The 140,145-nt window shown below is 48.9% G+C and overlaps 21 protein-coding genes across 21 annotated transcripts; 13 read left to right on the top strand and 8 right to left on the bottom strand.

Annotated features, from left to right (window-relative positions):
- Positions 1-1,004: 1,004 nt before the first annotated feature.
- Positions 1,005-1,409, bottom strand: LOC134615015 (histone H2B 1.1-like). Its single transcript, XM_063459344.1, has one exon. It carries the CDS (start codon positions 1,398-1,400, stop codon positions 1,020-1,022), a length of 381 nt encoding a protein of 126 aa, XP_063315414.1. The 5' UTR covers positions 1,401-1,409; the 3' UTR covers positions 1,005-1,019.
- A 281-nt stretch (positions 1,410-1,690) lies between these two features.
- On the top strand, positions 1,691-2,114 carry LOC134615009 (histone H2A type 1-like). Its single transcript, XM_063459337.1, has one exon. The coding sequence runs from the start codon at positions 1,692-1,694 to the stop codon at positions 2,082-2,084; it is 393 nt and encodes a 130-aa protein (XP_063315407.1). The 5' UTR covers position 1,691; the 3' UTR covers positions 2,085-2,114.
- A 33,792-nt stretch (positions 2,115-35,906) lies between these two features.
- Positions 35,907-36,315, bottom strand: LOC134565894 (histone H2A type 1-like). Its single transcript, XM_063425574.1, has one exon. The coding sequence runs from the start codon at positions 36,307-36,309 to the stop codon at positions 35,917-35,919; it is 393 nt and encodes a 130-aa protein (XP_063281644.1). The 5' UTR covers positions 36,310-36,315; the 3' UTR covers positions 35,907-35,916.
- Positions 36,316-36,600: 285 nt separating this feature from the next.
- Positions 36,601-37,012, top strand: LOC134565897 (histone H2B 1.1-like). Its single transcript, XM_063425577.1, has one exon. The coding sequence runs from the start codon at positions 36,601-36,603 to the stop codon at positions 36,979-36,981; it is 381 nt and encodes a 126-aa protein (XP_063281647.1). The 3' UTR covers positions 36,982-37,012.
- Positions 37,013-38,159: 1,147 nt separating this feature from the next.
- On the bottom strand, positions 38,160-38,508 carry LOC134565898 (histone H4). Its single transcript, XM_063425579.1, has one exon. The coding sequence runs from the start codon at positions 38,496-38,498 to the stop codon at positions 38,187-38,189; it is 312 nt and encodes a 103-aa protein (XP_063281649.1). The 5' UTR covers positions 38,499-38,508; the 3' UTR covers positions 38,160-38,186.
- Positions 38,509-39,216: 708 nt separating this feature from the next.
- Positions 39,217-42,502, top strand: LOC134565893 (histone H3-like). The gene is made up of 2 exons (XM_063425573.1): positions 39,217-39,534; positions 42,386-42,502. Exons 1-2 carry the CDS (start codon positions 39,217-39,219, stop codon positions 42,500-42,502), a joined length of 435 nt encoding a protein of 144 aa, XP_063281643.1.
- Positions 42,503-59,837: 17,335 nt separating this feature from the next.
- On the top strand, positions 59,838-60,184 carry LOC134565899 (histone H4). Its single transcript, XM_063425580.1, has one exon. It carries the CDS (start codon positions 59,848-59,850, stop codon positions 60,157-60,159), a length of 312 nt encoding a protein of 103 aa, XP_063281650.1. The 5' UTR covers positions 59,838-59,847; the 3' UTR covers positions 60,160-60,184.
- A 1,170-nt stretch (positions 60,185-61,354) lies between these two features.
- Positions 61,355-61,762, bottom strand: LOC134565896 (histone H2B 1.1-like). The gene has a single exon (XM_063425576.1). The coding sequence runs from the start codon at positions 61,748-61,750 to the stop codon at positions 61,370-61,372; it is 381 nt and encodes a 126-aa protein (XP_063281646.1). The 5' UTR covers positions 61,751-61,762; the 3' UTR covers positions 61,355-61,369.
- Positions 61,763-62,041: 279 nt separating this feature from the next.
- On the top strand, positions 62,042-62,454 carry LOC134565895 (histone H2A type 1-like). The gene has a single exon (XM_063425575.1). It carries the CDS (start codon positions 62,042-62,044, stop codon positions 62,432-62,434), a length of 393 nt encoding a protein of 130 aa, XP_063281645.1. The 3' UTR covers positions 62,435-62,454.
- A 10,789-nt stretch (positions 62,455-73,243) lies between these two features.
- Positions 73,244-73,555, top strand: LOC134566193 (histone H4). Its single transcript, XM_063425899.1, has one exon. The coding sequence runs from the start codon at positions 73,244-73,246 to the stop codon at positions 73,553-73,555; it is 312 nt and encodes a 103-aa protein (XP_063281969.1).
- A 1,203-nt stretch (positions 73,556-74,758) lies between these two features.
- On the bottom strand, positions 74,759-75,180 carry LOC134565892 (histone H2B 1.1-like). Its single transcript, XM_063425572.1, has one exon. The coding sequence runs from the start codon at positions 75,166-75,168 to the stop codon at positions 74,788-74,790; it is 381 nt and encodes a 126-aa protein (XP_063281642.1). The 5' UTR covers positions 75,169-75,180; the 3' UTR covers positions 74,759-74,787.
- Positions 75,181-75,453: 273 nt separating this feature from the next.
- Positions 75,454-75,872, top strand: LOC134565891 (histone H2A type 1-like). The gene has a single exon (XM_063425571.1). It carries the CDS (start codon positions 75,460-75,462, stop codon positions 75,850-75,852), a length of 393 nt encoding a protein of 130 aa, XP_063281641.1. The 5' UTR covers positions 75,454-75,459; the 3' UTR covers positions 75,853-75,872.
- A 4,400-nt stretch (positions 75,873-80,272) lies between these two features.
- On the bottom strand, positions 80,273-80,665 carry LOC134565890 (histone H2B 1.1-like). Its single transcript, XM_063425569.1, has one exon. The coding sequence runs from the start codon at positions 80,651-80,653 to the stop codon at positions 80,273-80,275; it is 381 nt and encodes a 126-aa protein (XP_063281639.1). The 5' UTR covers positions 80,654-80,665.
- A 274-nt stretch (positions 80,666-80,939) lies between these two features.
- On the top strand, positions 80,940-81,368 carry LOC134565889 (histone H2A type 1-like). The gene has a single exon (XM_063425568.1). The coding sequence runs from the start codon at positions 80,946-80,948 to the stop codon at positions 81,336-81,338; it is 393 nt and encodes a 130-aa protein (XP_063281638.1). The 5' UTR covers positions 80,940-80,945; the 3' UTR covers positions 81,339-81,368.
- Positions 81,369-90,540: 9,172 nt separating this feature from the next.
- LOC134566192 (histone H4) lies at positions 90,541-90,852 on the top strand. Its single transcript, XM_063425898.1, has one exon. It carries the CDS (start codon positions 90,541-90,543, stop codon positions 90,850-90,852), a length of 312 nt encoding a protein of 103 aa, XP_063281968.1.
- A 1,195-nt stretch (positions 90,853-92,047) lies between these two features.
- On the bottom strand, positions 92,048-92,455 carry LOC134565888 (histone H2B 1.1-like). The gene has a single exon (XM_063425567.1). The coding sequence runs from the start codon at positions 92,441-92,443 to the stop codon at positions 92,063-92,065; it is 381 nt and encodes a 126-aa protein (XP_063281637.1). The 5' UTR covers positions 92,444-92,455; the 3' UTR covers positions 92,048-92,062.
- A 279-nt stretch (positions 92,456-92,734) lies between these two features.
- Positions 92,735-93,147, top strand: LOC134565887 (histone H2A type 1-like). Its single transcript, XM_063425566.1, has one exon. The coding sequence runs from the start codon at positions 92,735-92,737 to the stop codon at positions 93,125-93,127; it is 393 nt and encodes a 130-aa protein (XP_063281636.1). The 3' UTR covers positions 93,128-93,147.
- A 10,723-nt stretch (positions 93,148-103,870) lies between these two features.
- On the top strand, positions 103,871-104,182 carry LOC134566191 (histone H4). The gene has a single exon (XM_063425897.1). It carries the CDS (start codon positions 103,871-103,873, stop codon positions 104,180-104,182), a length of 312 nt encoding a protein of 103 aa, XP_063281967.1.
- Positions 104,183-106,350: 2,168 nt separating this feature from the next.
- Positions 106,351-106,686, top strand: LOC134565886 (histone H4-like). The gene has a single exon (XM_063425565.1). It carries the CDS (start codon positions 106,351-106,353, stop codon positions 106,660-106,662), a length of 312 nt encoding a protein of 103 aa, XP_063281635.1. The 3' UTR covers positions 106,663-106,686.
- Positions 106,687-107,865: 1,179 nt separating this feature from the next.
- Positions 107,866-108,287, bottom strand: LOC134565885 (histone H2B 1.1-like). The gene has a single exon (XM_063425564.1). It carries the CDS (start codon positions 108,273-108,275, stop codon positions 107,895-107,897), a length of 381 nt encoding a protein of 126 aa, XP_063281634.1. The 5' UTR covers positions 108,276-108,287; the 3' UTR covers positions 107,866-107,894.
- A 273-nt stretch (positions 108,288-108,560) lies between these two features.
- On the top strand, positions 108,561-108,979 carry LOC134565884 (histone H2A type 1-like). The gene has a single exon (XM_063425562.1). It carries the CDS (start codon positions 108,567-108,569, stop codon positions 108,957-108,959), a length of 393 nt encoding a protein of 130 aa, XP_063281632.1. The 5' UTR covers positions 108,561-108,566; the 3' UTR covers positions 108,960-108,979.
- The last annotated feature ends 31,166 nt before the right edge of the window (positions 108,980-140,145 follow it).

The raw sequence follows: 140,145 nt of genomic DNA, 5'->3' as shown, positions 1-140,145 counted from the left end.
ATTATGCTACATCTCTTCCTGCATCAATGCACAATGAATAAATGCTTTATTAAATGTGAAATAGAAGATGTCTGTATTTGAGGCTTAAACTCTTCCATTTTAGTAAACTAGAATCCTGTTGGCACTAAACTGCGGCTGGAGAGGAAAGCTGCGATAGAACCAACCATTTACGCTTTTAATATTCAACATGCAGACATACTGAGTTTATACACCTCGAAACAAACTACAAACATTCTGTACGGTGTTAATTCGAGTTTGGAGAATGATTTGCTTTATAATTCTCTTACCGTCAGTCTGAAAGAAAATTAAAATAATTCTATTTTCCCAGCAAAATATGCTGCTCTTTCAGTGAAACAGCAATCAGTATGTGGTCTAAAAAGGCGGGAGAAATTTTTTTAGAATTTTTAAACTTCGCAATTTTGTAACAGACTTTCCCGCTTTTGAAATGCCAACAAAAGCATGCGAATTGTATACATCTGGTAAATACAAATTAAGTGAGAAAAGACACAAATTCTTTGTTACCTCATGAGGTTTTGAGATTGTGTTCAGTTTGCGATTGCTGGTTTCAGCGGGATCCGTATTAAACACATTTAAAAAGTAACCATTACAATCTGTATGCACTACATGGCAACATAGTTTATGCAAAGAATCTAAACAAGAATGAGAATTGAAACATGTTCCATTTGCAAGATAGATTGCTACATATTAGTGTCGGACGGTTGTATATTTAGGATACATTATAACCAACTGAATACATGTTACACCATAGATTCTACCATTGAGAGTTTTAAAACATATTTTAACTTAAAGATTTCAAAACTGAAATAATGTAACGTCATATAGTCTGCTACTCGGGAGTGGCAGAACAAAATAAGTTTTAGGAGACCGCTATAATCGATGACTTGTAACATTCCGCACAGAGAATACTCTCAGTATATCTATACAGCTCTCTCGTGGATTGTGTGGGTGGCTCTTAAAAGAGCCTTTGTGTTATTAGGGTTTGGGTGATGATGGGGTTTTTACTTGGCGCTGGTGTACTTGGTCACTGCCTTGGTGCCCTCAGACACGGCGTGCTTGGCCAGCTCTCCGGGCAGTAAGAGCCGTACAGCGGTCTGGATCTCCCGGGAGGTGATGGTGGAGCGCTTGTTATAATGAGCCAGGCGGGATGATTCCCCTGCGATGCGCTCGAAGATATCATTGACAAAGGAATTCATGATCCCCATGGCCTTGGAGGAGATACCGGTGTCGGGGTGGACCTGTTTCAGCACCTTGTACACGTAGATAGCATAGCTTTCCTTCCTGCTTTTTCTGCGCTTCTTCCCATCCTTCTTCTGGGTCTTGGTCACGGCTTTCTTAGATCCCTTCTTGGGTGCTGGTGCGGACTTGGCTGGTTCAGGCATGATGATCTCACGAAGTTTCCAACAGAATAACGAGCCCCTCCCCTGGCAGCTCTATATATAGAAGCCCGGGTAGCAAAGCCTGACCTCTGTGCATTTCCTATTGGTCCGTTCAGAGCGGGCACTGAGCATGGAACGAGGTAATCCTACAGTGATTGGTTACTCTCTTAGTCGGATTCTGATTGGTGGATTTAAAATGCAACCAATCAGACTAGAGCTCGGCACATCTGTGGATGTATAAGTAGCCGTGCAAGGGGGCGGGAGCTCATAGATTTTACAGATTGCGTTTTGAAGATGTCAGGAAGAGGCAAACAGAGCAGCAAAGTCCGGGCTAAAGCAAAGACCCGATCATCCAGAGCAGGTCTGCAGTTCCCAGTCGGCCGTGTCCACAGGCTGCTCAGGAAGGGGAACTACGCCCAGCGGGTTGGAGCCGGAGCTCCGGTCTATCTGGCTGCAGTGCTGGAGTATCTGACCGCTGAGATCCTGGAGCTGGCTGGGAACGCCGCCAGAGATAACAAAAAGACCCGCATCATCCCCCGCCATCTGCAGCTCGCTGTGCGCAACGACGAGGAGCTCAACAAACTGCTCGGAGGGGTCACCATAGCCCAGGGTGGGGTCCTGCCCAATATCCAGGCTGTCTTACTGCCCAAGAAAACCGAGAGCCAAAAGGCGTCCAAGAGCAAGTAAACTCCACTGTCCCTCATCTCCCAAACTCACACAAAGGCTCTTTTAAGAGCCACCCACAATCTCCACAAAGAGCTCACACTTATACACCGCTGCTGCTGTAGGGGGTTAAACGCATGAAAATGTGGCAATTATTCCCTAAAGGCTGATGGGCTAGAATTGATGCTTTTTAAAATGCTACGCAAACACTTCTAGCAGACTTTCCCTTCAGTTATTTTTATAGCTCTTACTCCTTGCTAAACTTTGGGAATCTTAGATTAAACAAAACATATCGATCTTAAGCAGAAGACTAATAGGCAAGTTAAATCATATTAGTGAACAAAGGCCAAGCGTTGCATAGTAATAACACAGGGAGGGAAGGGAGGACTCGGCTCCATTCATATTATTTATTTATATTTTTCAAACATTGACTTTAAAATTTGTGGCTAAATCCTGTGAAAGCAGGTGTTGGAGATTGTTTCCCCTATGCCCCTATTTCTGATAATACACAAGGAGACAAAACACACTTTAAAACCATTGTCACACAAAATAAAGGTTTAACGAAATAGTTCAACTCAAAAACCCCTCCTTGGTGGGGTTTAGTCATAGGCGTGTGCAGCCTATTGCATTAGGATGTGCACCCTAAAGCACAAACATGCGCCGCGTATATGTGTATATATATATATATATATATATATATATATATACACACACACACACACACTGCTGTGTGTGTGAGGGTGCTAGTATTGTGCTGTGTGCAGAGGCGGCTCTAGAATTTGAGGCCTTAGGCAAAACTCAAACATGAGGCCCCACTAACAAAAAAGTGAAAAAAAAAAAAGAGTTGCAATACATGCACACTGTCTCATATACACATTGATGCACAGTTTACCTGTGTATGTGCCTGAGACTGTGTCTGACAGAGTATCTGTGTGTGTGTATGTATGTCTCTGTGAGCATGTTTGCGTTTTTGTATGGGGGGGTGATGGTGACGGGAGGTGAGAGGGAGAGGCGGGTGATGGTGAATGGGAGAGGGGGTGATGGTGACAGAGGGTTATGGTGACAGGGAGGTGACACGGGACAGCCAATTTATACATAACATGGACACTGTCACACCCACCCTGGAACATGGAGACACTCTGTGGGGGTCTGTGCATAAATACTGTGTATCTTGCCTACAATAAACAGTTCATTTTCACTCTTCACTAAGTCTCAACTAGTGTTTGGGTGATGTCACGATTGCCCTTTCTGCAAGTGACTATAATCACTGGCTGGCAGCTATAATCACACCAGGGCTGGGCACAACCAGGAAGGGGTGACCACAGGTGGTAGTACTCCAACCTTGAGAGGGCATACTACCACATCTGTTGGCAGTAATGGGATAGTCCCCTTCCTTGGAGCCAGAGTGGAACCAGCGGCGACTGGACAAGACCAAAGTGGCACTACAACTGGAACTCATGGGGGTGGACAACGCCAGCTCCGCCTCCTTGGTGCCCTTGTCGGGGTCCTCCGACAAAGAGTCATACATGCGAGATGTTAGGTCCCGGTTGACCCTGATGGGTCCAAACCCATCGCCGGAATTCGTATTTCAATTTTACTCAAGGCTTTTCCCGGAACTGCAGGAGTGGGTAAGAGACAGACAACCCTTCACCTTACCTGAAGCCGCCCACCTTGCAGATGAATATGTGGAAGTCACGCAACTAGACCGACCAGTCCAACAAGCACCCCAGCGCTCAGAGACCCCCGCACTCCAACCACGTCACCCTCCTCGGCCAACACTTAGTCCCACCCCCGCACGCCAACCACAGCAACCCAAACCGGCTGAATTCGTGGGACCAGGGACCGAAGAGTCGTGGGTTACTCTGCATTAGGCAGACCGAGCCGCCTCTGCTGACAACTGCCAGCATCACTGCCAATGTGTGCTGGTAAACAGGCAAACTGCCCGGGGCCTCAGGGACACCGGTGCTACCCTGACTCTCATTGAACTAAATGTGGCAGGAAACGCAGAAAATTTGCAGAAGACTGTACGAGTAGCTGGAGGCGCCATCCACCGGTTTCCCACTGCCTGAGTGCATCTCGATTGGGGAGCCAGAGCCCATCACGTGGAAGAAGGCATTATGAGAAACTTGCCTGCTGAAGTCCAACTAGGGAATGATCTTGGTTTCAACCTCAGAAAATACAAGTTTAGACCACCCAGGTGCAGTATGTGAAAAATATATAAAAGGATAATTACTTCCCTTCGTTTGGTCAGGTATAACAAAAGGATTCCTCTCAATCCTCAATACACATAGAAACAAAGCAAGATATACCTATACCTAAAAAATACAAAAGAAAGTACGCTCATAGGGGATTAACGGTAATATAGTAAAATGCCCCTTATTAATATGTCACACTCACAGAGTTTAGGTTGTTTTCAAGCCCATCAAAGTATGTAGATTCTCATAGATTCCTCGAGATTGGAGAGGTGGACATTACATGCAAGAAATGAAAGATAGCATAGTATAGCACTGTTTGAAAAAGTATAAATCTGCTTTAATGGTTGCACTTACAGCATAAAAGATGTAAAAAGGCCCATCAATACAAATCTGTCGTCCAATCAATACAGAGAACGAAGTCCTTGTAGAAATCTCAGGCAAGTAAACAGGAAAATATATAAAATTCAATAAAATCAAATCAAATAAAAACAAATCAAATAAAAAGTTCCAGCAAATAAATCTACGCGTTTCGTCTGTATTAACAGACTTCCTCAGGTGTAGTGAAGTGCTTCAAATCTTGTGGGTACTTTGTCCTCCTTTTATAGGTCCTCCCGCCTCTCCAATCTCGAGGAATCTATGAGAATCTACATACTTTGATGGGCTTGAAAACAACCTAAACTCTGTGAGTGTGACATATTAATAAGGGGCATTTTACTATATTAACGTTAATCCCCTATGAGCGTACTTTCTTTTGTATTTTTTAGGTATAGGTATATCTTGCTTTGTTTCAACCTCAACCTGTTACTACCCGACTACAAGCACGGATGGCCGAGACTGATTCGCACTCAGAGACACCCCAGGTGAGATTCTCAGACCCTACCCTGACCATAGTCGAAACCCCGGTAGCCAGGGAAAACCCCGATGAGTTTGGGAGGGAAGTAGCGACTGACTCGCACTTGACAAGTACCGAGCCAAAGCTGTGACCGGACAAGGAGGTCTGGAAGGTGACCGTTTTGTATGGGAACAAGGGCGACTGTACCAGCTCTCTAGAGTGCAGAATAGGAGGCTGCCCCCTCCCTAAAGCCTCAGCTGGTAATCATGTGGATTGGGCATGATATCCCCTTGGCAGGACACCTGGGGATATGACAAACGCTACAGTGGGTGACCCAAGGTTTCTTTTGGCCAGGGGTCTCCCAAGATGTTCAGCAGTATTGCCAGACATGTGATACCTTCTTACTCCCCCCTCCCCCTCTTCTTACTCACCCCTCCCCCTCTTCTTACCCCCTCCCCCTCTTCTTACTCCCCCCTCTTCTTACTCTTCCCTCCCCCCTCTTCTTACTCCCCCTTCTTCTTACTCCCCCTCCCCCTCTTCTTACTCCCCCCTCCCCCTCTTCTTACCCCCTTCTTACTCCCCCCTCCCTTCCTACTCCCCCCTCTTCTTACCCCTCCTTACTCCCCCTCTCTTCTTACCCCCCTCCTCTCTTCTTACCCCCCTTTCTCTCTTCTTACTCCCCCTCCCTCTCTTCTTACCCCCTCCCTCTCTTCTTACCACCCCTCCCTCTCTCTTCTTACCACCCCTCCCTCTCTCTTCTTACCCCCCTCCCTCTATCTACTTACCCCCCTCCCTCTCTATTCTAACCCCCCTCTCTCTTCTTACCCCCTCTCTCTTCTTACCCCCCTCCCTTTCTCTTCTTACCCCCCTCCCTCTCTCTTCTTACCCCCCTCCCTCTCTCTTCTTACTCCCCCTTCCTTTCTCTTCTTACCCCACCCCCTTTCTCTTCTTACCCCCTCCCTCTTTCTTCTTACCCCCCTCCCCCTCCCTCCCTCTCTGTTCTTACCCCCTCCCCTGTAGCGTGGCCGAGCTGATCTCCGGTCCGCGGTGCCCGGCCAGAGTGATAGGAAGGTGCACACTGAGTGTGCACCTTCCTGTCAGTCCGGCCGGGTACAGGAAACAGAAACTCCTGTTCCGCGCGGAGTTTCTGTTTCCTGTAACGGCTGGACTGACAGGAAGGTGCACACTCAGTGTGCAAATTCTGATCACTCCGGCCGGGCACCGGGGACCGGAGAGCAGCTCGGCCACGCTACAGGGGAGGGGAAGTGTGAAGCTGCAGCCGCCTGAGGCTCTTAAGAGAGCGCTCAGGCAGCTGCAGCATTTAAAGGGGCGGCCGGCCCCCTCAGAGTGTGCCGCCGGGCCCCCCTCCCGGCCGGGCCCTCGGACCATGTCCGAAGTGCCCGACCGGTCAGTCCGCCCCTGGTTGATGCAGAGTCTGGTTTGAATCCATAAAGGGCATAAACAGTGGTGTATCTTGGTTTTGTGCTGCCCTAGGCAGACACACACACACACACACACACTAACAAACACACACAGTCGGACACACACACACACTAACAAACACACACAGTCGGACACACACACTAACAAACACACACAGTCGGACACACACACTAACAGACACACACAGTCGGACACACACACACTAACAGACACACACAGTGAGACACACACACTAACAAACACACACAGTCGGACACACACACACTAACAAACACACACAGTCGGACACACACACACACACACTAACAGACACACACAGTCGGACACATACACACTAACACACACACACTAACAGACACACACAGTGAGACACACACACACTAACAAACACACACAGTCGGACACACACACTAACAGACACACACAGTGAGACACACACTAACAGACACACACTGTCGGACACACAGTCAGACACACACAGTCACACACACACACACTAACAGACACACACACACACACTAACACACACAGTCACAGACACACACTAACAGACACACACACACACTAACAGACACACACACACACACTAACATACACACACACTATCAGACACACACAGTCAGAGACACACACACACACACTCACATTAACACATTTTTTTTTTTTAATTTACTCCCCCCCCCCCCCAGCCTCCTTACCTTTGGGAATGCTGGGGGTGGGGGGGTTCTCCCATTCCCTGGTGGTCCAGTGGCTGTAGGGCGGCACTGGCGGGCAGGCTGGGCGGCCGGCGAGGGAGCTCTTCCCCTGAGCTCTCTGCTCAGCTCCCTCACGCGCCGCCCGCAGAGTGAGACTGGGAGCCGAATATGACGTCATATTCCGGCTCCGCCTCCCAGCCTCACTCTGCGGGCGGCGCGCGAGGGAGCTGAGCAGAGAGCTCAGGGGAAGAGCTCCCTCGCTGGCCGCCCAGCAACCAGCCCAGCATGTCTGTTAGCCGCAAGGCTAACAAGACATTTGCCTTGGGCATTTGGGGGCGGCGTTTTTTGCCGCCCCCTGGAAAATGCCGCCCAAGGCAAATGCCTTGTTTGCCTCGCGGCTAATACGCCCCTGGGCATAAATCACCTAACATTCCTAAATCACAATGGATATGGATTGACACCTGACATGACATATTGACACCTTGACATATGGATTGACACCTGTCCTCAGAGACCCTGATACACACTGACACAGAGCAGAATAGGGACTGTTCCCCTACATAGGGTCACTTGGCAGATATGGATTGACACCTGTCCTCAAAACCCCTGATACACACTGACACAGAGCAGAATAGAGACTGTTCCCCCTACATAGGGTCACTTGGCAGATATGGATTGACACCTGTCCTCAAAGACCATGATACACACTGACACAGAGCAGAATAGGGACTGTTCCCCCTACATAGGGTCACTTGGCAGAAATGGATTGACACCTGTCCTCAGAGACCCTGATACTCACTGACACAGAGCAGAATAGGGACTGTTCCCCCTACATAGGGTCACTTGGCAGATATGGATTGACACCTGTCCTCAGGGACCAGGGCCGGTGCAAGGATTTTTGCCGCCCTAGGCAAAAAAGAATTTGCCGCCCCCCCATATGTCCTGCCATATGGGCCAACGCCAGTCTTCACAATGTGTCTTTTATCTGAAAGGACAGTGGGTTTACATTAAAAAGCCTACAGGCACAGGCTATAGACACCAGAACCACTACATTATGCTGTAGTGCTTCTGGTGACTATAGTATCCATTTAATGTGAGGTAAATTAGAGATTAGTGCCACTAATAATATATTGAATTGCCTACTTACCACCAGATGAGGACAAGAGGCTGATGATGGGCTCAGTCTGGCTCCACAGGCACCTACCCGATGCCCAGAGTAGATAGCTATTGGACCATATTACCAGGGGACAGTATCTGACCACTATTGGCCTATGTAAGGGATACTGACAGTTCCTCCGAGGCTATCCCCAAGCCGGCCTTCGTCACACCATTCGGCCTATACCAATTTCAGTTAATGCCGTTGGGGATGAAGAATGCCCTGGAGACCTTTCAATAGATGGTGGATAGACTCCTCGATGGCCTCCAGGACTTTACGTGCGCGTACCTCGATGACATTGCGGTCTTTAGCAATACCCGGGAGGAACATTAAACCAATGCGAGGACCGTATTAGATTGGATAAGGACGGCCGGCTTGGCCTCAAAAATGGACAAATGTCACTTAGGCAAGACCGAGGCTCAATATCTAGGGCACCGGGTTGGGTGCGGGAGGCAGTCGCCAAACCAGCAAAGATCATGGCTGTTGCCAACTGGCCCACCCCCCGAACCAAGTCATGGCCTTTTCAGGGAAAGCGTACTACTATAGGCACTTCGTCCCCGACTATAGTGCTATTGCTTAACCCTTGTACGACCTGACAAAAAATACTCCATATGAAGGTTCTGTGGTCCCCTGAGTGCAAACAGGCTTTCCAGTCTCTCTCACATGCATTGATTCAAGCCCCGTTCTGGCCGCCCCAGACCCTAACAAACGTTCATTGTCCACACAGATGCCTCCATGTTTTGACAGGGGGCTGTTGTAAGCCAGGTCGTGGAGGACGGAGGTGAACAACCCGTAGCCTACATCAGCAGGAAGCTCCTACCCTGGGAAGTAAGCTACGCTGTGGTGGAACTATGACCCGCTGGCTGCCTGGAAGTACATGCCACACAATAAGAGAGGGGCTACCATTCAAACTGGTTTTGCACCTTTTCTCCCGATAGGCCGGCGAAACACCTCCCCTCCCTGAGTGCCGATTTGTGCAAATTGGTTGCACCCTTTTTCCTGATTGGTCGCCACATGGTTTAGGCAGGAAATTTGAATCATCGGCCGAAACCAAGTGATTCTGTGGAGCTATGTTCGGGTATGTACAGAGACTCAAGCCCAGAATTTGTACGACAATTTCTCGGGCTCTGTACATCCGATAGCTCCGCAATTTGCAGGGTTTATAGCTGGGACCAGGAGCTATTTGGGGAGGTGTGTGGCATGTGGGTATGCGTTATTGTATTGTGTGCATTTTTTTGTGTTTTAGGCTCCCTGTGTCTGGGAGATAAAATTATCTCCCAGACACAGGGTAGCCGGGGTGGGCTTATGTTTTGTATTGCTGTAAATGGAGATCCCCTGTGGGGTTCTGTGTATAAACACTGTGTATCTTGCCTACGATAATGTCAGGATCGGGACAGGGATCCAACACGCAGAGTACAAACAGTAGCCAGATACGTATACCGGACCTTAGAATGGCCGGACTAACGTAAGTAGTACAGTAGAGAATGGTCAAAGGCAAGCCGAGGTCGAGGGTAACAGAAGACAGGTAAGCGAGAGACAAGCCGAATCAAGGGTAACAGAGATAAGCAGAGTAGAGCAAACAAGCCGGGTCAAAACCAAAAGGGATAACTAGAAAACACGAGCACTGAGTGACTAGAACAAGCTAGAACCACAACAGGGCAATGAGCTAACGAAAGAAGCACTGTTAAATGCCCTGTTCAGATAAGTAGACACACCTCCGACGAGTCCTGATTGGTCCTGAACCAATTGAGTGACAGGTCGTTCCGGTTTGACGTCCTGACGTCGACTTCCGGGCGTTATGCTATAAAAGGGAGTCACTCCCTCGCGGCCGGCTTTGCATGACCGGATGGACCGCGAGGAAGAGGGAAAACAGGCCGTCCGGATGGATGAACGACTAAGTCTCTACCTCTCTCGGAGGTAGAGACCTCAGGTACCCTGACAGTACCCCCCTCTCAGATACGCCCACCGGGCGGAAGGAACCAGGACGAGAAGGGAAGCGAGAGTGAAATGCCCTGCGGAGACGGGGAGCATGAACATCCTCCTGAGGTACCCAACTTCTCTCCTCAGGACCATATCCTCTCCAATCGACCAGATATTGTACTTTCCCCCGGGAGATTCGAGAATCGACAATGGAATTGACCTCATACTCCTCCTGACCCTCCACCTGAACAGAGCGAGGAGGGGCGATCGTGGAGGAGAATCTGTTACATACTAGTGGTTTCAGCAACGAAACATGAAACGAGTTAGGAATGCTAAGGTAGTAGGCAAAGCTAGACGATACGCAACTGGGTTAATTTGAGTCAACACCCTGTAAGGTCCAATATACCGAGGAGCGAACTTCATGGAAGGCACTTTTAACCGAATGTTTCTAGTACTTAACCATACTCTATCGCCTGGAACAAACACCGGTGCTGCCCTTCTACGTTTGTCAGCGTGTTTTTTAACCAGCATAGAATTGTGCAGAAGAATTTGTCGAGTCTGGTCCCACAACTTCCTTAAATTGGCAACATGAACATCAACCGACGGTACCCCTTGGGAAGAAGCCTCCGAAGGCAGAATGGAAGGATGAAAGCCATAATTCATGAAGAAGGGGCTAGAATGCGTAGAATCACAAACGAGATTGTTGTGTGCAAACTCTGCCCAAGGAATCAGACCGACCCAATCGTCCTGGTGTTCAGAAACGAAACAACGTAAATATTGTTCAACCTTTTGGTTGGTGCGTTCAGCAGCTCCATTGGACTGAGGATGGTAGGCAGAAGAGAAATTCAATTTGATGCCTAGTTGAGAGCAGAAGGATTTCCAAAAACGGGAAACAAATTGGGAACCTCTGTCAGATACAATTTGGGAAGGTATCCCATGTAAACGGAAGATCTCCCTAGCGAATATCTCTGCTAATTTGGGCGAAGATGGGAGTTTAGGTAAGGGAATGAAGTGAGCCATCTTAGTAAATCTGTCCACCACAGTGAGGATAACAGCCTGCTTTTTAGAGATAGGCAAATCAACAATGAAGTCCATAGCTAAACAGGACCATGGCTTTTCAGGAACCTCTAAAGGGTGCAGAAATCCGCATGGGAGCGAATGAGGTTGCTTAGTCTTGGTACAAACCTCACACGCCCCGATGAATTCTTTAATATCTTTCCGTAGATCAGGCCACCAGAAATCTTTAGAGATCAAAGCATACGTCTTGCGAATGCCAGGATGCCCAGCCACCTTGCTGTTGTGGAAACAGCGTAACACTTCTAGTTGGAGAGTGCCGGGAACGAAGTGTCGATCCCCAGGAGTCTGTTTGGGCGCAAGATGCTGTAATTTCATGATCTCAGCAAGCAACGGAGAGTGAATCCTGAGACTCGTGTTAGCGATGATGTTACCCTTAGGAACTATCGAGGAAAGGACTGGCTCAGTTATAGTGAACGGTTCATATTGACGAGACAAAGCATCAGCTTTAGAGTTCTTAGAACCAGGTCTATAAGTAAGTACATAATTAAAGTGAGTGAGGAACAAGGACCAACGAGCTTGCCTGGCGGACAGGCGCTTAGCCTCCCCAATGTAAGACAAGTTCTTATGATCCGTTAAAATAGTAACAGGGTGTAATGTCCCTTCTAGTAAATGTCTCCACTCCTTTAAAGCCTTAATGACCGCTAACAGTTCCCTATCACCGATGTCATATCTGCTTTCAGGACCAGATAATTTCTTAGAGAAGAACCCACAAGGGTGTAACGGTTTGCCCACCCCTAACCTTTGAGACAGAACAGCGCCAACTCCCGTCTCAGAGGCATCGACCTCGAGTAAGAACGGCAGAGTCGTATCAGGATGGACTAGAATGGGAGCAGAAGCAAAAAGTTATTTGAGAGTCTTGAAAGCAACAAGAGCCTCCGTAGACCAGGTCTTAGTATCAGCCCCTTGTTTGGTCATATTGGTAATAGGCGAAATGATAGAAGAGTATCCCCTAATGAAGCGCCTATAATAGTTGGAAAACCCAATAAACCTCTGAATAGCCTTGAGTCCTTTAGGCAACGGCCAATCTAAAATAGATTGGAGTTTGTCAGGGTCCATCTTAAAGCCTTCCCCAGAAATCACGTAACCAAGAAAGTCTATCTGAGACTGGTCAAAGCTGCATTTCTCCAATTTACAGTATAGGCCGTGTTGCAGAAGTTTGAGTAGTACCTTTCTGACCTGTCTATGGTGAGTCTCAATCTCCCTAGAGTGTATCAGTATGTCGTCCAGGTAGACAATAACACAATCATGTTGAAACTCCCTAAGTACCTCATTAATCAAATCCTGAAATACTGCAGGAGCATTGCAAAGTCCAAATGGCATAACTGTGTATTCATAGTGGCCATACCGAGTATTGAACGCCGTCATCCACTTGTGTCCATGCTGGATTCTCACCAAATTATATGCCCCTCTGAGATCTAATTTGGTGAAGATTTTGGAGCCCTTAAGACGATCAAACAACTCAGTAATCAATGGAATAGGATAAGCATTTCTGATAGTTATTTTATTCAAACCTCGGTAATCAATACAAGGCCTCAGCGTGCCATCCTTCTTTTTAACGAAAAAAAAAAACAGCCCCGGCAGGAGAAGAAGACCTCCTAATGAATCATTTTTCTAAATTCTCGCGCATATATTCCTCTAGAACAGAGTTCTCCTGAACAGATAAAGGATATACATTACCCCTCGGGGGCATAGTACCAGGTAGAAGCTTAATTTTACAATCAAATGACCTGTGTGGAGGTAATGAATCGGCATTCTTCTTGTCGAATACTGCCTTTAAGTCTTGGTACAGGGGCGGTATCTGTTTCTCTGTGGACTGAGTAGAACTACCTGGTGTGTTAATATTAGCCAATGGAGAAACCTTGCGTAAACACCTCTCCTGGCAGCTCTGACCCCACGAGAGTATCTCCCCTAATTCCCAATCGATAATAGGATTATGTAAAAAGACAAAATAAAGTATATACACTAAAGGTGAAAGACGAATAACTGGAAGTGATCCCAGGTGTACTTCACAGCCACCTAAGAGAATATACACATAACCAAGAAGTGGAAACCACCCAGAATACGTCAGAATATATATAAAAATAGAATGACCTGTATACAAGCGGGTCTTCCAAAATTGTGTTAAACAAACGAGGAAATCAAGCCTTTCACCCACTCAGGGGTACTATGATGAGTATGGGATGCAGGATGTAATTTTCTTCCAACCAGATATGTATAAAAATAAAGAAATCAAGTATAGTGAAAGTACGTTGTAAAAAAGGTATAATACATTTATTGGTCACACTTACAGTTTAAGAAGTAAAAAACAGCATGTCTCCAGATTATATGGACCTTTTGTAGTGTTCCAGAGTAGTAGTACTGGGAGTCCAAGGCAGATATAAAATATAACACAGTATAAAACAATAACAAATAAAAAGTTCACAAGAGCAAGTATCCAACGCGTTTCGTCCGTAAAATATTGGACTTCATCAGGGATTTCTAGATGTTCTTCATTGTGAGCCTTTTATAGCCGGTGAAATCTTCAATTCTTCCGCACAGCTGAAATTACGGCGTGCGTTTCATAAGTGGAACGCATAAAGCGCGCCAAGTGTCCGGAATGCTGGGCTAGTATTTCCGGGTATGAGGACGCATTTTTTAACGAAAAAAAAAACAGCCCCGGCAGGAGAAGAAGACCTCCTAATGAATCCTTTTTCTAAATTCTCGCGCATATATTCCTCTAGAACAGAGTTCTCCTGAACAGATAAAGGATATACATTACCCCTCGGGGGCATAGTACCAGGTAGAAGCTTAATTTTACAATCAAATGACCTGTGTGGAGGTAATGAATCGGCATTCTTCTTGTCGAATACTGCCTTTAAGTCTTGGTACAGGGGCGGTATCTGTTTCTCTGTGGACTGAGTAGAACTACCTGGTGTGTTAATATTAGCCAATGGAGAAACCTTGCGTAAACACCTCTCCTGGCAGCTCTGACCCCACGAGAGTATCTCCCCTAATTCCCAATCGATAATAGGGTTATGTGGGCATTGAATGTCGGGGAAGCGCCTCTAGTGGCTGTCAGGAAGACAGCCACACTAGAGGCTGTATTAACCCTGCAATGTAAACATAGCAGTTTCTTCTTTGGGGTTACACTCCTTACACTCTCCGCTTTAAAATACCTGTGTCAAATTAGTTTACATTTGTTTGCATACACTTGTTAATATTCTCATTTTTCTGTATTGTGCTACATTCGGCAGTGCTTAGGATATATTGATTAAAAGGCATGTCATTTAATTTAGATTTTGATACTTTTTGCTCCTTTGAGTAACCGAAAGTTCAAAATCTTTTTGCCTCCTTTGTGATGGATCTTCTTCGCCTCTACCTAACCAGGCTTTCAATTTCATCCCTGATGTTCTCACTGGTTTTGCTGTTCAAGGGACACTCCAGGCACCAATAAATGTTTTGCAGAATGCTGCACCATGAGCCATGGCCCCTCATGCCAGAAATACCTATTTATCAAAGGTACACACAGTCTCGGCACTGAATGCAGTCAGGTTGTGAATTAAAAACAGCTCAGACTGTCAATGAAACTGCAAACAGGTAGTGATATCCTCACTATATGCCTTCCTGGGTGTCTTCTTCTAACGAAAGTTGTTCTGTTCAGATCATTCAGTGCCGTCAGTAACTGAACTGAGTGCACAACGTTTTGATAAGGAAGTCTTTTTCTGTTGTGGGGCAGGCATTCTGCAAAGCATGTATTGATGCCCAGAGTGTCCCTTTGAATTGATACAAGGTTATCCAGCTGATTCTTAGATTTCTGAATGTTAAACCTACTTTGAGTTCAGCAGCAGCTGCTTACTTCAACAATGTTTGTTTGTCTCCTTGTACAGCGGATGATCATCAGGCATTAATCTGGGACATTCAGCAGATGCCACGGGCAATCGAGGATCCAATCCTGGCTTACACAGCTGAAGGCGAGATCAATAACGTGCAGTGGGCAAGCACTCAGCCAGACTGGATTGCCATTTGTTATAACAACTGCCTGGAAATCCTCCGAGTCTGATTTATTTATTCCAAAATGATTTTACCCCCAATCCTCCTGTCACAACCCTTCCTGAATTTTTATACAGTCAGACTTATTTTTTTGGTTTTCCCCTCCTGACCTCCATTGTTCCCTTACACTGGTCACTATTGGACTTAGGGATTTTGTCAATAACAAGTGCTAAAATAGTGCTACCAGCATTGAGAGCCCTGTTGTTTCTTCAGGGTGTGTTTGATATCATACAAGCCATTCCCTTTGTGTATAACTAAATTAGCACCATGCAATAAAAAAACCCATACTCTTCAGCCTAAACTAGGAAGAAATGGGATTTTTATATGCTTTCTTATTTTTCAATCTTTTTTTTTCCACTTTTTTCCTCCAATGTAGACCCGCTAACTGTATCCTGTCTCTTATTGATGTTTTGATAGTAATAATTGGAGGATGGGAGGGGGTGTGGTAATTGCTTGCAGGCTGTAACTTTTGTGTTGTGATCATGCCTGTGTATACTTATATTTTGTGTGTATTTGTAGCGCTCATGTGCTGTTTCCAAGGGTCATCAATGCCCACTTTAAAAGACTTTCCCCTTTGTCTCCAAACTTGGCTTCTGATAGCCGTTACATTAAAACTGGCTCGGCTGTCATCTCCTTTGTCCTTTTCTTATATGAGGGAATGACTAAGAGAGCTCAAAATATTTCTGATGTCTTGGCTTCTTGTGTTACTGGGCAGTTTAACAGAGAAGCCATAAGCCATTCGTGCTGCAGTGAAGATGATCTTTTCCAAATGAATTCCCATCATTAGACCTCCCCTCCCCCCCCCCAATTTTCCTTTTTTTTTTCATGTCTTGTCGGTAGAAAAATCAACGGTCATGCTAGTGGTGGGGAAACTGAACAGTTGAACTGATTCAAGCAGGTGTCATCCATATAAAACTTGTGAAATTCCTTTCTCACCAAGTTAGGTTCATTAATGAGGATGTTGCAGCTTTCCAGTGGGTTTATGTCCGTTATCCACACGTATTTTGGTTTATGTTATCTTTATAAATACAACTGATACTAATTATAGCCTGTGTCTCTTTTAATACATTTTAGATTAATTTTCTTCGGGAGCCTTCCATTGCTTAGATTTTATTAAAGACACGGAGGCTCCTATTATGCATATCTCTTTCTTTATTTCCTCAGCAGCAAAGATAGAGGAATATAAATATTATCAAAATGAAAGAAAAAACTGTACAGGCATAACGAGTAGCCAATCACATAACAGAGGAAGTAGCTATATAAGTCCTGTGTCTCCCACAATCCCCCTTTTTCTTTGCTGCTTCCTCAGACAGCTAAGTATTTTACTTGAGCTCTCCTACTCATTGCATTTTGTTTACTTGTGATTCATGTTTTGCTTATGCTTGTTTCATTATTGTCGTTTTTATTTATTGTTAATTACTACCTAGTACCTACATCGTTGGTGTATTTGGGGGTTTTCCCCTAGGGGCTTTGCCCGCCGCCGCGGGCTGTTTTCCCTCATACCGCCCCTGTTGCCGCTTCTCGGCACTATCTCAGCCGCGTGCCCCCCCCTTTTTCTCTGTGGACGCGACTGAGTGTGCTCGTTTTCCACTCTCGCGGGCTGCCCACGCGGGTAGGTGCACGCGCCCCTTCCCCCGCCTGGAGCCGGTCCACGGGCACACCCTGACACGTGCGGCGGCCATTTTGGGCGATCATTCGTTTCACCCTGCTGTGCCGTGCGGTCGGTCCCTTTACTACGGGCCCCCTTACTACACCAACGATCAGGTTTAGCTTTTCTCTGTTCTGCTGGGTTAATCAACCCATTTCTAGTATTCAGTTTGCTTCTCTCATACCTCATTATGCAGGATAGCAAGGACGGGCCTACCGTCCCCTCTGGGGATTTTCCGGTAGATAATCCTGAGGGCGCTATGGCCTCTCAGGAGCTCCAGGCCCTGTTAGAAGCTACTATGGCTTCCTCCCTTGAAAAGGCTATTGCCTCCGCTATGGGGACTGTCTCATCCTCTTTTGCCCAGTCCCTTCAGTCTGTGCTCTTGCCTTCTATGGCTGCCCCTAACCCTCTGAGTGTGGGGTCCCCCTCCCCTGCCCTAACTGTGCCGGGTGCCCGTAAGGCAAAGGCAAAGGCTAGACATATCGGGTCCCACTCCTCGATGCAGGCTTTGCCTGTCATGATTGACACGCCTCTGGCGGTCGCAGATAGCGCGCATCCCACGCGCACAAGAGCCCCTGGCCGGGCTAAAAAGGCTAGATTGTGGAAACGGGCTAGAGCCCTGGATGATGGGTCGGATACCGACCGGAGTGTGGACAATGATTCCGATGTTATGGAATATGACTCCTATGGGGAGGACGAGTCTGGCGAGGATCAACCCCTTGCGGGTGTAACCCCTTCTGGGTCCTCTGCCGTCCCCCGTAGAAAAGTGCCAGACCCCGCTGGGGATAATGGAAAAGGGCTTTTAGACCCACAGGGGAACCCCCTGTTTGACCCGGACGACCTGAGTCACCCGCGGTCTGCCGAATGGGTCCCTCCGGACCATATCGCCCAGTATGTGGCTAAGAGGATTCGCACACCTCTGTCAAAGGAAGGCCGCAATAAATTGCGTGCCGAATGCCCACGACCTTCCCTCCCTGGCGCTGCCTGTAAGACCCCTGAAGTGGAACCTCAGATTGCCCAATTTCTTAATAAGTCTGGGTGGAAGCCTAAAAAGGGTCTTGATCACTCCCTAAAAGGGTGCCAGGATAAAATTCTGGATACGCTGGGCCCCCTGTCTAAGCTGTACGAGCTCCTTGAGGCAGCCCGTAATGGCGACTCAGTTCTAGATATGGATGTGGCCATCGGGTGGGTCCAGCGAGCTATATGCCTTGTGGGGAATGCCAACACGGCTATGTCTTCCGAGAGACGCAAGGCTATTCTCTTGAAAATAGACCCTAAACTGGCTGCTATGACCGTAGCTGAACCTGACTCAGCCGATGAGGGGATGTTGTTCGGCACATCCTTTGTGAAGGACATGGGGTCCTATGTAAAAACCTTTACGGCTATTGACAAGGCGCAGGCTAATATGAAGCGCGTCTTCGCGCCCAAGGTTTTCGGTGGGGCCGGGCGTAGCAGGAACCGTCCTCCCGGCCGTGGTTTCCGAGGCTCATTCAGGGCCAACAGAGGTTCCTTTTTCCCCTCTCGAGGGCTCCAGGACCCGAAAACGCCTCCTTTCTTCCCGGCTAGAGGGAGATCGGGGGGCTCTAGATACCCCCGTGGTGGGTCGTCGGGCAGACGCCCTTATGGTGAGTACCCCTTCTTCCCTTCTCGATCAGGTTCGGGTGGCGGGGAGGCTAGCCTTATTTTACCCAAGGTGGGCAGTTATTACCTCAGATGCTTGGGTTCTGCAATGCGTAAAGGGCTACCAACTAGATTTTGTTTCCCTGCCGGTCCAAACGTATACCCCCAGGGAATTGTCCCTCCCACGGGAGCAGGACGCGATGATCTCCGCGGAAGTCGCGGAGATGTTCTCAAAGGGCGCCATCGAAGAATTGCCGTTCGCCACTCCAGGCTTCACGAGCAATCTCTTCCTTGTACCCAAGAAAGGGGGCGGTGTCCGCCCAGTGATAAACCTTCGCCCTCTCAACGCCTTCCTACGCTACCAACATTTCCAGATGGAAGGCATCCATTGTCTCAGAGACCTTCTGAGACAGTCGGATTGGATGGCCAAATTGGACCTGAAGGATGCGTACTTCACGGTTCCAATAGCGATAGAATCCAGGGACTACTTGCACTTCACCTGGCACGGACGGCGTTGGCGTTTTACATGCCTTCCGTTCGGCCTCTCCTCGGCTCCTTGGTGTTTCACCAAGGTTATGAAGCCGGTGGTGTCGTTCCTCCGCACCCGAGGGGTTCGACTAATTATTTACCTGGACGACATCCTGATCATGTCACAGTCGTTGGAATGCCTGAAGTTGCATTTAGACTGGACGATCAACCTCTTACAGAACCTAGGTTTTCTGGTAAACTGGGACAAGTCGGTCCTGACACCCGCCCAGTCTATGGAGTTCCTGGGGTTCCAGGTGGATTCCGTGCGGCAGTTCCTGTACTTACCAGAATCCAAGATAAAAGCCATCCAGAAGGAGCTCCGTCGAGCTCTTCGCGCTTCGGACTTGTCAGTCCGGCAGTTGGCGAGGATCATCGGCCTACTGGCCTCCTCCATTCAGGCGATATTCCCAGGCCCCTTACATTACCGGGCTCTCCAACGGCTCAAGGGGTCACACCTACGTTCGGGTCGATCGTACGAATCCCGACTTTGTCTGGACGAGGAGTCCAGAGACGAGCTGGTATGGTGGTTGGCACACATGGAAGCCTGGAACGGAAAAGCAATTTTCGGTTCCGTTCCGGACGTGGTCATAGAATCAGATGCCAGCTTGCACGGCTGGGGGGCTCGTTGTGGCGACATCTCCACGGGGGGCAGATGGTCCGACGCAGAGAAGTCGTTACACATCAACTGCCTGGAACTCCTGGCAGGGGCTTTTGCGATTCGCAGCCTTACCCCTGGAAAGGCGAACTGTTGTGTTCTCCTCAAATTGGACAACGTATCGGCAGTCCGATACATAAATCACTTGGGCGGAACCAAGTCCAAAATGTTGGCTCTGCTGGCGAAGGACTTTTGGCAGTTCTGCCTCCTAAACAACGTCTCGGTGACGGCGGAACACATTCCGGGTCTGGACAATTCAGGTGCGGATTGGAACTCCAGACATTTGAGAGACTCGGGAGACTGGCATTTGCACGCCTCGGTCTTCCAAAGCTTAAACAGGCTGTGGGGTCGGTTCGAGATGGACCTGTTCGCATCTCGACTGAACACTCAGTTACCGAGGTTCTTCAGTTGGAGACCGGACCCGGCGGCAGTGGCGACGGATGCCTTTCTTCAAGAATGGCCTCCAGGCCACCTGTATGCCTTTCCCCCATTCAACATGATCGCTCGTACGATCTCGAAGCTGGTTCGTCACGACTGTTGTCTGACCCTGATCACCCCTCTGTGGAGATCACGGCCGTGGTTCCCTCGTCTGATGGAGTTGTCCATAGACTTCCCTCGTCTGTTGCCGAACTTCCAGGACCTCCTTCTGGATCCGGATGGGAACTCGCACGAATTGGTGCTTCAGCACCAGTTGCCCCTGGTAGCATGGTTCCTTTCAGGGGACGCTGGCTTGTCCCTGACGTTCCACAGTCGACTCTCTCGCTCCTCGATAACGCCTGGGCTCCGGGCACACGATCAGCTTACCGAGCTGCATGGAAGTCTTGGTCTGATTGGTGCATGGAACGGGCAGTGGATCCCATATCTGCCCCTCTCCATTTGATACTGGGGTTTCTTACAGCCCTGTTCGACTCAGGCAAGGCGTACAGGACTATCAATGTTTTTCGATCGGCCATATCGGCCGGTCATGGTGGTTTGGAAGGTGTACCCATCGGCAAACATCCTTTTGTATGCCGTCTTCTCAAGGGTATTCGCTTCGTCCGTCCGCCTAGGTCGCGGTTTTCGACATTTTGGGACGTCAACATTGTGTTGCGTTTTCTGTCGGATTGGTACCCTAACCAGGACTTGACTCTTAAACAACTATCCTCCAAGATGGTTATGCTGTTTTGCCTGGTCTCTTGTAAGAGAGTCTCCGATGTTAGGGCTCTTGACTGGGGTACCTTTGTGTTTACGCCGGATGGCGTTACTTTCACCATATCTAGGAGAACTAAGTCGGCGTCCAAATCCTTCGTATATCCTAGATTCCCGTTGTGTCCGGCGCTCTGCCCGGTGGATTGTTTGAAGGCCTATCTAGAGGCTACACGTGCGGTGCGCTCATCTGAACGCCATCCCCTATTCATTTCGTTTAAGGCTCCTCATCGCCCAGTATCGACTCCGACGCTGGCGCGTTGGATTCGTTGGCTTTTATCCCTAGCGGGTATAGACACATCTGTCTTTACGCCTCATTCTGTAAGGGGTGCTATGGCCTCGAAGGCATCCACAGTTGGTTGCCGCCTAGAGGACATCATGCGCGCAGCGGACTGGTCCCGAGAGTCGACCTTCAGAGACTTCTATTTCAGACCAATTGAACACGTCGCATCTCAGGTGATAGCACAGCTTTAAACTTGCATAATAGGAGCCTCCGTGTCTTTAATAAAATTCCTAGATTTTACTAGTAACATGACGTAAAGTCATGATTTTATTAAAGACACGGAGGCGAGTATTATTCCCTCCCACCCTCCCGGTGTGGATTTGGGATTGGAGATGCTTCGATGCAATACAAGTACGTGGGCAATTGGGTCTGTATTGAGTTCATGTTTTGTACTGTGCAGTTTTTATCATGCTTAGATGATTTGACAGTTTTATATTGATTTCTAATCATGTATATATTCTATTTCAGAATCATGTTTCATGTAGATCCCTCACGTTTATGTTTGGTAAGTCTACAGTTTGAGTTTGGAAATTACCATATTTTTCTATCTTTTTTAGCTTGAAGTTCTCGTTTTGTTTCCCGTTTCCTGTTTGGATCAAGTGGGACATCGTTTATCTTACCTGGTCTTCGGTTGCGCAAGAAAGAGGGGGATTGTGGGAGACACAGGACTTATATAGCTACTTCCTCTGTTATGTGATTGGCTACTCGTTATGCCTGTACAGTTTTTTCTTTCATTTTGATAATATTTATATTCCTCTATCTTTGCTGCTGAGGAAATAAAGAAAGAGATATGCATAATACTCGCCTCCGTGTCTTTAATAAAATCATGACTTTACGTCATGTTACTAGTAAAATCTAGGAATTGTAATGTTATAGGAGGTTGGGCTGCATCCAGTCAGCTCTTTCTCAAAACAAGGTCGATTTTTAGCAACCTTCACTGAAAAAAAAGTGAAAGCAGTATTGTGACAGAGCTCCTGTTCTTCGACTGAGGACCTCTGCCAGGTCAGCTTTCTCTCCACTACCAGGGACCCAGTTGCCGAAGTTTGACTGGGGTCTCTACGGACCTCTTCCAGACAAGGCTGCAGTAAATATAGCTCTAGAGTCCCTCTCAGCTGTAAAGCATTGATATAGCTTCCCCCCACCCCCGTGCACACATTAGACGAGTCAGAATGCTGGGTAGAACGAATCTTTATTGTACAGAACACGGCTATTTATACAAGACCATGTAGATCAGGGGTGCCCAAAAGATAGATACCCGGATGTTGTAGAACTACAACTCCCATGATGCTTTGCAAAGCATCATGGAAGCTGTAGTTTTCAGACATCTGAATATCTACCTTTTGGGCACCCCTGGTCTAGACCATGGGCAGTCCATCTTTTAATACCTACCTCCCACTTGTGTATCTTTTTTGATGGTAAACTTTTCTTACCGCCCACCAGTGTTGCATTAACTCAAGTGTTAAAAACGTTTTTTTAGAATGGAGGGTTCTTTAAAAATATGTACCTAAATGTATCTTCTTATTTCTACTTTATGCATGTTTTATACGTATATAACTTGAATTTAATGAATTTCTGCAACTCAATGCATCAATGCAGTGCTTACTAGCGCGATAGCTGCTTAAATTGAAGAAAAAGTTAAATGGGAAAACTGGATTTTTGTCGCTTTTTCGGAGTATGTGGTTGTGCCGGAGAACCGAGGGTCGCGGATAAAACCCACCATGAAAGCTTGAATTGTGCACTAGTGGGCAGTAGGGACTAGGTTGACTACCACTGGTGTAGACTCCAGAGGGCACTCCATGCAATGAAATGGACAGTACAAGTGTGCATGGGTCACTCTTGTGTGTCAGTGAGTGTATAATGGGTCATTGTGTGTGAGTGTCAGTATGTTTGTTCGAATTCACTGTGTGTCATTGACAGTGTGTGGGTTCACTTTGTGTGTCAGGAAGTGTTAAAAGATAAAGTTGTAGTTTACTGCTTCAACAAAAATAATAAATTTCTTAAAAGTGCATCAAGCTTTTCAACCTTGAATATAAAGTGTGTAACGCAGTATAATTTTATTTATTTGGGTACAAGCAACTTGCCAATACACACAGAGCATTTGACGTGTAACCAAAAACAAAATCTTTACCCCACACAAAGCATTAATCAAGTAGCAATATAATTTCACCAATAAAGTGCCAATGCAGAATAAGGGATTCTTGTGGTATGATTTGGATAATACTTAAAAATATATTTGCAGAACTTCAATGGGGTGCAACGTTGAATAGAGTAGTAGAGTTGTCCTTTTATTTTTCCTCAGGGATAAAAGCAAATGAGATAAATATATAGTCATGTATTTTAAAAACCATACAAATTAAAAATGTCCTTAATAACCTGTGACAGTGAGGGTGTATCAGTCACTGTTTGTCAGTGAAGGTGTCGCTGTAACTGTCAGTGTGTATGGTTTACCATGTGTGTCACTGAGTTTGTAGGAAGCCACTATGTGTGTAGGTATTATTGTGTGTATGGTTCACTGTGTGGGATTTATTGAGTGTGTATGGGTCTCTGTCTGTGTGTTAGTGACCAAGGCAATGAACCCGGCTCCCCTGGACTACCAGTGAGCAGGGCTATGACTTCCAAGGAATCAAGATTGCAGCCTCCCAGGTCAGCGGTAAGTAATTCTTGGAAAGGGGGTGCCCTAAAGTCCTGGGCGTGGATGCCACTTAACATCTTCGTCCTTTTTTCCAGTTAGAGCTCTGGTAGACTTCTTGGTGTTCAATTACCACTTGTTGGTCAGTTGCAAACTTGTTACCCGGGAAGGAGTTCCAGGTGGTAATCTCTGGTCACAGTATGGAAATTGTATACTGCTAAGAAGGATGTAGCTGAGCTCTGGTACTCGGTTGAGTACCTCCACTAAAAACCTCTCCCTGATCCTGCAATGTAGTTGGAGCTTATAGCCCTCACCCAAACATCAGCCAAGATACCCAGCATGGGGTCTCCAGCAAAAACATAGGTAAGCCTGCCCAGGTGCCTCTGTGCCTTGAATAGAATTGCAACGCACACCCCTTAATTCAATTAATTCCCAGGCGCTAATGCAATTTATCTCCCAAACACATGTAGAACCTCACAAACTATGTGAAAAAGAGGGGTAACTCCCACATATGTGGTATTTTCCAGATAGCTCGTCCCTCAGCCCTTAATCTAGCAAAATATCGCTTTCGCTAGGGGTGTCTGCCAGATCTTTTAGGTGGAAATCATACTGGTTCCCAAAGAACATGGAATGATTGGAAATGAGGGTGCTCAAAAGGACTATGTCCACTATAGCCAGGAGGAAGGTCCACGATGGGTTGATAGCAATGTATTACATTTCAACAGTTCAGAATCCATTGTGACAGAGCTACCTGTACCCCGACTGGGTACCTCCGCCAAGCTCACTTCCTCACACAACCCTTTTGAGCTTGAACTGGGAAACCTGAAGCGCTTCTGCCCCAGTCACTGCAGCTTGATTGGGGCCCTTCTGGAGCTTTTCCACCCGCCCAGGCTGCAGCTTTCCTTCCAGGCAAGTATCATGCCCTCTGCTTATTCCGCTTCAGCCCTTTTTCCAGGCAGGTATTGTGCCCTCTTCCTATTCCTCCACAACTCTGCTTACAGAGATTATAGCTATTGCCTATATGATATATATTTGGACCGAGAGTAGAGATCAATACGAGCTATTGGTGCATGTAAAATGAACGGGGGTTAAATGATGGGAAAGGCTTTCAAACCCCAGGATTATTTCACTAAAGTGAATAATTGCTGGAAATTCATACACAAAACTTTTATTGGTATTTACCGTCATTACGAAATTCATTGCAACGAGGAGCTATAGCTACTACCGCAGTGAACTCTTTGTGGCCAGACCTGTAACAGCGGTCCGTCAAATCTTTGACACAGGGGCGTTTGGACAATACCCCATGGATCCAGGCGCTATTTGCACAGAATGGGCGCTCAGATCAGACCTTTCGGGGGATATATAACGTGGGGGTTCATTGTGATTTAATGTATGTTTTAGGGGTATTTTTTGTTGTGACCTCTGTATCCGGGAGATAATTAGCTTACCCGAGGGCTAACTGATTCAACTCCCTGGGCAGCTTTAACGTACAATAAAAAGAGACCCCATGCTGGGGGTCTGGGTATAAATGTTTGTTCTTTTTTTCTAACAAAAGCAGTTTTGTTGTGCCCTTCATTAAGTCTCAACTGATGTTTGTGTTATAATCACTACTTTACTGCGGGACCTGGAGTATCTGTACCTAGAGTGGTACCTCTGCTGCACTCTCTCCCATTACAATCATCAAGCTCAGTTTTACAAACTACCGAACTAGACCGACTGCAAGCCCTGATTCTCTGGAACTGTTTTGGGCATGGGACCACACGTCCGTCCGTCAATAAGACTTCAAGGAAATTCCTTAACCCCAACCCCTGAACTGATCTGGGTGACTTTTGGATATGTTGGTCACCCAGATCAGGGCTATCAGGGGATGTAACTTTTGTGGGGGTTTTGTGTGTTTTAAGTTATTTTGGGGGTTTTGTAAAAATGTTTTATTTTTATTTATTTATTTATTTATTTTTTTTTTTTTAAGTTCAGTATAGTGCTTGACACAATTATCTCCCAGGCATCGGAGAGGGATTTACCTATTTTGCATGGGAGTGTCCTGGACCTGAGAGCCAATGTGATTGTGTATTTGTTTCTACTGTGGTTTACTCTCAGGTCCAGGGGGGAGTGCCCCTTGCATGGGGTCTGTCATAAAATGCCAGTTGTGACTAAACAGATTCGTTTTACCCTTCATGAAGTCTAGGCTCATGTTTTGGGGGATTGGAGAACTACACTCTAGGGATTGCTATAATCATTATACTTCTTTGGATCACAACGATTGCTCTTGTAAGAGCAGCCTGCTTTGCTCTCTAGACTAGGAGAGGTCTACCCACTGGAAGCTGTGTGGGGATATTTATGGTATAATAATAGTAAACAGTTGAGAATTACCCACTATTTTAATTCTCAGATCCCAAAGATCGTTATCGTGTAAGTGAAATGTAAACCATATCAATAAACTCACAATTTGTTATAAAAATAGATACAATTTATTTTTATATTCAAATAATAATAAAAAGTAACATGCGTGACAATAATCAATGGAAATTCAGTATAACATGAGTATGCAATACAAATGGCAATGTAAAAACCTCCCCCAATGACTAAGACAGTCTTAATTGTCAAGAAGATTTATGATGGGCTTCACAGAGACAAAGAAAAAGTTTCACACAGAGAACAGAATTCCTCAGAGTGCAGCGTAAGGTCGTAAAACTTTAGCTGACAGTTAGAATAACCCTTTCAATGCTGGCTAGACCTCTTCTAGGCAATTAAGATCTATTCTTATGTAATTTTTTAATAAAATAACATTTAAACCAGTCATTAGTCACTTCCTGGACCCATCCAATAAGAGAAATCTACAAAATTCTACAAGCTGAATTTTAATTTGCCTAAACATATATTTTATCTTATTTAAAGCAAATCAATACACCTGGATAAATATCACGATATGCTAACATGTGATATGTCACATTAATACATATTTATCCTAATTCCATCTGCAGCATGGAATGGTTATAAATATATACTTCTTAGTTAACTAAGATTTCTAAATACCGAAATCTGATCGTGATTTATCCAGTCATATATCATGCTATTAGAACATTTTAATTAAATTAGATTAATTAAATGAAGCCGGTATATTTACCAGTTAAATAGATATTCTCACCAGATGTTCTCAGGTAGCTAAGTGTCAAGGAATGTTTATCTGTCTTTTCTTTCTTATCCTGCTTCCGACTCTTTTGCCCCCGACTGCTTTCTCTGCCTCCTCTCCATACCTCTCTTGATTTTCTTGATTACCTCTCTTCCCTTTGTCTTAACTTTTAAAGGGAAAATTTCTCTGTTCGTCACTAGCTGGTAGACCAATCAAAACACTAGGTGTTTGGTTATCTTTTAGATAGCAACTTAATATTTGGTCTATAGAGGGCAGTCTCGTCCCACTAAACATACCTATCCAGGAAAGAGTTAACTTTTCCTGGTGGCTATTTTGACGTCATTTTGGCTTATCTATATGTTGCCTATATTTTATATTTTCTGTCAGATCAAACAGTTTCTTTGGGCTTTCTTCAGACTATGTGTCTCCAAATTCTGCTGTAATTTCTAGTATGACGGTTCATAATACTAAATATGACCCCTTCAATACAATGGGAATCTTGTACATATAGAAAGTAAAATTAAATTATTTAATCTTCTCTGTCACAAATTTCTGGGTTTAGAATTTATTCTATTCCATTAGCAATTAGACAGTCTCTTATCACTTGGTTTGTTTATACTATACATTCCTTTTAGCTCTGGCAAAGGTTTAGAGAAAGGATAGAAATTGTGTGTCTCTTTGTTAACTTGAAAATAACAAAATGGAGTCTGGTCTGTTCAGAGTGACTCAGAATATACACTTTTAATTTCTATCATAGCACAAAATGCCGATATAAATACCCTGACAGCTGGATCCTGGTCTTGGGTCCAGGGTGGGTTGAGGACAGCGAGACCCCAACCAAGCTGTGGCGGTTTGTGGGGTTTACAGTGTTCCAGTGCGGTGCATATATGTGATCTGTGTGTGTGTGCATATCTGTCATGTGTCTGTGAGCCCCCCTACCCACCTTACAACCCACCACACAGACCCCCCTACCCTCTCACAGCCATCCCCACCCTGTCTCCCCACACACCGTCACAGCCCCCCCCCCCTAAAAAAGCCATTCACTCCCCCATACACGCACCCTGAAAGGGTTAATGCTGTAATGGACTCAACTCCCCCCGGTTCTCGATCACCATAATCAACGTTGATGGAGAATCATTGTCAACATTAAAGACACAGACAACAGGATGCTTTGACAAGATTTCTCGCTCTTTATTATTTCGAAGCTAGCATTTATACACAGTTTCTTACGTAAGCCGTGAAATTTATAGTTTCCATGTAGTTAATAGTACATACTTGTCTGACATTAAAAGATAAGCATTTGAATAGTGATGTACCGAACTGTTCGCTGGCGAATAGTTCCCGACGAACATAGCGTGTTCGCGTTCGCCGCCGCGGGCGAACACATGGGCGGTTTGATCCGCCCCCTATTCGTCATCATTGAGCAAACTTTGACCCTGTGCCTCACGGTCAGCAGACACATTCCAGCAAATTAGCAGCAGACCCTCCCTTCCACACCCTCCCACCTCCCTCCCAGCATCCATTTTAGATTCATTCTGAAGCTGCATGCTTAGTGAGAGGAGGGAAACTGTAGCTGTGTTCATTAGATAGGCTAGGTTATTCAGTGTCCACTACAGTCCTGAAGGACTCATCTGATCTCTGCTGTAAGAACAGCACCCCAAAAAGCCCTTTTTAGGGCTAGAACATCACTTCTTTTTTTTTTTTTTCTGTGTAATGTGATTGCAGTTGCCTGCCTGCCTGCCAGCCAGCTTCTGTGTCAGGCTCACAGTGCATACTGTGCCCATTTGCCCAGTGCCACCACTCATATCTTGTGTCACAATAGCTTAAGCTTGACATTTAAAAAGAAAAAAAACTTTTTTCACTGTAATAGATTGAAGAGCAGTTAGTTGTCTGCCAGCTTCTGTGTCAGGCTCAGTGGATACTGTGCCCAGTTGCCCAGTGCCACCACTCATATCTGGTGTGACTATAGCGTGCCTTTAAAAACAAAAAAAGTGTTTCACTCTAAGCTAATAGCAGTTAGTTGTCTGCAAGCGTCTGGGTGTCAGGCCTTCAGCGTGTGCTCTGCCAACCTCAGCAAGTGCACTTTGCCACTCATATCTGGTGTCTGTATAGCGTGCTTTTACAAAGAAAAAAAGTTTTTCAGTGTAAGCTAATAGCAATTGGTGTCCTTCAAGCTGGTGTGTCAGGCCTTCAGCGTGTACTCTGCCAACCTCTGCAAGTGCACGTTTGCCACTCATATCTGGTGTGACTATAGCGTGCCTTTAAAAAGAAAAAAAACGTTTTTCAGTGTAAGCTAATAGCAGTCAGTGTCCTTAAATCTCGTGTCAGGCCTTCAGCGTGTGCTCTGCCAACCTCAGCAAGTGTAATTTGCCACTCATATCTGGTGTCTCTATAGCGTGCATTTAAAACCAAAAAACCTTTTTCACTGTAATAGATTGAAGAGCAGTTAGTTGTCTGCCAGCTTCTGTGTCAGGCTCAGTGGATACTGTGCCCATTTGCCCAGTGCCACCACTCATATCTGGTGTGACTATAGCATGCCTTTAAAAACAAAAAAAGTGTTTCACTCTAAGCTAATAGCAGTTAGTTGTCTGCAAGCGTCTGGGTATCAGGCCTTCAGCGTTTGCTCTGCCAACCTCAGCAAGTGTAATTTGCCACTCATATCTGGTGTCTGTATAGCGTGCTTTTACAAAGAAAAAAAGTTTTTCAGTGTAAGCTAATAGCAATCAGTGTCCTTCAAGCTGGTGTGTCAGGCCTTCAGCGTGTACTCTGCCAACCTCTGCAAGTGCACTTTGCCACTCATATCTGGTGTGACTATAGCGTGCCTTTAAAAAGAAAAAAACATTTTTCAGTGTAAGCTAATAGCAGTCAGTGTCCTTAAATCTTGTGTCAGGCCTTCAGCGTGTGCTCTGCCAACCTCAGCAAGTGTAATTTGCCACTCATATCTGGTGTCTGTATAGCGTGCTTTTACAAAGAAAAAAAGTTTTTCAGTGTAAGCTAATAGCAGTCAGTGTCCTTCAAGCTGGTGTGTCAGGCCTTCAGCGTGTACTCTGCCAACCTCTGCAAGTGCACTTTGCCACTCATATCTGGTGTGACTATAGCGTGCCTTTAAAAAGAAAAAAACATTTTTCAGTGTAAGCTAATAGCAGTCAGTGTCCTTAAATCTTGTGTCAGGCCTTCAGCGTGTGCTCTGCCAACCTCAGCAAGTGTAATTTGCCACTCATATCTGGTGTCTGTATAGCGTGCTTTTACAAAGAAAAAAAGTTTTTCAGTGTAAGCTAATAGCAGTCAGTGTCCTTCAAGCTGGTGTGTCAGGCCTTTCTTCAGCGTGTGCCCTGCAGACCACTGCCAGTGGACTTTGACAGTTGCCACTCATATCTGGTGTCTCTGTAGCGTGCTTTTACAAAGCAAAAAAGTTTTCCAGTGTAAGCTAATAGCAGTCAGTGTCCTTAAAGCGGGTGTTTCAGGCCTTCCTTCAGCGTGTACCCTGCAGACCCCTGCCAGTGGACTTTGACAGTTGCCACTCATATCTGGTGTCTCTGTAGCGTGCCTTTACAAAGAATAAAAGTTTTCCAGTGTAAGCTAATAGCAGTCAGTGTCCTTAAAGCGGGTGTGTCAGGCCTTCCTTCAGCGTGTACCCTGCAGACCCCTGCCAGTGGACTTTGACAGTTGCCACTCATATCTGGTGTCTCTGTAGCGTGCCTTTACAAAGAATAAAAGTTTTCCAGTGTAAGCTAATAGCAGTCAGTGTCCTTAAAGCGGGTGTGTCAGGCCTTCAGCGTGTGCTCTGCAGACCCCTGCCATTGCACATTGCCACTCATATCTGGTCTTACAGTAGCTTGCACGTACCACTAATCCCCCCAAAAATGACAGGCAGAGGCAGGCCACCCCGCAGGGGCCATCGTGGTCGTGGTGCTGTGATTCCCTTTGGCCCTAGAATAATGCCCAGTTTTCAGAGGCCACGTACCCTGAACTTGAAAAGTTCTGAGGACATAGCTGACTGGCTAACACAGGACACCCAATCTTCTACAGCTTCCGCTCGGAACCTTGACGCACCATCCTTCTCCAGCTTAGCTTCAGGCACTTCTCAAGATACCACTCACCCGCCTGCCGCCACCACCAAAACTAGCACCACAGCTGCTTTATTTGGTATGTCAGAGGAGTTATTCACACATCCGTTTGAAGAAATGAGTGATGCGCAACCATTATTGCCAGAGGATGTAGATAACAGGGATATGTCTCAGGCAGGCAGCATTACACAAATGGACGTACGGTGTGATGATGATGATGTTGTACCCGCTGCTGCTTCCTTTGCTGAGTTGTCAGATACAAGTGAAGTGGTTGATGATGACGATGCGTCCATGGATGTCATGTGGGTGCCCGCTCGGCAAGAAGAAGAACAGGGCGAAAGTTCAGATGGGGAGACAGAGAGGAGGAGGAGGAGGAGACGAGTTGGAAGCAGGGGGAGGTCGTCGCAAGGAGCTAGTGGCACAGTCAGATAGCAAGCATCGGCACCCGGGGTCAGCCCGACAGCACGCCAATCAACGCATGCTGTGTCCACCACCAGAATGCCGTCATTGCAGAGCTCAGCAGTGTGGAATTTTTTTTGTATGTCTGCCTCTGACAACAGCGATGCCATTTGCAACCTGTGCCAAAAGAAACTGAGTCGTGGGAAGTCCAACACCCACCTAGGTACAACTGCTTTGCGTAGGCACATGATCTCACATCACAAACGCCTATGGGATCAACACATGAGTACAAGCAGCACGCCTACTCTAAGCCGCCATCCTCCTCCTGGTCCAGCATCCTAAGCCACGTCAACCACTGCTGTCCTCCTTGCCCCCTCTCAACCATCCGCCACTCCGTCTCCCGCCTTGAGCAGTTCCCGCTCATCTGCCCACAGTCATGTGTCTGTCAAGGACATGTTTGAGCGTAAGAAGCCAATGTCAGAAAGTCACCCCCTTGCCCAGCGTCTGACAGCTGGCTTGTCCGAACTATAAGCCCGCCAGCTTTTACCATACAAGCTGGTGGAGTCTGAGGCGTTCAAACAATTTGTAGCTATTGGGACACCGCAGTGGAAGGTACCCGGCAGAAATTTCTTTTCACAAAAGGCAATCCCCAACCTGTACTCGATTGTGCAAAAGGAAGTAATGGCATGTCTGGCACACAGTGTTGGGGCAAGGGTCCATCTGACCACTGATACCTGGTCTGCAAAGCATGGTCAGGGCAGGTATATCACCTACACTGCGCATTGGGTAAACCTGCTGACTGCTGCCAAGCATGGAATGCATGGCTCTGCAGAGGAGTTGGTGACACCGCCACGACTTGCAGGCAGTCCTGCTGCCACCTCCTCTACTCCTCCTACTCCATCCTCTTCCATAACCTCCTCGGCTGAGTCCTCTTCTTCTGCTGCGTCTTGCTCCACATCAACGACACCCCCCCAGCTCCCCAGGTACTATTCCACATCCCGGATACGGCAGTGTCACGCCGTCTTGGGTTTGACTTGCTTGAAAGCAGAGAGTCACACCGGATATCGGCAAAGTGGTTTGTGACAACGGAAAAAATTTGTTAGCGGCATTGAAGTTGGGCAAGTTGACACATGTGCCGTGCATGGCACATGTGTGTAATCTGATCGTACAACGCTTTGTGCATAAGTACACAGGCTTACAGGACGTCCTGAAGCAGGCCAGGAAGGTGTGTGGCCATTTCAGGCGTTCCTACACGGCCATGGCTCACTTTGCCGATATCCAGCGGCGAAACAACATGCCAGTGAGGCGCTTGATTTGCGACAGCCCGACACGTTGGAATTCAACACTCTTAATGTTCGACCGCCTGCTCCAACAAGAAAAAGCTGTTAATGAATATTTGTATGACCGGGGTGCTAGGACAGCCTCTGGGGAGCTGGGAATTTTTTTGCCACGTTACTGGACGCTCATGCGCAATGCCTGTAGGCTCATGCGTCCTTTTGAGGAGGTGACAAACCTAGTCAGTCGCACCGAAGGCACCATCAGCGACATCATACCATTTGTTTTCTTCCTGGAGCGTGCCCTGCGAAGAGTGCTGGATCAGGCCGTAGATGAGCGTGAAGAGGAAGAGTTGTGGTCACCATCACCACCAGAAACAGCCTTATCAGCATCGCTTGCTGGACCTGCGGCAACGCTGGAAGAGGATTGTGAGGAAGAGGAGTCAGAGGAGGAATGTGGCTTTGAGGAGGAGGAAGACCAACCACAGGGATCCCAGGGTGCTCGTTGTCACCTATCTGGTACCCGTGGTGTTGTGCGTGGCTGGGGGGAAGAATCCATCCATCCATCGGCATCCAACCTTGTGCAAATGGGGTCTTTCATGCTGTCGTGCCTGTTGAGGGACCCTCGTATAAAAAGGCTGAAGGAGAACGACCTGTACTGGGTGTCCACGCTACTAGACCCCCGGTATAAGCAGAAAGTGGCGGAAATGTTACCGAATTACAACAAGTCGGAAAGGATGCAGCATTTGCAAAATAAATTAAAAAGTATGCTTTACACAGCGTATAAGGGTGATGTCACAGCACAACGGGAATCTAACAGGGGGAGAGGTGGAAGTCATCCTCCTCCTCCCACGACGACGCCGGCAAGGACAGGACGCTTTAAAGACGTGTTGTTGATGGAGGACATGCGGACCTTTTTAAGTCCTACGCATCGCCACAGCCCTTCGGGATCCACCCTCAGAGAGCGACTCGACCTTTATTAAGATGAACCTTTATTAACCTTTATTAAGATGAATGAGGGATGGATCCCGAAGGGACTGACACTGGGCGATACATTCGATTAAAAAAGGCCTGATGAGATGAGCTGCCTTGGGCTAAAAATGGTCCACACGCTGCTGTATTTTAGCTCTGAATGCCGGTTGACTTGCGTGACTTATCCGCCACCAACTAGGGTTCAAGCCGCCATGTTTTAGGGCACTTTCCGCCTGTGAAACAAACATCAATTTTTCTGGCTGCAACAAAACCGAATTTTTCAGGCATGTGGACATGCCTAATTTTTAGGCCCTCTGGTGCTGCACTGTGGCTTCAAAAACCAAACCAAAAAAAAGGCACATAGTGACCCTATGTAGGGGGAACAGTCCCTATTCTGCTCTGTGTAAGTGTGTATCAGGGATCTTTATTCAGATTCAAAAATTACAATTCCAGGAAAAATTTAACAAACATTTACAAGAACATGTTATGCACATCATAGAAACAACGTGAATTCTGCTCTTTGTCAGTGTGTATCAGGGGCTTTGAGGACAGGTGTCAATCCATACCTGCCAAGTGACCCTATGTAAGGGGAACAGTCCCTATTCTGCTCTGTGTCCATCAGGGTCTCTGAGGACAGGTGTCAATCCATATTCATTGTGATTTAGGAATGTTAGGTGATTTCTGCCCTTTATGGATATAAACCAGACTCTGCATCAACTGTGTAATTTTCCATGAGAGTTTTGCCATGGATCCCCCTCCGGAATGCCACAGTCAAGGTGTTAGTCCCCTTGAAACAACTTTTCCATCACTTTTGTGGCCAGAAAGAGTCCCTGTGGGTTTTAAAATTCGCCTGCCCATTGAAGTCAATGGCGGTTCGCGAACGTTTGCGGAAGTTCCCGTTCGCGAACCGAAAATTCCAGGTTCGCGACATCACTACATTTGAATAAAGACTGGACAGGAACATCCGGAGGTCAAGCAAATTCGCACATCCTCTGGCAGATGTATTTTGTACCAAGGTCTTCCTTCTAAAGTCAGCATAATTATTTCAAACATTATTTTAAAGCATACAAAGCAAAAAGAGTTTAACTGTTTCATATCCTTTCAGTCAGCAATAATGATTATAAACCTTATCTAAGCATAAAATACATATGAACAAGAAAAGTTAGCTACTTCATATTCCTACACACCCTGTCACCCACACTACCCCCCAATTACTTTCAGCCTCCACACACTGTCACCCCTTCACCCAACTATATATATGCATACTAGCTTATATATATATATATATATATATTTGTTTTAGGGTGTAGGTGGATCTTCCCACACTTTCCCCAGGACTTGACCCCTGGTAGTAAGTACAGACGAAGGTAGAGAGCACAGCCCAAAATACAGTATGAATTCATACAAGTCTAATTACATTCACCTCTCTTGGCAATAAGGAAATCTAGTTACTCCACATGGAGTATTTTTTTTTTTTTTTTGACGCATGAGGAGGACTTTAACATGGCCATATGATGTGACTAAACCCCACTAAGGAGAAATCTGACTGACTTTGGAGTGGAGAAGTATTAATTTAAACCATTATTTTGTGGCATGGTTGGAAATGGATTAAAAGTGGGGTTTGTCGCTCACTTTTGCATCAGCAGCAGAAAGCGGAGCATGATTGCTTATTAGCTAAAGTTGAAGCAGCAGCTGATCTGGGAAGTATATTCACCTACACCTGCTTTCACAGGCTTTAGCCTCATTTTTTTTAAATCAAACGAGGTTTGAAGAGCTGAAGGAGCCGAGTCCTCTCTTCCCTCCATCTCTTATTACTATGCAGCGTTTGACTTTGCCTTTGTTCACTAATGTGATTTAAATTGCCTATTCATCTGATTATAATCGATATGTGGAGTTTAACGTAAGACTCCCAAGTTTAACAAGGAGTAAGAGCTATAACCATGGCTGAGGTGGGGATTTTAAAAGCATAAATTCTAGCCCATCGCACGTTAGGGAATAATTCCCACATACAGTCAGGCGTTTAACCCTTCAGTAGCAGCAGTGTGAGCTCTTTGTGGAGATTGTGGGTGGCTCTTAAAAGAGCCTTTGTGTGAGTTTGGGAATTGAGGGACAGTGGAGTTTACTTGCTCTTGGACGCCTTTTGGCTCTCGGTTTTCTTGGGCAGTAAGACAGCCTGGATATTGGGCAGGACCCCACCCTGGGCTATGGTGACCCCTCCGAGCAGTTTGTTGAGCTCCTCGTCGTTGCGCACAGCGAGCTGCAGATGGCGGGGGATGATGCGGGTCTTTTTGTTATCTCTGGCGGCGTTCCCAGCCAGCTCCAGGATCTCAGCGGTCAGATACTCCAGCACTGCAGCCAGATAGACCGGAGCTCCGGCTCCAACCCGCTGGGCGTAGTTCCCCTTCCTGAGCAGCCTGTGGACACGGCCGACTGGGAACTGCAGACCTGCTCTGGATGATCGGGTCTTTGCTTTAGCCCGGACTTTGCTGCTCTGTTTGCCTCTTCCTGACATCTTCAAATCGCAATCTGTAAAATCTATGAGCTCCCGCCCCCTTGCACGGCTACTTATACATCCGCAGATGTGCCGAGCTCTAGTCTGATTGGTTGCATTTTAAATCCACCAATCAGAATCCGACTAAGAGAGTAACCAATCACTGTAGGATTACCTCGTTCCATGCTCAGTGCCCGCTCTGAACGGACCAATAGGAAATGCACAGAGGTCAGGCTTTGCTACCCGGGCTTCTATATATAGAGCTGCCAGGGAAGGGGCTCGTTATTCTGTTGGAAACTTCGTGAGATTATCATGCCTGAACCAGCCAAGTCCGCACCAGCACCCAAGAAGGGATCTAAGAAAGCCGTGACCAAGACCCAGAAGAAGGATGGGAAGAAGCGCAGAAAGAGCAGGAAGGAAAGCTATGCTATATACGTGTACAAGGTGCTGAAACAGGTCCACCCCGACACCGGTATCTCCTCCAAGGCCATGGGGATCATGAATTCCTTTGTCAATGATATCTTCGAGCGCATCGCAGGGGAATCCTCCCGCCTGGCTCATTATAACAAACGCTCCACCATCACCTCCCGGGAGATCCAGACCGCTGTACGGCTCTTACTGCCCGGAGAGCTGGCCAAGCACGCCGTGTCTGAGGGCACCAAGGCAGTGACCAAGTACACCAGCGCCAAGTAAAAACCCCATCATCACCCAAACCCTAATAACACAAAGGCTCTTTTAAGAGCCACCCACACAATCCACGAGAGAGCTGTATAGATATACTGAGTATTCTCTGCGGAATGTTACAAGTCATCGATTACAGCGGTCTCCTAAAACTTTTTTTTTTTGTACTGCTACTCCAGAGTAGCAGATTATATGACGTTTATTTCAGTTTTGAAATATTCAAGTTAAAATAAGTTGTAAACCCCCCTCAATAGTAGAACCTATGGTGTAACATATATTCAGCTGGTTATAATGTATCCTAAATGATACAACATTCCGAAACGGATATGTAGCAATCTCTTATAATGAAACGTTTCAATTCACAGTCAAGATTTTTTTTCACATGTTATATGTCGCCATCTCGTGGATACAGATTGCAATGGTTTGTTTCTTTAAAAAAAAAAACACAAAAAAAACCCTAATAGATCCTCGTTGAAACTAGCACCCGCAAACAAACTGAACACACTATATAACTCAATTTTTTTTTTTTACACTCTCAATATGCATATATTACTAGATGTATATATTTAGCATTCTTTAGTTGGGTGGCATTTCAAAAGCGGGAAAGTCTGTTACAAAATCGCGAAGTTGAAAATTTCTACAGTTTCTCTCCCGCCTTTTTACGCCACATACTGATTGCAGTTTCACTGAAAGAGCAGCATTTTGTGGTGTAAAAATAGAAATAGTTTGTCTTTCAGACTCGGGTGTATGGACTGTGACAGAAAATTATAAATCCAATTATTCTCTAAACTCGAATTAAACAGTATGGAAGTTTTATTTTTATATATAACAAGCTAAAATTGTATTTATCACAGGAGCTTTCCTCTCCGGCCGCAGTTTAGTGCCAAGAGGATCCTAGTTTACTAAAATGGAAGAGTTTAAGCCTGAAATACAGACATCTTCTATTTCACATTTAATAAAGCATTTAATCATTGTGCATTGAAGCAGGAAGAGATGTAGGATAATATGAGAAATCTAATACTGGCTGTATTGATAGGAAGTGAAACACGAGCCATTGCAGTCTGTTATAACCGAAGCCTTCTCTAATTTCTCGTTCCCCGATATTCTCGGGAGGATTGAAAGCGCCATCCTGGTGGAATTATAGCCTTATGAGGGAAGGAGTGGGCGGCTCTGAAAAGAGCCTTTGGTGTGTATGAAGGATGGAAGAGGAGAAGCGTTTAACCTCCGAAACCGTAGAGAGTGCGGCCCTGGCGTTTGAGCGCGTACACCACGTCCATGGCGGTGACCGTCTTCCTCTTGGCGTGCTCGGTATAGGTGACTGCATCGCGGATAACATTCTCCAGGAAGACTTTGAGCACTCCGCGAGTCTCCTCGTAAATGAGGCCGGAGATTCGCTTGACGCCTCCTCTGCGAGCCAAACGGCGGATAGCCGGTTTAGTGATCCCCTGGATGTTATCCCGGAGCACCTTCCTGTGCCGCTTGGCACCTCCTTTACCGAGCCCTTTTCCTCCTTTACCGCGACCAGACATTCTGCGATGAGACAAGTAGAACAATCAATGCTCAGCCCACGGCCGCCTGCCCTTATATGTCTCCTGAGCGGACCGGATGGGGAACTGCAACACAAATCACACGTCACTGGGCGGGTCTTGTCGATGATTGGCTGATGCAGTAGGTTGTACTCGTGCTTTGCGGTGATTTGCTGAATAATAATTTTTGAACTGAAAAGAAGAGACCCGCCGGCGGGAAAGTTTTCTACCGCATTCGAGCTTGTAACCACGGCAAGTATTTAGTGCAGACTGAATTTATTAATAAAATATTTTATTCCCCTTCCCCCCCTCAGCTTCAAACACAACAAACACACATAAATAGATTAAAATTAAATATGTCTAGATAGAGAAGTTACCTAAATACATATTGATACTCTTTTCATTCTTACACCGACTCTATGTTCTACACATATTAATTAGCTCTAGGAACTAAATCACATTTTCAGAAGATGAATTAACGCAGTACCTGTAAATAGTCACTAGATGGCAGTGTAAGATTGAAAGAGGATGCATTGTGCTCTGTATTACAATCTAAACTTTTATCTCGCAGTAGCAGCGTCTCTCTCCTCCTATCAGAGTTGGGGACGTGGTGCATTGTGTCCAATCAGATCCATCCTTTTTCTATAAAGAACTCGGTTCGCACCTCTCCAGCTTCAGTTCCTGTTAACCTCGTATTAGGTGTGGATATCCCTTTGACAGAATGGCCCGTACCAAGCAGACAGCCCGTAAATCCACTGGTGGGAAGGCTCCCAGGAAGCAGCTGGCCACTAAGGCTGCCAGGAAAAGCGCTCCTGCTACTGGTGGTGTCAAGAAACCTCACAGTTACCGCCCTGGCACGGTAGCTCTTCGGGAAATCCGCCGCTATCAGAAATCCACCGAGCTGCTGATTCGCAAACTGCCCTTTCAGCGCCTGGTCCGTGAGATCGCCCAGGACTTCAAACCCGACCTGCGCTTCCAGAGCTCTGCTGTCATGGCCCTTCAAGAGGCCAGCGAGGCAGGACCGCTGCTAGGATTTTTAGTTACACAGGCGAAGATGCATTTTGGTGCCCCCTACCCTCGTTTAAAATAAGGTTCATACAAACACAGAAATAATCATACAGAGACATACAGACAGAGACATACATGCATACAGAGACATGCAGGCATATAAAGACATACATACAGAGGCATACCGTCATACAGACACATACATACATAGACATCCAGGCATACAGACACATACATACAGGCATACAAAGACATACACGCATACAGAGACATACCGTCATACAGACACATACATATATACAGGTATACAGAGACATACAGGCATACAGACACATACGTACAAAGACATACAGGCATACAGACACATACATTTGTACATACAGAGACATACAGGCATACGGACACATACATTTGTACATACAGAGACATACAGGCATACAGAAACATACAGACACATACATTTTGTACAGGCATACAGAGACATACAGGCATACAGAGACATACAGGCATACAGAAACATACATACAAAGACATACAGAGACCTACATACATACATACATACATACATACATACATACAGAGACATACATACATACATACATACAGAGACATACTTACATCAGTTCAATCTTGTCCCCTGGATGCATGCTGTCTGGCTCCTTGGAGTCCTGTCCTGCAGCACAGCCCCATCACAGGGCGCCAGCCACGCTGTGTGGTACACAGGGAGCAGGGATATGATGTCATTCATATCCTCGCCCCCTCCACACAGCCTGCGGCAGACACCAGGGTAAGTGCAGTGGCGTACACATGACCCATGGGGCCCCAGTGCGCAAATTGATCCGTGCCCCCCCCCCCCTCTCGCGCTTACTCTGCGTGGGCCGGGGCCGCAACACATGGCGGCGGGCACCTGGTCGCAGGGGTTGCAGGGCTGTGACCCCTGCGACCGCGGTATGTACGCCAGTGCATGCAGATGCACACACACTTAAAGGACCACTACAGACACCTAGATCACATCAGCTCAATGAAGTGGTCTGGGTGTCAGGTCCCTCTAGTTTTAACCCTGCAGCTGAAAACATAGCAGTTTCAGAGAAACTGCTATGTTTCACCGAGGGTTAATTCAGCCTCTAGTGGATGTCTCACTGACAACCACTAGAGGAGCTTCCGCTATTCTAAAACACTGAACGTCCATAGGAAAGCATTGAGTAATGCTTTCCTATGGGCGGTTTGAATGCGTGCGCGGCAAGAGCATTCGGAGTTGAGAGGCGGAGGAATCCCCAGCGCCAAGGGAGAAAGGTAAGTGCTGAAGACACACACACACTCTCACGAACAGATGCATACACACCAGCTAACGGACACACATTTACTGACAGACACACTCAGCGACAGACATACACACACACTCACTTACAAAACATACACTCTCACTGACAAACACACACTCACTAACAGACATCAAACAGACTCACTAATACACACACAAACACACTCAGTAAGAGACTCACTAGCAGACACACACACTGACACTCACTAGCAGACACACACTGACACTCACTAGCAGACACACACTGACACTCACTAGCAGACACACACTGACACTCACTAGCAGACACACACTGACACTCACTAGCAGACACACACTGACACTCACTAGCAGACACACACACTGACACTAGCAGACACTCACTGACACACTCACTGACACTAGCAGACACTCACTGACACTAGCAGACACACTCACTGACACTAGCAGACACACTCACTGACACTCACTAGCAGACACACACACTGACACTCACTAGCACACTCACTAGCAGACACACTCACTGACGCTCACTAGCAGACACACTCACTGACGCTCACTAGCAGACACACTCACTGACGCTCACTAGCAGACACACTCACTGACGCTCACTAGCAGACACACTCACTGACGCTCACTAGCAGACACACACACTGACGCTCACTAGCAGACACACACACTGACGCTCACTAGCAGACACACTCACTGACGCTCACTAGCAGACACACTCACTGACGCTCACTAGCAGACACACTCACTGACGCTCACTAGCAGACACACACACTGACGCTCACTAGCAGACACACACACTGACGCTCACTAGCAGACACACACACTGACGCTCACTAGCAGACCCACACACTGACGCTCACTAGCAGACCCACACACTGACGCTCACTAGCAGACACACACACTGACGCTCACTAGCAGACCCACACACTGACGCTCACTAGCAGACACACACACTGACGCTCACTAGCAGACACACTCACTGACGCTCACTAGCAGACACACTCACTGACGTTCACTAGCAGACACACTTACTGACACTCACTAGCAGACACACACACACACTAACACTCACACTAACACATGTTTTTTTTTTTTATTTAATCCCCCAGCCTCCTTACCTTTTTGGAGTGCTGAAGGGATTCCCTGGGGTCCAGTGGTGCTGCTGGGCTCCTGGGCGGGTAGGCAGGCTGGCGGGCGGGCGGGTAGGCAGGCTGGCTGGCGGGCGGGTAGGCTGGCTGGCTGGCGCGAGGGAGCACTCTCCCATGTGTGCTTCCTCTTCAGCTCCCTCACGCACCGCGTAGGGATGCCGGAGCCGGAAGATGACGTCATCTTCCGGCTCCGGTATCAGTATGTGGCGCGCGAGGGAGCTGAAGAGGAAGCACACATGGGAGAGTGCTCCCTCGCGCGCCCGCAGAACCGGGCGCTCGGCCACGCTACAATAGGTCGTCGGTTGGAGGGGAGCGCAGTGCGCTTCCCTCCTTCCGGTCACCCTGATTTTGCGCCCCCAGGGCCGGTGCGCCCTAAGGCGGCCGCCTGGGCCTCCTTATGGTAGCGCCGGCCCTGCAGCGAGGCTTACCTGGTTGGGCTCTTCGAGGATACCAACCTGTGTGCCATCCATGCAAAGAGAGTGACCATCATGCCCAAAGACATCCAGCTGGCTCGCAGGATCAGAGGAGAGCGCGCTTAAACCCATTTCCCTGACCAATCTCTCCAACCAAAGGCTCTTTTCAGAGCCCCCATCTAGTCAATCAAACGAGCTTGTCCATCCCTTCCTCCCGCAGCCTGTATTATCCGTGATTATGGGGTTTATTTTTATGAACTAATATCCTGAAACTTACTATTAATTAAAGCGTGGTGGTGCCCATGTTTAAATATAAAAGTGTTTCTGCTTTTCAACATTCCCTGGTTCATATTGAGAACTGCATGGGGAAAACGTTAGACTGTCAGCATATCCTTCAATAGAAACTTTTGTACAAAGTATCTCATGCATGTTGCAAATTGACACTCGGTAAACGTGAGCCCTTACGGCCGCTGCCAAGTGTTATAACTATAGAGATGAATGTGTATTTGTTTTGGATTATCCTGCCTGATAGACATGTTTTATACTGCTCTTTGCATTACACTTCAAACAATATGTAACATAATTGTGGGGAAAGAAAACTGCAGAAATATAAGCTCCTTTGACAGGCACTAGGGGGTCTGTTTTGTACATTTTTTTTTCTTTATATTTACATCCAGCGTGAATAGTTAAACACAAAAAAAGATACTTGAATACGTTTTACATTTTCACAGATGATTAATGTGTACATGGGCGTCCGCAAGGGGGGGGCACTTGCACCCCCCCTGCATTTTTCAGCTTGTTCTGCTGATTTTCGTGTGAAATTGAAAATACAGTGCAATACCGACGCCGGCCAGTAGGATGGAGAGAGACAGGGACAGGAAGCTGCATCTATCCCTGCTTCTCTCTGCTGAGTGTAACCGCAGGGGAGCAACACATTCAGGCAACAGAGACAGCCTACAGATCAGGTAAGTGATGGGAGGGGAGGGGGTTAAAATAGCCTATAGATTAGGGGAGTGAGGGATGGGGGGGCAGCCTATATATTAGGGGAGTGAGGGATGGGGGGGGGGTTAAAATATCCTATAGATTAGGGGAGTGAGGGATGGGGGGGGGGGCAGCCTATATATTAGGGGAGGGATGGGATGGGGGGGGGGGTTAAAATAGTCTATAGATTAGGGGAGGGATGGGATGGGGGGGGGTTAAAATAGCCTATAGATTAGGGGAGTGAGGGATGGGGGGGGGCAGCCTATATATTAGGGGAGTGAGGGATGGGGGGCAGCCTATATATTAGGGGAGTAAGGCATGGGGGGGGCAGCCTATATATTAGGGGAGTATGGCATGGGGGGCAGCCTATATATTAGGGGAGTAAGGAATGGGGGGGCAGCCTATATATTAGGGGAGTGAGGCATGGGGGGGAAGTCTATATATTAGGGGAGCAAGGAATGGGGGGGCAGCCTATATATTAGGGGAGTGAGGCATGGGGGGGCAGCCTATATATTAGGGGAGTGAGGCATGGGGGGGCAGTCTATATATTAGGGGAGTGAGGCACGGGGGGCAGCCTATAGATTAGGAGAGTGAGGCATGGGGGAGGCAGCCTCTAGATTAGGGGAGTGAGGCATGGGGGGCAGCTTATAGATTAGGGGAGTGAGGCATGGGGGGGCAGCCTATAGATTAGGCACGTGAGGCATGGGGGGGCAGCCTATAGATTAGGCACGTGAGGCATGGGGGGGCAGCCTATAGATTAGGCAAATGAGGCATGGGGGGCAGCCTATAGATTAGGCAAGTGAGGCATGGGGGGGGCAGCCTATAGATTAGGCAAATGAGGCATGGGGGGGCTAAATGAAGAGTCAGCAAGGAGCAGGAAGGGAATGCAAGGAGCAGGGGCAGGAAGGGTATGCAAGAAGCAGAAAGGGACAGAAGGAGCACAAAGGTAAAGGAGCAGAAAGAATCAGAAGGAGCACAAAGGTAAAGTTGAAGAAGGAGCAGAAAGGGACAGCAAGGAGCACAAAGCTAAAGTAGGAGAAGGAGCAGAAAGGGTCTGCAAGGAGCAGAAAGGAATCTGAATGAGAAAGGAGTAGAAGGGCGCAAAATAAGCAGAAAGGAGCAGAAAGATACAGAAGCAGAAGGAGCCAAATATAGAAGACAGTGTCAGAAGAAAAAGAAGACTGTCAAATGAAGGAGAAGAAAAGGAGATTGGAGCAGGAAGGACAAATGAACTGTAACCTCCACTTTATTCTGGACACCACATCATAAGGCTTTGGTACCTGGGCCTGGCAGGGAAACTCTGGACTTTCTCATCTCCCCAAGTAAAAAAAAATATCAGTGTTAATATGTTCACTTTTATTTACTGAGTGTCAGGAAGCACAGAGTGCCGCTGGGTAGGGGTGTTGCTGATTGGCTAGAGCGGTCAGCTGGCACTCTAAGCCAATCAGTAGCTCCCCATTCATAAAACAGTTTTTAAAAATTATGAACCGTGAACTAGCGATTGGCTTAGATGTCAACTGTCAACTCTAGCCAATCAGCGGCACCCATGCCTGACGTCAATCTGCACTTCCTGACACTCCGTTTCAGATGCCGATGCAGATGAATACCACTGAGGGACCTGAAACTGGAGGAAGCCTTTGGGGTTAAACCATTTGAGAGCGGTTTAACCCCTTAAAGGAAAGAGCACCCAGGGGCTTCCTGGCATCATAGCATTTTCATTTAGATGAAGTTGTTATGGTGACCAGAATGTTCCTTTAATTTGCTTAAAGGAACACTATAGTGTCAGGAATAGAAACATGTATTCCTGACACCATAGTTGTGAAAACGCTATTCACCCTGGCTTTATGTGATAATCACTATGCTCCTCCCCTTCATGACACTGTCAAAAAGGGGCCAAGCATAGATGTTATTACAATTTTGCCCCCCCTGGAAAAATTCCTGCGGACGCCCATGAATGTGTATATTTTATTTAATTTGGTACGTTTATTAATACCTATAGCTATGGATAAGGAGAACACGATTGGCCTGAAATTTAATCTTGGTTCACGTAATGCTCAAATCAGAGTCCTTGAAAAAGTCCTGAACTTTGCTCCATCTTATGATTGTCTTGTCTGGCAGATCAGCATGGTTTTCAGAGGAGCTAGGTTAATTTCATCTACAATCACTATCTTTTGCAAGCAGTGATGTACCAAACTGTCCGCCGGCGAACTTAGCGTGTTCGCGTTTGCCACCACGGGCGAACACATGGGCGGTTCGATCCGCCCCCTATTCGTCATCATTGGGCAAACTTTGACCCTGTGCCTCTCGGTCAGCAGACACATTACAGACAATCAGCAGCACACCCTCCAACCTCCCTCCCAGCATCCATTTTCGATTCATTCTGAAGCTGCATGCTTAGTGAGAGGAGGGAAAGTTTAGCTGCTGCTGATTAGATAGGGAAATTGATAGCTAGGCTAGGGTATTCAGTGTCCACTACAATCCTGAAGGACTCATCTGATCTCTGCTGTAAGGACAGCACCCCAAAAAGCCCTTTTTAGGGCTAGAACATCAGGCTGCTTTTTTTTTTTTTCTGTGTAATGTAATTACAGGTGCCTGCCTGCCAGCTTCTGTGTGAGGTTCACAGTGGATACTGTGCCCACTTGCCCAGTGCCACCACTCATATCTGTTTTTACAATAGCTTAAGCTTTAAAATTTTTTTTTTTTTCACTGTAATAGAAGAGCAGTTGCCTGCCTGCCAGCTTCTGTGTGAGATTCACAGTGGATACTGTGCCCACTTGCCCAGTGCCACCACTCATATCTGTTTTTACAATAGCTTAAGCTTTAGATTTAAAAAAAAATATTTTTTTTTCACTGTAATAGAAGAGCAGTTGCCTGCCTGCCAGCTTCTGTTTGAGATTCACAGTGGATACTGTGCCCACTTGCCCAGTGCCACCACTCATATCTGTTTTTACAATAGCTTAAGCTTTAGATTTAAAATATATATATTTTTTTCACTGTAATAGAAGAGCAGTTACCTGCCTGCCAGCTTCTGTGTGAGGTTCACAGTGGATACTGTGCCCACTTGCCCAGTGCCACCACTCATATCTGTTTTTACAATAGCTTAAGCTTTAGATTTAAAAAAATATTTTTTTTTCACTGTAATAGAAGAGCAGTTGCCTGCCTGCCAGCTTCTGTGTGAGGTTCACAGTGGATACTGTGCCCACTTGCCCAGTGCCACCACTCATATCTGTTTTTACAATAGCTTAAGCTTTAGATTTAAAAAAAAAAAAATTTTCACTGTAATAGAAGAGCAGTTGCCTGCCTGCCAGCTTCTGTGTGAGGTTCACAGTGGATACTGTGCCCACTTGCCCAGTGCCACCACTCATATCTGTTTTTACAATAGCTTAAGCTTTAGATTTAAAAAAATATTTTTTTTTTCACTGTAATAGAAGAGCAGTTGCCTGCCTGCCATCTTCTGTGTCAGGCTGGATGCTGTGCCCATTTGCACAGTCAGTGCCACCACTCATATCTGTTGTGACAATAGCTTAAGCTTTAGATTTAAAAAAAATATATTTTTTTCACTGTAATAGAAGAGCAGTTAGTTGTCTGCAAGCGTCTGGGTGTCAGGCCTCCTTCAGCGTGTGCTCTGCAGACCTGTGCCAGCGTACTTTGACAGTTGCCACTCATATCTGGTGTCTCTGTAGCATGCTTTTACAAAGAAAAAAGGTTTCCAGTGTAAGCTAATAGAGCCGCTTGAAGGACACTGACTGGCTGCTATTAGCTTACAATGGAAACCTTTTTTCTTTGTAAAAGCACGCTATAGAGACACCAGATATGATTGGCAATGTGCACTGTAACAGTTCTGTAGAGCACACGCTGTAGGCCTGACAGAGCCGCTTGAAGGACACTGACTGGCTGCTATTAGCTTAAACTGGAAACCTTTTTTCTTTGTAAAAGCACGCTATAGAGACACCAGATATGATTGGCAATGTGCACTGTAACAGTTCTGGAGAGCACACGCTGAAGGAAGGACTGACAGAGCCGCTTGAAGGACACTGACTGGCTGCTGTCAGTCCTTCCTTCAGCGTGTGCTCTCCAGAACTGTTACAGTGCACATTGCCAATCATATCTGGTGTCTCTATAGCGTGCTTTTACAAAGAAAAAAGGTTTCCAGTTTAAGCTAATAGCAGCCAGTCAGTGTCCTTCAAGCGGCTCTGTCAGGCCTACAGCGTGTGCTCTACAGAACTGTTACAGTGCACATTGCCAATCATATCTGGTGTCTCTATAGCGTGCTTTTACAAAGAAAAAAGGTTTCCATTGTAAGCTAATAGCAGCCAGTCAGTGTCCTTCAAGCGGCTCTGTCAGGCCTACAGCGTGTGCTCTCCAGAACTGTTACAGTGCACATTGCCAATCATATCTGGTGTCTCTATAGCGTGCTTTTACAAAGAAAAAAGGTTTCTATTGTAAGCTAATAGCAGCCAGTCAGTGTCCTTCAAGCGGCTCTGTCAGTCCTTCCTTCAGCGTGTGCTCTCCAGAACTGTTGCAGTGCACATTGCCAATCATATCTAGTGTCTCTATAGCGTGCTTTTAAAACCACAATTTTTTTTCACTGTTATAGATTGAATAGCAGTTACTTGTCTTCAAGCGGCTGTGTCAGGCCTACAGTGTGTGCTCTGCAGAACTGTTACAGTGCACATTGCCAATCATATCTGGTCTCACAGTAGCTTGCACGCATAGTACCACTAATCCCCAAAAAAATGACAGGCAGAGGCAGGCGACCCCGCAGGGGCCGTCGTGGTCGTGGTGCTGTGATTCCCTTTTGCCCTAGAATAATGCCCAGTTTTCAGAAGCCACGTACCCTGAACTTGAAAAGTTCTGAGGACATAGTTGACTGGCTAACACAGGACACCCAATCTTCTACAGCCTCCGCTCGGAACCTTGACGCACCATCCTCCTCCAGCTTAGCTTCAGGCACCTCTCAAGATACCACTCACCCGCCTGCCGCCACCACCAAAACTAGCACCACAGACGCTTTACTTGGTATGTCAGAGGAGTTATTCACACACCCGTTTGAAGAAAAGAGTGATGCGCAACCATTATTGCTAGAGGATGTAGATAACAGGGATATGTCTCAGGCAGGCAGCATTAAACACATGGAGGTACGGTGTGATGATGATGATGTTGTACCCGCTGCTGCTTCCTTTTCTGAGTTGTCAGATACAAGCGAAGCGGTTGATGATGACAATGCGTCCATGGATGTCACGTGTGTGCCCGCTCGGCAAGAAGAAGAACAGGGCGAAAGCTCAGATTGGGAGACAGAGAGGAGGAGGAGATGAGTTGGAAGCAGGGGGGGGTCGTCGCAAGGAGCTAGTGGCACAGTCAGACAGCATGCATCGGCACCCGGGGTCAGCCCGACAGCATGCCAATCAACGCATGCTGTGTCCACCACCAGAATGCCGTCATTGCAGAGCTCAGCAGTGTGGAATTTTTTTTGTGTGTCTGCCTCTGACAACAGCGATGCCATTTGCAACCTGTGCCAAAGGAAACTGAGTCGTGGGAGGTCCAACACCCACCTAGGTACAACTGCTTTGCGTAGGTACATGATCTCACATCACAAACGCCTATGGGATCAACACATGAGTACAAGCAGCACGCCTACTCTAAGCCGCCATCCTCCTCCTGGTCCAGCATCTTCATCCACGTCAACCACTGCTGTCCTCCTTGCCCCCTCTCAACCATCCGCCACTCCGTCTCCCGCCTTGAGCAGTTCCCGCTCATCTGCCCACAGTCATGTGTCTGTCAAGGACATGTTTGAGCGTAAGAAGCCAATGTCACCAAGTCACCCCCTTGCCCAGCGTCTGACAGCTGGCTTGTCCGAACTTCTAGCCCGCCAGCTTTTACCATACAATCTGGTTGAGTCTGAGACGTTCAAAAAATTTGTAGCTATTGGGACACCGCAGTGGAAGGTACCCGGCCGGAATTTCTTTTCACAAAAGGCAATCCCCAACCAGTACTCGATTGTGCAAAAGGAAGTCATGGCATGTCTGGCACACCGTGTTGGGGCAAGGGTCCATCTGACCACTGATACCTGGTCTGCAAAGCATGTCAGGGCAGGTATATCACCTACACTGCGCATTTGGTAAACCTGCTGACGACTGACAAGCATGGAATGCGTGGCATTGCAGAGGAGTTGGTGACACCAACATGACTTGCAGGCAGTCCTGCTGCCACCTCCTCTACTCCTCCTACTCCATAACCTCCATCCTCTTCCATAACCTCCTCGGCTGAGTCCTCTTGTGCTGCTGCGTCTTGCTCCACATCAACGGCACCCCCCCAGCTCCCCAGGTACTATTCCACATCCTGGATACGGCAGTGTCACGCCGTCTTGGGTTTGACTTGCTTGAAAGCAGAGAGTCACACCGGACAAGCACTCCTGTCCGCCCTGAACGCACAGGTGGAATAGTGGCTGACTCCGCAGCAACTGGATATCGGCAAAGTGGTGTGTGACAACGGAAAAAATTTGATAGCAGCATTGAAGTTGGGCAAGTTGACACATGTGCCGTGCATGGCACATGTGTGTAATCTGATCGTACAACGCTTTGTGCATAAGTACACAGGCTTACAGGACGTCCTGAAGCAGGCCAGGAAGGTGTGTGGCCATTTCAGGCGTTCCTACACGGCCATGGCTCACTTTGCCGATATCCAGCGGCTTGATTTGCGACAGCCCTACACGTTGGAATTCAACACTCCTAATGTTCGACCGCCTGCTCAACAGAACTGTTACAGTGCACATTGCCAATCATATCTGGTGTCTCTATAGCGTGCTTTTACAAAGAAAAAAGGTTTCCATTGTAAGCTAATAGCAGCCAGTCAGTGTCCTTCAAGCGGCTCTGTCAGGCCTACAGCGTGTGCTCTCCAGAACTGTTACAGTGCACATTGCCAATCATATCTGGTGTCTCTATAGCGTGCTTTTACAAAGAAAAAAGGTTTCTATTGTAAGCTAATAGCAGCCAGTCAGTGTCCTTCAAGCGGCTCTGTCAGTCCTTCCTTCAGCGTGTGCTCTCCAGAACTGTTGCAGTGCACATTGCCAATCATATCTAGTGTCTCTATAGCGTGCTTTTAAAACCACAATTTTTTTTCACTGTTATAGATTGAATAGCAGTTACTTGTCTTCAAGCGGCTGTGTCAGGCCTACAGTGTGTGCTCTGCAGAACTGTTACAGTGCACATTGCCAATCATATCTGGTCTCACAGTAGCTTGCACGCATAGTACCACTAATCCCCAAAAAAATGACAGGCAGAGGCAGGCGACCCCGCAGGGGCCGTCGTGGTCGTGGTGCTGTGATTCCCTTTTGCCCTAGAATAATGCCCAGTTTTCAGAAGCCACGTACCCTGAACTTGAAAAGTTCTGAGGACATAGTTGACTGGCTAACACAGGACACCCAATCTTCTACAGCCTCCGCTCGGAACCTTGACGCACCATCCTCCTCCAGCTTAGCTTCAGGCACCTCTCAAGATACCACTCACCCGCCTGCCGCCACCACCAAAACTAGCACCACAGACGCTTTACTTGGTATGTCAGAGGAGTTATTCACACACCCGTTTGAAGAAAAGAGTGATGCGCAACCATTATTGCTAGAGGATGTAGATAACAGGGATATGTCTCAGGCAGGCAGCATTAAACACATGGAGGTACGGTGTGATGATGATGATGTTGTACCCGCTGCTGCTTCCTTTTCTGAGTTGTCAGATACAAGCGAAGCGGTTGATGATGACAATGCGTCCATGGATGTCACGTGTGTGCCCGCTCGGCAAGAAGAAGAACAGGGCGAAAGCTCAGATTGGGAGACAGAGAGGAGGAGGAGATGAGTTGGAAGCAGGGGGGGGTCGTCGCAAGGAGCTAGTGGCACAGTCAGACAGCATGCATCGGCACCCGGGGTCAGCCCGACAGCATGCCAATCAACGCATGCTGTGTCCACCACCAGAATGCCGTCATTGCAGAGCTCAGCAGTGTGGAATTTTTTTTGTGTGTCTGCCTCTGACAACAGCGATGCCATTTGCAACCTGTGCCAAAGGAAACTGAGTCGTGGGAGGTCCAACACCCACCTAGGTACAACTGCTTTGCGTAGGTACATGATCTCACATCACAAACGCCTATGGGATCAACACATGAGTACAAGCAGCACGCCTACTCTAAGCCGCCATCCTCCTCCTGGTCCAGCATCTTCATCCACGTCAACCACTGCTGTCCTCCTTGCCCCCTCTCAACCATCCGCCACTCCGTCTCCCGCCTTGAGCAGTTCCCGCTCATCTGCCCACAGTCATGTGTCTGTCAAGGACATGTTTGAGCGTAAGAAGCCAATGTCACCAAGTCACCCCCTTGCCCAGCGTCTGACAGCTGGCTTGTCCGAACTTCTAGCCCGCCAGCTTTTACCATACAATCTGGTTGAGTCTGAGACGTTCAAAAAATTTGTAGCTATTGGGACACCGCAGTGGAAGGTACCCGGCCGGAATTTCTTTTCACAAAAGGCAATCCCCAACCAGTACTCGATTGTGCAAAAGGAAGTCATGGCATGTCTGGCACACCGTGTTGGGGCAAGGGTCCATCTGACCACTGATACCTGGTCTGCAAAGCATGTCAGGGCAGGTATATCACCTACACTGCGCATTTGGTAAACCTGCTGACGACTGACAAGCATGGAATGCGTGGCATTGCAGAGGAGTTGGTGACACCAACATGACTTGCAGGCAGTCCTGCTGCCACCTCCTCTACTCCTCCTACTCCATAACCTCCATCCTCTTCCATAACCTCCTCGGCTGAGTCCTCTTGTGCTGCTGCGTCTTGCTCCACATCAACGGCACCCCCCCAGCTCCCCAGGTACTATTCCACATCCTGGATACGGCAGTGTCACGCCGTCTTGGGTTTGACTTGCTTGAAAGCAGAGAGTCACACCGGACAAGCACTCCTGTCCGCCCTGAACGCACAGGTGGAATAGTGGCTGACTCCGCAGCAACTGGATATCGGCAAAGTGGTGTGTGACAACGGAAAAAATTTGATAGCAGCATTGAAGTTGGGCAAGTTGACACATGTGCCGTGCATGGCACATGTGTGTAATCTGATCGTACAACGCTTTGTGCATAAGTACACAGGCTTACAGGACGTCCTGAAGCAGGCCAGGAAGGTGTGTGGCCATTTCAGGCGTTCCTACACGGCCATGGCTCACTTTGCCGATATCCAGCGGCTTGATTTGCGACAGCCCTACACGTTGGAATTCAACACTCCTAATGTTCGACCGCCTGCTCCAACAAGAAAAAGCTGTTAATGAATATTTGTATGACCGGGGTGCTAGGACAGCCTCTGGGGAGCTGGGAATTTTTTTGCCACGTTACTGGACGCTCATGCGCAATGCCTGTAGGCTCATGCGTCCTTTTGAGGAGGTGACAAACCTAGTCAGTCGCACCGAAGGCACCATCAGCAACATCATACCAATTGTTTTCTTCCTGGAGCGTGCCCTGCGAAAAGTGCTGGATCAGGCCATAGATGAGCGTGAAGAGGAAGAGGAAGAGTTGTGGTCACCATCACCACCAGAAACAGCCTTATCAGCATTGCTTGCTGGACCTGCGGCAACGCTGGAAGAGGATTGTGAGGAAGAGGAGTCAGAGGAGGAATGTGGCTTTGAGAAGGAGGAGGAGCAAGACCAAACACAACAGGCATCCCAGGGTGCTCGTTGTCACCTATCTGGTACCCGTGGTGTTGTACGTGGCTGGGGGGAAGAACATACCTTCAATGACATCAGTGAGTAGCTCGGCATCCAACCTTGTGCAAATGGGGTCTTTCATGCTGTCCTGCCTGTTGAGGGACCCTCGTATAAAAAGGCTGAAGGAGAACGACCTGTACTGGGTGTCCACGCTACTAGACCCCCGGTATAAGCAGAAAGTGGCGGAAATGTTACCGAATTACAACAAGTCGGAAAGGATGCAGCATTTGAAAAATAAATTAAAAAGTATGCTTTACACAGCGTATAAGGGTGATGTCACAGCACAACGGGAATCTAACAGGGGGAGAGGTGGAAGTCATCCTCCTCCTCCCACGACTACGCCGGCAAGGACAGGACGCTTTAAAGACGTGTTGTTGATGGAGGACATGCTGACCTTTTTAAGTCCTACGCATCGCCACAGCCCTTCGGGATCCACCCTCAGAGAGCGACTCAACCGACAGGTAGCAGACTACCTCGCCTTAACTGCAGATATCGACACTCTGAGGAGCGATGAACCCCTTGACTACTGGGTGTGCAGGCTTGACCTGTGGCCTGAGCTATCCCAATTTGCGATAGAACTTCTAGCCTGCCCCGCTTCAAGTGTCCTGTCAGAAAGGACCTTCAGTGCAGCAGGAGGTATTGTCACTGAGAAGAGAAGTCGCCTAGGTCAAAAAAGTCTAGATTACCTCACCTTTATTAAGATGAATGAGGGATGGATCCCGAAGGGACTGACACTGTGCAATACATTCGATTAAAAAAGGCCTGATGAGATGAGCTGCCTTGGGCTAAAAATGGTCCACACGCTGCTGTATTTTAGCTCTGAATGACGTTTGACTTGCGTGACTTATCCGCCACCAACTAGGGTTCAAGCCGCCATGTTTTAGGGCACTTTCTGCCTGTGAAACAAACATCAATTTTTCTGGCCGCTGCTACTGCAGCGGCTGCAACAATACCACATTTTTCAGGCATGTGTACATGCCTAAATTTAGGCCCACTGGTGCAGCACTGTGGCTTCAAAAACCAAACCAAAAAAAAAATCCTCCAAGATGGCACCAATATACCAGTGGTCTAAGCATCTTCCCACCTTGGCCTAAAAAGGGGAGGTGATTCCACAATTAAAAATCGCTGCCATATACACGTCCACTGATAGGAGTGGTGAGTTTAGTATAGTTCTGATCAGTTTAATACCTTCGGCATCTCCTATCTGGTGGCACATTAGCTTGCCCGCGCAGTGCCCCAAATTTCAAGTAAGAGGACCGACCAAGCATCTTCTTCCATCTCCCTGTTACATAAATCACTGCCATATCCATAGAAATTGTACATAATATCCAGGAGAGTTTTACAGGGCCAAATCTTGTCGCCTGTTGAAAGAGGTGACCTTGCTCGGGTCCCAGGTGTGCGGTTCCTAAAATGGCTGCCATATACATGTCCACTGATAGGAGATGCGGAAGGTATTAAACTGATATGAACATTTACTAAACTCACCACTCCGAGTGCTGTTATTTATTTAAATTTTTTGTGGTGAGGCTTTACAGGACAGAGTGCTTCTCCACGGGACATGTTAACTCGCGGGCAGCTGGCTCATCAAGGAACCAGAGCAGCTTTAACGAGCAGCTTGAACGGTGTCCCAATAGCTTGCATTTAAAAACCTGTTAAATGTTATAATAACGTCAGATTGCTTTGCAGCAGGATATCCTTCCAGAAGAGATGTATTTGACAAAATGTTGTAATACCTTTAGTAAAAATTAGTGAAAAAATAAATCACAAGCAGGGTACAAATGGATAATTAAAGCTAAGGATTTCAGGATTAACCATGTTTTAGAGAAGGAGATCCCACCAAAAAAAAAAAAAAACACCTTGTTCGATTCTAGAAACCTGGTGTGTATGGTAATCTGACCCAAGTCAATGAGGCAAAACTGCAGATGGAGGAAACATGCAAACTCACAAGTTACATTAGCACCACCACTCAAAAAACACTGAATAAACAGACGCAGAACTGTAGCCGTCTCTATATTTTAAAGTAAATTAAGTCATACAATTCACCACCCTCATTTTCTAAAAGGGGAAAAAATACTATGGGTCACTTTACCACCAGTGAAGTTCAGCCCACCCCCGGCTCCAACCAAGTGACTGAAATCCTCCAAGATGGCACCAATATACCAGTGGTCTAAGCATCTTCCCACCTTGGCCTAAAAAGGGGAGATGATTCCACAGTTAAAAATCGCTGCCATATACACGTCCACTGATAGGAGATGCGGAAGGTATTAAACTGATCAGAACAATACTAAACTCACCACTCCTATCTGGTAGCACATTAGCTTGCCCGCGCAGTGCCCCAAATTTCAAGTAAGAGGACCGACCAAGCATCTTCTTCCATCTCCCTGTTACAGAAATCACTGCCATATCCATAGAAATTGTAGAGAATATCCAGGATAGTTTTACAGGGCCAAATCATGTCGCCTGTTGAAAGAGGTGACCTTGCTCGGGTCCCAGGTGTGCGGTTCCTAAAATGGCTGCCATATACATGTCCACTGATAGTAGACGCGGAAGGTATTAAACTGATATGAACATTTACTAAACTCACCACTCCGAGTGCTGTTATTTCTTTACATTTTTTGTGGTGAGGCTTTACAGGACAGAGTGCTTCTCCACGGGACATGTTAACTCACGGGCAGCTGGCTCATCAAGGAACCAGAGCAGCTTGAACGAGGTGACCTTACTCGGGTCCCAGGTGTGCGGTTCCTAAAATGGCTGCCATATACACGTCCACTGATAGGAGACGCGGAAGGTATTAAACTGATATGAACAATACTCCACTCCTATCAGTAGGTCCCCCCCATTGTGATTTATGCCCCCCACCCACCGCGCAGGGATGCGGGCCGGGGGGGAGGAAAGTAGGTCCCCCCCATTGTGATTTATGGCCCCCACCCACCGCGCAGGGGTGGGGGCCGAGGGGGGGAGGACGGTAGGTCCCCCCATTGTGATTTATGGCCCCCACCCACCTCGCAGGGGTTGGGGAGGACAGTAGCTCCCCCCAGTGTGTATCAGGGTCCCTGAGGACAGGTGTTAATCCATACCTGCCAAGTGACCCTATGTAGGGGGAACAGTCTCTATTCTGCTCTGTGTCAGTGTGTATCATGGTCTCTGTGGACAGGGAACAGTCTCTATTCTGCTCTGTGTCAGTGTGTATCAGGGGCTTTGAGGACAGGTGTCAATCCATACCTGCCAAGTGACCCTATGTAGGGGGAACAGTCTCTATTCTGCTCTGTGTCAGTGTGTATCATGGGCTTTGAGGACAGGTGCCAATCCATACCTGTCAAGTGACCCTATGTAGGGGTAACAGTCTCTATTCTGCTCTGTGTCAGTGTGTATCAGGGGTTTTGAGGACAGGTGTCAATCCATATCTGCCAAGTGACCCTATGTAGGGGGAACAGTCTTTATTCTGCTCTGTGTCAGTGTGTATCATGGGCTTTGAGGACAGGTGTCAATCCATACCTGCCAAGTGACCCTATATAGGGGGAACAGTCTCTATTCTGCTCTGTGTCAGTGTGTATCATGGTCTCTGTGGACGGGGAACAGTCTATATTCTGCTCTGTGTCAGTGTGTATCAGGGGCTTTGAGGACAGGTGTCAATCCATACCTGCCAAGTGACCCTATGTAGGGGGAACAGTCTCTATTCTGCTCTGTGTCAGTGTGTATCATGGGCTTTGAGGACAGGTGTCAATCCATACCTGCCAAATGACCCTATGTAGGGGTAACAGTCTCTATTCTGCTCTGTGTCAGTGTGTATCTGTCAGGATCGGGACAGGGATCCAACACGCAGAGTACAAACAGTAGCCAGATACGTATACCGGACCTTAGAATGGCCGGACTAACGTAAGTAGTACAGTATAGAATGGTCAAAGACAAGCCGAGGGTAACAGAAGACAGGTAAGCGAGAGACAAGCCGAATCAAGGGTAACAGAGATAAGCAGAGTAAGGTAAACAAGCCGGGTCAAAACCAAAAGGGATAATAGAATACACAAGCACTGAGTGACTAGAACAAGCTAGAACCACGACAGGGCAATGAGCTAATGAAAGAAGCTCTGTTAAATACCCTGTTCAGAGCAGTAACCACGCCTCCAAGGCGTCTTGATTGGTCCTGCAGCAATTGACTGACAGGTCGTTCCGGGGGAGTGTCCTGATGACTACTTCCTGCCTAGATGCTGTAAAAGGCAGTCACTCCCTCGCGGCCGGCCTAGCATGACCGGATAGACCGCGGGGAAGGGAGCCATCAGACCGTCTGGATGGAGGAACAGCTAAGTCCCTGACAGTATCATGGTCTCTGTGGACGGGGAACAGTCTCTATTCTGCTCTGTGTCAGTGTGTATCAGGGGTTTTGAGGACAGGTGTCAATCCATATCTGCCAAGTGACCCTATGTAGGGGGAACAGTCTCTATTATGCTCTTTGTCAGTGTGTATCAGGGGCTTTGAGGACAGGTGTCAATCCATATCTCCCAAGTGACCCTATGTAGGGGGAACAGTCTCTATTATGCTCTTTGTCAGTGTGTATCAGGGGCTTTGAGGACAGGTGTCAATCCATATCTCCCAAGTGACCCTATGTAGGGGGAACAGTCCCTATTATGCTCTGTGTGAGAAAGAGGAATGGGAAATGAGTAGCTCGGCATCCAACCTTGTGCAAATGGGGTCTTTCATGCTGTCGTGCCTGTTGAGGGACCCTCGTATAAAAAGGCTGAAGGAGAACAACCTGTGCTGGGTGTCCACGCTACTAGACCCCCGGTCTCTATTCTGCTCTGTGTCAGTGTGTATCAGGGATCATTAGGATAGGTGTCAATCCATATCTGCCAAGTGACCTTATGTAGGGGGAACAGTCCCTATTCTGCTCTGTGTGAGAAAGAGGAATGGGAAATGAGTAGCTCGGCATCCAACCTTGTGCAAATGGGGTCTTTCATGCTGTCGTGCCTGTTGAGGGACCCTCGTATAAAAAGGCTGAAGGAGAACGACCTGTTTACACAGCTTATAAGGGTGATGTCACAGCACAACGGGAATCTAACAGGGGAAGAGGTGAAATCTTCCTCCTCCTCCTCCCACGACCACGCCATATCTGGCAAGTGATCCTATGTAGGGGGAACAGTACCTATTCTGCTCTGTGTCCGTGTGCATCAGGGTCTCTGAGGACAGGTGTCAATCCATATGTCAAGGTGTCAATATGTCATATGTCAGGTGTCAATCCATATCCATTGTGATTTAGGAATGTTAGGTGATTTCTGCCCTTTATGGATTAAAAGCAGACTCTGCATCAACTGTGTAATTTTCCATGGGAGTTTTGCCGCGAGCCGCGAGATCCAAGATGGCCACCGCCCGCGTGTGAAGGAGTTCCGCGGTCAGCGATCGCGCGGCGCGAAACCAAAAGAAATTAGTCTATCAAACAAAAATAGCCCCAGTCTCCCTCTACCCGTCCCCTACAAGCCCCCACGAAAAATCAGAAGGAGAGGGGCCGGCCCGTGAGGCACGCGCGACGCTGATAGTCGTTGCGCTCGCGGGTACCGGCCGAAAGGCAGAAAAATATACTTTTAAAAGGGGGGACAGAAAGTGCACAAAAGGGACAGGTTGATAGGGAGCCAAGGTAGGAGAAATTCAAAAGTGTAAATCAATATATAGAAACATCAAACGAATTACAATAAGAGTTGCCAGAGAGGCAAAATACTCTGACCTGATGTTGGCTGGAGCAGCAAAGAAAGAGGGAGTGATGTCATAGACAAGCCCTTTTATGGGCAGCATATCTTTTCTATGATTGGTTGTTACTGTTTCTATGCTGCTGGAGTTTTGAGTAAAGAAAGATATGCTAATATGAAGCCTCCTGTCATGTGGTAAAATTATCTCCCAGACACAGGGTAGCCGGGTGTGCTTATGTTTTGTATTGGTGTAAATGGAGATCCCCTGCGGGGTTCTGTGTATAAACACTGTGTATCTTGCCTCCGATAAACAGTTCATTTTCACCGTTCACTAAGTCTCGTGTCGTGTTTGTGTGTTGCCACAATTGCCCTTCTGCAAGCGACTATAATCACTGGCTGGCAGCTATAATCACTCCAGGGCTGGGCAGTGGGCACAACCAGGAAGGGGCAACCACAGGCCGTAGTACTACATATAATTTGAAGTATAATGCAAAGAGCACTATTGTCCTAAATTAACATACAAATAGATTAGCTATTTCATTTTCACATAGAAACGGTTTAAGTTTAATTCCGAATTTACTCTGATAGAAGAGAAACGCTGCCACTTAAAGAGAAATGTGTAGTTTGTAATACAGAGCACAATGCATCCTCTTTCAATCTTACACTGCCATCTAGTGACCATTTACAGGTACTGCGTTAATTCATCTTCTGAAAATGTGATTTCGTTCCTAGAGCTAATTAATATGTGTAGAACATAGAATCAGTGGGGGGGGGAGGGGGAGGGGAATAAAATATTTTATTAATAAATTCAGTCTGCACTAAATACTTGCCGTGGTTACAAGCTCGAATGCGGTAGAAAACTTTCCCGCCGGCGGGTCTCTTCTTTTCAGTTCAAAAATTATTATTCAGCAAATCACCGCAAAGCACGAGTACAACCTACTGCATCAGCCAATCATCGACAAGACCCGCCCAGTGACGTGGGATTTGTGTTGCAGTTCCCCATCCGGTCCGCTCAGGAGACATATAAGGGCAGGCGGCCGTGGGCTGAGCATTGATTGTTCTACTTGTCTCATCGCAGAATGTCTGGTCGCGGTAAAGGAGGAAAAGGGCTCGGTAAAGGAGGTGCCAAGCGGCACAGGAAGGTGCTCCGGGATAACATCCAGGGGATCACTAAACCGGCTATCCGCCGTTTGGCTCGCAGAGGAGGCGTCAAGCGAATCTCCGGCCTCATTTACGAGGAGACTCGCGGAGTGCTCAAAGTCTTCCTGGAGAATGTTATCCGCGATGCAGTCACCTACACTGAGCACGCCAAGAGGAAGACGGTCACCGCCATGGACGTGGTGTACGCGCTCAAACGCCAGGGCCGCACTCTCTACGGTTTCGGAGGTTAAACGCTTCTCTTCTTCCATCCTTCATACACACCAAAGGCTCTTTTCAGAGCCGCCCACTCCTTCCCTCATAAGGCTATAATTCCACCAGGATGGCGCTTTCAATCCTCCCGAGAATATCGGGGAACGAGAAATTAGAGAAGGCTTCGGTTATAACAGACTGCAATGGCTCGTGTTTCACTTCCTATCAATACAGCCAGTATTAGATTTCTCATATTATCCTACATCTCTTCCTGCTACAATGATTAAATGTGAAATAGATGTCTGTATTTGAGGCTTAAACTCTTCCATTTTAGTAAACTAGAATCCTGTTGGCACTAAACTGCGGCTGGAGAGGAAAGCTGCGATAGAACCAACCATTTACGCTTTTAATATTCAACATGCAGACATACTGAGTTTATACACCTCGAAACAAACTACAAACATTCTGTACGGTGTTAATTCGAGTTTGGAGAATGATTTGCTTTATAATTCTCTTACCGTCAGTCTGAAAGAAAATTAAACTAATTCTATTTTCCCAGCAAAATATGCTGCTCTTTCAGTGAAACAGCAATCAGTATGTGGTCTAAAAAGGCGGGAGAAAAAATTTAGAATTTTTAAACTTCGCCATTTTGTAACAGACTTTCCCGCTTTTGAAATGCCAACAAAAGCATGCGAATTGTATACATCTGGTAAATACAAATTAAGTGAGAAAAGACACAAATTCTTTGTTACCTCATGAGGTTTTATGAGATTGTGTTCAGTTTGCGATTGCTGGTTTCAGCGGGATCCGTATTAAACACATTTAAAAAGTAACCATTACAATCTGTATGCACTACATGGCAACATAATTTATGCAAAGAATCTAAACAAGAATGATAATTGAAACATGTTCCATTTGCAAGATAGATTGCTACATATTAGTGTCGGACGGTTGTATATTTAGGATACATTATAACCAACTGAATACATGTTACACCATAGATTCTACCATTGAGAGTTTTAAAACATCTTTTAACTTAAAGATTTCAAAACTGAAATAATGTAACGTCATATAGTCTGCTACTCGGGAGTGGCAGAACAAAATAAGTTTTAGGAGACCGCTATAATCGATGACTTGTAACATTCCGCACAGAGAATACTCTCAGTATATCTATACAGCTCTCTCGTGGATTGTGTGGGTGGCTCTTAAAAGAGCCTTTGTGTTATTAGGGTTTGGGTGATGATGGGGTTTTTACTTGGCGCTGGTGTACTTGGTCACTGCCTTGGTGCCCTCAGACACGGCGTGCTTGGCCAGCTCTCCGGGCAGTAAGAGCCGTACAGCGGTCTGGATCTCCCGGGAGGTGATGGTGGAGCGCTTGTTATAATGAGCCAGGCGGGAGGATTCCCCTGCGATGCGCTCGAAGATATCATTGACAAAGGAATTCATGATCCCCATGGCCTTGGAGGAGATACCGGTGTCGGGGTGGACCTGTTTCAGCACCTTGTACACGTAGATAGCATAGCTTTCCTTCCTGCTCTTTCTGCGCTTCTTCCCATCCTTCTTCTGGGTCTTGGTCACGGCTTTCTTAGATCCCTTCTTGGGTGCTGGTGCGGACTTGGCTGGTTCAGGCATGATGATCTCACGAAGTTTCCAACAGAATAACGAGCCCCTCCCCTGGCAGCTCTATATATAGAAGCCCGGGTAGCAAAGCCTGACCTCTGTGCATTTCCTATTGGTCCGTTCAGAGCGGGCACTGAGCATGGAACGAGGTAATCCTACAGTGATTGGTTACTCTCTTAGTCGGATTCTGATTGGTGGATTTAAAATGCAACCAATCAGACTAGAGCTCGGCACATCTGTGGATGTATAAGTAGCCGTGCAAGGGGGCGGGAGCTCATAGATTTTACAGATTGCGATTTGAAGATGTCAGGAAGAGGCAAACAGAGCAGCAAAGTCCGGGCTAAAGCAAAGACCCGATCATCCAGAGCAGGTCTGCAGTTCCCAGTCGGCCGTGTCCACAGGCTGCTCAGGAAGGGGAGCTACGCCCAGCGGGTTGGAGCCGGAGCTCCGGTCTATCTGGCTGCAGTGCTGGAGTATCTGACCGCTGAGATCCTGGAGCTGGCTGGGAACGCCGCCAGAGATAACAAAAAGACCCGCATCATCCCCCGCCATCTGCAGCTCGCTGTGCGCAATGACGAGGAGCTCAACAAACTGCTCGGAGGGGTCACCATAGCCCAGGGTGGGGTCCTGCCCAATATCCAGGCTGTCTTACTGCCCAAGAAAACCGAGAGCCAAAAGGCGTCCAAGAGCAAGTAAACTCCACTGTCCCTCATCTCCCAAACTCACACAAAGGCTCTAAGAGCCACCCACAATCTCCACAAAGAGCTCACACTTATACACCGCTGCTGCTGTAGGGGGTTAAACGCATGAAAATGTGGCAATTATTCCCTAAAGGCTGATGGGCTAGAATTGATGCTTTTTAAAATGCTACGCAAACACTTCTAGCAGACTTTCCCTTCAGTTATTTTTATAGCTCTTACTCTTTGCTAAACTTTGGGAATCTTAGATTAAACAAAACATATCGATCTTAAGCAGAAGACTAATAGGCAAGTTAAATCATATTAGTGAACAAAGGCCAAGCGTTGCATAGTAATAACACAGGGAGGGAAGGGAGGACTCGGCTCCATTCATATTATTTATTTATATTTTTCAAACATCGACTTTAAAATTTGTGGCTAAATCCTGTGAAAGCAGGTGTTGGAGATTGTTTCCCCTATGCCTCTATTTCTGATGCTAATGCACAAGGAGACAAAACACACTTTAAAACCATTGTCACACAAATTAAAGGTTTAACGAAATAGTTCAACTCAAAAACCCCTCCTTGGTGGGGTTTAGTCATAGGCGTGTGCAGCCTATTGCATTAGGATGTGCACCCTATAGCACAAACATGCGCCGCGTGTATGTGTGTGTGTGTGTGTGTGTATGTATATATATATATACACACACACACACACACACTGCTGTGTGTGTGTGAGGGTGCTAGTATTGTGCTGTGTGCAGAGGCGGCTCTAGAATTTGAGGCCTTAGGCGAAACTCAAACATGAGGCCCCACTAACAAAAAAGTGAAAAAAAAAAAAGAGTTGCAATACATGCACACTGTCACATATACACATTGATGCACAGTTTACCTGTGTATGTGCCTGAGACTGTGTCTGACAGAGTATCTGTGTGTGTGTATGTATGTCTCTGTGAGCATGTTTGCGTTTTTGTATGGGGGGGGTGACAGGGCCGGTGCAAGGATTTTTGGCTACACAGGCGAAGATGAATTTTGCCGCCCCCCCACACACAAATAAGATGTATCTTTAGCGGTGTCTCATATCCAGCCTTTTGAAATCCCCATGTAGTGTATTGTACCCCCCTTTAGTGTGTCTTACACCCCCTTGTATGTCTCTTACAACCCCCATGTGTATCTCCTCCCCCCCCCCCCAGCCCCTTTGTGTGTCTTTCTTTCCCACAGCCCTTTTCTGTGGGTCTCTCCCCTCAGCCTGTTTTTTGTGTGTCCCTCTTCCCCTCAGGCTCCTTTGTGTAACTTTTCCCTCCCAAGCCATATAGACATAGATATATAGCTACACACACACATACAGGCACATAGTCACAGAAATATGCAGGCACACAATCAAACAAACACAGCCATACAGGCACACAGTCATACAATCAACACATACAGGTACACAGACATACAGTCATACAGACACACACACACAGACATGCAGACACTGGCATATAGATAAATAAAAACACAGTTATACAAACACAGACATACAGAGACATGAAGATGCAGGCATACAGAGACATAACGAACAATGCATACAGAGATATACAGAACAAGGCATACAGAGACATATGGATACAGTCATACAGCGACATACAGGCATACAGGGACATTCAGAAACACACAGACACAGACAGTCATACAGAGACATGCAGACAGGTATACAGAGCAGGGGCAGATCCAGAACCTAATCTTGGAGGGGGGGGGGAGGTGGTAGTGAGTTTTAGTGGGGTAATAGGGGCTCTAATTAAGGAGTTAAGGGCTGTAGTAGAGGGACAGGGGCTGTAGTTGAGAGTTAGGGGCTGTAATTGGGGGCTTAGGAAATGTAGTGGGGAATTGGGGCTGTAGTAGGGGGTTAGGGACTGAAGTAGGTTGATGGCTGCAAGTGGGAACAGGGGCTGTAGTGTGGGGGATATGGGCAGCAATTTGGGGGAGAGGGGCTGTAGTGGGGGTAAGGACTGTAGTAAGGGAATAGGGGCTGTACTGGAGCTATGGGGTAAAATGGAGTGGAAGGGATGTGAAGTAAGAGAGTTAGAGGCTGTAGAAAGGAGTATAGGGGCTGTGGTGGGAGCAAAGGGGCAATGTGGTTGGAAATAGGCAGTAGAGGGGGGACACAGGGGCAGTAGAGGGGGACACAGGGGCAGTATGGTGTGGGCACAGGCTGTAACGAGGGACACTGAGGCAATAAAGTGGTGTCACAGGGACAGTATGGTAGGGGGTAAATGGGAAGTAGAGGGGGGGACAGGGGCTGTTGAGGCGGGTAGAGGAAGTAGAGGGGGGAGACAAGGGCAGTAGAGGCGTGTGAAAGGGGGGCAGAGGCAGGGGGCAGGGGCTGTAGAGGGAAATAGAAGTGCTGTAGAGGGGCACATGGGGCAGTAGAGGGGGCAGGGGCTATTGAGGGTCTGTAAAGGGGGCAGGGGTAGTATGATGGGGCAGGGGCTATAGAGGTGGCAGGGGTAGTATGGTGGGCCAGGGGCTATAGAGGTGGCAGGGGTAGTATGGTGGGGGCAGGGGCTATAGAGGTGGCAGGGGTAGTATGGTGGGGGCAGGGGGTAGTATGGTGGGGCAGGGGGGAGTATGGTGGGGGCAGGGGGGAGTATGGTGGGGCAGGGGGTGTATGGTGGGGCAGGGGGAGTATGGTGGGGCAGCGGGAGTATGGTGGGGCAGGGGGAGTATAGTGGGGGCAGGGGGAGTATAGTGGGGGCAGGGGCCGTATAGTGGGGGCAGGGGGTGTATGGTGGGGGCAGGGATAGTATGGTGGGGGCAGGGGGAGTATAGTGGGGGAAGGGGGAGTATAGTGGGGGCAGGGGGAGCAGAGGCAGTATAGTGGGGGCAGGGGCAGTATAGTGGGGGTGGGGGCAGGGGCAGTATAGTGGGGGCAGGGGCAGTATAGTGGGGGCAGGGGCAGTATAGTGGGGGCAGGGATAGTATAGTGGGGGCAGGGATAGTATAGTGGGGGCAGGGGGAGTATGGTGGGGGCAGGGGGAGTATGGTGGGGGCAGGGGGAGTATGGTGGGGGCAGGGGGAGTATGGTGGGGGAAGGGGGGAGTATGGTGGGGGAAGGGGGGAGTATGGTGGGGGCAGGGGGGAGTATGGTGGGGGCAGGGGGGAGTATGGTGGGGGCAGGGATAGTATGGTGGGGGCAGGGATAGTATGGTGGGGGCAGGGATAGTATGGTGGGGGCAGGGAGAGTATGGTGGGGGGCAGGGGGAGTATGGTGGGGGCAGGGGGGAGTATGGTGGGGGCAGGGACTGAAGAAAGGGGCTTGAAAAAAAAAACGTTTTGATTTAAAAAAAATGCTACAAGTTCTTCCCCCACCCCCTCCCAGAGACTTACCTTGGTCCAGGAGGGAGAACCTTACCCCTGGTGGTCGGATGGGATGGGATGGGATGGGCTGCACTGGAGGCTGGAGGCTGGAGCTGCAATCAGGACCGCTGGGGAGTCTGGGAGCAGTAGAAGTCCCGCCCCCTTCTGATATCATCAGAGGAGGACGGCTGACTTCACTGCCAGGCTCCTGCTGTGTGCTGGCTGCAGGGAGAGAGGTGAGATTAAAATCCGAGTCTCCAGCCAGAGGCAGGGGATTTGGATTTTTGCGCCCCCCTTCTCTGGCGCCCTAAGGCGGCCGCCTGTGCCGCCTTATGGACGCGCCGGCCCTGGGGGGTGATGGTGACGCGAGGTGAGAGGGAGAGGCGGGTGATGGTGACAGAGGGTTATGGTGACAGGGAGGTGACACGGGACAGCCAATTTATACATAACATGGACACTGTCACACCCACCCTGGAACATGGAGACCCTCTGTGGGGGTCTGTGCATAAATACTGTGTATCTTGCCTACAATAAACAGTTCATTTTCACTCTTCACTAAGTCTCAACTAGTGTTTGGGTGATGTCACGATTGCCCTTTCTGCAAGTGACTATAATCACTGGCTGGCAGCTATAATCACACCAGGGCTGGGCACAACCAGGAAGGGGTGACCACAGGTGGTAGTACTCCAACCTTGAGAGGGCATACTACCACATCTGTTGGCAGTAATGGGATAGTCCCCTTCCTTGGAGCCAGAGTGGAACCAGCGGCGACTGGACAAGACCAAAGTGGCACTACAACTGGAACTCATGGGGGTGGACAACGCCAGCTCCGCCTCCTTGGTGCCCTTGTCGGCGTCCTCCGACAAAGAGTCATACATGCGAGATGTTAGGTCCCGGTTGACCCTGATGGGTCCAAACCCATCGCCGGAATTCGTATTTCAATTTTACTCAAGGCTTTTCCCGGAACTGCAGGAGTGGGTAAGAGACAGACAACCCTTCACCTTACCTGAAGCCGCCCACCTTGCAGATGAATATGTGGAAGTCACGCAACTAGACCGACCAGTCCAACAAGCACCCCAGCGCTCAGAGACCCCCGCACTCCAACCACGTCACCCTCCTCGGCCAACACTTAGTCCCACCCCCGCACGCCAACCACAGCAACCCAAACCGGCTGAATTCGTGGGACCAGGGACCGAAGAGTCGTGGGTTACTCTGCATTAGGCAGACCGAGCCGCCTCTGCTGACAACTGCCAGCATCACTGCCAATGTGTGCTGGTAAACAGGCAAACTGCCCGGGGCCTCAGGGACACCGGTGCTACCCTGACTCTCATTGAACTAAATGTGGCAGGAAACGAGGAAAATTTGCAGAAGACTGTACGAGTAGCTGGAGGCGCCATCCACCGGTTTCCCACTGCCTGAGTGCATCTCGATTGGGGAGCCAGAGCCCATCACGTGGAAGAAGGCATTATGAGAAACTTGCCTGCTGAAGTCCAACTAGGGAATGATCTTGGTTTCAACCTCAGAAAATACAAGTTTAGACCACCCAGGTGCAGTATGTGAAAAATATATAAAAGGATAATTACTTCCCTTCGTTTGGTCAGGTATAACAAAAGGATTCCTCTCAATCCTCAATACACATAGAAACAAAGCAAGATATACCTATACCTAAAAAATACAAAAGAAAGTACGCTCATAGGGGATTAACGGTAATATAGTAAAATGACCCTTATTAATATGTCACACTCACAGAGTTTAGGTTGTTTTCAAGCCCATCAAAGTATGTCGATTCTCATAGATTCCTCGAGATTGGAGAGGTGGACATTACATGCAAGAAATGAAAGATAGCATAGTATAGCACTGTTTGAAAAAGTATAAATCTGCTTTAATGGTTGCACTTACAGCATAAAAGATGTAAAAAGGCCCATCAATACAAATCTGTCGTCCAATCAATACAGAGAACGAAGTCCTTGTAGAAATCTCAGGCAAGTAAACAGGAAAATATATAAAATTCAATAAAATCAAATCAAATAAAAACTAATCAAATAAAAAGTTCCAGCAAATAACTCTACGCGTTTCGTCTGTATTAACAGACTTCCTCAGGAGTAGTGAAGTGCTTCAAATCTTGTGGGTACTTTGTCCTCCTTTTATAGGTCCTCCCGCCTCTCCAATCTCGAGGAATCTATGAGAATCTACATACTTTGATGGGCTTGAAAACAACCTAAACTCTGTGAGTGTGACATATTAATAAGGGGCATTTTACTATATTAACGTTAATCCCCTATGAGCGTACTTTCTTTTGTCTTTTTTAGGTATAGGTATATCTTGCTTTGTTTCAACCTCAACCTGTTACTACCCGACTACAAGCACGGATGGCCGAGACTGATTCGCACTCAGAGACACCCCAGGTGAGATTCTCAGACCCTACCCTGACCGTAGTCGAAACCCCGGTAGCCAGGGAAAACCCCGATGAGTTTGGGAGGGAAGTAGCGACTGACTCGCACTTGACAAGTACCGAGCCAAAGCTGTGACCGGACAAGGAGGTCTGGAAGGTGACCGTTTTGTATGGGAACAAGGGCGACTGTACCATCTCTCTAGAGTGCAGAATAGGAGGCTGCCCCCTCCCTAAAGCCTCAGCTGGTAATCATGTGGATTGGGCATGATATCCCCTTGGCAGGACACCTGGGGATATGACAAACGCTACAGTGGGTGACCCAAGGTTTCTTTTGGCCAGGGGTCTCCCAAGATGTTCAGCAGTATTGCCAGACATGTGATACCTTCTTACTCCCCCCTCCCCCTCTTCTTACTCACCCCTCCCCCTCTTCTTACCCCCTTCTTACTCCCCCCATCTTCTTACCCCCCTCCCCCTCTTCTTACCCCCCTCCCCCTCTTCTTACTCCCCCCTCTTCTTACTCTTCCCTCCCCCCTCTTCTTACTCCCCCCTCTTCTTACTCCCCCTCCCCCTCTTCTTACTCCCCCCTTCCTCTTTTTACTCCCCCCTCTACCTCTTCTTACCCCCTTCTTACTCCCCCCTCCCTTCCTACTCCCCCCTCCCCCTCTTCTTACCCCTCCTTACTCCCCCTCTCTTCTTACCCCCTCCTCTCTTCTTACCCCCCTTTCTCTCTTCTTACTCCCCCTCCCTCTCTTCTTACCCCCCTCCCTCTCTCTTCTTACCCCCTTCCTCTCTTCTTACCCCCTCCCTCTCTTCTTACCACCCCTCCTCTCTCTTCTTACCACCCCTCCCTCTCTCTTCTTACCCCCCTCCCTCTCTCTACTTACCCCCCTCCCTCTCTCTACTTACCCCCCTCCCTCTCTATTCTAACCCCCCTCTCTCTTCTTACCTCCTCTCTCTTCTTACCCCCTCCCTTTCTCTTCTTACCCCCCTCCCTCTCTCTTCTTACCCCCCTCCCTCTCTCTTCTTACTCCCCCTTCCTTTCTCTTCTTACCCCACCCCCTTTCTCTTCTTACCCCCTGATGGCGGGCCCCCCTCCCGGCCGGGCCCTCGGACCATGTCACCTGGGGATATGACAAACGCTACAGTGGGTGACCCAAGGTTTCTTTTGGCCAGGGGTCTCCCAAGATGTTCAGCAGTATTGCCAGACATGTGATACCTTCTTACTCCCCCCCTTCCTCTTTTTACTCCCCCCTCCCCCTCTTCTTACTCACCCCTCCCCCTCTTCTTACCCCCCTCCCCCTCTTCTTACCACCTTCCCCCTCTTCTTACTCCCCCCTCTTCTTACTCCCCCTCCCCCTCTTCTTACTCCCCCCTCTTCTTACTCTTCCCTCCCCCCTCTTCTTACTCCCCCCTCTTCTTACTCCCCCTCCCCCTCTTCTTACTCCCCCCTTCCTCTTTTTACTCCCCCCTCTACCTCTTCTTACCCCCTTCTTACTCCCCCCTCCCTTCCTACTCCCCCCTCCCCCTCTTCTTACCCCTCCTTACTCCCCCTCTCTTCTTACCCCCTCCTCTCTTCTTACCCCCCTTTCTCTCTTCTTACTCCCCCTCCCTCTCTTCTTACCCCCCTCCCTCTCTCTTCTTACCCCCCTTCCTCTCTTCTTACCCCCTCCCTCTCTTCTTACCACCCCTCCCTCTCTCTTCTTACCCCCTCCCTCTCTCTACTTACCCCCCTCCCTCTCTCTACTTACCCCCCTCCCTCTCTATTCTAACCCCCCTCTCTCTTCTTACCTCCTCTCTCTTCTTACCCCCTCCCTTTCTCTTCTTACCCCCCTCCCTCTCTCTTCTTACCCCACCCCCTTTCTCTTCTTACCCCACCCCCTTTCTCTTCTTACCCCCTGATGGCGGGCCCCCCTCCCGGCCGGGCCCTCGGACCATGTCCGAAGTGCCCGACCGGTCAGTCCGCCCCTGGTTGATGCAGAGTCTGGTTTGAATCCATAAAGGGCATAAACAGTGGTGTATCTTGGTTTTGTGCTGCCCTAGGCAGACACACACACACAGTCGGACACACACACACACTAACAAACACACACAGTCGGACACACACACTAACAAACACACACAGTCGGACACACACACTAACAAACACACACAGTCGGACACACACACACTAACAGACACACACAGTGAGACACACACACTAACAAACACACACAGTCGGACACACACTAACAAACACACACAGTCGGACACACACACACTAACAAACACACACAGTCGGACACACACACACTAACAGACACACACAGTGAGACACACACACTAACAAACACACACAGTCGGACACACACACACTAACAGACACACACAGTGAGACACACACACTAACAAACACACACAGTCGGACACACACACACTAACAGACACACACAGTGAGACACACACTAACAGAAACACACTGTCGGACACACAGTCAGACACACACAGTCAGACACACACACTAACAGACACACACACACACTAACACACACAGTCACAGACACACACTAACAGACACACACACACACTAACAGACACACACACACACACTAACAGACACACACACACTATCAGACACACACAGTCAGAGACACACACACACACACTCACATTAACACATTTTTTTTTTTTAATTTACTCCCCCCCCCCCCCCAGCCTCCTTACCTTTGGGAATGCTGGGGGTGGGGGGTTCTCCCATTCCCTGGTGGTCCAGTGGCTGTAGGGCGGCACTGGCGGGCAGGCTGGGCGGCCGGCGAGGGAGCTCTTCCCCTGAGCTCTCTGCTCAGCTTCCTCACGCGCCGCCCGCAGAGTGAGACTGGGAGCCGGAATATGACGTCATATTCCGGCTCCGCCTCCCAGCCTCACTCTGCGGGCGGCGCGCGAGGGAGCTGAGCAGAGAGCTCAGGGGAAGAGCTCCCTCGCTGGCCGCCCAGCAACCAGCCCAGCATGTCTGTTAGCCGCAAGGCTAACAAGACATTTGCCTTGGGCATTTGGGGGCGGCGTTTTTTGCCGCCCCCTGGAAAATGCCGCCCAAGGCAAATGCCTTGTTTGCCTCGCGGCTAATACGCCCCTGGGCATAAATCACCTAACATTCCTAAATCACAATGGATATGGATTGACACCTGACATGACATATTGACACCTTGACATATGGATTGACACCTGTCCTCAGAGACCCTGATACACACTGACACAGAGCAGAATAGGGACTGTTCCCCCTACATAGGGTCACTTGGCAGATATGGATTGACACCTATCCTAAGGATCCCTGATACACACTGACACAGAGCAGAATAGGGACTGTTCCCCTACATAGGGTCACTTGGCAGATATGGATTGACACCTGTCCTCAAAACCCCTGATACACACTGACACAGAGCAGAATAGAGACTGTTCCCCCTACATAGGGTCACTTGGCAGATATGGATTGACACCTGTCCTCAGAGACCATGATACACACTGACACAGAGCAGAATAGGGACTGTTCCCCCTACATAGGGTCACTTGGCAGAAATGGATTGACACCTGTCCTCAGAGACCCTGATACTCACTGACACAGAGCAGAATAGGGACTGTTCCCCCTACATAGGGTCACTTGGCAGATATGCATTGACACCTGTCCTCAGCGACCAGGGCCGGTGCAAGGATTTTTGCCGCCCTAGGCAAAAAAGAATGTGCCCCCCCCCCCCTGTCCTGCCATATGGGCCAACGCCAGTCTTCACAATGTGTCTTTTATCTGAAAAGACAGTGTGTTTACATTAAAAAGCCTACAGGCACAGGCTATAGACACCAGAACCACTACATTATGCTGTAGTGCTTCTGGTGACTATAGTATCCATTTAATGTGAGGTAAATTAGAGATTAGTGCCACTAATAATATATTGAATTGCCTACTTACCACCAGATGAGGACAAGAGGCTGATGATGGGCTCAGTCTTGCTCCACAGGCACCTACCCGATGCCCAGAGTAGATAGCTATTGGACCATATTACCAGGGGACAGTATCTGACCACTATTGGCCTATGTAAGGGATACTGACAGTTCCTCCGAGGCTATCCCCAAGCCGGCCTTCGTCACACCATTCGGCCTATACCAATTTCAGTTAATGCCGTTGGGGATGAAGAATGCCCTGGAGACCTTTCAATAGATGGTGGATAGACTCCTCGATGGCCTCCAGGACTTTACGTGCGCGTACCTCGATGACATTGCGGTCTTTAGCAATACCCGGGAGGAACATTAAACCAATGCGAGGACCGTATTACCCCCTCCCTCTTTCTTCTTACCCCCCTCCCCCTCCCTCCCTCTCTGTTCTTACCCCCTCCCCTGTAGCGTGGCCGAGCTGCTCTCCGGTCCGCGGTGCCTGGCCAAGTCATGGCCTTTTTAGGGAAAGCGTACTACTATAGGCACTTCGTCCCCGACTATAGTGCTATTGCTTAACCCTTGTACGACCTGACAAAAAATACTCCATATGAAGGTTCTGTGGTCCCCTGAGTGCAAACAGGCTTTCCAGTCTCTCTCACATGCATTGATTCAAGCCCCGCCCTGGCCGCCCCAGACCCTAACAAACGTTTCATTGTCCACACAGATGCCTCCATGTTTTGACTGGGGGCTGTTGTAAGCCAGGTCGTGGAGGACGGAGGTGAACAACCCGTAGCCTACATCAGCAGGAAGCTCCTACCCTGGGAAGTAAGCTACGCTGTGGTGGAACTAGGACTCTGCATCACAGCCGCAGTGTCCCGCTGGCTGCCTGGAAGTACATGCCACACAATAAGAGAGGGGCTACCATTCAAACTGGTTTTGCACCTTTTCTCCCGATAGGCCGGCGAAACACCTCCCCTCCCTGAGTGCCGATTTGTGCAAATTGGTTGCACCCTTTTTCCTGATTGGTCCTGATCACCGCAAAGCACGAGTACAACCTACTGCATCAGCCAATCATCGACAAGACCCGCCCAGTGACGTGTGATTTGTTTTGCAGTTCCCCATCCGGTCCGCTCAGGAGACATATAAGGGCAGGCGGCCGTGGGCTGAGCATTGATTGTTCTACTTGTCTCATCGCAGAATGTCTGGTCGCGGTAAAGGAGGAAAAGGGCTCGGTAAAGGAGGTGCCAAGCGGCACAGGAAGGTGCTCCGGGATAACATCCAGGGGATCACTAAACCGGCTATCCGCCGTTTGGCTCGCAGAGGAGGCGTCAAGCGAATCTCCGGCCTCATTTACGAGGAGACTCGCGGAGTGCTCAAAGTCTTCCTGGAGAATGTTATCCGCGATGCAGTCACCTACACTGAGCACGCCAAGAGGAAGACGGTCACCGCCATGGACGTGGTGTACGCGCTCAAACGCCAGGGCCGCACTCTCTACGGTTTCGGAGGTTAAACGCTTCTCTTCTTCCATCCTTCATACACACCAAAGGCTCTTTTCAGAGCCGCCCACTCCTTCCCTCATAAGGCTATAATTCCACCAGGATGGCGCTTTCAATCCTCCCGAGAATATCGGGGAACGAGAAATTAGAGAAGGCTTCGGTTATAACAGACTGCAATGGTTCGTTTTTCACTTCCTATCAATACAGCCAGTATTAGATTTCTCATATTATCCTACATCTCTTCCTGCTTCAATGCACAATGAATAAATGCTTTATTAAATGTGAAATAGAAGAAGTCTGTATTTGAGGCTTAAACTCTTCCATTTTAGTAAACTAGAATCCTGTTGGCACTAAACTGCGGCTGGAGAGGAAAGCTGCGATAGAACCAACCATTTACGCTTTTAATATTCAACATGCAGACATACTGAGTTTATACACCTCGAAACAAACTACAAACATTCTGTACGGTGTTAATTCGAGTTTGGAGAATGATTTGCTTTATAATTCTCTTACCGTCAGTCTGAAAGAAAATTAAACTAATTCTATTTTCCCAGCAAAATATGCTGCTCTTTCAGTGAAACAGCAATCAGTATGTGGTCTAAAAAGGCGGGAGAAAAAATTTAGAATTTTTAAACTTCGCCATTTTGTAACAGACTTTCCCGCTTTTGAAATGCCAACAAAAGCATGCGAATTGTATACATCTGGTAAATACAAATTAAGTGAGAAAAGACACAAATTCTTTGTTACCTCATGAGGTTTTATGAGATTGTGTTCAGTTTGCGATTGCTGGTTTCAGCGGGATCCGTATTAAACACATTTAAAAAGTAACCATTACAATCTGTATGCACTACATGGCAACATAATTTATGCAAAGAATCTAAACAAGAATGATAATTGAAACATGTTCCATTTGCAAGATAGATTGCTACATATTAGTGTCGGACGGTTGTATATTTAGGATACATTATAACCAACTGAATACATGTTACACCATAGATTCTACCATTGAGAGTTTTAAAACATATTTTAACTTAAAGATTTCAAACCTGAAATAATGTAACGTCATATAGTCTGCTACTCGGGAGTGGCAGAACAAAATAAGTTTTAGGAGACCGCTATAATCGATGACTTGTAACATTCCGCACAGAGAATACTCTCAGTATATCTATACAGCTCTCTCGTGGATTGTGTGGGTGGCTCTTAAAAGAGCCTTTGTGTTATTAGGGTTTGGGTGATGATGGGGTTTTTACTTGGCGCTGGTGTACTTGGTCACTGCCTTGGTGCCCTCAGACACGGCGTGCTTGGCCAGCTCTCCGGGCAGTAAGAGCCGTACAGCGGTCTGGATCTCCCGGGAGGTGATGGTGGAGCGTTTGTTATAATGAGCCAGGCGGGAGGATTCCCCTGCGATGCGCTCGAAGATATCATTGACAAAGGAATTCATGATCCCCATGGCCTTGGAGGAGATACCGGTGTCGGGGTGGACCTGTTTCAGCACCTTGTACACGTAGATAGCATAGCTTTCCTTCCTGCTCTTTCTGCGCTTCTTCCCATCCTTCTTCTGGGTCTTGGTCACGGCTTTCTTAGATCCCTTCTTGGGTGCTGGTGCGGACTTGGCTGGTTCAGGCATGATAATCTCACGAAGTTTCCAACAGAATAACGAGCCCCTCCCCTGGCAGCTCTATATATAGAAGCCCGGGTAGCAAAGCCTGACCTCTGTGCATTTCCTATTGGTCCGTTCAGAGCGGGCACTGAGCATGGAACGAGGTAATCCTACAGTGATTGGTTACTCTCTTAGTCGGATTCTGATTGGTGGATTTAAAATGCAACCAATCAGACTAGAGCTCGGCACATCTGCGGATGTATAAGTAGCCGTGCAAGGGGGCGGGAGCTCATAGATTTTACAGATTGCGATTTGAAGATGTCAGGAAGAGGCAAACAGAGCAGCAAAGTCCGGGCTAAAGCAAAGACCCGATCATCCAGAGCAGGTCTGCAGTTCCCAGTCGGCCGTGTCCACAGGCTGCTCAGGAAGGGGAACTACGCCCAGCGGGTTGGAGCCGGAGCTCCGGTCTATCTGGCTGCAGTGCTGGAGTATCTGACCGCTGAGATCCTGGAGCTGGCTGGGAACGCCGCCAGAGATAACAAAAAGACCCGCATCATCCCCCGCCATCTGCAGCTCGCTGTGCGCAATGACGAGGAGCTCAACAAACTGCTCGGAGGGGTCACCATAGCCCAGGGTGGGGTCCTGCCCAATATCCAGGCTGTCTTACTGCCCAAGAAAACCGAGAGCCAAAAGGCGTCCAAGAGCAAGTAAACTCCACTGTCCCTCATCTCCCAAACTCACACAAAGGCTCTTTTAAGAGCCACCCACAATCTCCACAAAGAGCTCACACTTATACACCGCTGCTGCTATAGGGGGTTAAACGCATGAAAATGTGGCAATTATTCCCTAAAGGCTGATGGGCTAGAATTGATGCTTTTTAAAATGCTACGCAAACACTTCTAGCAGACTTTCCCTTCAGTTATTTTTATAGCTCTTACTCTTTGCTAAACTTTGGGAATCTTAGATTAAACAAAACATATCGATCTTAAGCAGAAGACTAATAGGCAAGTTAAATCATATTAGTGAACAAAGGCCAAGCGTTGCATAGTAATAACACAGGGAGGGAAGGGAGGACTCGGCTCCATTCATATTATTTATTTATATTTTTCAAACATCGACTTTAAAATTTGTGGCTAAATCCTGTGAAAGCAGGTGTTGGAGATTGTTTCCCCTATGCCTCTATTTCTGATGCTAATGCACAAGGAGACAAAACACACTTTAAAACCATTGTCACACAAATTAAAGGTTTAACGAAATAGTTCAACTCAAAAACCCCTCCTTGGTGGGGTTTAGTCATAGGCGTGTGCAGCCTATTGCATTAGGATGTGCACCCTAAAGCACAAACATGCGCCGCGTGTATGTGTGTGTGTATATATATATATATATATATATATATATATACACACACACACACTGCTGTGTGTGTGAGGGTGCTAGTATTGTGCTGTGTGCAGAGGCGGCTCTAGAATTTGAGGCCTTAGGCGAAACTCAAACATGAGGCCCCACTAACAAAAAAGAGTTGCAATACATGCACACTGTCACATATACACATTGATGCACAGTTTACCTGTGTATGTGTCTGACAGAGTATCTCTGTGTGTGTGTGAATGTATGTCTCTGTGAGCATGTTTGCGTTTTTGTATGGGGGGGTGATGGTGACGGGAGGTGAGAGGGAGAGGCGGGTGATGGTGAATGGGAGAGGGGGTGATGGTGACAGAGGGTTGAGGTGACACGGGACAGCCAATTTATACATAACATGGACACTGTCACACCCACCCTGGAACATGGAGACCCTCTGTGGGGGTCTGTGCATAAATACTGTGTATCTTGCCTACAATAAACAGTTCATTTTCACTCTTCACTAAGTCTCAACTAGTGTTTGGGTGATGTCACGATTGCCCTTTCTGCAAGTGACTATAATCACTGGCTGGCAGCTATAATAACACCAGGGCTGGGCACAACCAGGAAGGGGTGACCACAGGTGGTAGTACTCCAACCTTGAGAGGGCATACTACCACATCTGTTGGCAGTAATGGGATAGTCCCCTTCCTTGGAGCCAGAGTGGAACCAGCGGCGACTGGACAAGACCAAAGTGGCACTACAACTGGAACTCATGGGGGTGGACAACGCCAGCTCCGCCTCCTTGGTGCCCTTGTCGGCGTCCTCCGACAAAGAGTCATACATGCGAGATGTTAGGTCCCGGTTGACCCTGATGGGTCCAAACCCATCGCTGGAATTCGTATTTCAATTTTACTCAAGGCTTTTCCCGGAACTGCAGGAGTGGGTAAGAGACAGACAACCCTTCACCTTACCTGAAGCCGCCCACCTTGCAGATGAATATGTGGAAGTCACGCAACTAGACCGACCAGTCCAACAAGCACCCCAGCGCTCAGAGACCCCCGCACTCCAACCACGTCACCCTCCTCGGCCAACACTTAGTCCCACCCCCGCACGCCAACCACAGCAACCCAAACCGGCTGAATTCGTGGGACCAGGGACCGAAGAGTCGTGGGTTACTCTGCATTAGGCAGACCGAGCCGCCTCTGCTGACAACTGCCAGCATCACTGCCAATGTGTGCTGGTAAACAGGCAAACTGCCCGGGGCCTCAGGGACACCGGTGCTACCCTGACTCTCATTGAACTAAATGTGGCAGGAAACGCAGAAAATTTGCAGAAGACTGTACGAGTAGCTGGAGGCGCCATCCACCGGTTTCCCACTGCCTGAGTGCATCTCGATTGGGGAGCCAGAGCCCATCACGTGGAAGAAGGCATTATGAGAAACTTGCCTGCTGAAGTCCAACTAGGGAATGATCTTGGTTTCAACCTCAGAAAATACAAGTTTAGACCACCCAGGTGTAGTATGTGAAAAATATATAAAAGGATAATTACTTCCCTTCGTTTGGTCAGGTATAACAAAAGGATTCCTCTCAATCCTCAATACACATAGAAACAAAGCAAGATATACCTATACCTAAAAAATACAAAAGAAAGTACGCTCATAGGGGATTAACGGTAATATAGTAAAATGCCCCTTATTAATATGTCACACTCACAGAGTTTAGGTTGTTTTCAAGCCCATCAAAGTATGTAGATTCTCATAGATTCCTCGAGATTGGAGAGGTGGACATTACATGCAAGAAATGAAAGATAGCATAGTATAGCTATCCACCGGTTTCCCACTGCCTGAGTGCATCTCGATTGGGGAGCCAGAGCCCATCACGTGGAAGAAGGCATTATGAGAAACTTGCCTGCTGAAGTCCAACTAGGGAATGATCTTGGTTTCAACCTCAACCTGTTACTACCCGACTACAAGCACGGATGGCCGAGACTGATTCGCACTCAGAGACACCCCAGGTGAGATTCTCAGACCCTACCCTGACCGTAGTCAAAACCCCGATGAGTTTGGGAGGGAAGTAGCGACTGACTCGCACTTGACAAGTACCGAGCCAAGCTGTGACCGGACAAGGAGGTCTGGAAGGTGACCGTTTTGTATGGGAACAAGGGCGACTGTACCAGCTCTCTAGAGTGCAGAATAGGAGGCTGCCCCCTCCCTAAAGCCTCAGCTGGTAATCATGTGGATTGGGCATGATATCCCCTTGGCAGGACACCTGGGGATATGACAAACGCTACAGTGGGTGACCCAAGGTTTCTTTTGGCCAGGGGTCTCCCAAGATGTTCAGCAGTATTGCCAGACATGTGATACCTTCTTACTCCCCCCTTCCTCTTTTTACTCCCCCCTCCCCCTCTTCTTACTCCCCCCTCCCCCTCTTCTTACCCCCCTCCCCCTCTTCTTACCACCTTCCCCCTCTTCTTACTCCCCCCTCTTCTTACTCCCCCTCCCCTTACTCCCCCCTTCCTCTTTTTACTCCCCCCTCCCCCTCTTCTTACCCCCTTCTTACTCCCCCCTCCCTTCCTACTCCCCCTCTTCTTACCCCTCCTTACTCCCCCTCTCTTCTTACCCCCCTTTCTCTCTTCTTACTCCCCCTCCCTCTCTTCTTACCCCCCCTCCCTCTCTCTTCTTACCCCCCCTTCCTCTCTTCTTACCCCTCCCTCTCTTCTTACCACCCCTCCCTCTCTCTTCTTACCCCACCCCTCCCTCTCTCTTCTTACCCCACCCCTCCCTCTCTCTTCTTACCCCCCTCTTCTTACCCCCCTCCCTCTCTCTTCTTACCCCCCCTCTCTATTCTAACCCCCCCTCTCTATTCTAACCCCCCCTCTCTCTTCTTACCCCCCTCCCTTTCTCTTCTTACCCCCCTCCCTTTCTCTTCTTACCCCCCTCCCTCTCTCTTCTTACGCCCCTCCCTCTCTCTTCTTACCCCCTCCCCGAGTTTATACACCTCGAAACAAACTACAAACATTCTGTACGGTGTTAATTCGAGTTTGGAGAATGATTTGCTTTATAATTCTCTTACCGTCAGTCTGAAAGAAAATTAAACTAATTCTATTTTCCCAGCAAAATATGCTGCTCTTTCAGTGAAACAGCAATCAGTATGTGGTCTAAAAAGGCGGGAGAAAAAATTTAGAATTTTTAAACTTCGCCATTTTGTAACAGACTTTCCCGCTTTTGAAATGCCAACAAAAGCATGCGAATTGTATACATCTGGTAAATACAAATTAAGTGAGAAAAGACACAAATTCTTTGTTACCGCATGAGGTTTTATGAGACTGTGTTCAGTTTGCGATTGCTGGTTTCAGCGGGATCCGTATTAAACACATTTAAAAAGTAACCATTACAATCTGTATGCACTACATGGCAACATAATTTATGCAAAGAATCTAAACAAGAATGATAATTGAAACATGTTCCATTTGCAAGATAGATTGCTACATATTAGTGTCGGACGGTTGTATATTTAGGATACATTATAACCAACTGAATACATGTTACACCATAGATTCTACCATTGAGAGTTTTAAAAAATATTTCAAAACTGAAATAATGTAACGTCATATAGTCTGCTACTCGGGAGTGGCAGAACAAAATAAGTTTTAGGAGACCGCTATAATCGATGACTTGTAACATTCCGCACAGAGAATACTCTCAGTATATCTATACAGCTCTCTCGTGCATTGTGTGGGTGGCTCTTAAAAGAGCCTTTGTGTTATTAGGGTTTGGGTGATGATGGGGTTTTTACTTGGCGCTTGTGTACTTGGTCACTGCCTTGGTGCCCTCAGACACGGCGTGCTTGGCCAGCTCTCCGGGCAGTAAGAGCCGTACAGCGGTCTGGATCTCCCGGGAGGTGATGGTGGAGCGTTTGTTATAATGAGCCAGGCGGGAGGATTCCCCTGCGATGCGCTCGAAGATATCATTGACAAAGGAATTCATGATCCCCATGGCCTTGGAGGAGATACCGGTGTCGGGGTGGACCTGTTTCAGCACCTTGTACACGTAGATAGCATAGCTTTCCTTCCTGCTCTTTCTGCGCTTCTTCCCATCCTTCTTCTGGGTCTTGGTCACGGCTTTCTTAGATCCCTTCTTGGGTGCTGGTGCGGACTTGGCTGGTTCAGGCATGATAATCTCACGAAGTTTCCAACAGAATAACGAGCCCCTCCCCCTGGCAGCTCTATCTATAGAAGCCCGGGTAGCAAAGCCTGACCTCTGTGCATTTCCTATTGGTCCGTTCAGAGCGGGCACTGAGCATGGAACGAGGTAATCCTACAGTGATTGGTTACTCTCTTAGTCGGATTCTGATTGGTGGATTTAAAATGCAACCAATCAGACTAGAGCTCGGCACATCTGCGGATGTATAAGTAGCCGTGCAAGGGGGCGGGAGCTCATAGATTTTACAGATTGCGATTTGAAGATGTCAGGAAGAGGCAAACAGAGCAGCAAAGTCCGGGCTAAAGCAAAGACCCGATCATCCAGAGCAGGTCTGCAGTTCCCAGTCGGCCGTGTCCACAGGCTGCTCAGGAAGGGGAACTACGCCCAGCGGGTTGGAGCCGGAGCTCCGGTCTATCTGGCTGCAGTGCTGGAGTATCTGACCGCTGAGATCCTGGAGCTGGCTGGGAACGCCGCCAGAGATAACAAAAAGACCCGCATCATCCCCCGCCATCTGCAGCTCGCTGTGCGCAACGACGAGGAGCTCAACAAACTGCTCGGAGGGGTCACCATAGCCCAGGGTGGGGTCCTGCCCAATATCCAGGCTGTCTTACTGCCCAAGAAAACCGAGAGCCAAAAGGCGTCCAAGAGCAAGTAAACTCCACTGTCCCTCATCTCCCAAACTCACACAAAGGCTCTTTTAAGAGCCACCCACAATCTCCACAAAGAGCTCACACTTATACACCGCTGCTGCTGTAGGGGGTTAAACGCATGAAAATGTGGCAATTATTCCCTAAAGGCTGATGGGCTAGAATTGATGCTTTTTAAAATGCTACGCAAACACTTCTAGCAGACTTTCCCTTCAGTTATTTTTATAGCTCTTACTCCTTGCTAAACTTTGGGAATCTTAGATTAAACAAAACATATCGATCTTAAGCAGAAGACTAATAGGCAAGTTAAATCATATTAGTGAACAAAGGCCAAGCGTTGCATAGTAATAACACAGGGAGGGAAGGGAGGACTCGGCTCCATTCATATTATTTATTTATATTTTTCAAACATCGACTTTAAAATTTGTGGCTAAATCCTGTGAAAGCAGGTGTTGGAGATTGTTTCCCCTATGCCTCTATTTCTGATGCTAATGCACAAGGAGACAAAACACACTTTAAAACCATTGTCACACAAAATAAAGGTTTAACGAAATAGTTCAACTCAAAAACCCCTCCTTGGTGGGGTTTAGTCATAGGCGTGTGCAGCCTATTGCATTAGGATGTGCACCCTAAAGCACAAACATGCGCCGCGTGTATGTGCGTGTGTGTGTGTGTATATATATATATATATATATATATATATATACACACACACACACTGCTGTGTGTGTGAGGGTGCTAGTATTGTGCTGTGTGCAGAGGCGGCTCTAGAATTTGAGGCCTTAGGCGAAACTCAAACATGAGGCCCCACTAACAAAAAAGTGAAAAAAAAAAAGAGTTGCAATACATGCACACTGTCACATATACACATTGATGCACAGTTTACCTGTGTATGTGCCTGATTCTGTGTCTGACAGAGTATCTGTGTGTGTGTGAATGTATGTTTCTGTGAATGTATGTTTCTGTGAGCATGTTTGCGTTTTTGTATGGGGTGGTGATGGTGACGGGAGGTGAGAGGGAGAGGCGGGTGATGGTGAATGGGAGAGGGGGTGATGGTGACAGAGGGTTATGGTGACAGGGAGGTGACACGGGACAGCCAATTTATACATAACATGGACACTGTCACACCCACCCTGGAACATGGAGAGCCTCTGTGGGGGTCTGTGCATAAATACTGTGTATCTTGCCTACAATAAACAGTTCATTTTCACTCTTCACTAAGTCTCAACTAGTGTTTGGGTGATGTAACGATTGCCCTTTCTGCAAGTGACTATAATCACTGGCTGGCAGCTATAATCACACCAGGGCTGGGCACAACCAGGAAGGGGTGACCACAGGTGGTAGTACTCCAACCTTGAGAGGGCATACTACCACATCTGTTGGCAGTAATGGGATAGTCCCCTTCCTTGGAGCCAGAGTGGAACCAGCGGCGACTGGACAAGACCAAAGTGGCACTACAACTGGAACTCATGGGGGTGGACAACGCCAGCTCCGCCTCCTTGGTGCCCTTGTCGGCGTCCTCCGACAAAGAGTCATACATGCGAGATGTTAGGTCCCGGTTGACCCTGATGGGTCCAAACCCATCGCCGGAATTCGTATTTCAATTTTACTCAAGGCTTTTCCCGGAACTGCAGGAGTGGGTAAGAGACAGACAACCCTTCACCTTACCTGAAGCCGCCCACCTTGCAGATGAATATGTGGAAGTCACGCAACTAGACCGACCAGTCCAACAAGCACCCCAGCGCTCAGAGACCCCCGCACTCCAACCACGTCACCCTCCTCGGCCAACACTTAGTCCCACCCCCGCACGCCAACCACAGCAACCCAAACCGGCTGAATTCGTGGGACCAGGGACCGAAGAGTCGTGGGTTACTCTGCATTAGGCAGACCGAGCCGCCTCTGCTGACAACTGCCAGCATCACTGCCAATGTGTGCTGGTAAACAGGCAAACTGCCCGGGGCCTCAGGGACACCGGTGCTACCCTGACTCTCATTGAACTAAATGTGGCAGGAAACGCAGAAAATTTGCAGAAGACTGTACGAGTAGCTGGAGGCGCCATCCACCGGTTTCCCACTGCCTGAGTGCATCTCGATTGGGGAGCCAGAGCCCATCACGTGGAAGAAGGCATTATGAGAAACTTGCCTGCTGAAGTCCAACTAGGGAATGATCTTGGTTTCAACCTCAGAAAATACAAGTTTAGACCACCCAGGTGCAGTATGTGAAAAATATATAAAAGGATAATTACTTCCCTTCGTTTGGTCAGGTATAACAAAAGGATTCCTCTCAATCCTCAATACACATAGAAACAAAGCAAGATATACCTATACCTAAAAAATACAAAAGAAAGTACGCTCATAGGGGATTAACGGTAATATAGTAAAATGCCCCTTATTAATATGTCACACTCACAGAGTTTAGGTTGTTTTCAAGCCCATCAAAGTATCTAGATTCTCATAGATTCCTCGAGATTGGAGAGGTGGACATTACATGCAAGAAATGAAAGATAGCATAGTATAGCACTGTTTGAAAAAGTATAAATCTGCTTTAATGGTTGCACTTACAGCATAAAAGATGTAAAAAGGCCCATCAATACAAATCTGTCGTCCAATCAATACAGAGAACGAAGTCCTTGTAGAAATCTCAGGCAAGTAAACAGGAAAATATATAAAATTCAATAAAATCAAATCAAATAAAAACAAATCAAATAAAAAGTTCCAGCAAATAACTCTACGCGTTTCGTCTGTATTAACAGACTTCCTCAGGAGTAGTGAAGTGCTTCAAATCTTGTGGGTACTTTGTCCTCCTTTTATAGGTCCTCCCGCCTCTCCAATCTCGAGGAATCTATGAGAATCTACATACTTTGATGGGCTTGAAAACAACCTAAACTCTGTGAGTGTGACATATTAATAAGGGGCATTTTACTATATTAACGTTAATCCCCTATGAGCGTACTTTCTTTTGTATTTTTTAGGTATAGGTATATCTTGCTTTGTTTCAACCTCAACCTGTTACTACCCGACTACAAGCACGGATGGCCGAGACTGATTCGCACTCAGAGACACCCCAGGTGAGATTCTCATACCCTACCCTGACCCCTCCCCCTCTTCTTACTCACCCCTCCCCCTCTTCTTACCCCCTTCTTACTCCCCCCATCTTCTTACCCCCCTCCCCCTCTTCTTACCCCCCTCACCCTCTTCTTACTCCCCCCTCTTCTTACTCTTCCCTCCCCCCTCTTCTTACTCCCCCCTCTTCTTACTCCCCCTCCCCCTCTTCTTACTCCCCCCTTCCTCTTTTTACTCCCCCTCTTCTTACCCCCTTCTTACTCCCCCCTCCCTTCCTACTCCCCCCTCCCCCTCTTCTTACCCCTCCTTACTCCCCCTCTCTTCTTACCCCCCTCCTCTCTTCTTACCCCCCTTTCTCTCTTCTTACTCCCCCTCCCTCTCTCTTCTTACCCCCCCTTCCTCTCTTCTTACCCCCGCTCCCTCTCTTCTTACCACCCCTCCCTCTCTCTTCTTACCCCCCTCCCTCTCTCTACTTACCCCCCCTCCCTCTCTATTCTAACCCCCCTCTCTCCTCTTAACCCCTCTCTCTTCTTACCCCCCTCCCTTTCTTTTCTTACCCCCCTCCCTCTCTCTTCTTACCCCCCTCCCTCTCTCTTCTTACTCCCCCTTCCTTTCTCTTCTTACCCCACCCCCTTTCTCTTCTTACCCCCTCCCTCTTTCTTCTTACCCCCCTCCCCCTCCCTCCCTCTCTGTTCTTACCTCCTCCCCTGTAGCGTGGCCGAGCTGCTCTCCGGTCCGCGGTGCCCGGCCGGAGTGATAGGAAGGTGCACACTAAGTGTGCACCTTCCTGTCAGTCCGGCCGGGTAGAGGAAACAGAAACTCCTGTTCCGCGCGGAGTTTCTGTTTCCTGTAACGGCCGGACTGACAGGAAGGTGCACACTCAGTGTGCAAATTCTGATCACTCCGGCCGGGCACCGCGGACCGGAGAGCAGCTCGGCCACGCTACAGGGGAGGGGAGGTGAGAAGCTGCAGCCGCCTGAGGCTCTTAAGAGAGCGCTCAGGCGGCTTCAGCATTTAAAGGGGCGGCCGGCCCCCTCAGAGTGTGCCGCCGGGCCCCCTGATGGCGGGCCCCCCTCCCGGCCGGACCCTCGGCCAATGTCCGAAGTGCCCGACCGGTCAGTCCGCCCCTGGTTGATGCAGAGTCTGGTTTGAATCCATAAAGGGCATAAACAGTGGTGTATCTTGGTTTTCACACTAACAAACACACACAGTCGGACACACACACTAACAAACACACACAGTCGGACACACACACTAACAAACACACACACTAACAAACACACACAGTCGGACACACACACACTAACAGACACACACAGTGAGACACACACACTAACAAACACACACAGTCGGACACACACTAACAAACACACACAGTCGGGGACACACACACACACTAACAGACACACACAGTGAGACACACACACACTAACAAACACACACAGTCGGACACACACACACTAACAGACACACACACTAACAAACACACACAGTCGGACACACACACACTAACAGACACACACAGTGAGACACACACTAACAGACACACACTGTCGGACACACAGTCAGACACACACAGTCAGACACACACACTAACAGACACACACACACTAACACACACAGTCACAGACACACACTAACAGACACACACTAACAGACACACACACACACACACTAACAGACACACACACTAACAGACACACACACTAACAGACACACACACTAACAGACACACACACACACACAGTCAGAGACACACACACACACACTCACATTAACACTTTTTTTTTTTTATTTACTCCCCCCCCCCCAGCCTCCTTACCTTTGGGAATGCTGGGGGTGGGGGGGGTTCTCCCATTCCCTGGTGGTCCAGTGGCTGTAGGGCGGCACTGGCGGGCAGGCTGGGCGGCCGGCGAGGGAGCTCTTCCCCTGAGCTCTCTGCTCAGCTCCCTCACGCGCCGCCCGCAGAGTGAGACTGGGAGCCGGAATATGACGTCATATTCCGGCTCCGCCTCCCAGCCTCACTCTGCGGGCGGCGCGCGAGGGAGCTGAGCAGAGAGCTCAGGGGAAGAGCTCCCTCGCTGGCCGCCCAGCAACCAGCCCAGCATGTCTGTTAGCCGCAAGGCTAACAAGACATTTGCCTTGGGCATTTGGGGGCGGCGTTTTTTGCCGCCCCCTGGAAAATGCCGCCCAAGGCAAATGCCTTGTTTGCCTCGCGGCTAATACGCCCCTGGGCATAAATCACCTAACATTCCTAAATCACAATAGATATGGATTGACACCTGACATGACATATTGACACCTTGACATATGGATTGACACCTGTCCTCAGAGACCCTGATACACACTGACACAGAGCAGAATAGGGACTGTTCCCCCTACATAGGGTCACTTGGCAGATATGGATTGACACCTATCCTAAGGATCCCTGATACACACTGACACAGAGCAGAATAGGGACTGTTCCCCTACATAGGGTCACTTGGCAGATATGGATTGACACCTGTCCTCAAAACCCCTGATACACACTGACACAGAGCAGAATAGAGACTGTTCCCCCTACATAGGGTCACTTGGCAGATATGGATTGACACCTGTCCTCAGAGACCCTGATACTCACTGACACAGAGCAGAATAGGGACTGTTCCCCTACATAGGGTCACTTGGCAGATATGGATTGACACCTGTCCTCAAAACCCCTGATACACACTGACACAGAGCAGAATAGAGACTGTTCCCCCTACATAGGGTCACTTGGCAGATATGGATTGACACCTGTCCTCAGGGACCAGGGCCGGTGCAAGGATTTTTGCCGCCCTAGGCAAAAAAGAATTTGCCGCCCCCCCCATATGTCCTGCCATATGGGCCAACGCCAGTCTTCACAATGTGTCTTTTATCTGAAAAGACAGTGTGTTTACATTAAAAAGCCTACAGGCACAGGCTATAGACACCAGAACCACTACATTATGCTGTAGTGCTTCTGGTGACTATAGTATCCATTTAATGTGAGGTAAATTAGAGATTAGTGCCACTAATAATATATTGAATTGCCTACTTACCACCAGATGAGGACAAGAGGCTGATGATGGGCTCAGTCTGGCTCCACAGGCACCTACCCGATGCCCAGAGTAGATAGCTATTGGACCATATTACCAGGGGACAGTATCTGACCACTATTGGCCTATGTAAGGGATACTGACAGTTCCTCCGAGGCTATCCCCAAGCCGGCCTTCGTCACACCATTCGGCCTATACCAATTTCAGTTAATGCCGTTGGGGATGAAGAATGCCCTGGAGACTGTAACGGACCGTTTCACTTACAAGAGGATAAAACCCAGTTTAGGCGATAATCCCCTTTCCAGATGCACAGGCAGCTACTGCAAACACCATTCTCCCGACTGGAACCACACGAACACTGGAACAGCTGAACAAGAAAAGCAGACATCGGCTTACACTCTTGGCAGTCAGCATACAATCCCATTCCCCCAAAGACCGAGACGACACATCGCTTTGAGGGTTAAGCAAGAACTCTGGACTGGCTCATCCAGCCTGGCTTTTATTTCCAACTCACACATACAGGCCACACCCAGGGGGAGGCATAAAAGAACCGATGACATAGATGTTACCTCCCACACATCCCCTCCCCTTAGTGTGACACATAATCCCATTATGCATACAGTGTAAAATATACTTTTACACAACTTTCATAACTTTAAAACCATACATCACATTCACATAAAAATACATATCCACAATCAATCCATTCAGGGGAACAACATATTAAAAAATGGCATGAATCCGACCAGGGGTTCAAAAGTTACTAAAAGTATCTTTTGTTCCTTTCTGGCTGGCCGAAAAACATCCCCACAATGCACCCTGGTTTCCTCCCTTCTGCCCTGGAGTTAATTGCAGAAGTAATCCAATTACCCAGGACTAAAGGCAGACTCCATTAACCACATGGTTGCAAAACAACATAAAACACTTTAAAATACATAAAGTCACATTTACACATAACACACAGACATTTCACCCATCCCCAGATAGCTGGGATCTGCACGCACAAAACTACCGAATAGCGCGCAGATCCTACTCACACAGTACAATTGCCATGGAGCTAAAGTCTTTCCCATAGTCTTTCATTATATGAATAGGCTCCATGGTATAGCTATCTGGGGTATCACATTCCCATAAAGTCTGGTCCATAGTCCAAAGGCAAGAGGCAGGCAAGCAGCCCCCTCCAAGGACACGTGGCGAGGTCGGTTTCGCCACAGAGACCTTTCAATAGATGGTGGATAGACTCCTCGATGGCCTCCAGGACTTTACGTGCGCGTACCTCGATGACATTGCGGTCTTTAGCAATACCCGGGAGGAACATTAAACCAATGCGAGGACCGTATTAGATCGGATAAGGACGGCCGGCTTGGCCTCAAAAATGGACAAATGTCACTTAGGCAAGACCGAGGCTCAATATCTAGGGCACCGGGTTGGGTGCGGGAGGCAGTCGCCAAACCAGCAAAGATCATGGCTGTTGCCAACTGGCCCACCCCCCGAACCAAGTCATGGCCTTTTTAGGGAAAGCGTACTACTATAGGCACTTCGTCCCCGACTATATAGTGCTATTGCTTAACCCTTGTACGACCTGACAAAAAATACTCCATATGAAGGTTCTGTGGTCCCCTGAGTGCAAACAGGCTTTCCAGTCTCTCTCACATGCATTGATTCAAGCCCCGCCCTGGCCGCCCCAGACCCTAACAAACGTTTCATTGTCCACACAGATGCCTCCATGTTTTGACTGGGGGCTGTTGTAAGCCAGGTCGTGGAGGACGGAGGTGAACAACCCGTAGCCTACATCAGCAGGAAGCTCCTACCCTGGGAAGTAAGCTACGCTGTGGTGGAACTAGGACTCTGCATCACAGCCGCAGTGTCCCGCTGGCTGCCTGGAAGTACATGCCACACAATAAGAGAGGGGCTACCATTCAAACTGGTTTTGCACCTTTTCTCCCGATAGGCCGGCGAAACACCTCCCCTCCCTCCCTGAGTGCCGATTTGTGCAAATTGGTTGCACCCTTTTTACTGATTGGTCGCCACATGGTTTAGGCAGGAAATTTGAAACATCGGCCGAAACCAAGTGATTCTGTGGAGCTATGTTCGGGTATGTACAGAGACTCAAGCCCAGAATTTGTACGACAATTTCTCGGGCTCTGTACATCCGATAGCTCCGCAATTTGCAGGGTTTATAGCTGGGACCAGGAGCTATTTGGGGAGGTGTGGCATGTGGGTATGCGTTATTGTATTGTGTGCATTCTTTTTGTGTTTTAGGCTCCCTGTGTCTGGGAGATAAAATTATCTCCCAGACACAGGTTAGCCGGGGTGGGCTTATGTTTTGTATTGCTGTAAATGGAGATCCCCTGTGGGGTTCTGTGTATAAACACTGTGTATCTTGCCTACGATAAACAGTTCATTTTCACCGTTCACTAAGTCTTGTGTAGTGTTTGGGTGATGTAGATTAGCTATTTCATTTTCACATGGAAACGGTTTAAGTTTAATTCCGAATTTACTCTGATAGAAGAGAAACGCTGCCACTTAAAGAGAAATGTGTAGTTTGTAATACAGAGCACAATGCATCCTCTTTCAATCTTACACTGCCATCTAGTGACTATTTACAGGTACTGCGTTAATTCATCTTCTGAAAATGTGATTTAGTTCCTAGAGCTAATTAATATGTGTAGAACATAGAATCGGTGTAAGAATGAAAAGAGTATCAATATGTATTTAGGTAACTTCTCTATCTAGACATATTTAATTTTAATCTATTTATGTGTGTTTGTTGTGTTTGAAGCTGAGGGGGGAAGGGGAATAAAATATTTTATTAATAAATTCAGTCTGCACTAAATACTTGCCGTGGTTACAAGCTCGAATGCGGTAGAAAACTTTCCCGCCGGCGGGTCTCTTCTTTTCAGTTCAAAAATTATTATTCAGCAAATCACCGCAAAGCACGAGTACAACCTACTGCATCAGCCAATCATCGACAAGACCCGCCCAGTGACGTGTGATTTGTGTTGCAGTTCCCCATCCGGTCCGCTCAGGAGACATATAAGGGCAGGCGGCCGTGGGCTGAGCATTGATTGTTCTATTTGTCTCATCGCAGAATGTCTGGTCGCGGTAAAGGAGGAAAAGGGCTCGGTAAAGGAGGTGCCAAGCGGCACAGGAAGGTGCTCCGGGATAACATCCAGGGGATCACTAAACCGGCTATCCGCCGTTTGGCTCGCAGAGGAGGCGTCAAGCGAATCTCCGGCCTCATTTACGAGGAGACTCGCGGAGTGCTCAAAGTCTTCCTGGAGAATGTTATCCGCGATGCAGTCACCTACACTGAGCACGCCAAGAGGAAGACGGTCACCGCCATGGACGTGGTGTACGCGCTCAAACGCCAGGGCCGCACTCTCTACGGTTTCGGAGGTTAAACGCTTCTCTTCTTCCATCCTTCATACACACCAAAGGCTCTTTTCAGAGCCGCCCACTCCTTCCCTCATAAGGCTATAATTCCACCAGGATGGCGCTTTCAATCCTCCCGAGAATATCGGGGAAAGAGAAATTAGAGAAGGCTTCGGTTATAACAGACTGCAATGGCTCGTGTTTCACTTCCTATCAATACAGCCAGTATTAGATTTCTCATATTATCCTACATCTCTTCCTGCTACAATGATTAAATGTGAAATAGATGTCTGTATTTGAGGCTTAAACTCTTCCATTTTAGTAAACTAGAATCCTGTTGGCACTAAACTGCGGCTGGAGAGGAAAGCTGCGATAGAACCAACCATTTACGCTTTTAATATTCAACATGCAGACATACTGAGTTTATACACCTCGAAACAAACTACAAACATTCTGTACGGTGTTAATTCGAGTTTGGAGAATGATTTGCTTTATAATTCTCTTACCGTCAGTCTGAAAGAAAATTAAACTAATTCTATTTTCCCAGCAAAATATGCTGCTCTTTCAGTGAAACAGCAATCAGTATGTGGTCTAAAAAGGCGGGAGAAAAAATTTAGAATTTTTAAACTTCGCCATTTTGTAACAGACTTTCCCGCTTTTGAAATGCCAACAAAAGCATGCGAATTGTATACATCTGGTAAATACAAATTAAGTGAGAAAAGACACAAATTCTTTGTTACCTCATGAGGTTTTATGAGATTGTGTTCAGTTTGCGATTGCTGGTTTCAGCGGGATCCGTATTAAACACATTTAAAAAGTAACCATTACAATCTGTATGCACTACATGGCAACATAATTTATGCAAAGAATCTAAACAAGAATGATAATTGAAACATGTTCCATTTGCAAGATAGATTGCTACATATTAGTGTCGGACGGTTGTATATTTAGGATACATTATAACCAACTGAATACATGTTACACCATAGATTCTACCATTGAGAGTTTTAAAACATCTTTTAACTTAAAGATTTCAAACCTGAAATAATGTAACGTCATATAGTCTGCTACTCGGGAGTGGCAGAACAAAATAAGTTTTAGGAGACCGCTATAATCGATGACTTGTAACATTCCGCACAGAGAATACTCTCAGTATATCTATACAGCTCTCTCGTGGATTGTGTGGGTGGCTCTTAAAAGAGCCTTTGTGTTATTAGGGTTTGGGTGATGATGGGGTTTTTACTTGGCGCTGGTGTACTTGGTCACTGCCTTGGTGCCCTCAGACACGGCGTGCTTGGCCAGCTCTCCGGGCAGTAAGAGCCGTACAGCGGTCTGGATCTCCCGGGAGGTGATGGTGGAGCGCTTGTTATAATGAGCCAGGCGGGAGGATTCCCCTGCGATGCGCTCGAAGATATCATTGACAAAGGAATTCATGATCCCCATGGCCTTGGAGGAGATACCGGTGTCGGGGTGGACCTGTTTCAGCACCTTGTACACGTAGATAGCATAGCTTTCCTTCCTGCTCTTTCTGCGCTTCTTCCCATCCTTCTTCTGGGTCTTGGTCACGGCTTTCTTAGATCCCTTCTTGGGTGCTGGTGCGGACTTGGCTGGTTCAGGCATGATGATCTCACGAAGTTTCCAACAGAATAACGAGCCCCTCCCCTGGCAGCTCTATATATAGAAGCCCGGGTAGCAAAGCCTGACCTCTGTGCATTTCCTATTGGTCCGTTCAGAGCGGGCACTGAGCATGGAACGAGGTAATCCTACAGTGATTGGTTACTCTCTTAGTCGGATTCTGATTGGTGGATTTAAAATGCAACCAATCAGACTAGAGCTCGGCACATCTGTGGATGTATAAGTAGCCGTGCAAGGGGGCGGGAGCTCATAGATTTTACAGATTGCGATTTGAAGATGTCAGGAAGAGGCAAACAGAGCAGCAAAGTCCGGGCTAAAGCAAAGACCCGATCATCCAGAGCAGGTCTGCAGTTCCCAGTCGGCCGTGTCCACAGGCTGCTCAGGAAGGGGAGCTACGCCCAGCGGGTTGGAGCCGGAGCTCCGGTCTATCTGGCTGCAGTGCTGGAGTATCTGACCGCTGAGATCCTGGAGCTGGCTGGGAACGCCGCCAGAGATAACAAAAAGACCCGCATCATCCCCCGCCATCTGCAGCTCGCTGTGCGCAATGACGAGGAGCTCAACAAACTGCTCGGAGGGGTCACCATAGCCCAGGGTGGGGTCCTGCCCAATATCCAGGCTGTCTTACTGCCCAAGAAAACCGAGAGCCAAAAGGCGTCCAAGAGCAAGTAAACTCCACTGTCCCTCATCTCCCAAACTCACACAAAGGCTCTAAGAGCCACCCACAATCTCCACAAAGAGCTCACACTTATACACCGCTGCTGCTGTAGGGGGTTAAACGCATGAAAATGTGGCAATTATTCCCTAAAGGCTGATGGGCTAGAATTGATGCTTTTTAAAATGCTACGCAAACACTTCTAGCAGACTTTCCCTTCAGTTATTTTTATAGCTCTTACTCTTTGCTAAACTTTGGGAATCTTAGATTAAACAAAACATATCGATCTTAAGCAGAAGACTAATAGGCAAGTTAAATCATATTAGTGAACAAAGGCCAAGCGTTGCATAGTAATAACACAGGGAGGGAAGGGAGGACTCGGCTCCATTCATATTATTTATTTATATTTTTCAAACATCGACTTTAAAATTTGTGGCTAAATCCTGTGAAAGCAGGTGTTGGAGATTGTTTCCCCTATGCCTCTATTTCTGATGCTAATGCACAAGGAGACAAAACACACTTTAAAACCATTGTCACACAAATTAAAGGTTTAACGAAATAGTTCAACTCAAAAACCCCTCCTTGGTGGGGTTTAGTCATAGGCGTGTGCAGCCTATTGCATTAGGATGTGCACCCTAAAGCACAAACATGCGCCGCGTGTATGTGTGTGTGTGTGTGTATGTATATATATATATATATACACACACACACACACACTGCTGTGTGTGTGTGAGGGTGCTAGTATTGTGCTGTGTGCAGAGGCGGCTCTAGAATTTGAGGCCTTAGGCGAAACTCAAACATGAGGCCCCACTAACAAAAAAGTGAAAAAAAAAAAAAGAGTTGCAATACATGCACACTGTCACATATACACATTGATGCACAGTTTACCTGTGTATGTGCCTGAGACTGTGTCTGACAGAGTATCTGTGTGTGTGTATGTATGTCTCTGTGAGCATGTTTGCGTTTTTGTATGGGGGGGTGACAGGGCCGGTGCAAGGATTTTTGGCTACACAGGCGAAGATGAATTTTGCCGCCCCCCCACACACAAATAAGATGTATCTTTAGCGGTGTCTCATATCCAGCCTTTTGAAATCCCCATGTAGTGTATTGTACCCCCCTTTAGTGTGTCTTACACCCCCTTGTATGTCTCTTACAACCCCCATGTGTATCTCCTCCCCCCCCCCCCCAGCCCCTTTGTGTGTCTTTCTTTCCCACAGCCCTTTTCTGTGGGTCTCTCCCCTCAGCCTGTTTTTTGTGTGTCCCTCTTCCCCTCAGGCTCCTTTGTGTAACTTTTCCCTCCCAAGCCATATAGACATAGATATATAGCTACACACACACATACAGGCACATAGTCACAGAAATATGCAGGCACACAATCAAACAAACACAGCCATACAGGCACACAGTCATACAATCAACACATACAGGTACACAGACATACAGTCATACAGACACACACACACAGACATGCAGACACTGGCATATAGATAAATAAAAACACAGTTATACAAACACAGACATACAGAGACATGAAGATGCAGGCATACAGAGACATAACGAACAATGCATACAGAGATATACAGAACAAGGCATACAGAGACATATGGATACAGTCATACAGCGACATACAGGCATACAGGGACATTCAGAAACACACAGACACAGACAGTCATACAGAGACATGCAGACAGGTATACAGAGCAGGGGCAGATCCAGAACCTAATCTTGGAGGGGGGGGGGAGGTGGTAGTGAGTTTTAGTGGGGTAATAGGGGCTCTAATTAAGGAGTTAAGGGCTGTAGTAGAGGGACAGGGGCTGTAGTTGAGAGTTAGGGGCTGTAATTGGGGGCTTAGGAAATGTAGTGGGGAATTGGGGCTGTAGTAGGGGGTTAGGGACTGAAGTAGGTTGATGGCTGCAAGTGGGAACAGGGGCTGTAGTGTGGGGGATATGGGCAGCAATTTGGGGGAGAGGGGCTGTAGTGGGGGTAAGGACTGTAGTAAGGGAATAGGGGCTGTACTGGAGCTATGGGGTAAAATGGAGTGGAAGGGATGTGAAGTAAGAGAGTTAGAGGCTGTAGAAAGGAGTATAGGGGCTGTGGTGGGAGCAAAGGGGCAATGTGGTTGGAAATAGGCAGTAGAGGGGGGACACAGGGGCAGTAGAGGGGGACACAGGGGCAGTATGGTGTGGGCACAGGCTGTAACGAGGGACACTGAGGCAATAAAGTGGTGTCACAGGGACAGTATGGTAGGGGGTAAATGGGAAGTAGAGGGGGGGACAGGGGCTGTTGAGGCGGGTAGAGGAAGTAGAGGGGGGAGACAAGGGCAGTAGAGGCGTGTGAAAGGGGGGCAGAGGCAGGGGGCAGGGGCTGTAGAGGGAAATAGAAGTGCTGTAGAGGGGCACATGGGGCAGTAGAGGGGGCAGGGGCTATTGAGGGTCTGTAAAGGGGGCAGGGGTAGTATGATGGGGCAGGGGCTATAGAGGTGGCAGGGGTAGTATGGTGGGCCAGGGGCTATAGAGGTGGCAGGGGTAGTATGGTGGGGGCAGGGGCTATAGAGGTGGCAGGGGTAGTATGGTGGGGGCAGGGGGTAGTATGGTGGGGCAGGGGGGAGTATGGTGGGGGCAGGGGGGAGTATGGTGGGGGCAGGGGGGAGTATGGTGGGGCAGGGGGTGTATGGTGGGGCAGGGGGAGTATGGTGGGGCAGCGGGAGTATGGTGGGGCAGCGGGAGTATAGTGGGGGCAGGGGGAGTATAGTGGGGGCAGGGGGAGTATAGTGGGGGCAGGGGCCGTATAGTGGGGGCAGGGGGTGTATGGTGGGGGCAGGGATAGTATGGTGGGGGCAGGGGGAGTATAGTGGGGGAAGGGGGAGTATAGTGGGGGCAGGGGGAGCAGAGGCAGTATAGTGGGGGCAGGGGCAGTATAGTGGGGGTGGGGGCAGGGGCAGTATAGTGGGGGCAGGGGCAGTATAGTGGGGGCAGGGGCAGTATAGTGGGGGCAGGGATAGTATAGTGGGGGCAGGGATAGTATGGTGGGGGCAGGGGGAGTATGGTGGGGGCAGGGGGAGTATGGTGGGGGCAGGGGGAGTATGGTGGGGGGCAGGGGGAGTATGGTGGGGGGCAGGGGGAGTATGGTGGGGGAAGGGGGGAGTATGGTGGGGGCAGGGGGGAGTATGGTGGGGGCAGGGGGAGTATGGTGGGGGCAGGGGGAGTATGGTGGGGGCAGGGATAGTATGGTGGGGGCAGGGATAGTATGGTGGGGGCAGGGAGAGTATGGTGGGGGGCAGGGGGGAGTATGGTGGGGGCAGGGGGGAGTATGGTGGGGGCAGGGACTGAAGAAAGGGGCTTGAAAAAAAAAACGTTTTGATTTAAAAAAAATGCTACAAGTTCTTCCCCCACCCCCTCCCAGAGACTTACCTTGGTCCAGGAGGGAGAACCTTACCCCTGGTGGTCGGATGGGATGGGATGGGATGGGCTGCACTGGAGGCTGGAGGCTGGAGCTGCAATCAGGACCGCTGGGGAGTCTGGGAGCAGTAGAAGTCCCGCCCCCTTCTGATATCATCAGAGGAGGACGGCTGACTTCACTGCCAGGCTCCTGCTGTGTGCTGGCTGCAGGGAGAGAGGACGCGCCGGCCCTGGGGGGTGATGGTGACGCGAGGTGAGAGGGAGAGGCGGGTGATGGTGACAGAGGGTTATGGTGACAGGGAGGTGACACGGGACAGCCAATTTATACATAACATGGACACTGTCACACCCACCCTGGAACATGGAGACCCTCTGTGGGGGTCTGTGCATAAATACTGTGTATCTTGCCTACAATAAACAGTTCATTTTCACTCTTCACTAAGTCTCAACTAGTGTTTGGGTGATGTCACGATTGCCCTTTCTGCAAGTGACTATAATCACTGGCTGGCAGCTATAATCACACCAGGGCTGGGCACAACCAGGAAGGGGTGACCACAGGTGGTAGTACTCCAACCTTGAGAGGGCATACTACCACATCTGTTGGCAGTAATGGGATAGTCCCCTTCCTTGGAGCCAGAGTGGAACCAGCGGCGACTGGACAAGACCAAAGTGGCACTACAACTGGAACTCATGGGGGTGGACAACGCCAGCTCCGCCTCCTTGGTGCCCTTGTCGGCGTCCTCCGACAAAGAGTCATACATGCGAGATGTTAGGTCCCGGTTGACCCTGATGGGTCCAAACCCATCGCCGGAATTCGTATTTCAATTTTACTCAAGGCTTTTCCCGGAACTGCAGGAGTGGGTAAGAGACAGACAACCCTTCACCTTACCTGAAGCCGCCCACCTTGCAGATGAATATGTGGAAGTCACGCAACTAGACCGACCAGTCCAACAAGCACCCCAGCGCTCAGAGACCCCCGCACTCCAACCACGTCACCCTCCTCGGCCAACACTTAGTCCCACCCCCGCACGCCAACCACAGCAACCCAAACCGGCTGAATTCGTGGGACCAGGGACCGAAGAGTCGTGGGTTACTCTGCATTAGGCAGACCGAGCCGCCTCTGCTGACAACTGCCAGCATCACTGCCAATGTGTGCTGGTAAACAGGCAAACTGCCCGGGGCCTCAGGGACACTGGTGCTACCCTGACTCTCATTGAACTAAATGTGGCAGGAAACGAGGAAAATTTGCAGAAGACTGTACGAGTAGCTGGAGGCGCCATCCACCGGTTTCCCACTGCCTGAGTGCATCTCGATTGGGGAGCCAGAGCCCATCACGTGGAAGAAGGCATTATGAGAAACTTGCCTGCTGAAGTCCAACTAGGGAATGATCTTGGTTTCAACCTCAGAAAATACAAGTTTAGACCACCCAGGTGCAGTATGTGAAAAATATATAAAAGGATAATTACTTCCCTTCGTTTGGTCAGGTATAACAAAAGGATTCCTCTCAATCCTCAATACACATAGAAACAAAGCAAGATATACCTATACCTAAAAAATACAAAAGAAAGTACGCTCATAGGGGATTAACGGTAATATAGTAAAATGCCCCTTATTAATATGTCACACTCACAGAGTTTAGGTTGTTTTCAAGCCCATCAAAGTATGTCGATTCTCATAGATTCCTCGAGATTGGAGAGGTGGACATTACATGCAAGAAATGAAAGATAGCATAGTATAGCACTGTTTGAAAAAGTATAAATCTGCTTTAATGGTTGCACTTACAGCATAAAAGATGTAAAAAGGCCCATCAATACAAATCTGTCGTCCAATCAATACAGAGAACGAAGTCCTTGTAGAAATCTCAGGCAAGTAAACAGGAAAATATATAAAATTCAATAAAATCAAATCAAATAAAAACTAATCAAATAAAAAGTTCCAGCAAATAACTCTACGCGTTTCGTCTGTATTAACAGACTTCCTCAGGAGTAGTGAAGTGCTTCAAATCTTGTGGGTACTTTGTCCTCCTTTTATAGGTCCTCCCGCCTCTCCAATCTCGAGGAATCTATGAGAATCTACATACTTTGATGGGCTTGAAAACAACCTAAACTCTGTGAGTGTGACATATTAATAAGGGGCATTTTACTATATTAACGTTAATCCCCTATGAGCGTACTTTCTTTTGTCTTTTTTAGGTATAGGTATATCTTGCTTTGTTTCAACCTCAACCTGTTACTACCCGACTACAAGCACGGATGGCCGAGACTGATTCGCACTCAGAGACACCCCAGGTGAGATTCTCAGACCCTACCCTGACCGTAGTCGAAACCCCGGTAGCCAGGGAAAACCCCGATGAGTTTGGGAGGGAAGTAGCGACTGACTCGCACTTGACAAGTACCGAGCCAAAGCTGTGACCGGACAAGGAGGTCTGGAAGGTGACCGTTTTGTATGGGAACAAGGGCGACTGTACCATCTCTCTAGAGTGCAGAATAGGAGGCTGCCCCCTCCCTAAAGCCTCAGCTGGTAATCATGTGGATTGGGCATGATATCCCCTTGGCAGGACACCTGGGGATATGACAAACGCTACAGTGGGTGACCCAAGGTTTCTTTTGGCCAGGGGTCTCCCAAGATGTTCAGCAGTATTGCCAGACATGTGATACCTTCTTACTCCCCCCTCCCCCTCTTCTTACTCACCCCTCCCCCTCTTCTTACCCCCTTCTTACTCCCCCCATCTTCTTACCCCCCTCCCCCTCTTCTTACCCCCCTCCCCCTCTTCTTACTCCCCCTCTTCTTACTCTTCCCTCCCCCCTCTTCTTACTCCCCCCTCTTCTTACTCCCCCTCCCCCTCTTCTTACTCCCCCCTTCCTCTTTTTACTCCCCCCTCTACCTCTTCTTACCCCCTTCTTACTCCCCCCTCCCTTCCTACTCCCCCCTCCCCCTCTTCTTACCCCTCCTTACTCCCCCTCTCTTCTTACCCCCTCCTCTCTTCTTACCCCCCTTTCTCTCTTCTTACTCCCCCTCCCTCTCTTCTTACCCCCCTCCCTCTCTCTTCTTACCCCCCTTCCTCTCTTCTTACCCCCCTTCCTCTCTTCTTACCCCCTCCCTCTCTTCTTACCACCCCTCCCTCTCTCTTCTTACCCCCCTCCCTCTCTCTACTTACCCCCCTCCCTCTCTCTACTTACCCCCTCCCTCTCTATTCTAACCCCCCTCTCTCTTCTTACCTCCTCTCTCTTCTTACCCCCTCCCTTTCTCTTCTTACCCCCCTCCCTCTCTCTTCTTACCCCCCTCCCTCTCTCTTCTTACTCCCCCTTCCTTTCTCTTCTTACCCCACCCCCTTTCTCTTCTTACCCCCTGATGGCGGGCCCCCCTCCCGGCCGGGCCCTCGGACCATGTCACCTGGGGATATGACAAACGCTACAGTGGGTGACCCAAGGTTTCTTTTGGCCAGGGGTCTCCCAAGATGTTCAGCAGTATTGCCAGACATGTGATACCTTCTTACTCCCCCCTTCCTCTTTTTACTCCCCCCTCCCCCTCTTCTTACTCACCCCTCCCCCTCTTCTTACCCCCCTCCCCCTCTTCTTACCACCTTCCCCCTCTTCTTACTCCCCCCTCTTCTTACTCCCCCTCCCCCTCTTCTTACTCCCCCCTCTTCTTACTCTTCCCTCCCCCCTCTTCTTACTCCCCCCTCTTCTTACTCCCCCTCCCCCTCTTCTTACTCCCCCCTTCCTCTTTTTACTCCCCCCTCTACCTCTTCTTACCCCCTTCTTACTCCCCCCTCCCTTCCTACTCCCCCCTCCCCCTCTTCTTACCCCTCCTTACTCCCCCTCTCTTCTTACCCCCTCCTCTCTTCTTACCCCCCTTTCTCTCTTCTTACTCCCCCTCCCTCTCTTCTTACCCCCCTCCCTCTCTCTTCTTACCCCCCTTCCTCTCTTCTTACCCCCTCCCTCTCTTCTTACCACCCCTCCCTCTCTCTTCTTACCCCCCTCCCTCTCTCTACTTACCCCCTCCCTCTCTCTACTTACCCCCCTCCCTCTCTATTCTAACCCCCCTCTCTCTTCTTACCTCCTCTCTCTTCTTACCCCCTCCCTTTCTCTTCTTACCCCCCTCCCTCTCTCTTCTTACCCCACCCCCTTTCTCTTCTTACCCCACCCCCTTTCTCTTCTTACCCCCTGATGGCGGGCCCCCCTCCCGGCCGGGCCCTCGGACCATGTCCGAAGTGCCCGACCGGTCAGTCCGCCCCTGGTTGATGCAGAGTCTGGTTTGAATCCATAAAGGGCATAAACAGTGGTGTATCTTGGTTTTGTGCTGCCCTAGGCAGACACACACACACAGTCGGACACACACACACACTAACAAACACACACAGTCGGACACACACACTAACAAACACACACAGTCGGACACACACACTAACAAACACACACAGTCGGACACACACACACTAACAGACACACACAGTGAGACACACACACTAACAAACACACACAGTCGGACACACACTAACAAACACACACAGTCGGACACACACACACTAACAAACACACACAGTCGGACACACACACACTAACAGACACACACAGTGAGACACACACACTAACAAACACACACAGTCGGACACACACACACTAACAGACACACACAGTGAGACACACACACTAACAAACACACACAGTCGGACACACACACACTAACAGACACACACAGTGAGACACACACTAACAGAAACACACTGTCGGACACACAGTCAGACACACACAGTCAGACACACACACTAACAGACACACACACACACTAACACACACAGTCACAGACACACACTAACAGACACACACACACACTAACAGACACACACACACACACTAACAGACACACACACACTATCAGACACACACAGTCAGAGACACACACACACACACTCACATTAACACATTTTTTTTTTTTAATTTACTCCCCCCCCCCCAGCCTCCTTACCTTTGGGAATGCTGGGGGTGGGGGGTTCTCCCATTCCCTGGTGGTCCAGTGGCTGTAGGGCGGCACTGGCGGGCAGGCTGGGCGGCCGGCGAGGGAGCTCTTCCCCTGAGCTCTCTGCTCAGCTTCCTCACGCGCCGCCCGCAGAGTGAGACTGGGAGCCGGAATATGACGTCATATTCCGGCTCCGCCTCCCAGCCTCACTCTGCGGGCGGCGCGCGAGGGAGCTGAGCAGAGAGCTCAGGGGAAGAGCTCCCTCGCTGGCCGCCCAGCAACCAGCCCAGCATGTCTGTTAGCCGCAAGGCTAACAAGACATTTGCCTTGGGCATTTGGGGGCGGCGTTTTTTGCCGCCCCCTGGAAAATGCCGCCCAAGGCAAATGCCTTGTTTGCCTCGCGGCTAATACGCCCCTGGGCATAAATCACCTAACATTCCTAAATCACAATGGATATGGATTGACACCTGACATGACATATTGACACCTTGACATATGGATTGACACCTGTCCTCAGAGACCCTGATACACACTGACACAGAGCAGAATAGGGACTGTTCCCCCTACATAGGGTCACTTGGCAGATATGGATTGACACCTATCCTAAGGATCCCTGATACACACTGACACAGAGCAGAATAGGGACTGTTCCCCTACATAGGGTCACTTGGCAGATATGGATTGACACCTGTCCTCAAAACCCCTGATACACACTGACACAGAGCAGAATAGAGACTGTTCCCCCTACATAGGGTCACTTGGCAGATATGGATTGACACCTGTCCTCAGAGACCATGATACACACTGACACAGAGCAGAATAGGGACTGTTCCCCCTACATAGGGTCACTTGGCAGAAATGGATTGACACCTGTCCTCAGAGACCCTGATACTCACTGACACAGAGCAGAATAGGGACTGTTCCCCCTACATAGGGTCACTTGGCAGATATGCATTGACACCTGTCCTCAGCGACCAGGGCCGGTGCAAGGATTTTTGCCGCCCTAGGCAAAAAAGAATTTGCCCCCCCCCCCTGTCCTGCCATATGGGCCAACGCCAGTCTTCACAATGTGTCTTTTATCTGAAAAGACAGTGTGTTTACATTAAAAAGCCTACAGGCACAGGCTATAGACACCAGAACCACTACATTATGCTGTAGTGCTTCTGGTGACTATAGTATCCATTTAATGTGAGGTAAATTAGAGATTAGTGCCACTAATAATATATTGAATTGCCTACTTACCACCAGATGAGGACAAGAGGCTGATGATGGGCTCAGTCTTGCTCCACAGGCACCTACCCGATGCCCAGAGTAGATAGCTATTGGACCATATTACCAGGGGACAGTATCTGACCACTATTGGCCTATGTAAGGGATACTGACAGTTCCTCCGAGGCTATCCCCAAGCCGGCCTTCGTCACACCATTCGGCCTATACCAATTTCAGTTAATGCCGTTGGGGATGAAGAATGCCCTGGAGACCTTTCAATAGATGGTGGATAGACTCCTCAATGGCCTCCAGGACTTTACGTGCGCGTACCTCGATGACATTGCGGTCTTTAGCAATACCCGGGAGGAACATTAAACCAATGCGAGGACCGTATTACCCCCTCCCTCTTTCTTCTTACCCCCCTCCCCCTCCCTCCCTCTCTGTTCTTACCCCCTCCCCTGTAGCGTGGCCGAGCTGCTCTCCGGTCCGCGGTGCCTGGCCAAGTCATGGCCTTTTTAGGGAAAGCGTACTACTATAGGCACTTCGTCCCCGACTATAGTGCTATTGCTTAACCCTTGTACGACCTGACAAAAAATACTCCATATGAAGGTTCTGTGGTCCCCTGAGTGCAAACAGGCTTTCCAGTCTCTCTCACATGCATTGATTCAAGCCCCGCCCTGGCCGCCCCAGACCCTAACAAACGTTTCATTGTCCACACAGATGCCTCCATGTTTTGACTGGGGGCTGTTGTAAGCCAGGTCGTGGAGGACGGAGGTGAACAACCTGTAGCCTACATCAGCAGGAAGCTCCTACCCTGGGAAGTAAGCTACGCTGTGGTGGAACTAGGACTCTGCATCACAGCCGCAGTGTCCCGCTGGCTGCCTGGAAGTACATGCCACACAATAAGAGAGGGGCTACCATTCAAACTGGTTTTGCACCTTTTCTCCCGATAGGCCGGCGAAACACCTCCCCTCCCTGAGTGCCGATTTGTGCAAATTGGTTGCACCCTTTTTCCTGATTGGTCCTGATCACCGCAAAGCACGAGTACAACCTACTGCATCAGCCAATCATCGACAAGACCCGCCCAGTGACGTGTGATTTGTTTTGCAGTTCCCCATCCGGTCCGCTCAGGAGACATATAAGGGCAGGCGGCCGTGGGCTGAGCATTGATTGTTCTACTTGTCTCATCGCAGAATGTCTGGTCGCGGTAAAGGAGGAAAAGGGCTCGGTAAAGGAGGTGCCAAGCGGCATAGGAAGGTGCTCCGGGATAACATCCAGGGGATCACTAAACCGGCTATCCGCCGTTTGGCTCGCAGAGGAGGCGTCAAGCGAATCTCCGGCCTCATTTACGAGGAGACTCGCGGAGTGCTCAAAGTCTTCCTGGAGAATGTTATCCGCGATGCAGTCACCTACACTGAGCACGCCAAGAGGAAGACGGTCACCGCCATGGACGTGGTGTACGCGCTCAAACGCCAGGGCCGCACTCTCTACGGTTTCGGAGGTTAAACGCTTCTCTTCTTCCATCCTTCATACACCTACCCGATGCCCAGAGTAGATAGCTATTGGACCATATTACCAGGGGACAGTATCTGACCACTATTGGCCTATGTAAGGGATACTGACAGTTCCTCCGAGGCTATCCCCAAGCCGGCCTTCGTCACACCATTCGGCCTATACCAATTTCAGTTAATGCCGTTGGGGATGAAGAATGCCCTGGAGACCTTTCAATAGATGGTGGATAGACTCCTCGATGGCCTCCAGGACTTTACGTGCGCGTACCTCGATGACATTGCGGTCTTTAGCAATACCCGGGAGGAACATTAAACCAATGCGAGGACCGTATTACCCCCTCCCTCTTTCTTCTTACCCCCCTCCCCCTCCCTCCCTCTCTGTTCTTACCCCCTCCCCTGTAGCGTGGCCGAGCTGCTCTCCGGTCCGCGGTGCCCGGCCAAGTCATGGCCTTTTTAGGGAAAGCGTACTACTATAGGCACTTCGTCCCCGACTATAGTGCTATTGCTTAACCCTTGTACGACCTGACAAAAAATACTCCATATGAAGGTTCTGTGGTCCCCTGAGTGCAAACAGGCTTTCCAGTCTCTCTCACATGCATTGATTCAAGCCCCGCCCTGGCCGCCCCAGACCCTAACAAACGTTTCATTGTCCACACAGATGCCTCCATGTTTTGACTGGGGGCTGTTGTAAGCCAGGTCGTGGAGGACGGAGGTGAACAACCCGTAGCCTACATCAGCAGGAAGCTCCTACCCTGGGAAGTAAGCTACGCTGTGGTGGAACTAGGACTCTGCATCACAGCCGCAGTGTCCCGCTGGCTGCCTGGAAGTACATGCCACACAATAAGAGAGGGGCTACCATTCAAACTGGTTTTGCACCTTTTCTCCCGATAGGCCGGCGAAACACCTCCCCTCCCTGAGTGCCGATTTGTGCAAATTGGTTGCACCCTTTTTCCTGATTGGTCGCCACATGGTTTAGGCAGGAAATTTGAATCATCGGCCGAAACCAAGTGATTCTGTGGAGCTATGTTCGGGTATGTACAGAGACTCAAGCCCAGAATTTGTACGACAATTTCTCGGGCTCTGTACATCCGATAGCTCCGCAATTTGCAGGATTTATAGCTGGGACCAGGAGCTATTTGGGGAGGTGTGGCATTTTTTTGTGTTTTAGGCTCCCTGTGTCTGGGAGATAAAATTATCTCCCAGACACAGGGTAGCCGGGGTGGGCTTATGTTTTGTATTGCGTTAAATGGAGATCCCCTGTGGGGTTCTGTGTATAAACACTGTGTATCTTGCCTACGATAAAAAGTTCATTTTCACCGTTCACTAAGTCTTGTGTAGTGTTTGGGTGATGTCACGATTGCCCTTCTGCAAGCGACTATAATCACTGGATGGCAGCTATAATCACTCCAGGGCTGGGCAGTGGGCACAACCAGGAAGGGGCAACCACAGGCCATAGTACTACATATAATTTGAAGTATAATGCAAAGAGCACTATTGTCCTAAATTAACATACACATAGATTAGCTATTTCATTTTCACATGGAAACGGTTTAAGTTTAATTCCGAATTTACTCTGATAGAAGAGAAACGCTGCCACTTAAAGAGAAATGTGTAGTTTGTAATACAGAGCACAATGCATCCTCTTTCAATCTTACACTGCCATCTAGTGACTATTTACAGGTACTGCGTTAATTCATCTTCTGAAAATGTGATTTAGTTCCTAGAGCTAATTAATATGTGTAGAACATAGAATCGGTGTAAGAATGAAAAGAGTATCAATATGTATTTAGGTAACTTCTCTATCTAGACATATTTAATTTGAATCTATTTATGTGTGTTTGTTGTGTTTGAAGCTGAGGGGGGAAGGGGAATAAAATATTTTATTAATAAATTCAGTCTGCACTAAATACTTGCCGTGGTTACAAGCTCGAATGCGGTAGAAAACTTTCCCGCCGGCGGGTCTCTTCTTTTCAGTTCAAAAATTATTATTCAGCAAATCACCGCAAAGCACGAGTACAACCTACTGCATCAGCCAATCATCGACAAGACCCGCCCAGTGACGTGTGATTTGTTTTGCAGTTCCCCATCCGGTCCGCTCAGGAGACATATAAGGGCAGGCGGCCGTGGGCTGAGCATTGATTGTTCTACTTGTCTCATCGCTGAATGTCTGGTCGCGGTAAAGGAGGAAAAGGGCTCGGTAAAGGAGGTGCCAAGCGGCACAGGAAGGTGCTCCGGGATAACATCCAGGGGATCACTAAATCGGCTATACGCCGTTTGGCTCGCAGAGGAGGCGTCAAGCGAATCTCCGGCCTCATTTACGAGGAGACTCGCGGAGTGCTCAAAGTCTTCCTGGAGAATGTTATCCGCGATGCAGTCACCTACACTGAGCACGCCAAGAGGAAGACGGTCACCGCCATGGACGTGGTGTACGCGCTCAAACGCCAGGGCCGCACTCTCTACGGTTTCGGAGGTTAAACGCTTCTCTTCTTCCATCCTTCATACACACCAAAGGCTCTTTTCAGAGCCGCCCACTCCTTCCCTCATAAGGCTATAATTCCACCAGGATGGCGCTTTCAATCCTCCCGAGAATATCGGGGAACGAGAAATTAGAGAAGGCTTCGGTTATAACAGACTGCAATGGTTCGTGTTTCACTTCCTATCAATACAGCCAGTATTAGATTTCTCATATTATCCTACATCTCTTCCTGCTTCAATGCACAATGAATAAATGCTTTATTAAATGTGAAATAGAAGAAGTCTGTATTTGAGGCTTAAACTCTTCCATTTTAGTAAACTAGAATCCTGTTGGCACTAAACTGCGGCTGGAGAGGAAAGCTGCGATAGAACCAACCATTTACGCTTTTAATATTCAACATGCAGACATACTGAGTTTATACACCTCGAAACAAACTACAAACATTCTGTACGGTGTTAATTCGAGTTTGGAGAATGATTTGCTTTATAATTCTCTTACCGTCAGTCTGAAAGAAAATTAAACTAATTCTATTTTCCCAGCAAAATATGCTGCTCTTTCAGTGAAACAGCAATCAGTATGTGGTCTAAAAAGGCGGGAGAAAAAATTTAGAATTTTTAAACTTCGCCATTTTGTAACAGACTTTCCCGCTTTTGAAATGCCAACAAAAGCATGCGAATTGTATACATCTGGTAAATACAAATTAAGTGAGAAAAGACACAAATTCTTTGTTACCTCATGAGGTTTTATGAGATTGTGTTCAGTTTGCGATTGCTGGTTTCAGCGGGATCCGTATTAAACACATTTAAAAAGTAACCATTACAATCTGTATGCACTACATGGCAACATAATTTATGCAAAGAATCTAAACAAGAATGATAATTGAAACATGTTCCATTTGCAAGATAGATTGCTACATATTAGTGTCGGACGGTTGTATATTTAGGATACATTATAACCAACTGAATACATGTTACACCATAGATTCTACCATTGAGAGTTTTAAAACATATTTTAACTTAAAGATTTCAAACCTGAAATAATGTAACGTCATATAGTCTGCTACTCGGGAGTGGCAGAACAAAATAAGTTTTAGGAGACCGCTATAATCGATGACTTGTAACATTCCGCACAGAGAATACTCTCAGTATATCTATACAGCTCTCTCGTGGATTGTGTGGGTGGCTCTTAAAAGAGCCTTTGTGTTATTAGGGTTTGGGTGATGATGGGGTTTTTACTTGGCGCTGGTGTACTTGGTCACTGCCTTGGTGCCCTCAGACACGGCGTGCTTGGCCAGCTCTCCGGGCAGTAAGAGCCGTACAGCGGTCTGGATCTCCCGGGAGGTGATGGTGGAGCGTTTGTTATAATGAGCCAGGCGGGAGGATTCCCCTGCGATGCGCTCGAAGATATCATTGACAAAGGAATTCATGATCCCCATGGCCTTGGAGGAGATACCGGTGTCGGGGTGGACCTGTTTCAGCACCTTGTACACGTAGATAGCATAGCTTTCCTTCCTGCTCTTTCTGCGCTTCTTCCCATCCTTCTTCTGGGTCTTGGTCACGGCTTTCTTAGATCCCTTCTTGGGTGCTGGTGCGGACTTGGCTGGTTCAGGCATGATAATCTCACGAAGTTTCCAACAGAATAACGAGCCCCTCCCCTGGCAGCTCTATATATAGAAGCCCGGGTAGCAAAGCCTGACCTCTGTGCATTTCCTATTGGTCCGTTCAGAGCGGGCACTGAGCATGGAACGAGGTAATCCTACAGTGATTGGTTACTCTCTTAGTCGGATTCTGATTGGTGGATTTAAAATGCAACCAATCAGACTAGAGCTCGGCACATCTGCGGATGTATAAGTAGCCGTGCAAGGGAGCGGGAGCTCATAGATTTTACAGATTGCGATTTGAAGATGTCAGGAAGAGGCAAACAGAGCAGCAAAGTCCGGGCTAAAGCAAAGACCCGATCATCCAGAGCAGGTCTGCAGTTCCCAGTCGGCCGTGTCCACAGGCTGCTCAGGAAGGGGAACTACGCCCAGCGGGTTGGAGCCGGAGCTCCGGTCTATCTGGCTGCAGTGCTGGAGTATCTGACCGCTGAGATCCTGGAGCTGGCTGGGAACGCCGCCAGAGATAACAAAAAGACCCGCATCATCCCCCGCCATCTGCAGCTCGCTGTGCGCAATGACGAGGAGCTCAACAAACTGCTCGGAGGGGTCACCATAGCCCAGGGTGGGGTCCTGCCCAATATCCAGGCTGTCTTACTGCCCAAGAAAACCGAGAGCCAAAAGGCGTCCAAGAGCAAGTAAACTCCACTGTCCCTCATCTCCCAAACTCACACAAAGGCTCTTTTAAGAGCCACCCACAATCTCCACAAAGAGCTCACACTTATACACCGCTGCTGCTATAGGGGGTTAAACGCATGAAAATGTGGCAATTATTCCCTAAAGGCTGATGGGCTAGAATTGATGCTTTTTAAAATGCTACGCAAACACTTCTAGCAGACTTTCCCTTCAGTTATTTTTATAGCTCTTACTCCTTGCTAAACTTTGGGAATCTTGGATTAAACAAAACATATCGATCTTAAGCAGAAGACTAATAGGCAAGTTAAATCATATTAGTGAACAAAGGCCAAGCGTTGCATAGTAATAACACAGGGAGGGAAGGGAGGACTCGGCTCCATTCATATTATTTATTTATATTTTTCAAACATCGACTTTAAAATTTGTGGCTAAATCCTGTGAAAGCAGGTGTTGGAGATTGTTTCCCCTATGCCTCTATTTCTGATGCTAATGCACAAGGAGACAAAACACACTTTAAAACCATTGTCACACAAAATAAAGGTTTAACGAAATAGTTCAACTCAAAAACCCCTCCTTGGTGGGGTTTAGTCATAGGCGTGTGCAGCCTATTGCATTAGGATGTGCACCCTAAAGCACAAACATGCGCCGCGTGTATGTGTGTGTGTATATATATATATATATATATATATATATATATATATACACACACACACACTGCTGTGTGTGTGAGGGTGCTAGTATTGTGCTGTGTGCAGAGGCGGCTCTAGAATTTGAGGCCTTAGGCGAAACTCAAACATGAGGCCCCACTAACAAAAAAGAGTTGCAATACATGCACACTGTCACATATACACATTGATGCACAGTTTACCTGTGTATGTGTCTGACAGAGTATCTCTGTGTGTGTGTGAATGTATGTCTCTGTGAGCATGTTTGCGTTTTTGTATGGGGGGGTGATGGTGACGGGAGGTGAGAGGGAGAGGCGGGTGATGGTGAATGGGAGAGGGGGTGATGGTGACAGAGGGTTGAGGTGACACGGGACAGCCAATTTATACATAACATGGACACTGTCACACCCACCCTGGAACATGGAGACCCTCTGTGGGGGTCTGTGCATAAATACTGTGTATCTTGCCTACAATAAACAGTTCATTTTCACTCTTCACTAAGTCTCAACTAGTGTTTGGGTGATGTCACGATTGCCCTTTCTGCAAGTGACTATAATCACTGGCTGGCAGCTATAATAACACCAGGGCTGGGCACAACCAGGAAGGGGTGACCACAGGTGGTAGTACTCCAACCTTGAGAGGGCATACTACCACATCTGTTGGCAGTAATGGGATAGTCCCCTTCCTTGGAGCCAGAGTGGAACCAGCGGCGACTGGACAAGACCAAAGTGGCACTACAACTGGAACTCATGGGGGTGGACAACGCCAGCTCCGCCTCCTTGGTGCCCTTGTCGGCGTCCTCCGACAAAGAGTCATACATGCGAGATGTTAGGTCCCGGTTGACCCTGATGGGTCCAAACCCATCGCTGGAATTCGTATTTCAACAAGCCAACAAGCACCCCAGCGCTCAGAGACCCCCGCACTCCAACCACGTCACCCTCCTCGGCCAACACTTAGTCCCACCCCCGCACGCCAACCACAGCAACCCAAACCGGCTGAATTCGTGGGACCAGGGACCGAAGAGTCGTGGGTTACTCTGCATTAGGCAGACCGAGCCGCCTCTGCTGACAACTGCCAGCATCACTGCCAATGTGTGCTGGTAAACAGGCAAACTGCCCGGGGCCTCAGGGACACCGGTGCTACCCTGACTCTCATTGAACTAAATGTGGCAGGAAACGCAGAAAATTTGCAGAAGACTGTACGAGTAGCTGGAGGCGCCATCCACCGGTTTCCCACTGCCTGAGTGCATCTCGATTGGGGAGCCAGAGCCCATCACGTGGAAGAAGGCATTATGAGAAACTTGCCTGCTGAAGTCCAACTAGGGAATGATCTTGGTTTCAACCTCAGAAAATACAAGTTTAGACCACCCAGGTGTAGTATGTGAAAAATATATAAAAGGATAATTACTTCCCTTCGTTTGGTCAGGTATAACAAAAGGATTCCTCTCAATCCTCAATACACATAGAAACAAAGCAAGATATACCTATACCTAAAAAATACAAAAGAAAGTACGCTCATAGGGGATTAACGGTAATATAGTAAAATGCCCCTTATTAATATGTCACACTCACAGAGTTTAGGTTGTTTTCAAGCCCATCAAAGTATGTAGATTCTCATAGATTCCTCGAGATTGGAGAGGTGGACATTACATGCAAGAAATGAAAGATAGCATAGTATAGCTATCCACCGGTTTCCCACTGCCTGAGTGCATCTCGATTGGGGAGCCAGAGCCCATCACGTGGAAGAAGGCATTATGAGAAACTTGCCTGCTGAAGTCCAACTAGGGAATGATCTTGGTTTCAACCTCAACCTGTTACTACCCGACTACAAGCACGGATGGCCGAGACTGATTCGCACTCAGAGACACCCCAGGTGAGATTCTCAGACCCTACCCTGACCGTAGTCAAAACCCCGATGAGTTTGGGAGGGAAGTAGCGACTGACTCGCACTTGACAAGTACCGAGCCAAGCTGTGACCGGACAAGGAGGTCTGGAAGGTGACCGTTTTGTATGGGAACAAGGGCGACTGTACCAGCTCTCTAGAGTGCAGAATAGGAGGCTGCCCCCTCCCTAAAGCCTCAGCTGGTAATCATGTGGATTGGGCATGATATCCCCTTGGCAGGACACCTGGGGATATGACAAACGCTACAGTGGGTGACCCAAGGTTTCTTTTGGCCAGGGGTCTCCCAAGATGTTCAGCAGTATTGCCAGACATGTGATACCTTCTTACTCCCCCCTTCCTCTTTTTACTCCCCCCTCCCCCTCTTCTTACTCACCCCTCCCCCTCTTCTTACCCCCCTCCCCCTCTTCTTACCACCTTCCCCCTCTTCTTACTCCCCCCTCTTCTTACTCCCCCTCCCCCTCTTCTTACTCCCCCTTCCTCTTTTTACTCCCCCCTCCCCCTCTTCTTACCCCCTTCTTACTCCCCCTCCCTTCCTACTCCCCTCCCCCTCTTCTTACCCCTCCTTACTCCCCCTCTCTTCTTACCCCCCTTTCTCTCTTCTTACTCCCCCTCCCTCTCTTCTTACCCCCCCTCCCTCTCTCTTCTTACCCCCCCTTCCTCTCTTCTTACCCCCTCCCTCTCTTCTTACCACCCCTCCTTCTCTCTTCTTACCCCACCCCTCCCTCTCTCTTCTTACCCCCCTCTTCTTACCCCCCTCCCTCTCTCTTCTTACCCCCCCCTCTCTATTCTAACCCCCCCTCTCTCTTCTTACCCCCTCCCTTTCCTCTTCTTACCCCCTCCCTTTCTCTTCTTACCCCCTCCCTCTCTCTTCTTACGCCCCTCCCTCTCTCTTCTTACCCCCTCCCTTTCTCTTCTTACCCCACCCCCTTTCTCTTCTTACCCCCTCCCTCTTTCTTCTTACACCCCTCCCCCTCCCTCCCTCTCTGTTCTTACCCCCTCCCCTGTAGCGTGGCCGAGCTGCTCTCCGGTCCGCGGTGCCCGGCCGGAGTGATAGGAAGGGTAAGAAGAGAGAGGGGCGTAAGTCCGGGCCGGGTACAGGAAACAGAAACTCCTGTTCCGCGCGGAGTTTCTGTTTCCTGCACCCGGCCGGACTGACAGGAAGGTGCACACTCAGTGTGCACCTTCCTATCACTCCGGCCGGGCACCGTGGACCGGAGAGCAGCTCGGCCACGCTACAGGGGAGGGGAGGTGAGAAGCTGCAGCCGCCTGAGGCTCTTAAGAGAGCGCTCAGGCGGCTGCAGCATTTAACGGGGCGGCCGGCCCCCTCAGAGTGTGCCGCCGGGCCCCCCTGATGGCGGGCCCCCCTCCCGGCCGGGCCCTCGGACCATGTCCGAAGTGCCCGTCCGGTCAGTCCGCCCCTGGTTGATGCAGAGTCTGGTTTGAATCCATAAAGGGCATAAATCACCTAAACATTCCTAAATCACAATGGATATGGATTGACACCTGACATGACATATTGACACCTTGACATATGGATTGACACCTGTCCTCAGAGACCCTGATACACACTGACACAGAGCAGAATAGGGACTGTTCCCCCTACATAGGGTCACTTGGCAGGTATGGGATTGACACCTATCCTAAGGATCCCTGATACACACTGGACACAGAGCAGAATAGGACTGTTCCCCTACATAGGGTCACTTGGCAGATATGGATTGACACCTATCCTAAGGATCCCTGATACACACTGACACAGAGCAGAATAGGGACTGTTCCCCCTACATAGGGTTGATGTAGAATTATTAAAAATCTTTATTGAACTTGTATTGAATTATTGCACTAACTCCATTTTAACCTCATACTTGTGACACATCCTCCATTTTGTCCTCATGACCTGACTTCTCCATTTTAAAACTACATTTACATGACAGAATTTCCCAGCACATCTAACACAATGGACAAAGACTGTATTTTCTATAAAGACATGACTAACTCAGAAACTGCTGAATTTCCCCTAACTCGCAACATAGTATAATTTGAAGGCCATGAGAACACTGTAGTAATGAAATGTTCTATTCATAAGAGACCTTGCACCTGACCACAAGACCTGACATCACTGACTGTGTAAATGACGCTCAAGCCCCCCTTTCCACCGAGTAAACCTCATGCTTGGGAAGATGGCGCTTGAGCCCCTTGTCCCCACCCGTGTCCAAAACAATACCACCTCTCGGTGGGTGGACACGTAGCTAACCACTTAGTTTTTGAGCCAATTAATTATATTGATAGGTGGACACTAATCCAGACACTTAACAATTAATCCAATTAATGATGTGTATTTACTGATATCTTGATAATCAATGATGACGCAAAATGCCTCTTAAAAGGGCCTGCGAGCCCGCTTTTGCTTCACTTGCCAATAAATTTCCTCGAAGTTATTTTAACCTGAACTCCGTGTGTCAGACTGAATTACTTCAGCGTATATACGCAATTCAATTTTCTTTAATTTGGACAGGAACAGATAGACATTTAAACATTTTGGTTTACTGCTAAAAAGTACCATAACAACTTCACTTGGCAGATATGCATTGACACCAATCCTAAGGATCCCTGATACACACTGACACAGAGCAGAATAGGGACTGTTCCCCCTACATAGGGTCACTTGGCAGATATGCATTGACACCTGTCCTCAGCGACCAGGGCCGGTGCAAGGATTTTTGCCGCCCTAGGCAAAAAAGAATTTGCCCCCCCCCCTGTCCTGCCATATGGGCCAACGCCAGTCTTCACAATGTGTCTTTTATCTGAAAAGACAGTGTGTTTACATTAAAAAGCCTACAGGCACAGGCTATAGACACCAGAACCACTACATTATGCTGTAGTGCTTCTGGTGACTATAGTATCCATTTAATGTGAGGTAAATTAGAGATTAGTGCCACTAATAATATATTGAATTGCCTACTTACCACCAGATGAGGACAAGAGGCTGATGATGGGCTCAGTCTGGCTCCACAGGTCTGGTGTAGAAGAGGCTCTCTGGAGACTGTTTTTAACAGTGCTCACAACAATTAACGAACAGGAAGCAGCTCCATTTTTTAGGGCCGCTTACACAGCTCAAGGTCTGGGCCCCGAGGGGGCATACGCCTACAATGCCCACCCATAAATCCACCTACATGGCCCATCCATGAGTTGGGGATGTTTTATGTGTGCAATTTGTGTAAGGGATGTAGTGTGTTTATAGGGGATGTAGTGTGTGTTTGCGTGTAAGGAATGCATTGTATGTTTCTGGTGTGTGTGTGTGTGTGTGTGTGTAAGGGGTGCAAGGTTTGTTTCTGTGTATGTAATTAAATGCAGTGTGTGTCTGTAAGGGGTGCATTAATTATGTAAGAGAACGTAAGGGATGCATTGTGTATTTCGGGTGTGTCTGTGTGTGAGTAGGAATGCATTGTATGTTTCTGTGTGTGGGGGGGGGGGATGCATTGTGTATGTGTGTAGTGTAAAATAGAGGGTTTGTGGGGTAGGATAGGGACTGAGAGGGAAACAGCTCTTTATTTTTTTTTTAAGAAATTCATAGTGCTCTCCCCTCCGGTCAATTATTGATTTCCCCTTCCCTTCTGTCCCTCCGTGTTCTTCCCTTCTGTCACTTAGTGCTCTCCCTTGGCCCCCTGTCCCTCTGCAGTCCCCCCTTGGTGGTCTTATCACTCCCCCCTCCCACCCCCTTAGTGGTAATCTCCACCCCCCTTAGTGGTCCTTACCCTCCTCCCCTCTCCTTAGTAGTCCTCCCTCCTTACCCCCCTTTGGTGGTCCTTCCCCCCCTTAGTGGTCCTCCCTCTCCCAAACCCCTAGTGGACCTCCCCTCCTCCTCCCTCAGTGGTCCTTACCTCCCCACCCCCGTTCCCCCTGTGTTCCTTCACCCCCCTCCCCTAGTGGTCCTTACTTCCCCCTCCCATCCCCTAGTGGTCCTTACCCTCCCCTCACCTAGTGGTTCTTGCTCCCCCCTCCCCTACTGGTCCTTACCTTCCCCTCCCCTAGTGGTCCTTATCCTCCCCTCCCTCCCCCTAGTGGTCCTTATCCCCCCTCCCTCCCCTAGTGGTCCTTATCCCCCCTCCCTCCCCTAGTGGTCCTTATCCCCCCTCCCCTAGTGGTCCTTATCTCCCCCCCTCCCTCCCATAGTGGCCTTATCCCCCCTCCCTCCCCTAGTGGTCCATATCCCCCCTCCCTCCCATAGTGGTCCTTATAACCCCCTCCCTCCAATAGTGGTCCTTATCCCCCCTCCCTCCCCTAGTGGTCCTTATCCCCCCTCCCTCTCATAGTGGTCCTTAACCCCCCCCTCCCTTAGTGGTCCTTATCCCCCCTCCCTCCCATAGTGGTCCTTATACCCCCCTCCCTCCCATAGTGGTCCTTATACCCCCCTCCCTCCCCTATTGGTCCTTATCCCCCCTCCCCTAGTGGTCCTTATCCCCCCCTCCCTCACCTAGTGGTCCTTATCCCCCCCTGCCTCCCATAGTGGTCCTTATACCCCCCTCCCTCCCATAGTGGTCCTTATCCCCCCCTCCCTCCCTTAGTGGTCCTTATGCCCCCCCTCCCTCCCCTAGTGGTCCTTATACCCCCCTCCCTCCCCTAGTGGTCCTTATCCCCCCCGCTCCCTCCCCTAGTGGTCCTTATCCCCCCCCCGCTCCCTCCCCTAGTGGTCCTTACCCCCCCTCCCTCCCATAGTGGTCCTTATCTCCCCTCCCTCCAATAGCGGTCCTTATCCCCCCTCCCTCCCCTAGTGGTTCTTATCCCCCTTCCCATAGTGGTCTTTATACCCCCCTCCCTCCAATAGTGGTCCTTATCCCCCCTCCCTCCCCTAGTGGTCCTTATCCCCCCTCCCTCCCATAGTGGTCCTTATCCCCCCTCCCTCCCCTAGTGGTCCTTATCCCCCCTCCCTCCCATAGTGGTCCTTATAACCCCCTCCCTCCCATAGTGGTTCTTAACCCCCCTCCCTCCCTTAGTGGTCCTTATCCTCCCCTCCCTCCCATAGTGGTCCTTATACCCCCCTCCCTCCCAAAGTGGTCTTTATACCCCCCCTCCCTCCCCTAGTGGTCCTTATCCCCCCTCCCTCCCCATAGTGGTCCTTATACCCCCCTCCCTCCCATAGTGGTCCTTATACCCCCCTCCCTCCCTCCCCTAGTGGTCCTTATCCCCCCCGCGCCCTCCCCTAGTGGTGCTTACCCCCCCTCCCTCCCATAGTGGTCCTTATCTCCCCTCCCTCCCATAGCGGTCCTTATCCCCCCTCCCTCCCCTAGTGGTCCTTATCCCCCCTTCCCATAGTGGTCCTTATACCCCCCTCCCTCCAATAGTGGTCCTTATCCCCCTCCCTCCCATAGTGGTCCTTATCCCCCTCCCTCCCCTAGTGGTCCTTATCCCCCCTCCCTCCCATAGTGGTCCTTATAACCCCCTCCCTCCAATAGTGGTCCTTATCGCCCCCCCCTCCCATAGCGGTCCTTATCCCCCTCCCTCCCCTAGTGGTCCTTAACCCCCCTTCCCATAGTGGTCCTTATACCCCCTTCCCTCCAATAGTGGTCCTTATCCCCCCTCCCTCCCCTAGTGGCACTTATCCCCCCTCCCTCCCTTAGTGGTCCTTATCCCCCCTCCCTCCCATAGTGGTCCTTATACCCCCCTCCCTCCCTCCCCTAGTGGTCCTTACCCCCCCGCTCCCTCCCCCAGTGGTCCTTACCCCCCTCCCTCCCATAGTGGTCCTTATCTCCCCTCCCTCCCATAGCGGTCCTTATCCCCCCTCCCTCCCCTAGTGGTCCTTATCCCCCCTTCCCATAGTGGTCCTTATACCCCCTCCCTCCAATAGTGGTCCTTATCCCCCCTCCCTCCCATAGTGGTCCTTATCCCCCCTCCCTCCCCTAGTGGTCCTTATCCCCCCTCCCTCCCATAGTGGTCCTTATAACCCCCTCCCTCCAATAGTGGTCCTTATCCCCCCTCCCTCCCCTAGTGGTCCTTATACCCCCTCCCTCCCATAGTGGTCCTTAACCCCCCTCCCTCCCTTAGTGGTCCTTATCCCCCCTCCCTCCCATAGTGGTCCTTATAAGCCCCTCCCTCCCATAGTGGTCCTTATACCCCCCCTCCCTCCCCTAGTGGTCCTTATCCCCCCTCCCTCCCCTAGTGGTCCTTATCCCCCCCTCCCTCACCTAGTGGTACTTATCCCCCCCTGCCTCCCATAGTGGTCCTTATACCCCCCTCCCTCCCATAGTGGTTCATTATCCCCCCCTCCCTCCCTCCCTTAGTGGTCCTTATACCCCCCTCCCTCCCCTAGTGGTCCTTATCCCCCCTCCCTCCCCTAGTGGTCCTTATCCCCCCCCGCTCCCTCCCCTAGTGGTCCTTACCCCCCCTCCCTCCCATAGTGGTCCTTATCTCCCCCCTCCCTCCCATAGCGGTCCTTATCCCCCTCCCTCCCCTAGTGGTCCTTATCCCCCCTTCCCATAGTGGTCCTTATACCCCCCTCCCTCCAATAGTGGTCCTTATCCCCCTCCCTCCCCTAGTGGCACTTATCCCCCCTCCCTCCCCTAGTGGCACTTATCCCCCCTCCCTCCCTTAGTGGTCCTTATCCCTCCTCCCTCCCATAGTGGTCCTTATACCCCCCTCCCTCCCATAGTGGTCCTTATACCCCCCTCCCTCCCCTAGGGGTCCTTATCCCCCCTCCCTTCGCTAGTGGTCCTTATCCCCCCCTGCCTCCCATAGTGGTCCTTATACCCCCCTCCCTCCCATAGTTGTCCTTATCCCCCCCTCCCTCCCTCCCTTAGTGGTCCTTATACCCCCCCTCCCTCCCCTAGTGGTCCTTACCCCCTCCCTCCCCTAGTGGTCCTTACCCCCCCTCCCTCCCTAGTGGTCCTTATCCCCCCCTCCCTCCCATAGTGGTCCTTATCCCCCCCCTCCCTCCCATAGTGGTCCTTATCTCCCCCTCCCTCCCATTGTGGTCCTTATCCCCCCCTCCCTCCCATTGTGGTCCTTATCCCCCCTCCCCTAGTGGTCCTTATCCCCCCTCCCCTAGTGGTCCATATCCCCCCTCCCTCCCATAGTGGTCCTTATAACCCCCTCCCTCCAATAGTGGTCCTTATCCCCCCTCCCTCCCCTAGTGGTCCTTATCCCCCCTCCCTCTCATAGTGGTCCTTAACCCCCCCCCTCCCTTAGTGGTCCTTATCCCCCCTCCCTCCCATAGTGGTCCTTATACCCCCCTCCCTCCCATAGTGGTCCTTATACCCCCCTCCCTCCCCTATTGGTCCTTATCCCCCCTCCCCTAGTGGTCCTTATCCCCCCTCCCTCACCTAGTGGTCCTTATCCCCCCCTGCCTCCCATAGTGGTCCTTATACCCCCCTCCCTCCCATAGTGGTCCTTATCCCCCCCTCCCTCCCTCCCTTAGTGGTCCTTATGCCCCCCCTCCCTCCCCTAGTGGTCCTTATACCCCCCTCCCTCCCCTAGTGGTCCTTATCCCCCCCGCTCCCTCCCCTAGTGGTCCTTATCCCCCCCCCCGCTCCCTCCCCTAGTGGTCCTTACCCCCCCTCCCTCCCATAGTGGTCCTTATCTCCCCTCCCTCCCATAGCGGTCCTTATCCCCCCTTCCTCCCCTAGTGGTTCTTATCCCCCCTTCCCATAGTGGTCCTTATACCCCCCTCCCTCCAATAGTGGTCCTTATCCCCCCTCCCTCCCCTAGTGGTCCTTATCCCCCCTCCCTCCCATAGTGGTCCTTATCCCCCCTCCCTCCCCTAGTGGTCCTTATCCCCCCTCCCTCCCATAGTGGTCCTTATAACCCCCTCCCTCCCATAGTGGTCCTTAACCCCCCTCCCTCCCTTAGTGGTCCTTATCCCCCCCTCCCTCCCATAGTGGTCCTTATACCCCCCTCCCTCCCAAAGTGGTCTTTATACCCCCCCTCCTTCCCCTAGTGGTCCTTATCCCCCCTCCCTCCCCATAGTGGTCCTTATAACCCCCCTCCATCCCATAGTGGTCCTTATACCCCCCTCCCTCCCTCCCCTAGTGGTCCTTATCCCCCCCGCTCCCTCCCCTAGTGGTCCTTATCCCCCCTCCCTCCCATAGTGGTCCTTATCTCCCCTCCCTCCCATAGCGGTCCTTATCCCCCCTCCCTCCCCTAGTGGTCCTTATCCCCCCTTCCCATAGTGGTCCTTATGCCCCCCTCCCTCCAATAGTGGTCCTTATCCCCCCTCCCTCCCATAGTGGTCCTTATCCCCCCTCCCTCCCCTAGTGGTCCTTATCCCCCCTCCCTCCCATAGTGGTCCTTATAACCCCCTCCCTCCAATAGTGGTCCTTATCCCCCCTCCCTCCCCTAGTGGTCCTTAACCCCCCTCCCTCCCATAGTGGTCCTTAACCCCCCTCCCTCCCTTAGTGGTCCTTATCCCCCCCTCCCTCCCATAGTGGTCCTTATACCCCCCTCCCTCCCATAGTGGTCCTTATACCCCCCCTCCCTCCCCTAGTGGTCCTTATCCCCCCTCCCTCCCCTAGTGGTCCTTATGCCCCCCTCCCTCACCTAGTGGTACTTATCCCCCCCTGCCTCCCATAGTTGTCCTTATACCCCCCTCCCTCCCATAGTGGTACTTATCCCCCCCTGCCTCCCATAGTGGTCCTTATACCCCCCTCCCTCCCATAGTGGTCCTTATCCCCCCTCCCTCCCTCCCTTAGTGGTCCTTATACCCCCCCTCCCTCCCCTAGTGGTCCTTATCCCCCCTCCCTCCCCTAGTGGTCCTTATCCCCCCGCTCCCTCCCCTAGTGGTCCTTACCCCCCCCTCCCTCCCATAGTGGTCCTTATCGCCCCCCCTCCCATAGCGGTCCTTATCCCCCTCCCTCCCCTAGTGGTCCTTATCCCCCCTTCCCATAGTGGTCCTTATACCCCCTTCCCTCCAATAGTGGTCCTTATCCCCCCTCCCCTAGTGGCACTTATCCCCCCTCCCTCCCTTAGTGGTCCTTATCCCCCTCCCTCCCATAGTGGTCCTTATACCCCCCTCCCTCCCATAGTGGTCCTTATACCCCCCTCCCTCCCTCCCCTAGTGGTCCTTACCCCCCCCCGCTCCCTCCCCCAGTGGTCCTTACCCCCTCCCTCCCATAGTGGTCCTTATCTCCCCTCCCTCCCATAGCGGTCCTTATCCCCCCTCCCTCCCCTAGTGGTCCTTATCCCCCCTTCCCATAGTGGTCCTTATACCCCCCTCCCTCCAATAGTGGTCCTTATCCCCCCTCCCCCCCATAGTGGTCCTTATCCCCCCTCCCTCCCTCCCCTAGTGGTCCTTATCCCCCCTCCCTCCCATAGTGGTCCTTATACCCCCCTCCCTCCAATAGTGGTCCTTATCCCCCTCCCTCCCCTAGTGGTCCTTATCCCCCCCTCCCATAGTGGTCCTTAACCCCCCTCCCTCCCTTAGTGGTCCTTATCCCCCCCTCCCTCCCATAGTGGTCCTTATACCCCCCTCCCTCCCATAGTGGTCCTTATACCCCCCCTCCCTCCCCTAGTGGTCCTTATCCCCCCTCCCTCCCCTAGTGGTCCTTATCCCCCCCTCCCTCACCTAGTGGTACTTATCCCCCCCTGCCTCCCATAGTGGTCCTTATACCCCCCTCCCTCCCATAGTGGTCCTTATCCCCCCTCCCTCCCTCCCTTAGTGGTCCTTATACCCCCCCTCCCTCCCCTAGTGGTCCTTATCCCCCCCCTCCCTCCCCTAGTGGTCCTTATCCCCCCCCCGCTCCCTCCCCTAGTGGTCCTTACCCCCCCTCCCTCCCATAGTGGTCCTTATCTCCCCCCCTCCCTCCCATAGCGGTCCTTATCCCCCCTCCCTCCCCTAGTGGTCCTTATCCCCCCTTCCCATAGTGGTCCTTATACCCCCCTCCCTCCAATAGTGGTCCTTATCCCCCTCCCTCCCCTAGTGGCACTTATCCCCCCTCCCTCCCCTAGTGGCACTTATCCCCCCTCCCTCCCCTAGTGGCACTTATCCCCCCTCCCTCCCATAGTGGTCCTTATCTCCCCCCTCCCTCCCATTGTGGTCCTTATCCCCCCCTGCCTCCCATAGTGGTCCTTATACCCCCCTCCCTCCCATAGTTGTCCTTATCCCCCCCTCCCTCCCTCCCTTAGTGGTCCTTATACCCCCCCTCCCTCCCCTAGTGGTCCTTACCCCCCTCCCTCCCCTAGTTGTCCTTACCCCCCTCCCTCCCCTAGTGGTCCTTATCCCCCCCCCTCCCTCCCCTAGTGGTCCTTATCCCCCCTTCCCATAGTGGTCCTTATACCCCCTTCCCTCCAATAGTGGTCCTTATCCCCCCTCCCCTAGTGGCACTTATCCCCCCTCCCTCCCTTAGTGGTCCTTATCCCCCTCCCTCCCATAGTGGTCCTTATACCCCCCTCCCTCCCATAGTGGTCCTTATACCCCCCTCCCTCCCTCCCCTAGTGGTCCTTACCCCCCCCCCGCTCCCTCCCCCAGTGGTCCTTACCCCCCTCCCTCCCATAGTGGTCCTTATCTCCCCTCCCTCCCATAGCGGTCCTTATCCCCCCTCCCTCCCCTAGTGGTCCTTATCCCCCCTTCCCATAGTGGTCCTTATACCCCCCTCCCTCCAATAGTGGTCCTTATCCCCCCTCCCCCCCATAGTGGTCCTTATCCCCCCTCCCTCCCCTAGTGGTCCTTATCCCCCCTCCCTCCCATAGTGGTCCTTATACCCCCCTCCCTCCAATAGTGGTCCTTATCCCCCTCCCTCCCCTAGTGGTCCTTATCCCCCCCTCCCATAGTGGTCCTTAACCCCCCTCCCTCCCTTAGTGGTCCTTATCCCCCCCTCCCTCCCATAGTGGTCCTTATACCCCCCTCCCTCCCATAGTGGTCCTTATACCCCCCCTCCCTCCCCTAGTGGTCCTTATCCCCCCTCCCTCCCCTAGTGGTCCTTATCCCCCCCTCCCTCACCTAGTGGTACTTATCCCCCCCTGCCTCCCATAGTGGTCCTTATACCCCCCTCCCTCCCATAGTGGTCCTTATCCCCCCTCCCTCCCTCCCTTAGTGGTCCTTATACCCCCCCTCCCTCCCCTAGTGGTCCTTATCCCCCCCTCCCTCCCCTAGTGGTCCTTATCCCCCCCCGCTCCCTCCCCTAGTGGTCCTTACCCCCCCCTCCCTCCCATAGTGGTCCTTATCTCCCCCCCTCCCTCCCATAGCGGTCCTTATCCCCCCTCCCTCCCCTAGTGGTCCTTATCCCCCCTTCCCATAGTGGTCCTTATACCCCCCTCCCTCCAATAGTGGTCCTTATCCCCCTCCCTCCCCTAGTGGCACTTATCCCCCCTCCCTCCCCTAGTGGCACTTATCCCCCCTCCCTCCCCTAGTGGCACTTATCCCCCCTCCCTCCCATAGTGGTCCTTATCTCCCCCCTCCCTCCCATTGTGGTCCTTATCCCCCCCTGCCTCCCATAGTGGTCCTTATACCCCCCTCCCTCCCATAGTTGTCCTTATCCCCCCCTCCCTCCCTCCCTTAGTGGTCCTTATACCCCCCCTCCCTCCCCTAGTGGTCCTTACCCCCCTCCCTCCCCTAGTTGTCCTTACCCCCCTCCCTCCCCTAGTGGTCCTTATCCCCCCCCCCTCCCTCCCCTAGTGGTCCTTATCCCCCCTTCCCATAGTGGTCCTTATACCCCCTTCCCTCCAATAGTGGTCCTTATCCCCCCTCCCCTAGTGGCACTTATCCCCCCTCCCTCCCTTAGTGGTCCTTATCCCCCTCCCTCCCATAGTGGTCCTTATACCCCCCTCCCTCCCATAGTGGTCCTTATACCCCCCTCCCTCCCTCCCCTAGTGGTCCTTACCCCCCCCCGCTCCCATAGTGGTCCTTATCCCCCCCCCTCCCTCCCATAGTGGTCCTTATCTCCCCCCTCCCTCCCATTGTGGTCCTTATCCCCCCTCCCTCCCATAGTGGTCCTTACCCTCCCTTCCCTCCCCTGGTGGTCCTTACCCTCCCTTCCCTCCCCTGGTGGTCCTTACCCTCCCCTCCTGCCCATGTAGCGCGGCCGGGCGGCGCGGAACGCGGGACAGGAACCTCTGTTTCCTGTACCCGGCCGCCGGCGGAATGACAGGAAGCGCTCACCGCGCCGCCCGCCCACGCTACATGGAGAGACCGGCAGGAGGGAGCGCTCTGTGCTTCCCTCCTGCCGGTCACTCAAACCCAGCCGCCCTCCATGCAGCAGTGCTGCGCCGCCTGAGGCTTGTAAAAGCGCTCAGGCGGCGCAGCATGAGGAGCGACAGCGGGCACAGAGATCCGGCGCCCCCTGCTAATTTGCGCCCTAGGCGACTGCCTAGGTCGCCTTACAGGTGGCGCCGGCCCTGTCAGGGACCCTGATACACACTGACACAGAGCAGAATATGGAATATTCACTAAATGAAAAACATTCCTACTGTCCTCCCCCCCAGCCCCCACCCCTGCACGGTGGGTGGGGGCCATAAATCACAATGGGGGGACCTACTGTCCTCCCGCCCCCACCAATGAGCGGTGGGTGGGGGCCATAAAAATAATGAGGGGCGGACCTACTGTATGATGTTGTATCGATCAGGTAGTGTAAGGGTTATGCCCGATTCACAGTGACAGACCAAACTCCCCGTTTAACGCACCGCAAACAACCGCAAACAGTCCATTTGCACAACCGCAAACTCCCCATTTGCACAAGGTTGGATACCAAGCTAGCCATGTCCGTTCCTTGTCCTCACTGATGTCATTGAAGGTCTCTTACTCCACCCAGCCACGTACAACACCAAGGGTCCCTGAAAGTATGCTAATAAACTGAAAAAAGAAACAATCTCCCAAGAAGGAGATATAAAACTGGCATAGGAAAAGGTTAGACAACTATAATAAAGTGATACCTACAAATCCTAGTGAGCATAGGTGTATAATAGAGGGAGAAAGGGAAAGCAGAATAATGCTTCCTAATACCGTGGTTAGTACCCTTTGTTAAAGTAAATGGAGTAATGGACAAAAGTCTTTATTGGATCATTTATAAATAACAAAGGGATACTATACTCATTCCCCTATAGTGGCTAATTGTGTAATAATGGTAATACTATTACCTATTATATAATATTGGCAGGGGCAAGGAAATTCCCTCAAAATAGATGGGTATAGGCAGAGAGTATGGAGACCGGAGTGATAAAGTGTCAATAAGGTGATATAAAGTTAAATATATCACAGACACACATCCACCCTTTCTCTTAGCTAGTTTCCAGAAATGCTGGATAGGTAGAAGGGCTATAAAGACTCAGAGAGGTCTAAGAATAATCCTCTAAACTAGCCCTAATCTCCTTAACCCCTTAAGGACACATGACATGTGTGACATGTCATGATTCCCTTTTATTCCAGAAGTTTGGTCCTTAAGGGGTTAAACATCAAGGGTGTTCTAAGCTGATTTCCCATCACAGATGCTGGCTAGGAATAACACTGTGCAAGACAAAGAGTGGGTCTAAGTGCCCATAGTGCAGTAAAGTGTCCTAGTGAAGTGAAAAAGAGAATAACGAGCTGGCGCCCAAGAGAATAACGAGAGCTGGCGCCCTATCAGGGGACGTGTATATGGCATCGATTTTAGGAACCGGGAGATGGAAAAAGATGCTTGGTCGGTCCTCCTACTTCAAATTTGGGGCACTGCGCGTGCAATCTAATGTGCCACCAGATAGGAGTGGTGTGTTAAGTAGTACTATTCCTATCAGTTTAATCCCTGTTATGTGCCTTTTTTTTGGTTTGGTTTTTGAAGCCACAGTGCAGCACCAGAGGCCCGAAAAATTAGGTATGTACACATGCCTGAAAAAATAGGTATTGTTGCAGCCTCTGCTGTAGCAGCGGCCATAAAAATTGATGTTTGTTTCCCAGGGAGAAAGTGCCCTAAAACATTGCGGCTTGAACCCTAGTTGGTGGCGGATAAGTCACACAAGTCAAACGGCATTCAGAGCTAAAATACAGCAGCGTGTGAACCATTTGTAGCCAAAGGCAGCTCATCTCATCAGGCCTTTTTTAGTCGAATGTATCTTCCACTGTCAGTCCCTTCGGGATCCATCCCTCATTCATCTTAATAAAGGTGAGGTAATCTAGACTTTTTTGACCTAGGCGACTTCTCTTCTCAGTGACAATACCTCCTGCTGCACTGAAGGTCCTTTCTGACAGGACATTTGAAGCAGGGCAGACCAGAAGTTCTATCGCAAATTGGGATAGCTCAGGCCACAGGTCAAGCCTGCACACCCAGTAGTCAAAGGGTTCATCGCTCCTCAGAGTGTCGATATCTGCAGTTAAGGCGGGGTAGTCTGCTACCTGTCGGCGAGTCGTTCTCTGAGGTTGGATCCTAAAGGGCTGTGGTGATGCGTAGGACTTAAAAAGCTCCGCATGTCCTCCATCAACAACACGTCTTTAAAGCGTCCTGTCCTTGCCGGCGTGGTCGTGGGAGGAGGAGGATGACTTTCACCTCTTCCCCTGTTAGATTCCCGTTGTGCTGTGCCATCACCCTTATACGCTGTGTAAAGAATACTTTTTAATTTATTTTGCAAATGCTGCATCCTTTCCGACTTGTTGTAATTCGGTAACATTTCCGCCACTTTCTGCTTATACCGGGGGTCTAGTAGCGTGGACAACCAGTACAAGTCGTTCTCCTTCAGCCTTTTTATACGAGGGTCCCTCAACAGGCACGACAGCATTAAAGACCCAATTTGCTGTTTCTGGTGGTGATGGTGACCACAACTCTTCCTCTTCCTCTTCACGCTCATCTACGGCCTAATCCAGCACTCTTCGCAGGGCACGCTCCAGGAAGAAAACAAATGGTATGATGTCGCTGATGGCGCCTTCGGTGCGACTGATTAGGTTTGTCACCTCCTCAAAAGGACGCATGAGCCTACAGGCATTGGGCATGAGCGTCCAGTAACGTGGCAAAAAAATTCCCAGCTTCCCAGAGGCTGTCATACAAATATTCATTAAAGGCTTTTTCTTGTTGGAGCAGGCGGTCGAACATTAGCAGTGTTGAATTCCAACGTGTTGGGCTGTCGCAAATCAAGCGCCTCACTGGCATGTTGTTTCACCGCTGGATATCTGCAAAGTGCGCCATGGCCATGTAGGAATGCCTGAAATGGGCACACACCTTCCTGGCCTGCTTCAGGACGTCCTGTAAGCCTGTGTACTTATGCACAAAGCGTTGTACGATCAGATTACACACATGTGCCATGCACGGCACATGTGTCAACTTGCCCAACTTCAATGCCGCCAACAAATTTGTTCCGTTGTCACAAACCACTTTGCCGATATCCAGTTGCTGCGGAGTCAGCCACTTTTCCACCTGTGTGTTCAGGGCGGACAGGAGTGCTTGTCCGGTGTGACTCTCTGCTTTCAAGCAAGTCAAACACAAGACGGCGTGACACTGCCGTATCCGGGATGTGGAATAGTACCTGGGGAGCTGGGGGGGTGCCGTTGATGTGGAGCAAGACGCAGCAGCAGAAGAGGACTCAGCCGAGGAGGTTATGGAAGAGGATGGAGTAGGAGGAGTAGAGGAGGTGGCAGCAGGCCTGCGGTGTCGGTGGCGGTGTCACCAACTCCTCTGCAGAGCCACGCATTCCATGCTTGGCAGCCATCCGCCTTTTTACCCAATGCGCAGTGTAGGTAATATACCTGCCCTGACCATGCTTTGCAGACCAGGTATCAGTGGTCAGATGGACCCTTGCCCCAACACTGTGTGCCAGACATGCCATTACTTCCTTTTGCACAATCGAGTACAGGTTGGGGATTGCCTTTTGTGAAAAGAAATTTTGTCCGGGTACCTTCCACTGCAGTGTCCCAATAGCTACAAATTTTTTGAACGCCTCAGACTCCACCAGCTTGTATGGTAAAAGCTGGCAGGCTAATAGTTCAGACAAGCCAGCTGTCAGACCCTGAGCAAGGGGGTGACTTTCTGACATTGGCTTCTTACGCTCAAACATGTCCTTGACAGACACCTGACTGTGGGCAAATGAGCGGGAACTGCTCAAGGCGAGAGACGGAGTGGCGGATGGTTGAGAGGGGGCAAGGAGGACAGCAGTGGTTGACGATGCTGGACCAGGAGGAGGATGGCGGCTTTGAGTTTGTGTGCTGCTTGTACTCATGTGTTGATCCCATAGGCGTTTGTGATGTGCGATCATGTGCCTACGCAAAGCAGTTGTACCTAGGTGGGTGTTGGACTTCCCACGACTCAGTTTCTTTTGGCACAGGTTGCAAATGGCATCGCTGTTGTCAGAGGCAGACACACAAAAAAATGCCACACTGCTGAGCTCTGCAATGACGGCATTCTGGTGGTGGACACAGCATGCGTTGATTGGCGTGCTGTCGGGCTGACCCCGGGTGCCGATGCATGCTGTCTGACTGTGCCACTAGCTCCTTGCGACGACCTCCCCCTGCTTCCAACTCGTCTCCTCCTCCTCCTCTCTGTCTCCCCATCTGAACTTTCGCCCTGTTCTTCTTCTTGCCGAGCGGGCACCCACGTGACATCCATGGACGCATCGTCATCATCAACCGCTTCACTTGTATCTGACAACTCAGCAAAGGAAGCAGCAGCAGGTACAACATCATCATCATCACACCGTAAGTCTATGTGTGTAATGCTGCCTGCCTGAGACATATCCCTGTTATCTACATCCTCTGGCAATAATGGTTGCGCATCACTCATTTCTTCAAACGGATGTGTAAATAACTCCTCTGACATACCAAGTGAAGCGGCTGTGGTGCTAGTTTTGGTGGTGGCGGCAGGCGGGTGAGTGGTATCTTGAGAGGTGCCCGAAGCTAAGCTGGAGGAGGATGGTGCGTCAAGGTTCCGAGCAGAAGCTGTAGAAGATTGGGTGTCCTGTGTTAGCCAGTCAACTATGTCCTCACAACTTTTCAAGTTCAGGGTGCGTGGCCTCTGAAAACTGGGAATTATTCTAGGGCCAAAGGGAATCACAGCACCACGACCACTATGGCCCCTGCGGGGTGGCCTGCCTCTGCCTGTCATTTTTTTTTGGATTAGTGGTACTATGCGTGCAAGCTACTGTGAGACCAGATATGAGTGGCAATGTGCACTGGCAGAGGTTGGCAGAGTACACGCTGTAGGCCTGACACCCGCTTAACCCCTTAAGGACCAAACTTCTGGAATAAAAGGGAATCATGACATGCCACACACGTCATGTGTCCTTAAGGGGTTAAAGACAACTAACTAACTAATCTATAACAGTGAAAAACTTTTTTTCTTTTTAAATGCACGCTATAGTGACACCAGATATGAGTGGCAAAGTGCACTTACAGAGGTTGGCAGAGTACACGCTGAAGGCCTGACACCCACTTGAAGTACACTGACTGCTATTAGCTTATAGTGAAAAACTTTTTTGCTTTTTAAAGGCACGCTATTGTGACACCAGATATGAGTGGCAAAGTGCACTTGCAGAGGTTGGCAGAGTACACACTGAAGGCCTGACACCCACTTGAAGTACACTGACTGCTATTAGCTTACAGTGAAAAACTTTTTTGCTTTTTAAAGGCACGCTATTGTGACACCAGATATGAGTGGCAAAGTGCACGCTGAAGGCCTGACATCCGCTTGAAGGACACTGACTGCTATTAGCTTACAGTGAAAAACTTTTTTGCTTTTTAAAGGCACGCTATAGTGACACCAGATATGAGTGGCAAAGTGCACTTGCAGAGGTTGGCAGAGTACACGCTGAAGGCCTGACACCCACTTGAAGTACACTGACTGCTATTAGCTTACAGTGAAAAACTTTTTTGCTTTTTAAAGACACGCTATTGTGACACCAGATATGAGTGGCAAAGTGAATGCTGAAGGCCTGACACCCGCTTGAAGGCCACTGACTGCTATTAGCTTACAGTGAAAAACTTTTTTGCTTTTTAAAGGCACGCTATAATGACACCAGATATGAGTGGCAAAGTGCACTTGCAGAGGTTGGCAGAGTACACGCTGAAGGCCTGACACCCACTTGAAGGACACTGCCTACTATTAGCTTACAGTGAAAAACTTTTTAGCTTTTTAAAGGCACGCTATTGTGACACCAGATATGAGTGGCAAAGTGCACTTGCAGAGGTTGGCAGAGTACACGCTGAACGCCTGACACCCAGACGCTTGCAGACAACTAACTGCTATTCAATCTATTACAGTGAAAAAAAATGTTTGTTTTTAAATGCAAGCTTAAGCTATTGTGACACCAGATATGAGTGGTGACACTGGGCAAGTGGGCACAGTATCCACTGTGAGCCTGACACAGAAGCTGGCAGACAACTAACTGCTATTCAATCTATTACAGTGAAAAACATTTTTTTGTTTTTAAATGCAAGCTTAAACTATTGTGACACCAGATATGAATGGTGGCACTGGGCAAGTGGGCACAGTATCCATTGTGAGCCTGACACAGAAGCTGGCAGACAACTAACTGCTATTCAATCTATTACAGTGAAAACAAATTTTGTTTTTAAATGCAAGCTTAAGCTATTGTGACACCAGATATGAGTGGTGGCACTGGGCAAGTGGGCACAGTATCCACTGTGAGCCTGACACAGAAGCTGTCAGACAACTAACTGCTATTCAATCTATTACAGTGAAAAAAATTTTTTTGTTTTTAAATGCATTACTACAGAAAATGCCGACACAATGTCTGGAAAAATCCCAAAGAAACCATATAGATAAGCCAAAATTACGTCAAAATAGCCACCAGGAAAAGTTAACTCTTTCCTGGATAGGTATGTTTAGTGGGACGAGACTGCCCTCTATATACCAAATACTTAAGTTGTTATCTAGAAGGTAACCACATTCCCCAATTTTTCCCTTCGTATAGTGACAGTACTCACAAGTGGGATGTTCCTTCCGTTGTTGGACAAGAAGCTCCCCCTTCTTTGAATCTTATAGCTGTGCTCCGCCTGCTGCCTCCATAAAACCTGCAAGATCGAATCACCCGCCAGTTCTTCTTGTCCCGGCAACGGGACGGACAGGTTCCCCAGTTCCGGTGGAGAAAGGTGCGATCAGCACAGGCTGCTGATCGGGGAGGTGAGTGCCCGATAGCGCCCCGGGTGGGAACTGAGTGGCACAGTTCTTCCGGTCTAGCGTTACGGAACGCGACCGGGTGCTTCCCTTTTGTGGCTTCTACGATGAGTTCCCGGGCGGTCCTCCTCGTTTACTTTACGCATGCGCACAGTGGTGGAACGCACGCTGGGAGGCATTGCGTTCCACCAAACACGGAATCGCGCTACTGCGCATGCGCGAAACCGGGGTTTTGGCGCCAAATTTAAAAATTTTAAAATTTGGTATATAAGCTGTGCAGAACCTTTCTGACCCCAAGGGTGGGTGTACAGTTCTGGTTCTCCGTGTCACCAGCCCTCCTACACGGACATTACGTGATTTAAGGTGAGATTTAACACTTGAATCTCTCCTTTTATTCATCTATTATTATGCATGCTTCTATTTTTATTTTTATATTTATATATTTATATATTTATTTTTTTGATCCACAGATATGTCCAGTCCTATTTCTCTGGATAAAGCGGATAAAGACAAGATGTCAACATCTGTCCCCAAAAAAGCCACAAGCAAATCTAAGCACTTATGTTGTCTGGAATGTTCTGTACCTCTACCTGACGGATGTCGCAAAAAGACGTGTAATCAGTGCTCTACGGAATTGCTAGAGAAAGCTAAGCAGACTGATATGGCATCCTTCCTGGGCTGGTTTGAGGAAAATTTGTCCCAGACGTTTGAGTCTTTTAAAGATTCTGTGAAGAAAGAACCGGCTATACAAGAGAAGCCTAAGAAACGTAGGAGGAATAGATCTCCTTCGGTGTCTGACGTTTCTTCAGGAGAATGCTCTCTTTCTTCGCCTTCTGATATTTCCAGCCTAGCTTCCAGTGTGGAGGAGGGCTTCCCACCAGAAGAGCTGAAAAAATTTATTAAAGAAGTAACATCAGCTGTACAAGAAACGGAACCTACCAAGGGTAAGGTTAAAGGTTTCCCGATGTCACCTAAAATCTTGGATCTCCTTCATAGAGAATGGAAGAATCCTGAAAGAGGTGCATTTATTTCTAAACAATTTAAACTGCTGTTCAAGCTACAGTCGGAAGAAAAGTGGGAAGATCTTCCTAAAGTAGATATTCAGATTGCCCAGCTGTCTAAGAAAACCACTATACCCATTGGCGAAGTCTCAGGACTTAAAGACCCAATGGACAAACGAGCCGAAACTTCATGTAGAAGAATCTTTCAAGCCGCAGGATACCAATGCAGAGCCGGAATTGCAGGTTCAGCGGTTCTCAGGGCTCAGAGCGTTTGGCTACAAGCCCTGGAAGAGTCTCTTATGGGAAAATCAGATGCAGATCCTTCCCATCTTATGTTCCTACTGAAATTATCTAATGAATTTCTTTTGGATGCCTCTGATGAGTCTATTCGTTTAGCAGCAAGAATTATGGGGTTGTCGTCAGTGGCCAGAAGAGCTCTTTCGTACATGGACAGCTGATTCAGCATCCAAGGCTGCCTTGTGTGAATTACCCTTTGAGAGGAACAAACTTTTTGGAACGCCTTTGGAAGACATTATTAAACAAATGTCGGACACAAAGAAAGCCCTACCTCTGGAATCAAGAACGCAGGGATATAAACGATTTCAGTATAAGGGTCAGCGGTCCTTTCGTTACCAAGGGCGGTTTCGAAGGTTTCAAAAACAGGGTGGAAACAGCAGCCAGTGGTCTAGACAAGAATGCAACAGGCAAGACAAAAAGAGGAAGTTTTGACGCCAAAAGAGTGGGAGGACGCCTTCGGTTCTTCGCCCACGAATGGGAAAAGAGTACATCAAATGGGTGGATTATAAGAACAATTTCAGAAGGTTACAGAATAAAGTTTTCAACAAGACCACAACCTTCCTTCCTACTATCAGACTATCCTTCAAGGAAAAAAACAGAAGCACTCCTAACAGAAGCTCTTCTTCTTTTAAGAAAAGATGTGGTAGAGAAGGTGCCCAAACGTTTCAGGGTGTTTACTCCCGCCTGTTCCTGGTTCAAAAACCAGATGGATCCTTTCGGCCGATACTAGACCTAAAACAAGTCAACACCTGCATACCGTACCAGAAGTTCCGCATGGAAAGTATTCTGTCTGTAACGCACATTTTACAAAAAGGAGATCACATGGCAAAGTTAGATTTAAAAGATGCTTATCTACATGTACCGGTTTCAGAATCTTCCCGGAAGTTCCTCAGGTTTGCAGTTCTAACAAGAAAGCGAAGGATTCTCCATTCACAATTCAAGGCTCTACCCTTTGGCCTGTCTTCAGCTCCTCGAGTTTTTACGAAGATCCTGGCACCCGTAGCAGCAGTCTTACGTCTGAAAGGTATCTCGATTGTTCCATACCTGGACGATTGGTTCTTGAAAGCCAAATCGAAACAACTGCTAAAAAATCATCTCAAGATTACTATGAAGGTTTTAAAAGATCACGGTTGGATCCTGAACCTGAAAAAATCCAAGTTGACTCCGTCACGGAGTCTGGAATTCTTGGGTCTTCGGGTAGAATCACAGTCCCTGTCTCTGTTTCTACCAATAGAGAAACAAAGGAGGATCTTAAAAGCCGTATCAAAGCTGCAGAAAAACCTAAGCTCAATCAGGGATGCTATGAGGTTGCTAGGCCTCCTCACTTCTGCAATCCCGGCAGTGGCCTGGGCAAAGGCAGAATCAAAACCATTGCAATGGGACATTCTTTCCCAATGGACACGAAAACAGGAAGATCTAGACTCTCCCTTCCACCTATCCGAAATGGTGAAAAAGCAACTAAACTGGTGGAAAGACAGGAGCAACATTTCAAAAGGCCTATCGTTTGCACAAAAACAGTGGATTACGATAACCACAGATGCTTCCCAGACTGGTTGGGGCGCCCATCTCGGTTCTCAATTCCATCAAGGTCTTTGGAACAGGGAAGAGCGCTTCCTCAAATTTCAGGGAATTACAAGCGGTTTGGAAGGCACTGGTGTCCTTCAGTTCAGTCATCACCAATCGGACGGTGAGGATTCAGTCGGACAACGCCACCACAGTGGCTTATTTAAATCGCCAAGGAGGCACAAAGGTAAAAGCTCTCCAAGATCTCTGCTACCGTATAATGTCTTGGGCCCAAGCGAATCTTCTCGCAATCTCAGCTACCCATATCAAAGGGTCTCTAAACATGATTGCAGACGACCTCAGCAGAAGTCATTGGTCTCAGGCAGACTGGGCGCTATCAAACCAAGTTTTCTTGGAGCTAGTTTCCCGCTTCGACAGGCCAGAGATAGACTTGTTGGCAACAAGGAGAAACCGAAAAGAGATTTGCTTCTCTCCAAGCAGGAGATTACCCAGATGTCCTGGACGGTCTATCGATCCCTTGGAACTTCAACATGGCTTATATTTTCCCTCCTGTCGCTCTTATCCCACGGATTGTTCAGAAGATAAGATGGGAGAAGGCAAGAATTCTAGCAGTCCTGCCCTTCTGGCCAAACAGAAGTTGGTTTTCAGAAGTGGAAAATATGACCATCTCACGTTGGTCTCTCCCAATCTCTTCCACCATATTAGAGAATGTGACTCTTCCCGTAGAAACCCTGGAAATGTTTCACCTGACGGCATGGTTGCTGCAAGGATGATCCTTCAGGGACATGGTCTTTCAGAACAGTTATGTGACGTTTTGTTATTTTCTGTCCGCTTGTCCACTTCGAAAATCTATTTCAGGGTCTGGATGAAATTCAGAACCTGGTGTTCACATCGAAATTCAGAACCTGGTGTTCACATCGAGGTTCGGATCCTGCCAAAACATCTGTCCCGGAAATCCTTTCTTTTTTGCAGGATGGTTTTGAAGCCGGCCTAGGGGTCTCTACACTCAAGGGCCAGATTTCAGCTCTAAGTCACCTCCTGGTTCGTGACATTGCCTCAAACAGGCTTGTACGAAGGTTTATTAAGTCCATACGGTTGAAGAGGCCTCCCAGATTAGTATCTTTTCCTACCTGGGATTTGTCTCTGGTACTTCAAGCCCTTTGTGAACCACCGTTTGAACCGTTGATTCAGGTCCCCATCAAGCTACTAACCTTCAAGACGGCTTTCCTGGTGGCTATCACCTCCGCTAGGAGAATTGGTGAGATCCGAGCTCTAGCTTCTTCTCCGGAGTTCACCATATTTCATCAAGAAAAAGTGGTCCTGCACCCCAGGCCTTCTTTTTTGTCTAAGGTTATCTCTAGTGCTATCCGAGCGCCGGCCCTGCTCTGTGCCTCCATGGGCCGGTGGGGAGATCAAAGATCTCCCTCACCGGCCCACAGGCACTGTTACAGGCGGCCGGTGCTGGGGAGTGAGGCAGGCAGGAAGAGAGAACACCGGTGGAGCTCTAGCCAGCAGCTCCGCCGGGTCCTCTCGCGAGGTCTGAGCGTTGCCGCGGTTACCGCGGCAACGCTTAGATCTCGCGAGATCACCACTGGACCACCAGGGATCAGGCAGAACGGCACCCTCCATGACACCAGGCACCCCCCTATGGAAACCCGGCTTCCCACCCCCTCCCAGGCTAAAGGTAAGAAGGGAGGGGGTGGGATACATCATTTTAGTTTTTATAAATAATAATAATAATAAAAAAATATTTATTCAATAAAAAGTTAACAGACAAAAAAATAGAAACATAGAATGTGACAGTAGATAAGAACACCCTCACACACACACACACACAGCACCCCTCTTACACACACACTACAATCCTCACACACACACACACAGCACACCCAACACACTGCGCCCTTCACACATACAATACGTCCAAATATATATATGTGTTTGGACGTATTGTTTGTGTGAAGGGTGCAGTGTGTTGGGTGTGCTGTGTGCTGTGCGTATGTGTGAAGGGTGCAGCATGCATAATATTATTATTATTGCCATTTATATAGCACCAACAGATTCTGTAGCGCTTTACAATATTATATACTACAGCACCACTACACACATTACGCTCCAGATGCATGCTAGATCCCTTACCCTATTTACACTCTGAATCCTCTATACAAACACACACACAATCTCCTATACACACAAGATCCCCTACACACACACTACATTCCTGACATACAAACTCTGGATCCCCTATGCACACACTACATTCCTTGTAAGCAAACACATACTACATTCTCTAAACACACACTCTTTACAACCCCTACACACACTACAGCCCGTATGCACACACTCGCTACATCCCCTATACACACTATGCCCCCTATAAACACTCGCTACAGCCCCTAGCCCCACATATTACACCACAAACACGAATTAAATTGACCTATTTACACAATACCACACCACAATCAACTTACTCAACACACACGCAATCCCACAAGCAGGCTCCAAACACATGCACCATGGCGCTTTTGTCCTCTGGTATCCCACTTATGGAGACACCAGAGACAAGTTAAAAGCAAACACAGCGCAAGCTTGTTATTCAATTTGCTTGCACTGTGCAGAACAAATACAGAGCCTTTTTCTAATGCTAGAGCTCCTCAGCGGGGCTCTGCGCATTGCACTAATATGCTCACTTTGAGAGGGGGTGTGCTTGTCATTAGTGATGACAAAACATACCCTCTCTGGCCCCGCCCCTTTCTCAGGGGGCCGCTGTGATTGAAAAATGCCCGGGCCGAATTTTTTTCCCAGTCCGGCACTGATGAAATACATTTCACTTACACAATAACGATCTTTGGGATCTGAGAATTTAAATAGTGGGCAATTCTCAACTGTTTACTATTATTATCCCATAAATATCCCCACAGTCTGCTGCTAATTTGCTGGAATGTGTCTGCTGAACGTGAGGCACAGGGTCAAAGTTTACTCAATGATGACGAATAGGGGGCGGATCGAACCGCGTATGTGTTCGCCCGCCGTGGCGAACGCGAACACGCTATGTTCGCCGGGAACTATTCGCCAGCGAACAGTTCAGTACATCACTATGCATGGAATGTTACCGATCCGCACTATGTTATGCTTGTGAATATCCCTATTTTTCTTCTGTACCCCCTTTCATTCTGACCTTCGATGAAAACAATAATAAGATATTTTAAACAAAAAAAAATTGTTCCAGGAGTATCAGCTGCAGTAAATCCTCCAGAGAAGTAGCCTGGCACCCATTAATCAAGTGAGAAGCAGCGCGGTGCATGTGGCAGTCTCATTCGGTATACAAATCTTTATCAGTCTTGCATAATCATGGAATTTCCTATGGTATGCCTCCAGTGTAACTGCATACTGAGCAAGTAGGGCTTCTTTCACTCTCTTATAGTTATTCAGCTCGGCTTCCGCAGCTTTGCCAGATAGATTGCCAGCCAGTATTGAGACCCATTTGGTCTCAGCCACCTTGTGTAGGGCACACTGACATTCGAAGTCGGCCAGGTTCCCGTCGATTTCCCTTTCCGATTCCTAGAAAGCTTTAAATGTTGTAAAGGGTACCCTCCGGATTTCTAGCTGAGGATTCGGGCTTCCTCCAGGAGATGACACCGTTTGTTGCATCTCGATGACTCAAAGCTGGTGCTTGCGCTTTTCCCAGGCGGCAGCGTCGGCATCGGCTAGCACTTTCAGGATCACATCTTGGGATGGATTTAGTCCAAATAGGGCCAACCGGTTTTGGATCTACTTCATCTGTTCGGAGTGCTGAATAAGCCGATGATGCTGAGCTGGCTCTGTCAAGCTCCATCAGTTCGGTTACGAAAGCTGTTTTCGATTTATTACTTGCAATTCCTCCTTGGGCTTACAGTAGTTCTTTCAGGGTATTTCGCCACAGCTGAGCATACCCGATCCCCAGCCGCTGTTTTCTCCAGTAAAACTACGTAATCACTGTCGAGCTCCAGGGAAAGGGGCCATCCCATTGCGGCCACCAGATGTGGCAGGCCAAAATAGTATCGCCACCAAGGATTCCATTTCCCGTATTGTAAAAACTCTTTCCAGATGAAGTAGTGGTTACAGCTAGTATAGCTTTCCCCTTATATATTAGGTGAGACTTAATGCTGAGAGTAGATCTGGTTTATTCAGGCAAAGCACACAGAATTTATACACAGACCTCCAGCATGGGGTTTCCATTCATGGACACATAAACCCGCCTAGGCGTCTCTGTGTCTGGGAGATAACTGAGGACCGGAAGCCGCGCCAACCCATAGCCGACTTGAGTTTCACATCGGTCCTGTTGAAGCCTGTGCGCAAGATGTTACACACGAACGACTGCCAGGGAGTGATTGTTCGGATAAATGTATGTTATCTTTTAACATAAGTAAGTGATTTTATTAATTACAATTTGAGGGACCTGCCTGACAACCCAGGCAGAAAGTCCAGAGAATTTAATTTGCAAGTCCTATATTTAACCATGTAACTTTCCAAAACACCATAAAACCTTTACATTGGGGTACTGTTTTACTCGGGAGCCTTCACTGAGCTCAAATATGAATGTTTTTAAAGATAAAAACATATCATGATGATGATATAATCAGGAAAGTGCATTTTTTGTGTACAAAATACAAAAAAACTAAAACGAATGCTAACTTTGGCCAGGGTTTGTGGCTAAGTGGCTACTTACAAAGACTGAACATACCCCATTTTTAATACCCTGGGTTGTCTACTTTTTCAAATGGTATGCCATGATGGGGTAATTTTCATTCCTGGGCTGTCTTGCGGTCTCTAAGACAACATAACCAATCTGGCAAATTTCAAAAATGGAAATGGGCAAGTCTTATAATTGACCCTGTAGCTTTCCAATGCACCATAAAACCTGTACATAGGAGTACTCTTGTACTGCTGTACAAATATGTGTATGTTATGGCAGTAAAAGCTAACAATATTATGATATTCACAGTTAACATGTCACGCAGAACTAAAAATATAACAACATTTCTTAATTTCTCACACTTTGTTTTAGATTTTATTCATATTACATTATGTTTTATATATAAATATTTGATATGAAATGAAAGCCCTGTTTCTTCTAAACAGAATGTTATCTAATAAGTGTGGGTGCACTTAAAGGACCACTATAGTCACCCAGACCACTTCAGCTCAATGACGTGGGGTGCCAGGTCCCCCAGGTTTTAACCCTGCAGCTGTAAACATAGCAGTTTCAGAGAAACTGCTATGTTTTCATTGAGGGTTAATCCAGCCTCTAGTGGCTGTCTTCATGACAGCCGCTAGAGGCGCATCCGCGGGGCTCAATTCGAAAGTCGCATTGAGCATGCAGAACGTCCATAGTAAAGCATTGAGAAATGCTTTTCCTATTGTGGTGGAATCTCGGTGAAAATAAATTTAGTAGGCCGAGATTGCCACGTGGTATGTGCACGTGCATATGCTGATGTATCGGTCAGTTTGTTGCACGTGGCAACGATACAATCAGTAGTGTACAGAGCATGTGCAGGAATACAGGATATACGAGTATTCCCCTCCTCCATTGTGCTGGGCAAGCCATGTGGTCAAACAGGAATTTAGTCTCTATTCTGTTGATTGGGTAAGAGTACATGTAGGTGGAACTGATTATAGGAGGAGCTATATGTCTATATAAGGTGCCTACACTGTACGATCAGGGCTCAGATTTTAGCTGGTTTTGGTGACATTAGTCCCTCTGAGTCCCGGTCGGTGAATCGGTCCTTCCTGAAGAAACCTGTGTCCATCTCTCTGTGCTTGGCTTCCGTCAGTTTCTCCGGCATCATTTGGTGCATTGGCCAGGAATCTCATCGTTCAACGGTAGCTGAGAGCAGAGGCGTGAGACGGTCTATCTTTGCCCACGCTCCCTACGGCTGCACCCCTGAACTTTTGCGTGGGCCTCCCTTCGTCTCGGCGCCACTGGTCTGTTGTCCAGGAGATCATCGGCCTCTACGTAGTAAGTGCTATGGTGCCCCCGTCGATGAGTGTGAACTCAGGTTCAGGAACGAGGAGGTAAGACGACTACTGTTTTAGACGTTGGACGCACTAGGGGTATTGGATACCGATTGTGCGGTAGGCCCATAAGGGGTTTGTATTGTGTATGGAATTGGCCCCCTCAGTAGAGGGAAAGAGCGAAGGCGCACCGCTCGTAATTAAACACCCTGTAGTCAGCCCGTTTAATCTTGATTTGGAGTCAGGCTGGGTCCTGTGTAAATAGCCCAAGCCTGACACCGGTATCTTGTCTAGACTAGCGTATCTAGGGTGTATATTTTGTTCGCTAGGTCGGAGGGACCGGGTGACTAAGCGGAGCCTGTTGTATATTCTGTCCGCTAGATCTCAACCTATCTTGGCTAAGTGGGAAGGCGTGTAAATTTGAAACCCACTAGACCAGCGGTTCCCAAAGTGTGGGTCGCGACCCACTGGTGGGTCGCAGGGCGATTCCCAGTGGGTCGCGCTGACCCACACATCCAGGGCCGCCGGCTAGTCAGGCAGACTGACACCAGGAGGGAGCCCGGCGGCTTGCCCTGTATGCCGCCGGGCTCCCTCCAGTCAGTCTGCCCAGCAGCTCCGGTCTGCAGCTCCGCCGGGTGCAGAGCTGCAGATCGTGTGATAGGTGTCTCGCGAGCACCCAGAGCATTACCATGGCAACACTCTGGGAGCTCGCGAGACTTTTATTACACTGTCTGCAGCTCTGCACCCGGCGGAGCTCAGACCGGAGAGTTGCCCCACTGGACCACCATGGAGACACTGG

Source organism: Pelobates fuscus, chromosome 6, assembly GCF_036172605.1.
Source record: "Pelobates fuscus isolate aPelFus1 chromosome 6, aPelFus1.pri, whole genome shotgun sequence".
Classification (NCBI taxonomy): domain Eukaryota; kingdom Metazoa; phylum Chordata; class Amphibia; order Anura; family Pelobatidae; genus Pelobates; species Pelobates fuscus.
This window is presented reverse-complemented; position numbering and strand designations above follow the sequence as displayed.

What these genes read in the sequence shown, in the direction of transcription:
- LOC134615015 (XM_063459344.1), bottom strand. Translation starts at nt 1,400, where the DNA reads ATGCCTGAACCAGCCAAGTCCGCACCAGCACCCAAGAAGGGATCTAAG.
- LOC134615009 (XM_063459337.1), top strand. Translation starts at nt 1,692, where the DNA reads ATGTCAGGAAGAGGCAAACAGAGCAGCAAAGTCCGGGCTAAAGCAAAG.
- LOC134565894 (XM_063425574.1), bottom strand. Translation starts at nt 36,309, where the DNA reads ATGTCAGGAAGAGGCAAACAGAGCAGCAAAGTCCGGGCTAAAGCAAAG.
- LOC134565897 (XM_063425577.1), top strand. Translation starts at nt 36,601, where the DNA reads ATGCCTGAACCAGCCAAGTCCGCACCAGCACCCAAGAAGGGATCTAAG.
- LOC134565898 (XM_063425579.1), bottom strand. Translation starts at nt 38,498, where the DNA reads ATGTCTGGTCGCGGTAAAGGAGGAAAAGGGCTCGGTAAAGGAGGTGCC.
- LOC134565893 (XM_063425573.1), top strand. Translation starts at nt 39,217, where the DNA reads ATGGCCCGTACCAAGCAGACAGCCCGTAAATCCACTGGTGGGAAGGCT. An exon ending in GACCGCTGCTAGGATTTTTA is followed by an intron (nt 39,535 to 42,385) that starts GTTACACAGGCG and finishes CCCTGCAGCGAG; the next exon opens with GCTTACCTGGTTGGGCTCTT.
- LOC134565899 (XM_063425580.1), top strand. Translation starts at nt 59,848, where the DNA reads ATGTCTGGTCGCGGTAAAGGAGGAAAAGGGCTCGGTAAAGGAGGTGCC.
- LOC134565896 (XM_063425576.1), bottom strand. Translation starts at nt 61,750, where the DNA reads ATGCCTGAACCAGCCAAGTCCGCACCAGCACCCAAGAAGGGATCTAAG.
- LOC134565895 (XM_063425575.1), top strand. Translation starts at nt 62,042, where the DNA reads ATGTCAGGAAGAGGCAAACAGAGCAGCAAAGTCCGGGCTAAAGCAAAG.
- LOC134566193 (XM_063425899.1), top strand. Translation starts at nt 73,244, where the DNA reads ATGTCTGGTCGCGGTAAAGGAGGAAAAGGGCTCGGTAAAGGAGGTGCC.
- LOC134565892 (XM_063425572.1), bottom strand. Translation starts at nt 75,168, where the DNA reads ATGCCTGAACCAGCCAAGTCCGCACCAGCACCCAAGAAGGGATCTAAG.
- LOC134565891 (XM_063425571.1), top strand. Translation starts at nt 75,460, where the DNA reads ATGTCAGGAAGAGGCAAACAGAGCAGCAAAGTCCGGGCTAAAGCAAAG.
- LOC134565890 (XM_063425569.1), bottom strand. Translation starts at nt 80,653, where the DNA reads ATGCCTGAACCAGCCAAGTCCGCACCAGCACCCAAGAAGGGATCTAAG.
- LOC134565889 (XM_063425568.1), top strand. Translation starts at nt 80,946, where the DNA reads ATGTCAGGAAGAGGCAAACAGAGCAGCAAAGTCCGGGCTAAAGCAAAG.
- LOC134566192 (XM_063425898.1), top strand. Translation starts at nt 90,541, where the DNA reads ATGTCTGGTCGCGGTAAAGGAGGAAAAGGGCTCGGTAAAGGAGGTGCC.
- LOC134565888 (XM_063425567.1), bottom strand. Translation starts at nt 92,443, where the DNA reads ATGCCTGAACCAGCCAAGTCCGCACCAGCACCCAAGAAGGGATCTAAG.
- LOC134565887 (XM_063425566.1), top strand. Translation starts at nt 92,735, where the DNA reads ATGTCAGGAAGAGGCAAACAGAGCAGCAAAGTCCGGGCTAAAGCAAAG.
- LOC134566191 (XM_063425897.1), top strand. Translation starts at nt 103,871, where the DNA reads ATGTCTGGTCGCGGTAAAGGAGGAAAAGGGCTCGGTAAAGGAGGTGCC.
- LOC134565886 (XM_063425565.1), top strand. Translation starts at nt 106,351, where the DNA reads ATGTCTGGTCGCGGTAAAGGAGGAAAAGGGCTCGGTAAAGGAGGTGCC.
- LOC134565885 (XM_063425564.1), bottom strand. Translation starts at nt 108,275, where the DNA reads ATGCCTGAACCAGCCAAGTCCGCACCAGCACCCAAGAAGGGATCTAAG.
- LOC134565884 (XM_063425562.1), top strand. Translation starts at nt 108,567, where the DNA reads ATGTCAGGAAGAGGCAAACAGAGCAGCAAAGTCCGGGCTAAAGCAAAG.